A 144,179-nucleotide genomic window follows, 5' to 3' on the forward strand; every position below is an offset into this window, starting at 1 on the left:
ACCACGAGGTGTTCGCAGTGTCGTCTAAGGCAGTTTGTACCGCCACAAATTCACGAAGAATGTCCAGATAGCGTGATGCAGTAATAGTTTCGGATCTGAAAAATGGGCCAATGATTCCTTTGGAAGAAATGGCGGCCCAGACCAGTACTTTTTGAGGATGCAGGGACGATGGGACTGCAACATGGGGCTTTTCGGTTCCCCATATGCGCCAGTTCTGTTTACTGACGAAGCCGTCCAGGTAAAAATAAGCTTCGTCAGTAAACCAAATGCTGCCCACATGCATATCGCCGTCATCAATCCTGTGCACTATATCGTTAGCGAATGTCTCTCGTGCAGCAATGGTAGCGGCGCTGAGGGGTTGCCGCGTTTGAATTTTGTATGGATAGAGGTGTAAACTCTGGCGCATGAGACGATACGTGGACGTTGGCGTCATTTGGACCGCAGCTGCAACATGGTGAACGGAAACCCGAGGCCGCTGTTGGATCACCTGCTGCACTAGCTAATCGTTGCCCTCTGTGGTTGCCGTATGCGGTCGCCCTACCTTTCCAGCACGTTCATCCGTCACGTTCCCAGTCCGTTGAAATTTTTCAAACAGATCCTTTATTGTATCGCTTTTCGGTCCTTTGGTTACATTAAACCTCCGTTGAAAACTTCGTCTTGTTGCAACAACACTGTGTTGTAGGCGGTGGAATTCCAACACCAGAAAAATCCTCTGTTCTAAGGAATAAACCATGTTGTCCACAGCACACTTGCATGTTGTGAACAGCACACGCTTACAGCAGAAAGACGACGTACAGAATGGCGCACCCACAGACTGCGTTGCCTTCTATATCTTTCACATCACTTGCAGCGCCATCTGTTGTTGAAAATTGTAACTACTGTAATTTCGAAAGTTTGTCCGCCTGAAAATGTACTGTTGTCCCAAGCATATCGCAACAAACGGTGTATTTCTATCGCTGCTCGTTTAGTTTTTATTGCCGTTTCAAATATACCGGTCATTTTTGAAACACCCTGTATATGTAGTTCAGATGGCTTCTAATCAATGCATGAACGTTCCGTTTCCTGTCATATCCCAGCTTCAAATGGTCAACTTCGTCGAATTACAGTCAAAAGCTACCTCTAAGAAATCAAAGTCCTCATGACCTCGAATGATGGCCCTACGAACGTTGAAAATGTTTCAAAATCCACCACCAAGTGGTATGTTACTAAATCTCACAACCTAGTAAACCAGAAGAATTTTTCCAATAACGTGGCAGTTTCACCGCTGATCTATCAACACTTCATTCTAACAAAATCGTACCACGAGAATCGCTAATATGGACTGTCCACGACCCACCAACGTGGTGACTATTTTTCGATGCCATCGAAATCACATTTTACTTGTCCATTAAAAATTTTCTTCAGCTTACCTAAGTATTGCCGGCCGGTGTGGCCGAGCGGTTATAGGCGCTTCAGTCTAGAACCGCGCGACCGCTACGGTCACAGGTTCAAATCCTGCCTCGGGCGTGGATGTGTGTGATGTCCTTAGGTTAGTTAGGTTTAAGTAGTTATAAGTTCTAGGGGACTGATGATCTCAGGTGTTAAGTCCCATAGTTCTCAGAGCCATTTGAACCATTTGAACGTAAGTGTTACGTATATCAGATAATATATCTTTCCAGTGTAAATGTCGCTATGTGATTATAAATTTTCTGCAAGTATTATTTTTCGCACAGTCTTTAAAACATTGAAATCATTCTTTGCAGTACAAATATTTACTCAAAGACAGAATGCTTAAGATAGTATAATGTTATTATATTATCAAGTGCTGAGGAGAGGTAAATCACCAGCTTGTATGTGGTCAGTGGTACTGGCAATGGTTGCTATATTTAGGTGCTGGTTTCGGTTGATTGCAACTGCAGTCGCCATTCTCGATGCCACTCACTGCCAATTTGCTCTAGTCAGATTGACGTGCACCGTAAGTTGTTGCGCTTTCATCGACTCTGCTTGGATCTACTATCTGCATCATGTTTCTCATTTTTAATTAGCACAACGAAAGCTTTCGATTAAGTTATTTCCAAAATGTGAAAAGGTCTAATATAGTCCATACATACAAAAATGAAAATGTTCGTTTGTTTAGAATCGTATATCTCCGAAAGTTCTTCACCGATTGCTTTGGAATTTTGACTCAATGTATCATCTGAATAGGTGCGTGTTTTTATATAGCTACTGGAGCGCCAAGATACTTCATTAGAAAATCCTCAAGTTCCTTTGGTCAAAGTCTTAGATCTCCGAAAGTTCTTCACCAATTTCTTTGAAATTTTAACGCAATGCTTCAATCGAATACGCGCATGTTTTTACATACCTACCAGAGCGTTATATATATATATATATATATATATATATATATATCGTCAATTAGCCAACACAATGCTGCGATCGAATACGCAAGTGTTTTTACATATCTGCCAGAGCGCCATATGGTGTATTTGTAAACATGTATAAATTGACCTCACAAGGGCTGAGTGCACCCTGCTCGCCAACAGCACTCGGCAGATCCGGAAGTTGACCTATCAAAGTGCTCGCCAAGCTCGACAGCGCTTAACCTCGGCGATGACGGGAACTGATATTACCACTGCGGCAAAACCGTCGAAATTTCTTCACCGATTGCTTTCAAATTTTGACACAACGGTAAATTCGAATATGCGCGTGTTTTTATGCACCTACTGGAGGGCTACATATAATATATAAATATATGTGTAATAATTAAAGGGGAAATATGCATTAAAATATAAACGTTTGGTCAGTATCTTTTACCTCTGGAAGTTCTTCATCGATTGCTTCGAAATTTTGACACAGCATTGATTTCGATTATTGCATTTTTTTTAATTTAACTTCCTTTAAATATATGTAATACATAAAGGGGAAAAAGTTGTTATCAAACATCGTGAAAAGTTCTTGACCGATTAATTTCAAATTTTTACACAATTATCTGATGAACGTTCAGACGAACATAGGTTATATATATATATATATATATATATATATATATATATATATATATATATATATATATATATATAATAGTGAGACATGACGTTGTTAACATACAGGGAAGCGGTATTTATGGACTATCGCCTTATGATTAGAATACTACCTGAGAATCTGAAACTGCAGCAATAATAAACAAGGTTCAAGGTCAGAGAAAGGGAGGAATATAGGAGATAGACTGAATAGTGTGGGAAAATGGACATAGAAAGCAAGGAAATGTACAGAGACAGGGGAGAGAAGGAGATAAGGATGTTTATCTGGTTTCCATACGTATTAGGAATTTCTTTCTTTTCAGTTTAACCATACTGAGCTACAGCAACACGTGGCCAAAACAGCTAGTACCAAAATAAGTATTAATCCACAACTCTTGACACTAGATCACGTTCTACATTGAATAGTGCTTCTATTGAACCATCGCTCAACTCTGTGCAGTTAATCAGTAAAAGTTTTTAACAACTTCTACAAGTTTATCAATGTAGTTGGTAAACAATTTATGCTATGGGGTACAGCTTGCGCTCATCCCTTTTCACTTTGGGAGAACTTTAATTTGGTGTGCTTAACTCTTGTATAGCTATCGTGCGTCGTGCACTTTCTGTTATGACTGTGGGTTTAAAGAGAGTGTTAGGTGGCCGCATGCCGTCGCCGCACTCATACAATAAACGACACGCTGAGCTTCTGGTGCAACTCTGCTACCCACTGTCAGGATACTTTCACAGGCAAGTCTGTCAGCAAATCACTTTGGGCAGACATGCGACGATTACTGCCTGTCGTCTGCAGGTCCCGCTCCCCGTTTCTGTCGCCTAGGCACGGCCCACAGCTCTCAGAGCCACTACGCCACGCCCCCTTTCTGTCAGACTGGTGAATGCACCCGCGTATATGATTTCCCTCGGGGCACACAGGGTCCTACAGACACAGCGTAAACTCTGCAGTTCGTCAGTGTACAAAAATGTATCAACTGCCGCACATAATCTGAATTTCATTTTGGCAGTAAATTGTGCTTTTCTGTATTCAATAGCTTGTACATAGAGACATTCAGGAGGCGGCATTTAGATGGCAATCGAATTTCAGAGTATGCGCAGTGTGGTGTGCGTACTGTAAGACCTTCGGTACACACACCATCAGATTATTTGACTTGTCGCTCTAACGAAGTAGGCGAGTGTCAGCAATATGTCTCATGGTCTTATCGTGGCGTGTTTATCTTCTGCCGTTAGGTCAGACGATAGAAATGCCACTTGCACACTTAGAGTAGCAGATTGACGTGGACCAACTCTAAACAGAACTGGATTAATTTTCACACACATTTATTAAAATAATAACAAGCATAAACATTACGTAACTTGATTCTGGATGCTATTTACAATTGACAATCTGAAGTTCCTTTGGTCTTGGTACGTTACTCTTACTCTCACATATCTCTGATGCTTGACAAAGTGTCTATACATTTATCTTCATGACTATGTACAGGAATATGGTAATCTTATTAGGCGCAGACTGAAACTTGGCTATAGACTAGTACAGACAAATGCAGACTGGTGTAGACAATTGCAGACTGACTAATCGGAGGTCTGTACACTCATTATAATACCTCGCGCATTCAGGCGAGAGCGGATCGGCGGAAGCAGAATTTGGTCCATCTCTAAGGCAGCGCCATCTCATAGTGCGGAGACAGACGAGCGCTGCGCCTGCGTTGTTGTGCTTAGTGGGGTGTGTTCTAGTGGGAAAGTTGTGTACGCGCTGACTATGCGGAACTCTGTACACAACATGCAGGTAGCTGATTAATTTCTATTCAGTTGTAACGAAGCAATACAGCTGCAATCAGATACTAAACTTTTATTGCAATTTTCTCAAGTATATGTGCTTGTTTGATACTGACCTTCATCTTAAATTTGGAAAGTGATCAGAGCCATTAAAATTTCTCGACTTATTAATTTGCTGGGAGTTATTCTGGCATGGTTCATTTTTATTTCCTGATATGTATATCGAATTCGTTATTTTATTGAACTGACCTTCTAATGGCTTGGCGCACAGTATTTTTGTGTTAAATTACCATTCTGTGTGCAATATTATTTCATACATTACCCAGAAAGTTATTTTAGTACTTCAGATCAGATGAGACAGAGCGTACCTATATCGACAAAAATTACTGTGTCACAACGCGCTTGCGTTGTCGTGTACCTGTTGTCACTAGGGTTTCATCAGATCACCGAAGTTATGTGCTGTCGGGCTTGCTTGGCCAGGTAGCTGACCAGGCCGGCCGAGTGCTGTCGGTAAGTGGGGTGCACTCAGCCCTAGTGAGGCCAATTCAGGAGCTGCTTGACTGAGAAGTAGCGACACCGGTCTCGAAAACTGACAACGGCCAGGAGGGCGGTGTGCTGACCACGTGCCGCCCCGTATCTGCATCCGGTGATGGCTAAGGGCTGAGGATGACACGGCAGCCCCCAAGGCCCGTTCGGACTGTTTTATTTTTGTTTTATAACCTGGTGAAAGGATTTGCTGAGCTGAGTGCTGAGGGTGAACACAATAAAGCGTTTCGTAAATATTACAAATCATATTTACTATCGCTAGATGCAGCAATCAACAAATGTCAATTATCTTTAATCTATTGGCTAAAGTCGTTGCATGTTGAAAATTTCAAATTACAACAAATGCATAAATCTAATTTTATCATATCGACACTAAATTATTGATGTGATTTTGCAAATCAATAAATAAATTAGTCATACGTATGGAATTCTCAAAATATCGAATCACTGGTACTTTGCTAACAAACACAGAACAAAGGGCTGAAATACCGGTTCGGTAAAAAAACCAAGCACCTTGCTACCCAGGTTCTCGCAGCAATCGCAGTAAAAATTTTAGTATTAACCTTTCTTCTGAATTTGTTTGGAAATGTGTTTCTTTATCTCAACGTAAACTTAAAGTTCTGATACCTAATTGCAGGTCGCTGTGGTCGAGCGGTTCTAGGCGCTTCAGTCTGGAACCGCGCGACCGCTACGGTCGCAGGTTCGAATCCTGCCTCGGGCATGGATGTGTGTGATGTCCTTAGCTCAGTTAGGTTTAAGTAGTTCTAAGTTCTAGGGGACTGATAACCTCAGATGTCCCATAGTGCTCAGAGACATTTGAACCATTTTTTTGAATCCTAATTAATGTTGTCAGCCAACTTTTGAACTGACTGCACTGTCCATGATAGTTAAGCAATAGCGAACTCCGACATGAATGCAAAACTAAATTGGACGTTAAAGAAGAAACACTGGTTCTAAGAATTGGTAAGTGATCATTATTTCTGCAGCAATGAAAACGAGTTAATATCATGACCTGTTATTTAAAACTGAGACTTTCAGTTGTACTAATTAAATGAAATATTTAAAAAATCAGGAGCTGCAGATTCGTAGGGTAAATCTACCTAACCCTGTGACAAACTTTATTTCGTGATAGAAGACACATCCTTTATCCGTAAGTAAGAAAGGCCTTCTACGCGCATTTCCAATCATCTTCAATAGATGGCAGGTGTGTATTCATACGGAAAAGATATTCTGGGCGGCAATGGCCACTCGGTGCGGAACAGGCAGTTCAGTGTTGTGTGCAGGGAAATGTTCAGTTTGCTGCCCTGATTCCGCAATACGAGTTTATTAAGGTAAGTTGCTTAAATAATTATTCAGACTTAGATATGCAGTTATACTGCCTATGTAACATATAATCTTAGTCATCATAGTTGGATTTAGATACCTTATAACTGGATTATTTGCTTATGAAACAATGGCGCCGCTTCTAAGTAAAAATGGGAAGGAGGAAAAGTCAAAAATGGGTATGTGAGCAAGAGAAGGCAAGCCTATTCAACTGATTATCTTCGAGGAGCGCTTCAGAAGGTGTGAAAGGAAAAGAGGTAGATGTACAGAACTTCTAAATATTTCTCCATTACACGGAGTACTGTAAAAGAATACGTAGACCGCTGTAATGGTGACAAAAACAATGTGACCATTGGCAAGACTGGTGGACCGTTTACCTTGACGAGTGAACTTGAAGTTAATTATATTCGGGATAATAATGCAGAAAATAGGGTTCTGTCTGTGGCGCAGGCTGTGGCCAAAACACAGCGTGGAAATAATGAAAAATTCTTATGCAGTAATGTGAAAAACGTACAAACTGGAAATGTTGGCGTGGCTTTCAATCGTGCTCTTCTGGAGAAGTTTTCGAGTGGGAGCATCCTTTCTGTATTCAACAAAATTAACACTTTTCCTTTGAGTTCCGAATCTCTTCCAAATCAAGCTCTCACAACAGCCCCAAAAAGTCAAACTTCTCAGCGGAAGAAATACGTAGGACTGTCGGTGATGGGAATAATCCATCCACATCCACATTCTTGTGCGGGTCTCAGACTTTATGATACCTGAGAAGATGAGACTGCCATTTAGCTGTAAAAAGAAACCAGAAAATAAATAAAAAATTCCATGTTCCTCGACAGGTCAGAGCACACATCAAACCACTCTTGTTGCTGATCAAGCCAGGAAGTCCACATATCAAAGACGAACAGTTTAATCAGTGACTAAGGGAAAACAAGAAGTCAAAGAACAAAAGAAATGATGACATCTCAGCCACTTGTAAGGAGAGCTACAGCTGTGGAAAGAATAAAAGTGTTTGGTTCGGTGTTGTTTTTGTGTGCCAACTGTTCCATGAAAGTTGTCAGTCCGTCGATTCACCTGATGATGTGGAACTTATGCCTAATATTTGTGCAAATTTAGTGACAGTGACACCGATTTTGAAGATGACTGAAAAGTGCGTAACGTGAATGCAAAAGAAATAGATTTGAAATGGAATTAACACGAAAGATTGGTAGCCGGGAAGGCGAATGCTTCAGTTCGCCTCCAAAGTTTAATGACCGCTTCAAAGTTCTCCCGAATGCTTCACTTGGGAAAGTGTAGCTCGTCTATAAAGGTGACGGCGTATAGAACGCTGGTGTGACCCATCCTTGGATATTGTTCGAGTGTTTGCGATCCACACCACGTCGTATTAAAAGAAGACATCGAAGCAATTCAGAGGCGTGCTGTTATATTATTTTGCTATCGACATAGGTTCAATCAGCACGCAAGTGTTGCGGAAAAGCTTCGTGAAATCAACTGGAAATCCCTGGAGGGAAGAAGACGCTCTTTTCACGAGGCGCTATTACGGAAATTTAGAGAACCGGTAATTGAGGCCGACTGCAGATCAATGCTGTTGCCGCCGTTCCGCGTAAGGACCACGGACATACGATGAGAGAAATTGGGGCTCTTGCGGGTGCATTTAGATAGTCATTTGTCCGTCGCCCTATTTGCGAGCGGAGCTGGAAAGGAAATGACTAATGGTGGTACACAGTACCATCCACCATGCTGTGTACGGTGGCTTGCGGAGCATGTACCTAGATGTATTGTAGATGTATCACGCAATTATGCATATTATCACGCAGTATATAGTGCCACAGAAGTAGGCATGCTTTAACAGAATTGGATAGCTTGCTCACATTGTTTGCTACATTTGGCCACTTCAATAGTTTTCCATTTCCTGATTGTTCTTTATCAGGGACTAGTAGAGAAATGTGTTGGTCTCTTACATCTATAATAAACCATTTCTAGATTGAATATTTGTTCTACTTTCTCATTCACAATTCTTAATGTTACGAAGTTCGGTTATATGTTATATGTTGCGGAACCAGAAATCTTACGATGTGTGTTCCCTCTATCAGTCTATGCCAGATAACCATTAAAGCTTTTTTGTAGCCAAAATAGGTAGGCAAATGTTACTCGGTTGTTCTGAAGTTCAATGATCTCGACATCGTATAACACATTATATGCCAGATTTTCTTTTATTTCTGTATCAATTCATGTGTGCGCATTTTTGGTGTGTTTGCTAGTACAAGAGTTGAGGGAGCGTATATTGTCTATAAAATACAGTTTTGCGTGTCTGCAAGATACTTAAGCAGCATACTCCATTACCCTGGTAACCTACTGACACTTTTACGCAAACGTGCAAAATCGTCGCGCTAATGTTTGCACCACATCTGGACGGTTATCTTATCATCTGTGAGAAACCAGACGTGTCTGGGTCTACGTCAGCGTGAAGTGCTTCTTTTTTATCAGCAAACTTAGAAGCAATCAGCGACGATAAAACCGATGTCTTCTCATATAACGTAAAAGCATTTCTTATTTTTATCAGTACACTCTACCATATTCTTTCTGAATAATACGAACAACCTCCTCTTCATCTTGAGTAGGAAATGGATAAAAAGGCACAATACAATCATGATCTACAGGATGTAACCATGTGGAGGTCAATATACACTGATTGCCATTAAAACTGCAACAACAGGAGTGATAGTAAAGAAAGAACTTTTGCTTAATGTGCTATGTAGTATATTACGAATCAGACATGATTAATTTTTACAAAATAAAGTCAATCCTTCGCTGGGCTAAGGACTGACTAATCTGTCATCTTCGGATGTCTGCGAAATATATGTGGTGTCACCGCAAGGCACCACACTGGCTAGGTTGTAGGCGTCAAATCGGCCGCTGTCCGTCAGTACACATCGGACCCGCGAGTCGCCACTGTCGACACCTAGCAGACCGAGCGCCGCCACTCGGCTGGTCTTACGAGACAAGCTAACTCACTGGCCAGTTCTACAGCCGACTTGAATAATTCAATGGTTCACTTGTTATAGCTTCAGAGATCTCATTTGCAGAGACGCTGGTTAGCATAGCCTTCAGCTAAGTCAGTAGCTACGACCTAGCCAGCCGCCACATAGAGTTTATGCGTTGACAATTGATCTATATGTGTGAAGCAATCAGAATTGTAAAGAAGTGTTCGCAGTTCAGTCTATAACTATATTATTGTACAAAGTCAAGATCGACGTTCACCGCTGATGCTGGATTAAAGCTAAGTATTTGTATTCCAGTCTACTAACTTTCTAATTACCTAAGATGTTCCAGATACATCCCGTCAAGTACAGTTCGTTTATCCTCACGTCAGCCTACGTGATCAACGCGTGCAATGGCCACATCTCGTAATCAGTCAAATTGCGTGACTCAGCCGGGTCACCCCTTTTCCATGAGGCCCATAGTTCCGCCTCATACACAACAATATACTAAAATGCAAATCATTAGAATATGGCAATTAATGTATGTAAAGTATAAGAAGCGTGTTTCAGAAACCTTACACAACAGTGGATTATAGCATGGAGAAGCTGACGTCAATTTAGCTTCGGACAATTAAGAAGGCCTAAAACGACTAAGTAAAAAAATATTAAAGTGTTTGTCGAACATACCACGGGTGTACTGCTAGTCCTCAGTGTCCAACGGGCTAATAATGCGTCAGATTCCGTGCCATTGTGGCACAACCTACATCAGACAGACGGTGAGCACCACAGAAGATCGATACCGAGGACACAAGCTGCTCACTCGGCTAAGGTACCCCAACAAGTCGGCAGTCGCAGACCACTGTCTGTCAGAAAATCGTGCGATGCTATACGACCACACCAGGATTTTAGCGCAGACTTACAAGTACTGGGGCAATGTCGCTAGAGAAGCCATCGAAATTCGCATCAGGTATAATCTTACCAGTTGGCACTGCGGCTATAATCTCAGCAAGGTTTCGGAACAACCATTACGTCTAATTAAGAAGACGCTCTGCAGACATAACGACCTGGCGACCAGGACGTACAAGCAACTACACAGATGCTGCTACAGACGCGTACGCAAGCGTCTCCACAACTGCCGACGCGCGTCCTCGGCTGCAAATCGGTGAGGGAACGGTCTGCGGTGGGAGGGGATAAAAGTCGGCCTCGCGCCATCTGGAAAATAGTACGCTGTCACATCTGATAATGGCGACGTGTCTGTTCGTCGAAATATTGTGCCTGTTGGACACTATAGACTAGAAGTATACCCGTGGGTCGAACGACAAATACGCCGGAAGAAACTGAAGAATCACATTAAAAGGTTTGTTTAAAATTGTGTGCTGCGCAGTAGCTAAGTTTCGGAAAGGTTACATACTTTCGTTAATGAACCATAATAACATGACGTATTGCAAAATGTACATGGTGCATGATATACACTCTTAACTTGGAGTGAACAGCACTCACACTGCGGCGCCAGAGAAACTAGTATAGGCGTGCTTATTAAATACAACAAGTGACTGGCGCTGTTGTTAGATCGGTTACTGCTACAACAATGGCAGGTTATCAAGATTTAAGTGAGTTTGAACGCTGTTTTATAGCGGTGCACGTGCGATGGGACACAGCATCTCCGAGGTAGCGATGAAGTGGAGATTTTCTCGCACAACCATTTCACGAGTGTACCGTGAATATCAGGAGTCCGGTAAAACATCAAATCTCCTACATTGCTGCAGCCGGAAAAAGATCCTGCAAGAACGGGACCAACGCAAATTGCTGCAGATTTCAACGCTGAGCCTTCAACAAGTTTCAGCGTGCGACCCATACATGAAACGTCTTCGACATGCCTAAAGCCCACTCCTGTACCCTTGATGACTGCACGACACAAAGCTTTACGCCTCACCGGAGCCTGTCAACACCGTCCTGGTTGGACGAGTCTCGCTTCAAATCGTATCGACAGGATGGACCCTGCATGTCAGCAAGGGACTGTTCAAGCTGGTCGAGGCTCTGCAGTGGTGTTGGCCGTGTGCAGCTGGTGTGGGACCCCTGACGCGTCTAGATACGACTCTGAAAGGTCACAGGTACGTACGCATCCTGTCTGATCGCCTGCATCCATTCACGTCCCTTGTGCATTTCGACGGACTTGGGCAATTACAGCAGGACAATGCGACGCCCCACGCGTCCAGAATTGCTACAGAGTGTCTCCAGAAACACTCTTCTGAATCTAAACACTTTCGCTGACCACAAAAATCCCAAGACATGAACATTATTGAGGATATCTGGAATTCCTTGCAACTTGTTGTTCAGAAGAGCTCTCCACCCCGTCATACTCTTACGAATTTATGAACAGCCCTGCAGGATTCATGGTGTCAGTCCCCTCCAGCACTACCTTAGACATTAGTCGATTCCATGCCACGTCGTGCTGCGGCACTTCTGCGTGCTCGCACCAGTTTCTTTGGCTCCTCAGTGTACGTAAATACAGAGCCTAGTAAGTCCGCTGGGAGCAAGCAATATTATAAACGCATATAAAATGTATGACTCAGGCATGTAAAAAGAAATTTATACATTAGGTAAATGGATCAACCGCCAGTCATCTGACAAAAAATGTTTTAGTTGAAAGGGGCCAACAAAAGGCTAGTATAAAATTTTATTTAGTGGCAGTGAATAGTGGCGCTATGGGTGAATAGGGTATCGGAATTTAATTGCACCTTAGAGTGTACTGAAGACAAGGCTGGCAGCTGGAAGCGAGCTTGCAGGAATAGGAGTAAAGTAGGCTGCACGCAGGCTTCATTGCCGGCTAGTGGAGAGCTCCGGTGCGGAAGTGTGTGTGGGCCAAAGCGCGTATCTGCGAGTCGTCTTCAACCCGGAAAGAGTGTCTGTGGCTCATGTAAGTGTTCATTAAAACCAAATTTACAAATAGATCGTCCGATGAAAACTATCCGGACACCTATTAATGGACATTAATGTGGGGTGTATCCATCTTCGCCTTCATGGAGGTCTGAGCTCTGCTGGGGACACTTTCATTCAGATGAGGTATCTGAATGTCTGTGGAAGAATGGCACTTCATCTTTTCATCATTCCTCCTCTCACTGATGTAGAGCGCTGAGCGACAAAAGTCGACGTTCTAAGTCATACCAAACGCGTTCCATTGAACTGAGGTTGGAACTATGTGCACGCCAGTCTATTTCAGGAATGTTACTTTCCACAAATCACTGCCTCGCGGATGCTTCTTTATGACAAGATACATTGCCACGCTAATACAAGCAATCATCGTGTCAGAAATGTTCCTTTGCAGTTTACAGTACACAATGCTATAAAACTTGTTCATAAACTTCCGCATTTTGCGTTTTCTTAAGCGCAGTAAGGTGTCTACATTCTAACCAAGAAAAACACCCTTATTCCGTAACATCACCTCCTCCGTACTTAAGTATTGACACTACGCATGATGGCAAGTAACACTGTCGAGGCAGTCGCCAAACTCAAACATTACCATCGGATTGCCACAGGGAATAGCGTGATTCAACACTCCTATTCCACACGTTGACTGTCCAGCGACTACCTCGAGCGTCGCTTAACAGCGACTGCAGAAACGTGTGGTTTATGAGGCGCTGCTCGAACGCTGCACCTCACTATTATTAACTCTCTACTTATAATTATTGTGCTAGCTGGATGGCTCGTAGCTCTTGAGAACTCACGAGTCATTCCTTATGTTGATTTCATGTGATTTCTTACAGATTTTTTCGCAAATTCTCGACCGTCCCTATCCATCAACACATGGGGTCTGCATGGTCTTGGTTGAACTGTCGTTCTTCCTTTGCGTTTCCACTTTACAACCACATCAGCAACAGTCACCTTAGGCAGCATTAGAAAGGGTGAAATGTCACTGTTTGGTTTGTCACTCAGATGATTTCCAATGACTAGTCGACGTTCGAAGTCACTGAGCTCTTCTAACTGTCCTATTCTGCCGTTACTGCTTCTCTGACAACACGATACTCTCTGTCTCCTTTTATATTGGCTGTTACGCCTCCCGTCACACCTAGTGGTCGATTCTGCTTATATAGCTGTGTCTGCATACTTCTGATCAGAGAATACACCTGTAAGCTGGTAAGACGTCATAACATTTCTTTATTATTAACTTCTTATCAAGCCAACATGTGAAAGTTAAACAGTTGATAGATTGTGAAAGTGGCTAGTTAGTTTTTGTTGTATGGTAATGTAGAGTTACATTTAGTGGTATTTATAAGCCAAATACAGCATTTCTTTGCTATTAACTTCTTAAAAAGCCAGGGTGTGAAATTTAAACAAGTGATAGATTGTGAAAGTGGCTAATTAGTTTTTGTTGTATGGTATTTGTGCGGCAGGAACAATATTTCTTTACCATTAACTTCTTAACAAGCCAGCGTGTGAAATTTAAACAATTGACAGATTGTGGAAATGGTTAATTACGTTTTGCTTTATGGCAATGTAGAGCTATGTTTACTGGTATTTTGTGTGTGTGGCAATGTGAAATTGAATCCGTGATTAGAGAAACAATTAAGCTGCAACATCGTCGCGAAATTAAAACGAAACTTATTACACATACGGGCCACTGCGTTTTTTCGCGACGATATCGCAGCTTGTGAAACTAGTGCCATGTCTGGCTTACGACAGAGTCAAAAGGCTCTGTAAACTGAAGCAGCAAATCAGTACTGAGATCTGATGATGGTCATTAAAGACCGAAAGCGGTAATCTATTAAACAAAAAAGATTGTGACCATAGACGTAAATTAAAGGAAACTTATTACGCATACGGGTCACTGTGTTTTTTCGCGACGATGTCGCAGCTTGTGAAACTAGTGCCATGTCTGGCTTACGACAGAGTCGAAAGGTTCTGTAAACTGAAGCAGCAAATCAGTACCGAGATCTCATGATGGTCCTTAAAGACCGAAACTTGTAATCTGTTAGACAAAAAAGATTGTGACCATAGACGTAAATTAAAGAAACTTTATTTGAAGACTTTGACCACGTCATGTATAGTTTCATTTAAAATATGAAACTTAACTAATTCCATGTGTTGTACGCTGGTGCAGTGACAAAACTCACGTAAGGGGCGCATTTTGTTCTCTTTTTGCACACGGAATTCACGACTGGAACAGTTGTGGACGTAAGTACCATGATCGTAAGAAACCTTTATTACGGACGCCATCATATGTTGCTTCCCCCACACAGATGTGTCGAATATAAGGTACTATTGAAATTTTTCACCGTGATGCCAGTAGCAGAGGTAGTCGGAAAATGCCCAAGGAAGCGAAATAAAGTGATAATTTTAAAAATCAGAACAGCCAACTCAAGAAAATACTTCCTTCATGAGCTTGAGAGCTTGAGAACAGAGTTGGAGCTCCGAAATGCGCTGTACTAAAACAGGAACATAGAATGTAGCGGTTGTAAACGGTGGGTTAATGACAAAGATATTCCTAATCCTTAAGTTACAGTCGCGAGAAGTCAAGGGCGAAGTGTCTGTTAATAATGTTAAATGTGGTTTAATAAAATAAGACTGCTTACAATGTATTTTTCAATGGCTCGAAAATAAATAAAATTTTCTGTCAGTGAGCTATTATTCCAAGTGCTTTAAAAATACTGCAAAATTACGCTCCAAGAGTGGCACTAATTTTAAATTGTGTAACATAGTTGGCATCCCTGTTGTAGAAGTCTCTGGGCAGAAGCGGTGTTTGCTACCTGTCGCGGAACTCTGATGTCTGATGGTATCGGTCCATACAATTACTAAGAATAACTACATCGTTCAATGTCGCTAGTTTATCGTTCCTCATCGTATATTGAAACCGCCATTTGCGGGGCAACGCTGTGTTTGCATTTCCTAAATGTTTTCAAATACCTGATAAAATGCCACATACATAATGACTTAAAAGTTCAGATAACATTCAGTAGAACTCTGTACCCATGTTAAAAACAAGTGCCGGCCGATGTGGCCGAGCGGTTCTAGGCGCTTCAGTCTGGAACCGCGCGACTGCTACGGTCGCAGGTTCGAATCCTGCCTCGGGCATGGATGTGTGTGATGTCCTTAGGTTAGTTAGGTTTAAGTAGTTCTAAGTTCTAGGGGACTGATGACCTCAGATGTTAAGTCCCATAGAGCTCAGAGCCAATTTTTTGAGGAAAGAATGCTAGATAAAATTGCGCCATACAAAAATAAAGTAAAAGCTGAGCAATGAGTGCAAAAGACAGACGTAGGAAATTTGCCGGGAAATGTTAAACAAGAAGCGAAAGTGAAAATCTTAGTGAATGATAAAATCATCTCACTATCTGCCTCTCGGCAAGTTTCATGCAATTATCTTGTATCGATAATTTGCCGCATTTTTGCTCTTACGTGTAAGAAATAAACCCTACATTCTTGAGCAGATATCCCTTATTTTGATGTAGACCTAAAGCAGAAAACTAGGAAACTGGATCCATGTGAGATACATTTGATTACTCAGTAGGAGTGGGGAAGTAAGAATACCTTTGTCTTCGGTTTCCTTTCGCTGTCTCTCATACCCTTCTGATCAGTAGACCAATATTGACCTGGATCCCTGCAAATAGCAGCTGCACTTCGGCAGTAGTTGCTTCACTTCTCCGCTACGGCATGGTAAGGACTCGATTCGGGCCTAGTAGTCGTTCGCCGTGATCCAAGTTTGAGTGTTGTTGATCGCGGAGTGCGTGATGCGACGCTCGTCAACAGCTGAGGCAGCCACGTGTCCTATCGGGCACGCGCGTTGTAATTTTCGATTCTAAGTTACTGACAGTTTACTATCTCTGAAAAACAGGCATTGCGGTGCGGGCTTCCTTAAACCACGAGCGTCTACCACGCGTTACATGAGTACACCGTCCCTGCTTTCCCGCTTTAGTAAGCCCTGCAGGTTGTTGCACTGGGTGTAGCATCTCTGTGTCTTCGATCAACGATGATCTTTCCTCTGGCTCTGGAAGACGTGGCCGTGAGAAGAGAGCGGCAATCTGTCGACCACTCCAAACGAGGTTATCTCTGTGCGAGCCGGAGCACAGATATGGCAGCCGCGTAAGATAAAACTTTCCACCTCTTGACATTCTCTTTCCTTTCTCTCTGAGGTGAATGACCTGATAAGTATTTGCAATAATTCAAGGTTCACAGCCAGTCATCGTCTGTGTGAGAGGTTTATCGCTACATCTGAGAAATCTTATGCGTTCTTCCTCCACCCAGTCTGTCAAAACAAGTTACAACCTCCAGTAAAGAAAGATAGAGAAATTATAGCCTATTAACAACCACAAGTCCTTGTACGTACCGTCTAAAGTTCTGAAGTCGTTTCCAATTTGTTTACCGTTACAACAAGATGTGCACCAGCCTTCTCTTGCGCTCTGGCGCTCTTCTCGGACGTAAGCCCGTCCGAATCATGGTAGTGGAAAATTTTCACTGCCACTTTTGACTGGCAAGGGGAGGAAAGGTAGCTGTGTAAAGTTCCTGATCACCAACGTCCTTGATTACATTCCAGACCTCTCTGCAGTGTCCCATGAAGTGAGGGCATGTGACACTGTTGATGGTCACAACGTGTAGGTTTTCACAGACACTGTTGGTGATCATAACGTGTAGGCTTTCACGGCCGGTGTCTTCATTGATTAAAACTGCCTCTTAGCTCGGAAGTGGTGATCCCTCTGTCGGATGGACGTTAAGCTCGGCGGTTCCCTTTTTGTGTTATTCGAGATGAGTAGGCTATGTGCCGACAATTGGTTTCACCATCCTCCTTCCTTCATCCGCAACAACACAAACACAACGCTACACTGTTCAAGCACCCATCATAGTCGTCCACACGACACGTGCACACCCTTCACACTTTAACAGGTCGGAGGAAAACCATGCAAACCAAATCCAGTAGGACCTTTTGCTGAACGGCGATGCAGGATTTCTGAATCTACAACCCTACGTTCACTCCCTCAGCGTGGGAATACTAGCGTGAGAATACTATTATGTTATAAGAGGATTTACATTTGAATGTTACGTACAGTACTGTGTTTAGGTCTTGTAACGCCGATTTAAAAACATCTGTTTGCCATTCGAAACATAGTATTATGTTCTAATGACGATACTGAAAACTAAAATGAAACAATATTGTATCGTTCATTGAAGTATTTCCACCACCGAAGTAAATTTCGAGACTTACATCGCCATTTTAAGATACCATAGGTAATACGATGCAGCGCGATTCTAATAAAACGATTCTCCGTTAACGCTGTCAGATTATTTACGGACGATGCTGTAGTGAAGAACAAAGTATCATTAAAGCGGAACAAGAACGACATATATAAAATTTGTACATGAGGTATGTAATCGGTGTGCCTGCAACAAACAGAATTTGTTATAGGGTGGCTATGTGAACAATTACACAGTAATGGGAGAATACTGTGATTATATCGTATATTTCCGAGTGATATCTCATACAACTCTGCAGCAGACCCCGCTTAAATCTACACCTACAACTAAGCAAGCTAGTTCGCGATGTGTGCGAAGCGTAATGCTCTGCTCGTCTTTCGATTTTTTGTTTTCTTTTTGTCTGCGCCATTAATCCTTCCTACAACCGGTCGCATATTGTTCTCAAGCTCAAATATTAGAGATGCTCATCAGGACCCAGTGTAGGATCTCAGAGATATGACAGTAGAATTGTGGTGATTAAGAGACTGTTTTGTAGTGTTCATGGAAATTATATGGAGGTCGTCGTTGAAAGTGGATACCTTTTATAGGACACGCTTTTGACAGAATTACTACTTGAGGCTGGGAAACTAAGGACATGTTACGAGAGGTTGTTTACAATAAAACGAATCTTTTTTTTCTATTGTTAAATTTGCAAAGCGGAGAGGAAATGGAGTAAATCGTATCACAGCGACGTGCACTGTGCAGAGACTTGCTGAGAATACGTTCTTATGAAAACAGAAAACTGTACGGCCCAATGCCCTGGGTGTATCAGTGGATGACAGTAATTTTTTTATTGGAATTGACCTTTGGATCTTACCTATATGTTGTTCTGGTCTTCAGTCCGATAATTGGTTTAACGCAGATCTCCACGCTACTCTATCCTGTGTCAGTCTTCATTTCAGAATAACTACTACAGCTTGCCTCCATTTGAATTTGCTTATCGTATTCAATCATCAAGTGCATCCCTCCATGACCAAATGGACAATTCCTTTGTGCCTCAGGTTATCTTTTATCAAATGTTGCCTTCTTCTAGTCGAGTTGTGTCATAAATTTCTTTTCTCCACAGTTCGATTCGGCACCTCCTTATTACTTATCATGTCTACCTAATGTTCGCCATTCTTCTGTGCCACCACGTCTGAATACCTTCTACACTCTTCTTCCCTATACTGTTTATCATACACGTTTCACTTCCATACAGACTACACTTCGGACGAACACCTTCAGGAAAGACTTCCTGCCACTCACATACATATTCGATGCAAAAATATTTCTTTGCGTGAGAAAAGCTTTTCTTAGTACTGAAAGTACATTTTTTATAATTTCTGGTTCTGCTGTTGTCAGTTATTTTTGTTCAAGAATACCAAAACCTATCTACCACTTTTAGTTTCTCGCTACCTCACAAAACTTCATCAGTGCCGTTCGATCTAATTCGATTTCTCTTCATTCTTGGCGTCTCTGGCAACATTACAATGTCATCGAGAAAGCTCTAAATTTTTTGTTCTTCGACCTGAATTTCAACCCCCTTTCCAAATTTTTCCTTGGCTTCATTCATAGCTGGTTCAATGTTTAGACTGGATAATGTCGGGTATAGATTACAACCCAGAAATGCCGTAGTTAGGGAGAAGCTGGGTGCGATCAGGCGCCAGGTTCCAAAAAATAGCATGTGAACCAGAAAAGACAGTTTATTGATAAGGTACTGCAAATATTTATCTTGTTCTTAGCAAATGTACAGTACAATTTTAGAATTAGAAGTTAATTTAAGACACCAAACTATTAAACTCACCTCACTCCGGTAGTTCTATTTCAACAATGATTAACAAGCATACTATTAATTAAAACAGAGGGAAAAATATTTCCATCAGCAGATGTTATACACCAATAAACTAACACGAACTGACATTCCAGACATTTAGTAATCAGCTTGGAGCAGGCAATGAGAAAACTATTAAAGAACGCTATTAAACAAAGGGGCAACGACAAAGGATGTATGTATAGAAATAAATTTAAGAAACAGCGCACAGCTGGCTCCAACTAAGAGTAATGTATTTAATCCTGCCTATCGAGGCCAGCCCAAATAATACAAATCCAATAAACAGGAATATTTGTAACATAAATAGACAGAAACCGTCAGCAAAATACATAGACTGTCTTTTTAAAATTCATATATAACTGCATAAATGTAATTTGAGCCAGAACTGCCACATTGTTTCAATGGAGATAGGACAACTGAAATTGCCTTTTAGTTCGCATTACAGGCACAGTTCATAATATTCATGAATTATCCACAAGGCATAAAGGAAAGAGACAGCCATAAGCGTGAAGCAAAGCAAATTTACGAACGTAACTACCGCTAAACGCCTCCTGAAAACACTGCAGTTAACTGAAGCATAAAACATACAGTATCAGAACACCATTGCACAGCAAATAACTCCATCTAGCTCCGTGTGCATTCCACACTTTAAAATGCCCACAAAGGAAGTCAGGATTACTGAAGAACGGGATACAGCCCGTCGGCTTTGACCAATGACGTCAGAATTTGCCAGAGATGATTTATTACACAGATTTAACAGCAAAGACGAGTGTGTATAAGCAAAGAAATGCAGGAGAGAAAACAGATGGTAGACATATATAACGTATAATAGTATTTCGAACGTAATGTTAAGAATATCGCTTGTTTGAGTCCTATTACTTCTGTAAAAAATAAAGAAAGAAAAAGGAAGTAATGTAAAGAAAGGAAAGGAATAGAAGTAATGTTACCATGGAACACCTCAGTTGACTACATATGTGCTGTACCTCGAACTTCAGTCGATCTATATAGGTTAACTGCAGTGGGACATACAAATTTAACGCGCGTGAATTTCTTGGATTTCGTTAGCATTACTATTCTATTATTCAGATTATCTATATGGGTCAACAATATTTTACAAGTGTTGCTTCTTTCGCCTCCGCTACTACTAACATTATGTTCTTACGTAGATAGTATTACGAGCGAAGGCTTTCAAGACCTACATACATAATATTTGTATCCCATACATCAGTTGAGCTATATAGGTAAAGTGAAGTATGGGACATAATTTTTTTGCCTTCGATACTAATAGTATCGACTGAAAATTGTCATAGCCTTGCTAGCAACGACAAAAAAACCGACAACAGTAAAATTTTTATCCCATTCTTCAGTTGAGATATAAAGGTAAATGATACCAATGTTATATATGTCGCTTTTTCCGTCTAGCTAGCACCAGTATCCCGTAGTCCAGTTGACCGGTATACGTCAACTGAAGTACGGGATACAAATTTTACGGTCTTTTCTGCTTCAGTAGTGCTAGTATAGACTAGAACAAATCGTAGTGATTCTAGTAAATGAAAGAGAAAAAGAGGAACAACTGCAAAATTTGTATTCCGTACTGCAGCTGACGAACCCATACTTAACGCAGAATGACATAATACGACAAAAAATACATCAAAACAGACAAATTCAGTACAACATAAAAAGTAAAAAACTAAACTTGCTCTACGCAAACTCCTCCGCAAAGAACAAAATCTAGCCTTGAAAGACAAGAAAAATCACATGCCCACATACACAAGAAACTCAACATCACAAAAATGCACACATACACACAAATATATAAACCCAGAAGTTCACATCAACGAAATGAAGTAAAATAAAAAAAAAAATCCACAGAGAAAATTAACTAAAATAAGGACATGAAGAATGATGGATTACCCGCAAGAAATCCAACTCAATATTTTAACCATCCCGACCAAACCCACCCTGTACGTTAATAATAAGTTAACCCCCATCCCGCATCCCAATCTTAAATTAACTAACAAATTTTGGAACATACATTTGCCCAACACATTTAAACGGGCAGTATGTATTGGGTACAATACACCTTCATGAATATTCATTTAAATGGTTCTGTAGTGTCGAAATGCGTCGTTTCTCCTTCCCTAGAACAGATTTTATGGCTGACCAATAACCTTCTATACTACTGGTACAAGCCCCAGTTGATGAACAACTGAATTCAATCTTATGATTGACGACAAGAAGCTTAAAACCCCTATTCCCCAAATCCCTATAAGAACAAAAACCATCGGAAATAACTACAGAGACCTCGGCAACATGAACTTCAATTAATTTCACCAATAGTTTCTCCGTTCGATTAGGAACTACTTTAAAAACTACATCATCACATTCTGGACCTGAAATTACAGCCCCCCAAACCCATAATCCCACCGCAGGTTCCCCCCTGTTGTACTTGTGTTTGCCAAAATGAGACTCATCTATTTCGACTATAACACCCCCCCCCCCCCCCCCACCCCTCAAAGGCCTTAACTTCATATGTTCCCCACAAACTTCCCTACAAAGCGAATACCAGTCTAATACGGTACGCTCACTCACACAACATCCATGCACACACAAGCACACATGATACCTCGAACATCAACAGCATGAAATTTTATTGTATCCCTCAAGGCCAGCTTCGGTTTCTCAAACCATGTTCCTCTTCTAATTGCTGCACTTCCATATGAACAAATCGTGAGTACGACGAGCAGACACATTTATCATATGTTCGCCGCACTCACTACATCGAACGTAATCAGCAAGAAGACCAGACATTTGCAAAAAATCAAATAGTTACCATCATGTCTATGCCCAAAGCCTGCTTTAAGTTCTCCATATCCATGGGAATAGATAAATCCCTACCTACAAACGAAAATCAAAAACTAAACATTCTTCTAAATAAAAAACTATTCTTCCAAGTTTTCTCAAACTCACTAAGAATGAAATTAACTACCGAATGAATAGGAAAAAAGCAATTATTTATATCAGTGCAAGAGATAAAAATCTTACGCAATATTTAGTGCTGTCCTTTAAAAACACATTCATTTATTTCAGTTTACAATGATAGCGCTTATCCATAGCAAACAACCGATTTATTATCTATGGCTCGAAAGTAAAGAAATTAATATCTATTACACTACTGGCCATTAAAATTGCTACACCAAGAAGAAATACAGATGATAAACGGGTATTCGTTGGACAAATATATTATACTAGAACTGACATGTCATTACATTTTCACGCAATTTGGGAGAAATCAGCACCCAGAACAACCACCGCAGGCCGTAATAACGGCCTACATACGCCTAGGCATTGAGTCACAGCTTGGATGGCGTGTACAGGTACAGCAGCCCAAGCAGCTTCAAAACGATACCACAGTTCATCAAGAGTAGTGACTGGCGTATTGTGACGAGCCAGTTGCTCGGTCACCATTGACCAGACGTTTTCAGTTGGTGAGAGATCTGGAGAATGTGATGGCCAGGACAGCAGTCGAACAGTTTCTGTATCCAGAAAGGCCCGTGCAGGACCTGCAACATGCGGTCGTGCATTATCCTGCTGAAATGTAGGATATCGCAGGGATTGAATGAAGGGTAGAGCCACGGGTCGTAACACATCTGAAATGTAAGGTTCACTGTTCAAAGTGCCGTCAATGCGAACAAGAGGTAACCGATACGTGTAACCAATGGCACCCCATCAAGCCGGGTGATACGCCAGTATGGCGATGACGAATACACGGTTCCAATGTGCGTTCACCGCGATGTCGCCAAACACGGATGCGACCATCATGATGCTGTAAACAGAACCTGGATTCATACGAAAAAATGACGTTTTGCCCTATGTGCACCCAGGTTCGTCGTTGAGTATACCATCGCAGGCGCTCCTGTCTGTGATCCAGCGTCAAGGGTAACCGCAGCCATGGTCTCCGAGCTGATAGTCCATGCTGATGCAAACTTCGTCGAACTGTTCGTGCGGGTGGTTATTGTCTTGCAAACTCCCCATTTGTTGACTCAGGGATCGAGACGCAGCAGCACGATCTGTTACAGCCATGCGGACAAGATGCCTGTCATCTCGACTGCTTAGTGATACGAGGCCGTTGGGATCTAGCACGGCGGCTCGTATTACCCTCCTGAACCCACCGATTCCATATTCTATTAACAGGCATTGGATCTCGACCAACGCGAGAAGCAATGTCGCGATACGATAAACTGCAGTTGCGATAGGCTACAATCAGACCTTTATTAAAATCGGAAACACGATGGTACGCATTTCTCCTCCTTACACGAGGCATCACAACAACGTTACACGAGGCAACGCCAGTCAACTGCTGTTTGTGTACGAGAAATCGGTTGGAAACTTTCCTCATGTCGGAACGTTGTAGGTGTCGCCACCGGCGCCAACCTTTTGTGAATGCTCTGAAAAGCTAATCATTTGCATATCACCGCATCTTCTTCCTGTCGGTCAAATTTCGCGTCTGTAGCACATTTTCGTGGTGTAGCAATTTTAATGGTCAGTAGTGTAGTAACCTATGACGTCATTGGTCAAAGCTGACGGGTTGTATCCCGTTCTTCAGTTGACCCAGGAAGTCCATATGGCTCTGCCATTCCATTTTACCTGCAATTTTTGCATATATAAAACAGCAGACGGATACAGACGCCGTCTTCCACCAGACTCGAATGACGTGTGTCTCAGGCATGTAAGCTGACAGTCGGCAATGCAGACTTTCGCCAGTCATTTCCAGCATTTGCTTGCATAGTCCACGTTCTACGTAACTGGCAACTGCTGCCGTTGGATGGCCATCCTCCTGTTGTCGGTGAGTAACAACTGAGGTCAAAGCTGATCAGGGGCGGCGTTAAGCAGACGTGGAAGACGGCGCGTGTGCCTCCTGGCGGGACGCTAACCAGGCCGTTGCACAGCTACAGGCAAAGGGGCTGAACCGCGCATTCGATTACATACTGAAAGCCTACACGGCTCAAATCGTGTCTCACTCCTTCGTCAGCCATCGTTTCAATTTCTTGTTCTTCGACTCTGATAACTGCAATTTGGATTCTGCACAATTTGTTAATAACCTTTCATTCTCTGTATTTTATTCCTAGTACCTTCAGATTTTCATATAGTGTATTCTAGTGAACGTTGTCAAAAGCTTTCTTTAATATGTAAATGCTATAAACGTAGATTTACCTTTCTTCAGACAATTTTCTAAGGGTCGTAGGCCAGTATTTTCTCATGTTGTCTCACAGCTCTTCGGAAACCAAACTGATTCTCAGCAAGTTCACCTTGTACCAGTCTTCTCGTTCCTCTGTAAATAATTTGTGTTATTGTTTTGCAGTCATGACTTATTAAACAAATGGCCCCGTAATGTTCTCATTTGTCAGCGCTTATCTTCTTTGTAACTGGATTTATTACCTTCTGCTTCAAGTCTGAGGGTATTTCGTCTGTCTCATATATGTTGCATACCAGCTGGAATAGTTTCGTCATGACTGATTCTCGGAAGGACCGCCGTAATGCTAAGGGAATGTCTATATCGGCTTCCTTGAAGCGACTTACGTCTTTCAGTGCTTTATCAAATTCTTCGAGCAATATCACATCTCCCATCTCTTCATCTGCTTCCTCTCTCTTGTCCGTAACATTATCAAGTTCGTTTCCTTTACGTTGATTCCGTATAAATCTCTTCCACTTTTCACCTTTCCCATTTTTGCTTAGAATTGGTATGCTATCTGACCTCTTGACATTCATACGGCTACTTCTTTTCTGCATAACGTCCAATTTTCCTATAATTTCCGTCTATCTCTCTCGCAGTCATTTCTGCCTATACAGCTTTACATTTGTCTTCCAGCTAACCTCTTCCGTCAGTTTGTCCTTGTTCGTATTTGGCAGACGCTGATTCCCTTCTGCCTTCGTCATTTCACTTAGATCTTCAATCAAATATATTCAATATTTTGAGGGTTATCCACGGATTTCTATTGAATAATTTTGATTAAATAATCTGCCCGCTACGGTCGCAGGTTCGAATCCTGCCTCTGGCATGGATGTGTGTGGTGTTACTTTAAGTAGTTCTAAGTTCTAGGGGACTGATGACCTCAGGTGTTAATTCCCATAGTGGTCCGGCCCATTTTTTTTATCCTCTGCTACTTTCACTATTGCTTGCGTCAGTAGCACCCATTCGTCTTTTGTTGATTTATTTCTCCTGTTCCAATCAATCGTTGCCTATGCTTTCTTTGAAGCTCTCAGTAGAATCTGGTTCTTTCAATTTATGCAGGTCCCATCAATGTAATTTCTTACCATCCTACAAATTCTTCACTTAACCAATAATTTGTAATCAGAGTCCATTTCTGCTCCTGGAATCGTTCTACAGTTTGCAATCTAGTTTCCAAACCTGTGTCTTATCACTATGTAGTTTTTATCATATCTTCTATTCTCTCCACATTTTATCACGTATATAACCTTCTTTCATCATTATAAGCCAAGTTTAGCGACATGTATGTATTGAACTGAGGACATAGAAACGACGGAGAGGCTTCGTCCCCGCCATAGCCCTCAATGGTACACAACCCCACAACAGGCTACAGCAGTCCTCTCACCCCACCGCCGCCCCACACCGAACCCAGGGCTATTGTGCGGTTCGGCCCCCAGTGGCGGGCTTAGCGACGATTAAATTGTGCTCTGTGCAGAATTCTACGCAGCGGTTTCTTCCTTCATTCCTTTACCACGTTCCATATTCTCCTACTATTTTTTTCCTTTTCTTGCTTTTAAACTCTCGATTTCCAGTCTGTCATCACAACTACCTTTTCGCCTCCATTAACGATATGAATAGTTTCTTTTAGCTAACCATACATTCTTTCAATTTGTTCATCATATTCGGAGTTAGTAGCCGTACACACTTTTACTGCTATGATCTGTGTTGAATTTATATGTCTCTTACTTCTGATAACGTGTTCATGTACTGAAAATAGTAGCTCACCATAATTCCTACTTTCTTATTCATTATTACACCTACTTCACCACTACTTCTATTTGAAGTTTTATCGATAGTCTTGTACTCACCTGACCAGAAGCATTCTTCTTCCTGCCACCGCTTTTGAGTAGTTTCTTCTGTATTTAACTTCAACCTGTTCATTTTACTCTTCCAGCCTACCTACCCGATTAAGAGGTCTAACATGGGAGCGTCAGATCCATAAACGCCAGATGAGTTTCTCCTGACGCCAGTACCTTCCTGACTAGTCCACGTCCGGAGAGAGGATTCAGGAATATTTTACCCAAGTGGAATGCATCATATGGCAGACACCCTTCCGACGTGGTTGCACCTATGGTGCAGCTATCTATATTCTTGAGGCAGAAAAGCCGTTACACCATGGCAAAGTTCATGGCTCGTGGCACGGAATTGTCTGTACAGTCACCTATATTTTGAACATAGTCGGTAACTAATAGAAAAACAATGTGATGAGTAACATTTAACGAATATACAAATGATTATTAGTACTTAGAAGGGTGACATATAGTACAATATAAGACAAATGGTTTCTGGTGTCAAGCTGATGAATGAGAGTACTGGCCTTCACTGTATCTAAATACAGGCACCACTGCACTATATCTAAATACTAATAAGAACCACAGCAACGGTTATCGCAAGAGCTTTCAGCCCGTAATCTATGTACTGCCCATCGCTCCACGACATTTAAAACACATCAGTTGTTTATCGCTGCGTTAATTTTTTTCTATCTGAAATAAATACCCTCTGAACCCGGCAAACAGCAGCAAAGACACTCATCTCTCATTACTCTTTTCTCTGTGCTTTTTCCTTATTTCCTCTCTTCATTTCCTTCTGGTAATGCTGAGTCTTAACTGAAATTCTCTTTACATCCTTTATGTACAGGACATTAGAAGCAACGAAGAAGGTATAAGAAGCAGACTGCTCAAGCGAAGGAAGCCTTCTTCAACAACGGTGAAATGGGTCTGTTGGCTTAACATATTGGCATAATATCGTGGAAAATTTTCTGAAATTCGACTCAAGAAGCACAGAATTGTATGGACGTTTGTCGTGGACTGCGAGGAAGCCAGCGAACATGAAACTGGAATTCCATCTCCCTCCCAGGAGATGGAATATATTAGCAGGGCATATAGTGACACATCCAAGAGCAGTTACTTTGTTCCTAGAAGGAGCAGTAAATGGGTAAAGCTGAGCACTTGTTTACTTCTGGTTTTTGAAGGACATCATATTCACGAACATAAGCTGCATTTGGTCAGAAATTTTGTTTACTGCCAGATCATCAGGTACAACGTTTCCAGAATACTTGGGGAAGATCATATTACATCGCCAGTAATAAAATGCAACTTTTGGTTATAATCACTGCTGAAAAAAAACACAGACTACTAACATGTAATACACATTGGTATATTGTCATTTATAATTGCCTCATTGAAATGTGCTTTATGGTAATACATGAAATAAAAATAGTCCTAACTCACAAATCCGTTACACTACTGTACGCGACTTTGAGATGTAAGAATTACGACAAATTGTATTTACGACCAATAAAATGCACGTAAGTGGACATAAAAGTTTTTTAGTATCTTATTGAGTCATAATGTTGAAATAAGTATACTGGAGAAACCAATGTTTCGGCCCCGACTACATCGGCCTTCTTCTGGGGCTACTGATGTGCTTTACCTATGTGAAATCGCTTATAGCATGTCATTGCTGTTCGCTACCATTATGTCAGGTAACAATTTTTGAAAGGTCACTGTTAATATTGGTCACTTGAGGGGGAAGGAGAAGGAACAGTTTGCCACCGTGGAAGGAGTGCGGATCTGCTGTTGTCTATTGCTTCTTGCATTGTTTGCTATGATTGGAGGTCATCGACGAATGGGTTGTGGGCCACTGTTTTCCTCTTGCTGGAGGCAGGCCGCGCGGCGGCAGTTACTTGCCCGTGTAAGGAGTGTGTCAGAACTCTCCATTACATTGAAAACATATAGCCAGCTCAACGCTATTCTTTGCATTGTGTACGCACAGAGATATCGTTAGTAACAATCCGAGGGCGAAACATGGGAGCGCGATCCTAAGCTTTGTTGGGAGACGAGGTCTGTCTGCGAGAGTGGAAGTAGTAGTGACGGCCGAGAGCTCGGCGACAAAGAGGAGTCACGCTGCCCTCACGTCGGTGTTAGCAGATCTTACCACACTCAGGGCCTCATTTCATTAATATATCCAGAGGAGATTTAGCTGGCTTAACTACGCTTGAAAATGGAGTTCAAGGTAAAATTACCAAGCAAAGCGTAAAGCGCAATTGCAGGGCTAGGCTCGTGGTTGTTAGTCCGAGTTTGCAATATTCCAATGTTCTGGTTGATTAAAGCTGTGTGCCGGACCCAGACTCGAATTCGGGACCTTTTCCTTTTGCGGGCAAGTGCTCTACCATCTGATCTGCCCAAACACGACTCAGGCCCGTCCTCACAGCTTTACTTCTGCCAGTACCTCGTCTCCTACCTTCCAAACTTGGTAGAGCACTTACCCGCGAAAGGCAAAGGTCCCGAGTTCGAGTCTCTGTCTGGCACACAGTTTTAATCTGCCAGGAAGTTTCATATCAGCGCACGCTCCGCTGCAGATTGAAAATCTCATTCTGGAAACTCCTTTTTATTTAATTCATTCTTAGTAACAATAAGCTTTAGCCGCTGCTGCTGCATGCTGCTGCGCATTGCTGTAAACCACGTGGGAAAAGGCAGTCATCTAAGGTGGTGAGTGCAGAACTTAGGTCCAAAACAGAGACACTGACACACGACAACATGTAATTTACTCTAATCCAGTACATTCCGTTGCACAAGCCAGACTCTGTATAGCTTGTAATTTCTTGTTCAAAAACGCGGTCAGATAGCTTAGGTATTCACTGTTACAGGTTCATTTCTTCCTGCAGTTTTTCATATTCAAATACGTAGTAAGCTTACCCAAATGTTAGTTTTAGGTTTTTCATGTAACGATGTGTTGAGGGCTTAAATGACAGTGGAACTGACACTCATACAACACGCACACGGTGTTATGCAGGTTAGATTCCTTTTACTGATAGTTCAGGTTGCTTATAGAGTCCATTTTCACAGACAAACATAGGCATATTTTTTGTAGCTACATACATATTAGTTGCATATCGTTACACCGGTAGCTATCGCGTTTCGAGTTGTTGGTGCGGCCTGTTGGACTCTGAGCGCTGGGAGTCAGGGTGGAGCAAGTCTCTACCCATCCCCTCCGCTCATGTTGTTAGGGTGTTTTATTATTTCTATGGTTTCTCTGATCCTGCGTTTCGTCAAACCCTGCTGCTTGGCCAGTACGCGTGTTTCGTTCAATTTTAAGTAGTCCGTTTGTATGTTGGCAGCGCTATAGACTGTTACTAAAATGTAGACTTTCACGGCCGGAAATATCATGTCCATTATAATTATCCGGGCTGTTATGCCGTGGTCGGTTGATGAATTCTGCGTCGATTCCCAACGTTTCGTCTCCGACTGCGGGAGACATCTTCAAGGCGGTCCGTAGGTCGATGGAAGGTCCAACACACCCACTGGGTCGTTACTGACTGCCGCTAAACTCCGTGTCCGCGCGCTCCCGCGCCCCGGTGTGAGGCCACGTGTTTTGAAAACGTCAGTGCAAAGAATTCGACACATTTCATCAGCAGATTTAATGGCATACTGGTCCAGCCGGAGGACATATTGGTCAGCTTCGATGTGGTATCGCTGTTTACCATGGTTCCACTTAATGATGTATTGGAACAGCTGGATCGAATTTTTCCTGCCGACATTTCAGAACTGTTTAAGTGTTGAAACTTCCTGGCAGATTAAAACTGTGTGCCCGACCGAGACTCGAACTCGGGACCTTTGCCTTTCGCGGGCAAAGGTCCCGAGTTCGAGTCTCGGTCGGGCACACAGTTTTAATCTGCCAGGAAGTTTCATATCAGCGCACACTCCGCTGCAGAGTGAAAATCTCATTCTGTTTAAGTGTTGTTTGACGACCACATATTTCAAGTGGAATGAACAGTTTTATGAGCAAACAGATGGCGTGGCTGTGGGAAGCCCCCTAAGTTCCGTAATTGCAAACTTCTTTATGGAGAAATTCGAAGAACAGGCCGTAGGTACTGTCAGCAAAAAACCAAATGTGTGGTTCCGATACGTGGATGACACGTGTGTGCTGTGGAGACATGGTAGGGAGGAACTAAGCCGGTTCCACGAACATCTGAACAGCATAAACACGAGAATTCAGTTTACAATGGAGGAGGAGGTAGACGGCAAATTACATTTCCTCGATGTGCTTGTTTTTAGAAACGAAAATGGTAGTTTGGGCCACTCAGTATACCGCAAACCCACGCACACGGACCGTTATTTGCACCGGGATTCGAACCACCACCCACAACAGAAGCGGGGTGTTATCAAGACGTTAGCGGACAGAGCTAGAAATATTTGTGAACCTGAGTTGCTCGACGCTGAGATGGAACATCTCCACAATGCACTAACGAAGAACGGATATTCGTCCGCCGAAATAAAACGTGCGTTGAGGCAGCCACGCAGAAATCATACTGACGTACAGGCTACTGCAAAATCTAAGGTTTTCCTGCCGTTTGTTAAAAATGTAACTGAAAGAATAGCGAGGATCTTGACGAAGCGGAATATTACCGTAATTTACAAGCCCACCCGGATGATACAGGAATACCTTAAGCCTGCCAAGGACGCTCGCAAACCATTGGAAAAAGCTGGAGTATATAGGAACCCACGCAGCTGTGGTGATGTTTATGTGGGTACCACTAAAAGAACTGTTTCTAAATGTTTGGAAGAGCACAAGGGAAATTGTAGAAGAGGAGAAACGGAACGATCAGCTGTTGCGGAGCATGCTTTCCAGCCAGGGTACCACAATATTCGTTTCGAGGAGACGCAAGTACTAGCGGCCACAAGCGGATATTACGAAGGCTCTACAGGGAGGCAATCGAAATCGCTAAACACCTAAATAATTTCAACCGAAAGGAGGAGGGCGTGAAATTAAACGGTATATGGATGCCGGTGCTAAAGAAGATGTGTACCACCCGCCCACTACTGGGTGATGGCAACGGCGATCGACGGCGACGGACAGCGGCCAATTACACTGACGTTTTCAAAACACGTGACGTCACGCCGCGGCGTGGGAGCGCGCGGACACGGAATTTAGCGGCCGTCAGTAGCGAGCCAGTGGGTGTGTTGGACCTTCCATCGAGCTACGGACCCCCTTGAAGATGTCTCCCGCAGTCGGAGACGAAACGTTGGGAATCGACACAGAATTCATCAACCGACCACGGCATAACAGCCCGGATAATTATAATGGACATGATATTTCTGGCCGTGAAAGGCTACATTTTAGTATATAACGGCAACTGGGTGACATGAAGGGTTTTTAAATTCTGTCAAGCTGCGAATATTGGCCAAACTGGCAGGACATTTAAGGTGAGATTTCAACCGTTGGATAGAAATGGTCAAGTCAAACACAATTCGACTATTGCAGAACACCTAAAAGTCGGTGGCTGTCCGTACACTACTTTTCAGAATTTCAAAATCATCGCTACGCTCAAAAAGTGGAAAAGCTAAACATGCTGGAAAGAATTAAAATAGTGAAACATCCAAAAAATAGCTTGATCTATGAGATCAGTGTTTTAGTAAGTTGTTGAACCTGGGTGATATCAGTCATTTAGTGCCGCCACTCATTTTTAGAATTTTTTGCAGCTAAAAGATTTATAGTATTTTTTTAAATTTTCAATTTTTAACATCGTTCGTTTTTTATTTGTAGTCCTTGCACTTCATGTGTGAGCTACTGTTTTATACAATATGGTAGACGCTACATTCGATCCTTTACACTGATGCAGTTTTGTATTTTTCTACTTAAGTTCTTTATGAGTCATTGTCCCAATGGAATACATTATGACTCAGTTGTTAGCATCCAGATAGTGTATTATTGATTCTGTCTTACGTTCTGAGGTCACTGCCTGTAATATAACGCTGTTTATCGCTTTGTTGCCTAATTTTGACTGAAGGGGACGAAAGTGTGCAAAATGATTTTTAGCTATAATACGACCTGGCTCTCCGAGAAATTAGTTGTCTTGGTTCGCTTGTGCAGGTTTCATTTATTTCCGGCACAGCAGTTTATGCTTTTATCCTTTTTGATTTTGTAAAATCATCTACCTTTCATAATTATTGCGTTCTGCCCACAATATAGGGTGCCTAGGAAATTGGTTTTTCGTATCGCTATATAACAATTCACTCGAATCGTATTAATGGAGTTTATTACAATGAATTAAATTGACAGTTCTTAACTTTGAGTATTCACAAAGGTGTGTCGCAAGGTGCCGCAAGGAAAAGGCGACACGCAAATAATCAGTGTCCTTCGGTATATACAATTTCATTGCAAGCAAAACAATACGGTTAATAAGTCACCGCTATAGAGCTTGTATGACGGCTCGCTTCTCTACTGCGACCGCGACTAGACGGCGCGGCGTTTTTTTTTCCCCCTTTATTTTAATTTCATGCCTCAGCTGAGGCCGGCCGGCAGCGGCCTACATACGCCGCTCTTCGTCCAAAAGACACAATATAAACACACGGTAGGCATAGAAGACAAAAACATGGTAAACACAAGATGAATACTGCACAAGAGATCAAAAGTCGTTCGACGGAAGACACTGTAATGAATGGTGGCACCAGTTGAAAATAGATGAAGACGTCCAGATGGAGACACGAACGTAGGAGTAAACATTAATGAAGACACGGTACACAAACAGAGAGACACTGACGCACGGAAAATACTGGCGACGATCATCAGTGAAGCACTCGCACTGACAAAGGGGAGAGGGGGGGGGGCTGCCTCCAGGTCAAAGGGAGAGGTAGGAGGGCGGGAATGGGGGGGTGGAGCCAGTGGGAGAAAGAAGGGTGAGCAGGGGGCGGGAGGAGAGAGGGGCAGGGGTTGGAAGCCTGGGGAGAGGGGTGGAAGCAGGAGACGTGGGAGAGGAAGGGGGGGAAGGAAGGTGAGGAGGGAGAGAGGGAGCCCTGGGGGAAAAAAGAGGGGGACCAGGAGGGAAGAGTCAGAGCTGGTAGGAGGGTAGATGGACGGGACAAGGACATCATCAGGGTGGGGGAGTTGGTGGAAGCCACTTTGGGAAAGGGCATGGAGGGTGTGAAGATGGAGAGCAGGTGGGATAGAAGAGTATAGGCACGGCAGCAGGCGGAGATTAGCGAGGATGGGAGAGACAAGCAGGTGTGGGGGATCGAGCTTGCAGGAGGTGTAAAGGATCCATATCCATTTGAGGAAAAGGAGAAGGTGCGGGAAAGGACTCAAGTCATATAGGACCCACATGGTCGATGGGAGACGGATGTGATAGGCGAGGTGGAGCATGTGGTGTTCAAGGATTTGGAGGAGCGTATAGTAGGTGGGAGGGGTGGAGATCCAGGCAGGATGGGCATAGCAGAGGATGGGACAGATCAGGGATTTATAAGGGTGGAGGGGTCCAGACCCCATGTGCAGCCAGAAAGGAGTTTAAGGAGTCGAGAACGTGCCTTGGCTTGCATTGTCCAAAGATGGGGGTTCCAGGAAAGGCAACGGTCAAGGGTGACACCAAGGTACTTGCGAGTTGGGGTGAGGTGAATGGGACGGCAATAGATGGTGACATAAAAATGAAGGAGGCGGAAGGAAGGGGTGGTTTTGCCTATAACGATTGCATGGGTTTTGGAAGGATTGACCTTGAGCATTCACTGGATACACCAAGTGGTGAACTGGTCAACATGGGATTGGAGAAGGTGCTGGGAGCGTTGCAGGGTGGGGGCTATAGCAAGGAAGGCAGTGTCATCAGCATACTGGAGAAGGTGAAGGCGGCAGCATGTCCGCCGTATACAGAAGTTAGAGACGGAACCTTGGGGCATACCAGCAGAAGGGTAGAAGGTGTAGGAATCCGTGTTATGGATGGTGACATAGGAAGGACGGTGGGAAAGAAAGGAGGCGATCAGACAGACGTAGTTAATAGGAAGGGCGAAGGTTTGGAGCTAGAAGGGGAGACAGGAATGCCATACATGGTCGTAGGCAAGTTCAAGGTCGAGGGAGAGGAAGATGGCGGATCTAGGTGAGTTGTTCAGAGAGGAGGCGAGTGAGGTGGAGGAGAAGGTCATCGGCAGAGAAGGATGGCCGAAAACTGGTGGATGCGTAGGGTGAGGATGGATTCCACAACCTTGCTGAAGACCGAGGTAGGGCTGATGGGACTGTAGGAGAAGACAGCGGATGGTGGTTTGTCGGGTTTGAGAAACATCAGGATCCAAGAGGTTTTCCACAGGTCAGGGTCGAAGCTGGTGGACAGGACCACATTATAAAGTCGGGTCAGGGTGGAGAGGAAGGAGGCGGGAGCTTCAAGGAGATGTTGATGGGTAACACTGTCATGTCCAGGAGTGGTGCTGTGTTTCGTGCAGCAGAGTGTAGAGATGAGATCTTGAGTAGTGATTGGGGCATTGAGTTCGATGTGTGTAATGTTGTCCAAGTACTGGAAGCCAGGAGCGATTGGAGGGGCAGATATGTCAGTTCGATTGCGGACATCAGGGAAGAGGGAGTAATCGAACTTGGCATTGTCAGGGACAGTAAAGATATCGGAGAGGTAAGAAGCAAAGTGGTCGGCCTTAATCAGGTTATCAGGAAAGGGGTGGTCATCACGAAGGAGAGGATAGGGGGGGGGGGGTAGATCCGGTAAGGCGGCGGAAGGCTGACCAGTACTTAGACGAGTTGACAGGGACGGTAGCATTAAGGCGGGTGCATGTCTGTCGCCAGTCCCGGCGTTTCATGGCCGTAAGCAGTTTCGGACGTGGCGGCGCGGCGCTTATATTCTCTTCGTGTCGAGGCCTCTCGTGTCTCGGTGTCGTCCTAGAGAGGGGTTCGTCAGCGTGCTATTGGCTGACGTCGTCTCTCAGCCCTCTCTGCTTTTCCGTTCTTGATCGTCGTGGCGGCGCTTCTCGTTACACCGGAACATCAATTATGACCCACTTTTATAGACATTTACCTGAAATTTTAGATAATATCTTTTATATGGCTTTGCTGTTTGTCATGTGTCTGTTTGTGATTATATCCGTAAACCTAATAGCTATGGCAACACATTGCCTACATGCACCATCTGCTGTGGGCTGCGTATACTAGCGATACACTCCTTGTACGTTTCCCTGCCCTGTACAGTGTGAACAGGCGGTAGCATGAGTAACTGTGCCTCCTACAGATTTACTGTGACGCGCATATATGTAGGCTTCATCCCGTTTCAGTGGATATGGACGGCGCCACATATCCGATAGTGTATGCTGCCTGTTTATACGCAAATATACGTGCTTCCTATGAGACTAAGAGGATTATTTGCTTTTGAATGCTTCTTGGCTATTCTCGACGTGATGTGTTTTACAGGACACCGCTCGAGAGTCTCTTAAAAAATTTAACAAGGCCAACTACGTACTGTAACTTTCATGTGTTTTAGGCGCGGTTTTCCATGTGCGTAGCAACTTCTACACTCCTGGAAATGGAAAAAAGAACACATTGACACCGGTGTGTCAGACCCACCATACTTGCTCCGGACACTGCGAGAGGGCTGTACAAGCAATGATCACACGCACGGCACAGCGGACACACCAGGAACCGCGGTGTTGGCCGTCGAATGGCGCTAGCTGCGCAGCATTTGTGCACCGCCGCCGTCAGTGTCAGCCAGTTTGCCGTGGCATACGGAGCTCCATCGCAGTCTTTAACACTGGTAGCATGCCGCGACAGCGTGGACGTGAACCGTATGTGCAGTTGACGGACTTTGAGCGAGGGCGTATAGTGGGCATGCGGGAGGCCGGGTGGACGTACCGCTGAATTGCTCAACACGTGGGGCGTGAGGTCTCGACAGTACATCGATGTTGTCGCCAGTGGTCGGCGGAAGGTGCACGTGCCCGTCGACCTGGGACCGGACCGCAGCGACGCACGGATGCACGCCAAGACCGTAGGATCCTACGCAGTGCCGTAGGGGACCGCACCGCCACTTCCCAGCAAATTAGGGACACTGTTGCTCCTGGGGTATCGGCGAGGACCATTCGCAACCGTCTCCATGAAGCTGGGCTACGGTCCCGCACACCGTTAGGCTGTCTTCCGCTCACGCCCCAACATCGTGCAGCCCGCCTCCAGTGGTGTCGCGACAGGCGTGAATGGAGGGACGAATGGAGACGTGTCGTCTTCAGCGATGAGAGTCGCTTCTGCCTTGGTGCCAATGATGGTCGTATGCGTGTTTGGCGCCGTGCAGGTGAGCGCCACACTCAGGACTGCATACGACCGAGGCACACAGGGCCAACACCCGGCATCATGGTGTGGGGAGCGATCTCCTACACTGGCCGTACACCACTGGTGATCGTCGAGGGGACACTGAATAGTGCACGGTACATCCAAACCGTCATCGAACCCATCGTTCTACCATTCCTAGACCGGCAAGGGAACTTGCTGTTCCAACAGGACAATGCACGTCCGCATGTATCCCGTGCCACCCAACGTGCTCTAGAAGGTGTAAGTCAACTACCCTGGCCAGCAAGATCTCCGGATCTGTCCCCCATTGAGCATGTTTGGGACTGGATGAAGCGTCGTCTCACGCGGTCTGCACGTCCAGCACGAACGCTGGTCCAACTGAGGCGCCAGGTGGAAATGGCATGGCAAGCCGTTCCACAGGACTACATCCAGCATCTCTACGATCGTCTCCATGGGAGAATAGCAGCCTGCATTGCTGCGAAAGGTGGATATACACTGTACTAGTGCCGACATTGTGCATGCTCTGTTGCCTGTGTCTATGTGCCTGTGGTTCTGTCAGTGTGATCATGTACTGTATCTGACCCCAGCAATGTGTCAATAAAGTTTCCCCTTCCTGGGACAATGAATTCACGGTGTTCTTATTTCAATTTCCAGGAGTGTATATCGTTAAATTTTTTACAGTTTTTTTTTAATTTTGTTTGAGTGTGTTTTGGGCTTTTAGTGCATTATGCTGCTCACTAGCTTCTGAACATTTTGTCGGTCATATACCGTTAAATGTTACTCTTACCTTATTGGATACCACGCAATGTTTTCTCATATTCTGACCACGGTGGTTTCCTGTTGGGGCATTTGTATGCACGTCATCTTATGCGCTTAACACCATATTTTGCCAGTAAGTTCTTTTATTTTTTGATGTGTCGACAGAAGTGCCGACACAGTGTGGTTTGAGGAGACCGAAATACACGCTATAAGCTCACGCAGGATGGCGTGAGGTCTGAAACAGGATACGTAATGAATGCTATAAAGAAAAGTACGTAGCTCCTGGAATACTTAACTTAAATCCATCCTTGGTACATCGCTATTGACGATACAAGTGAGACTCTATAGTTTCAAACAATATACTGCTAATGGCGCCTTGCTAGGTCGTAGCCATTGACTTAGCTGAAGGCTATTCTAACTATCTGCTCTGCAAATGAGCGAGGTTTCGTCAGTGTGCATCGCTAGCTACGTCGTCCGTACAACTGGGGCGAGTGCTCGTACGTCTCTCTAGACCTGCCGTGTGGTGGCGCTCGGTCTGCTATCACTGACAGTGGCGACACGCGGGTCCGACATGTACTAATGGACCGCGGCCGATTTAAAGCTACCACCTAGCAAGTGTGGTGTCTGGCGGTGACACCACATTTTTTTCTTCAGAGTCCAGATGTTTAAGGCGCAAATCGTCATTGGAGCATAAATAAAATAAAAAAGCCAGTTTTGCAGCCAAAACTGTCTGTTCTTTCATATTATTACCAGTAGTTGCTGTATCACACCGCCATTGATTGAAAAAATTTCTGTCATAATAAAGTTCCCGCTCCTTTCGCCTGAAATGACCAATATTAACAGGGATCTTAATAAAACTGTGACATAACGTTACGCTTAGTGAACACCAGTTACAAATATAAGCGACTCCACATAGCGAAACGACATCAGTAGACCCAGAAGAAGGCCACTGTAACCGTGGCGGGAGCGTTGGTTTCACCAGTATAGTTTTTTCTCTCATTTTTATTTTTTTGCACTACACAGTGTGATACTCACAAAACACTTTACGTCAGGTTACTGTCCTCTCGGAAGCCTACGTAATTATATGTAAGTATGTGGTCATACGTCATCAGAGCAATGACAGTCATGTAGTTAATTGAATTTGACGGGCCGGCTGGAGTGGCCGAGCGGTTCTAGGCGCTACAGTCTGGAACCGCGCGACCGCTACGGTCGCAGGTTCGAATCCTGCCTCGGGCATGGATGTGTGTGATGTCCTTAGGTTAGTTAGGTTTAAGTAGTTCTAAGTTCTAGGGGACTGATGACCACAGCAGTTAAGTCCCATAGTGCTCAGCGCCATTTGAACCAGCCATTTGAATTTGACAGACTATGGGATGACGTCAACTCATATTGTGCAAGGGTGGCAGTATTCTTGTTTTTTGCACAAAGTAGGCACCACTCTTGTTCTAAGAGTCGCTGGGCTGAGATGGTAAAGCTCCCTCTGGCGGAAATAGTGAGATATATCTCGGCCCCAAGCGAGGTGGACCAGAATCGTGTGGTTCGCTAGTGTTGAATCTGCATTGGTGGCTGTGATTTCCGACATTTTGGAAACGGTACATTGTGTCGTGTCTCACAAGTTAATCCAATTATCAGGTGCCTAGAAAGAGTGTGCTTTGATCGGGTACTGCAACATGAACTTTTGCTGATTCTCCCCTGACAAAGTCACAGTGATTAAACTGATATAATTCGCTAGAAACTGTTGTAACTTGTTGGCTGCTTTAAGTACATGACGCAGTGAATGGTATTATTGAGTGTTTATGTTATTAAGTACTTAGCACATCCAAAACGTTATTGCGAAGTTAAAGTTTTAATGTGAGGAGTTGCAACTTCGGATTGAAAAACTATAGTAACTCTGCAACCTACTGCTAGGCACCTCATCACAACACCCGCAACGTGAGGAGGGTAGGAGGAGATCTAAATGCATAATCGAGAAGTAAACCATTAGTTAGTTAGGAAAACTATTGCAGTTAGTCAGTACCTCGATGCGAAGTGCACAATTTTAACTGTAGCCTATGACAGAACGCCCCCCCCCCCCCCCCATGAACCATGGACCTTGTCGTTGGTGGGGAGGCTTGCGTGCCTCAGCGATACAGATAGCCGTACCGTAGGTGCAACCACAACGGAGGGGTATCTGTTGAGAGGCCAGACAAACGTGTGGTTCCTGAAGAGGGGCAGCAGCCTTTTCAGTAGTTGCAGGGGCAACAGTCTGGATGATTGACTGATCTGGCCTTGTAACAATAACCAAAACGGCCTTGCTGTGCTGGTACTGCGAACGGTTGGAAGCAAGGGGAAACTACAGCCGTAATTTTTCCCGAGGGCATGCAGCTTTACTGTATGATTACATGACGATGGCGTCCTCTTGGGTAAAATATTCCGGAGGTAAAATAGTCCCCCATTCGGATCTCCGGGCGGGGACTACTCAAGAGGATGTCGTTATCAGGAGAAAGAAAACTGGCGTTCTACGGATCGGAGCGTGGAATGTCAGATCCCTTAATCGGGCAGGTAGGTTAGAAAATTTAAAAAGGGAAATGGATAGGTTGAAGTTAGATATAGTGGGAATTAGTGAAGTTCGGTGGCAGGAGGAACAAGACTTCTAGTCAGGTGACTACAGGGTTATAAACACAAAATCAAATAGGGATAATGCAGGAGTAGGTTTAATAATGAATAGGAAAATAGGAATGCGGGTAAGCTACTACAAACAGCATAGTGAACGCATTATTGTGGCCAAGATAGATACGAAGCCCACGCCTACTACAGTAGTACAAGTTTATATGCCAACTAGCTCTGCAGATGACGAAGAAATTGAAGAAATGTATGATGAAATAAAAGAAATTATTCATATTGTGAAGGGAGACGAAAATTTAATAGTCATGGGTGACTGGAATTCGAGTGTAGGAAAAGGGAAAGAAGGAAACATAGTAGGTGAATATGGATTGGGGGACAGAAATGAAAGAGGAAGCCGCCTGGTCGAATTTTGCACAGAGCACAACCTAATCATAACTATCACTTGGTTTAAGAATCATGAAAGAAGGTTGTATACATGGAAGAACCCTGGAGATACTAAAAGGTATCAAATAGATTATATAATGGTAAGACAGAGATTTAGGAACCAGGTTTTAAATTGTAAGACATTTCCAGGGGCAGATGTGGACTCTGACCACAATCTATTGGTTATGACCTGTAGATTAAAACTGAAGAAACTGCAAAAAGGTGGGAATTTAAGGAGATGGGACCTGGATAAACTAAAAGAACCAGAGGTTGTACAGAGATTCAGGGAGAGCATAAGGGAGCAATTGACAGGAATGGGGGAAATAAATACAGTAGAAGAAGAATGGGTAGCTTTGAGGGATGAAGTAGTGAAGGCAGCAGAGGATCAAGTAGGTAAAAAGACGAGGGCTAGTAGAAATCCTTGGGTAACAGAAGAAATATTGAGTTTAATTGATGAAAGGAGAAAATATAAAAATGCAGTAAGTGAAACAGGCAAAAAGGAATACAAACGTCTCAAAAATGAGATCGACAGGAAGTGCAAAATGGCTAAGCAGGGATGGCTAGAGGACAAATGTAAGGGTGTAGAGGCCTATCTCACTAGAGGTAAGATAGATACCGCCTACAGGAAAATTAAAGAGACCTTTGGAGATAAGAGAACGACTTGTATGAATATCAAGAGCTCAGATGGAAACCCAGTTCTAAGCAAAGAAGGGAAAGCAGAAAGGTGGAAGGAGTATATAGAGGGTCTATACAAGGGCGATGTACTTGAGGACAATATTATGGAAATGGAAGAGGATGTAGATGAAGATGAAATGGGAGATATGATACTGCGTGAAGAGTTTGACAGAGCACTGAAAGGCCTGAGTCGAAACAAGGCCCCCGGAGTAGACAATATTCCATTGGAACTACTGACGGCCGTGGGAGAGCCAGTCCTGACAAAACTCTACCATCTGGTGAGCAAGATGTATGAAACAGGCGAAATACCCTCAGACTTCAAGAAGAATATAATAATTCCAATCCCAAAGAAAGCAGGTGTTGACAGATGTGAAAATTACCGAACTATCAGCTTAATAAGTCACAGCTGCAAAATACTAACACGAATTTTTTACAGACGAATGGAAAAACTAGTAGAAGCCAACCTCGGGGAAGATCAGTTTGGATTCCGTAGAAACACTGGAACACGTGAGGCAATCCTGACCTTACGACTTATCTTAGAAGAAAGATTAAGGAAAGGCAAACCTACGTCTCTAGCATTTGTAGACTTAGAGAAAGCTTTTGACAATGTTGACTGGAATACTCTCTTTCAAATTCTAAAGGTGGCAGGGGTAAAATACAGGGAGCGAAAGGCTATTTACAATTTGTACAGAAACCAGATGGCAGTTATAAGAGTCGAGGGACATGAAAGGGAAGCAGTGGTTGGGAAGGGAGTAAGACAGGGTTGTAGCCTCTCCCCGATGTTGTTCAATCTGTATACTGAGCAAGCAGTAAAGGAAACAAAAGAAAAATTCGGAGTAGGTATTAAAATTCATGGAGAAGAAATAAAAACTTTGAGGTTCGCCGATGACATTGTAATTCTGTCAGAGACAGCAAAGGACTTGCAAGAGCAGTTGAATGGAATGGACAGTGTCTTGAAAGGAGGATATAAGATGAACATCAACAAAAGCAAAACAAGGATAATGGAATGTAGTCTAATTAAGTCGGGTGATGCTGAGGGAATTAGATTAGGAAATGAGGCACTTAAAGTAGTAAAGGAGTTTTGCTATTTGGGGAGCAAAATAACTGATGATGGTCGAAGTAGAGAGGATATAAAATGTAGGCTGGCAATGGCAAGGAAAGCGTTTCTGAAGAAGAGAAATTTGTTAACATCCAGTATTGATTTAAGTGTCAGGAAGTCATTTCTGAAAGTATTCGTATGGAGTGTAGCCATGTATGGAAGTGAAACATGGACGATAAATAGTTTGGACAAGAAGAGAATAGAAGCTTTCGAAATGTGGTGCTACAGAAGAATGCTGAAGATTAGGTGGGTAGAACACATAACTAATGAGGAAGTATTGAATAGGATTGGGGAGAAGAGAAGTTTGTGGCACAACTTGACCAGAAGAAGGGATCGGTTGGTAGGACATGTTCTGAGGCATCAAGGGATCACCAATTTAGTATTGGAGGGCAGCGTGGAGGGTAAAAATCGTAGAGGGAGACCAAGAGATGAATACGCTAAGCAGATTCAGAAGGATGTAGGTTGCAGTAGGTACTGGGAGATGAAAAAGCTTGCACAGGATAGAGTAGCATGGAGAGCTGCATCAAACCAGTCTCAGGACTGAAGACCACAACAACAAACAACATGACAGAACGACGTCTGCGGTCTTTTGCACGACGGATCACCATCAAAAAATGGTTCAAATGGCTCTGAGCACTATGGGACTCAACATCTTAGGTCATAAGTCCCCTAGAACTTAGAACTACTTAAACCTAACTAACCTAAGGACATCACACACACCCATGCCCGAGGCAGGATTCGAACCTGCGACCGTAGCAGTCCCGCGGTTCCGGACTGCAGCGCCAGAACCGCACGGCCACCGCGGCCGGCCGGATCACCATCGCATGTCACCAGTAACCAGATAACACAATGCCAAGGAATTCGGAGCACAAGATGCTCACCGTTCTCAAAACTGATGTCCGTAAATAAACTGATGGAAAAAATCACAACACCAAAATATAATTAATGTAGAGTAACGAAATTTCGGGAATCCATTCCTATAGGTAACATTCTTGACTGATTAACATTGCAAGATCACAGGTTAAAGTAACCACGAGATAATCCATTGCAGATGTGAAATGCTGGTACATTAATGTGCTGATGACACTGGAGTTGTCGTCCAATGATGTTCTATATGTACTCGATTGGAGATAAATCTGGTGATTGAGAGGCCAAGGCAACGTGTCGACGCTCTGTAGAGAATATAGGGTTAGAACAGAGGAGTGTGGGCGAGAGTTATCCTGTTGGAAAACACCCACTGGAGTTCCGTTCATAAATGGCAGCTCAACAGGGCTCATCACCAGACTGACGTACAAATTTGCAGTCAGGGTGTTTGGGATAGCCACGAGCGTGCTCCTACTGTCATACGTAATAACACCCTAGACCCTAACTCCAGGTGTAGGTATAGTGTGTCTAGCACGCAGACAGGTTGGTTGTAGGCCCTCTACTGGTCTTCTTCTAACCATCACACGGCCCCTAGCACCGAGGTAGAACCAGCTTCCATGAGAAAACACAACAGAGCTCCGCCCTTCCCTGCAATTAGCTCTCGCTGTCCTCCACTGAAGTTGCAAATGGCGTTGGTATTGGGTTAGGAGAGTCTAAGCAACATTTTCCTGTCCTTGAACAGGAACAGTTCGTTGTGTCGCTGTGGTGCGAACTGCTTCTCAAATTGCTGCTTCAGATGCAATACGATGCACCAGAGACGTACACCGAACACGATGGACCTCCCTCTCGGTGGTGCCACGTGGCCGTCTGGAGCCCCATCACCTGCGACCGTATTAGACTCCAGTGACGACCGCTGCCAGCGATCATGTACTGTGGTTACATTCCGTCTCCGTATACGGAACAGCAAGCTGCACACGGCCATTGTACTGCCCTCTGAGTCCCGTGGCCATTCGTCCACTGGTGTCATCGTCTCTAGCAGCACTGCTTACCGCGCGCATCCACTGGGCCTTTACATTCGTCGCCAGCGTCCGGGACGCCCTACCGTCCTGGACTCAGGAACACAGTGGCGCCGTTGCTGAAATGTTGTTTCCCACCAGTAACGCTTTCGTAGAAAACCGAAGGGTGCCCAGGCTGTTCGAGAGGTATTCAGCTCCCTTTCTCATGGAAAGCTGTTCATTGTTTTTCTCCTTTTTCAGTCATGTGGGAGGAAGTGCGATTAAACATACATAAATTTCTCTCTGTCTCAGGGTGGAGAAACAGTCCATTGGATGACGTAATAAATCCGAGGAGTTTGGAGCTCGGTTTTCTAAGAGCAGGATATATCTGGTGACAAACACACCCGAACTATTTGAAACAGTTAACGCAGAACAGGGAATCAGCGATCACAAAGCGGTTACAGCATCGGTGATTTCAGCCGTAAATAGAAATATTTAAAAAAAATGTAGGAAGATTTTTCTGTTTAGCAAAAGTGACAGAAATTAGATTTAAGAGTACCTGACGGCTCAACACAAAAGTTTTATCTCAAGTACAGATAGTGCTGAGGATCAGTGGACAAAGTTCAAAGCCTTCGTACAATATGCATTAGATGAGTATGTTCCAAGCAAGATCGTAAGAGATGGAAAAGAGCCACCGTAGTACAACAACCGAATTAGAAAACTGCTACGGAAGCAAAGGGAGCTTCACAGCAAACATAAATATAGCCAAAGCCTTGCAGACAAACAAAAATTACACGAAGCGGAATGTAGTGTGAGGAGGGCTATGCGGGATGCGTTCAACGAATTCGAAAGTAAAGTTCTGTGTATTGATTTGGCAGAACATCCTAAGAAATTTTGGTCGTATGTCAAAGCGGTAGGTGGATCAAAACAAAATGTCCAGACACTCTGTTACCAAAATGGTACTGAAACAGAGGATGACATACTAAAGGCCGAAATACTAAATGTCTTTTTCCAAATCTGTTTCACAGAGGTTGACTGAACTGTAGTTCCTTCTCAAGATTGTCTCACAGATGACGAAATGGTAGATATCGAAATAGATGACAGAGGGATGGAAAAACAATTAAAATCGCTCAGAAGAGAAAAGGCCGCTCGAACTGATGGGATACCAGTTTGATTTTACACAGAGTACGTGAAGGAACTTGCCCCCCTTCTTGCAGCGGTGTACCGTAGGTCTCTAAAAGAGCGTAGCGTTCCAAAATATTGCAAAAGAGCACAGGTCATTCCCGTTTTCAGGAAGGGACGTCGAACAAATGTGTTCAAGTATAGTGACTTTTCTGGAGATCAGAAATCTACTCGGTATGAATCAGCATGGGTTTCGAAAAAGACGATCGTGTGAAACCCAGCTCGCGCTATTCGTCCACGAGACTCAGAGGGCCATAGACACGGGTTCCCAGCTAGATGCCGTGTTTCTTGACTTCCGCAAGGCGTTTGATACAGCTCCCCACAATCGTTTAATGAACAAAGTGACAGCATGTGGACTATCAGACGAGTTGTGTGATTGGATTGAAGAGTTCCTAGATAACAGGACGCAGCATGTCATTCTCAATGGATAGAAGTCTTCCGAAGTAAGAGTGATTTCAGGTGTGCCGCAGGGAAGTGGCGTAGGGCCGTTGCTATTCACAATATATATAAATTACCTTGTGGATAACATCAGAAGTTCACTGAGGCTTTTTGCGGATGATGCTGTAGTATATCGAGAGGTTGGAACAATGAAAAATTGTACTTAAATGCAGGAGGATCTGCAACGAATTGACACATGGTGCAGGGAATAGCAATTGAATCTCTATTTAGACAAGTGCAATGTTCTGCGAATACAAAGAAAGAAAGATCCTTTATTATTTAGCTACAATATAGCAGATCAGCAACTGGAAGCAGTTAATTCCATAAATTATCTGGGAGTGCGCAAAAGGAGTGATTTAAAATGGAATTATCATATAAAGTTGATCGTCGGTAAAGCAGATGCCAGACTGAGATTCATTGGAAGAATCCTAATGAAATGCAATTCGAAAACAAAGGAAGTAGGATACAGTACGCTTGTTCGCCCACTGCTTGAATAGTGCTCAGCAGTGTTGGATCCGTACCAGATAGGGTTGATAGAAGAGATAGAGAAGATCCAACGGAGAGTACCACGCTTCGTTACAGGATCGTTTAGTAATCGAGAAAGCGTTACGGAGATGATAGATAAACTCCAGTGGAAGACTCTGCAAGAGAGACGCTCAGTAGCTCGGTACGGGCTTTTGTTGAAGTTTCGAGAACATACCTTCACCGAGGAGTCAAGAAGTAAATTACACCCTCCTACGTATGTCTCGCGAAGAGACCATGAGGATAAAATCAGAGAGATTAGAGCCCACACAGAAGCACACCGACAATCTTTCTTTCCACGAACAGTACGAGACTGGAATAGAAGGGAGAACCGATAGAGGTACTCAAGTTAGCCTCCGCCACACATCGTCAGGTGGCTTATGGAGTATGGATGTAGATGTAGATGTAGATGCCAAAAGCAGCGACTGGGTGTACAGCAGTTCGTAGGTGGGGTCCTGAACCGCCGTTAAAAAAAAAAAAAAAAAAAGAAAACCAGTCTCTTTGGTCACATTTTGGAGGGACTTCTCATTGGCTGAATATTTTTCGTACAGGTGTTGAGCAGGGCAGAGAGAAAAAAAATAGAATTTTTTGTACAGTTAGGATGAAGACACGGAAGTAGACGCTCGGGGCTTGGAGACGTGGTGAGAAAGCAGACAGTCTGACTTCGGAGGTTTTGTGGAGGTTAGACTTGCATTTCTCAGTCAGACGAGCACACGGCGGCTGATGACTAGCAGCTGGCAGGAGAATCCACCGTATGTAGGTCTCGACACGTCGGCTCATCTATGTGAGATTATCTTGCAGTACAGACTAACCGGGGAATAAAGCTCCCAGGCGCTTTTTCGTCCGTTCCCTCTAATCTTGATTGTGTTTCATTATTGAAAACCTGAGCGGAGGTTCGAGGGCTCACCCATGACTAAGCATATTTTGTCATTTGCATGCGGATTTCATACGTCTTTCTGGCACGGTTAGGCCAATCACTGCACACTCACCCAAGGTTACGTATTTTAGAGAATGACCTATTGAGACGGTGATTATTCCCATCCCACTTGTTGCTTGTGGACCAGGGCTCCCCAACGTGTGGTCCGCGGCCCCCTTAGGGGTCCGCCGGCTCCTTCTACGGGGTCCGCGGCCACCTCTCACCGAATCGTGTAAAATAATGAGTAAAATTATGGAATGAAAATGTAAAAATCAAATTCATCACTATTTTTTTTTCGTGTGAATAACATGTGTACTTTTACTTCAGATCGTATTCCCAAGCAGCCTTTGCGGTTCCTAGGTGAGAATGCATACACAGTTTAGTCCCGGAGAATGCGGCTTCTCTGATCGACTATTTCGCAAAAATACAGGGGTCGTTTGTGCGCCGGCTCCTGGTGCTAGATGCGCTGAAACCTTTTACGCATGCGCAGAGCGAGCTTTGTCGCCCAATCACAGAGGTTGCTGGCATGTATGCGGCCCCAGGCATCATTAAATGTTAAACTTGCTTTGTCAGTGCACTACCTTTTTCATAAGTCGATTTTTGACCAGTTTATTACTTCTAACATGGATCGGTGGCTGAAGTCAGGACCATTGAAGAAGGGTGCAGTTTCTCCATCGCCTTCACAACAAAGGAAGTTTCCAGTGGAAATGAATGAGGAGGGAGGACGACCAAAGGAAGAACAATCACAAGAAGTTCCACAGCCAGATTTATTATATGAAAACGCTGCAAGTACTCCATTGGTTGCAATATCCTGTGGAAGTGGAATAACCAAGAAGCGTAAGTACAACGAAAGCTATTTAGAAATGGGCTTTATGGAGACAAAGGAGGGTAAAGCTCAGTGTGTAATTTGTGCGCGCGTCCTTCTGAACAGTTCAATGGTTCCAATTAAATTGCGCCGTCATTTTGAAGGGTGTCACCCGGATTTCCAGGCTAAAGACATCGATTTTTTCAAAAGGAAGAATGCTGAACTAGCTGCTTCTCAGCATTGCATGAACACTCATGCAAAAACAATTAATGAAAATTCATTGAAAGCTTCTTTCTTGGTTAGTTATCGAGTGGCAAAACAGGCAAAGCTCATACCATTGCAGAAAATCTCATAAGGCCATGTGTTAATGACATTGTTTCTTGCATGCTAGACGAAAAGGCAGTAAAGCTTGTTTCTTCGGTGCCATTGTCAAACAATTCTGTCAGGAGACGCTTTGTTGACATGTCAAATGATGTGAAAGACACGCTTGTTTCTCGCATCCAACACAATTCATTTTCTCTGCACATAGATGAATCCACTGATGTTGCAGGATTAGCGATTTTATTGGCTTTTGTCCATTGTGAATATTCTGGATGTTTGGAGGAGGACCTCTTATTGTGAGGACCACTACCTGCCAACACAACAGGTGTTGAAATATTCCGTCTATTGGATGAATTTTCATTGTCTAATTGCATAGATGTGTGCACAGATGGTGCAAAAGCTATGACGGGTCCTACAGTCGGAGCAGTAACGAAAATAAAAGAAAATGCCAAGAATTGCAGCAGTAGTCATTGTGCTCTCCACAGGTACGCTTTAGCTACAAAGCAAATGCCTGTTTCGTTCAGGAAGGTTTTAGACGAATCCATTCAAATCATTAACTACATAAAATCAAGGCCGTTGAAGTCAAGACTTTTCACAATTCTGTGTGAAGGTATGGGAAGCCTTCATCGTTCTCTGCTTCTCCACACAGAAGTGAGGTGGCTCTCACGTGGGAATGCACTCTCTCGGTTGTACGAATTAAGATTGGAAGTCTTAGCTTTCCTTTTGGAGCATAACACCAAATTAGCAGACCTTATTAATGACGAAAATTGGCAGAGTATATTTGCCTATTTGTCAGATATTTTCTCCAAAATGAACGAAATGAATATTTCACTCCAAGGGCAAAGTGAAACAAAGGTCACTGCTATCGACAAAGTTCGAGCATTCAAGAGGAAAATCAATTTTTGGGCAGAGAGTGTCGAGGAGGGGGAGGTCAAGTGTTTTCCTCTTCTCAAGGAGTTTTTGAAAAACAAAACATCGGCGCTTGGGAAGAATTTGTTTCATCAAATCCTGGAACATCTCCGAAGCTTGATGTCATTGTTGGAGCATTGTTTCCCAACAGCTGAAGATGAGAAGCTGCAGAAATATGAACGGTCAACCCATTCACTGTATCCAAAAAGCCGAACATTCTATCATCAAATGAATATGAGTTGTTTATAGAAATTGCCACAGACCCTACTTTGAAATCAAGTTTTGACACTGACGGTTACTCACACTTTTGGATCCTTTTGGATAACAAGAAATACTACCCCCTCAGCGAAAAGGCAAAACATGTACTTCTTCCGTTTGCCACAACATACATGTATGAATCTGGATTCTTGATCTACGCTGCCCACAAAACTAAGTGCCGAAGCTGTCTAGATGCGGAACCAGACATTCGTCACCGGCTGTCAAGAACTGAATCCAACTTTTCAAAATTGTGTCAGCAGAAGCACCCTCAACTATCACATTAGGATTCCATTATTATGCCTACAGACTCATCTATAGTAAAGAAGAAAGCATTTTTCTTCGTAGATGCTCAATGAATGTACCTGAACTGTAACTCTGTAGGAATTTTGTTTCTGTCTTCTATCATTTACAAAATAATTATTAATTGAATTCTGCTGGAATTGATATTTTTGTTATAAAAATTAAAATGATCTCTAAAGCTAATTTCTTTTCTTTATAATATATTCTGTCCACTCAGTTAAAAATATGGCCTGCCTATACTTCAATTACAATTACTTGCTATTACTCTGACACTATATTGTGGCAACTGGCTGCGAGTGTAAACAAATGGGGACTTTTCAAGTGCAACCTTGTAAAAGGTAAACCTCCTTTGCCAGAATTTGTTTCCTTTGAGAAAAAAAGTCTTACGTTCTGTGAAATGCTTTGTCTTCTTATATAGAAATAAGAGAGTCTGTTTGTTTATTTTCCTGATTTGTGTCCAAGTAGTAGATGAAGTTGTCAGCTGTGGCTAAATTGTTGCCACGCCGCCTGCTAGGTGCCAGCTATGGACTGATAGCTGCCATTCAGTAGATACACAAAGACGTAAAAATAACTAGACTTTCCGAGCTGTTTACATGGGCACGAAAATCGATTGTGGAACTGGAAAACGGCTTTATAAAAGGCAAATTTCCAAAATCAATTTTGAAGTGTTTACCTGACCAACCAAAAGTGGAACTGGGATATCAGCTTACGAAATACGGTTTTGGAAACGCATGTAAACTGGGTGAATGTATTCCTACACATTGCACAACAGATGTCACAGTAGTCCTTTAAAGGCAATTCCTTGGCCTCTTTTCTTTCGTGATGTGCATGTATCCCAAATCATGGGTCTGCCTCTTTTCTTCACAGCTGCGTGGAATTGCCGCGCAGTCTCAGACGCCATGTCGTTGTGGATTACCCGGCCGCTCCCGCCAGAGGTTCGAGTCCTCCCTCGGGCATGTGTGTGTGTGTGTGTGTGTGTGTGTGTGTGTGTGTGTGTGTGTGTGTGTGTTGTCCTTAGCGGAAGTTAAACTTAGGTTAATAGTGTGTAAGAATAGGGACTGATGACCTCAGAAGTTAAGTCCCATAGACTTTACATACATTTGAACATTTTTCTTCGGATTTCACAAAAAAACCACACACACGACTGTTACGAAATATGTATGCTCCTTACACAACAGTAGCCAAACAGTGGAAGTGAACAGACCACAAGCGGCAGCTTGTCAACAGCGAACAGTCTGGAAGTGCCGTAGATTGCTCTTGGAGGAAGGTTCAAATGGGTCAAATGACTCTGAGCACTATGGGACAACATCTGAGGTCATCAGTCCCCTAGAACTTAGAACTATTTAAACCTAACTAACCTAAGGACATCACACACTTCCATGCCCGAGGCAGGATTCGAACCTGCGACCGTAGCAGTCGTGCGGTTCCGGACTGAAGCGCCTAAAACCACTCGGCCGCACCGGCCGGCTTGGAGGAAGGCAGCTCCAACGTGTGAAATGTCAATTACCACATAATTTTAATCAGGCTATAGTGTGTTGAACAAAGGGAGTAAATCCACTAGTAAGTGTCTGGATACAGTGAGTATCCAAATTGGATAATTAATTTCAAGTTGTTTTCATTCATCTCTAAACCAAAGACTATTGATACTTTGGAGGGTTGGCGGAGGAGGGGGGGGGGGGGCAGAGGAGGGGGGGACAGAGGAGGGGGGGGGGTCATTGGGAACATGGCACTTGCATTAAGAAGCTTTCAGTTCCCATGGGGTTCGCTCTGAAATTTAAAGTTACTGTGCTCTTGACTGACTAGGGGTCCGCCATGGATTTTCGACTGAAGAAGGGGTCCACCAGCTGAAAAGGTTGGGAAGTCCTGTTGTGGACATTGCCAAACCTATCTACCTCCGGTTTAGGTGCGTCTCAGTGTTCATAATTGGTAGTTTCTTAAAGCTGCAGCTTATTGCCCACTTTAATAATGTGTAATTATTACTTTCCTGGCAATACAGAATGATTCAGCTGCGCTATGAGCCGTGTAGCTCACCGGCGATACACCGATTCGCACGTTCGTGCTATCTTCCGCTGCGCGTTAGGTCTGAGCGGCAGCGCCGCCAACTGGCTGTGTTCGCGCAGCTGGGAGGTGTGGCTCCGAGCCGCGGGCAGTTGCGAATGAATAGCGGCTAACAGCGGACGTCTCCTGCCTGCTACGACGTCTTGGATGGCTTCAGCACAAGCTGCCGGCACGTACAATGAGAGCAAGAGTGCTGTTCTTGCGGCGACGCATAGCCACACCAATGGACATGCAATGAGGCCTGCCTGCGTCCTTCCTTTGGAAGTCGGCAGTGCGTTCCGCCAGACTATTCGTACCTCGACAGTTGGTAATCGCTGTTTATTTTCTTTTTCTTTCTGAAGTGACATTGGTGAGAGCGTAATGTTGCATGTGAAACGTATTTCTGATACACTGTCTCAAATTTAAGCCCTTTGTGTTTGGAATCTCTACTGTGACCACGTGCCGCAGCTGTCTGTCTTGTTTATAATTGAAACTAAACTCAATGTGCTAAACTACGGTGGTGGTCTGCCTGTCGTCATTGTGTTAATTTGTTGAATTAATGGCCGCTCCTGATTGGCCTAGTTGCTGGGTGGCTATCATATGAATGAATTGAAGTTTGTAGCAGCTATAGAAAGGTCAGGGTATGCAACAAGAGCAAGGATATGTTTTCTAATTAAAGATTGTTTGATAAGCTAAAGAGTGGTTACTGTTCATGCAGATTTCAGTCTGTCATGCATGATGAAATCTTACCAGTGATCTGGTTGCTTTACCATATAAGGTTGTTTTCTACATGGCAGGAGTGAATTTGAGTGTATCAATCTAATGTTTACCATAAATATTCCAACTCGGACTTTGGGTTGGATACATGCGTTGGCTTGCATGTAGTCTTGAGTTCGCTCCTGTGATTGCCATACCCGTGTGACCGGCTTATTTATTTGCGCTGCGAAGCCAGTGGGCTGCGTCTGTGTACTCGTGTCATTGCTGCTTGCTAGTAGCTCGCATGACGTTGCCGCTCCAGCCCTGGATTTTATTAGGTACCCACGGAGCCTGATAAATCTATTGTCTCATTATGTATGTCTGTAATTGAAACCGATCCATTCTGTGGCCGCTTGCTTATTGACAATTTTAGTCAGTTATAGATGTGGTTATTTGGCTTTCTGCCACCAGTAGTCTGTTGTGTGGCGCCGTCGCGATATATCGGCTACCTTACTGGTAGGGCCGTGGCCTAAATTTGCGCATCTTGTGAAATTTTGCGGTAAATTTTGTTAAATTGAATAGCAGTAACTGAAGCGCGAAAGGGAGAATTAATGTCTTAATCTCATTTCTTGTGCTAATCCCCCCCTCACACACACTGAATATTTGAATAATTTTGTTATTCATTGCCCTGGCCTGGGCAATCGTAAGAACTGAAATCTTATGTTTCAGGTAAGCTAGTTTTTAGGTTCATTTAGACACGATAGTAGTTTGCTTTTAAGGTTGACTGTTTGTAGTGTTAACGGGTGTTAATCGTTGTATTATTTCTGTTAATTGTTGTATTAATTCTGATTTTCCACTTCATGTAAATTCTGGAGAAGTTGCATTTAATTGCCCTGCAGGTATTACCTGGTCATATGCGTGGGCAAATCACCAACTACTTTGCCCCACATCTTAGGCGTATTTCAATATTTTATTTTTCTGTCAGATATTTGTTTTTAAATTTAAATTTAAATACTGAACTTACCATAAATTAATTATTAATTAATTAATATTTAAATTTAAATATTTTATTGTTCTGTCAGATATTTGTTTTTAAATTTCCAGAAGCTGGCTTACGGGCGAATGTAATTCGCCACCGATTCTTGGGCCTAATCCACTCCAAAATATTTTTTATAGCCTCCTTCTCTGTAACGTCTAAATCGAGTGCTAAAATGGCAATCAGAATCTCCTTGAAATACCCCTGAAGAGTTTCTTTGAGATCCTGGACTGGTAGATAATATTTACTAGCTAAATCAGCTTTAATTTGAGGGGTCATCCTAACCTCAATAATGCTCCTCTATAAGTCTGACAGACTGCCTTTGAGTCCTAACACCTCAGCAATAATAGTGCTCCACAATCCTTTTGTCAACAGGTAAAGTAAGTGGAGAATCGCTAGATTGCAACACCAAGTACATTGACCCAGAACCAAAGCACTTCAACAATGCGTGGCAGCTCATCCAAGGTTGGCACATTCAACCCCTGCACCAAGGCAAATATAGGGGTGGGGAGCTTAGCAAAAGATTCTGAAAGAAGGTGGCTTACGACGGCCCTCCGTTCTGACAGAACTGAGTAGTTTCCCTGCTCTGGTGTTGAGCTGCCTCCACCTACTGTACCACTCTGGCACCCTACAGCGTTAAATTCTATTTGCAACTCGATGACTTGGTGAAGCAAAAGCCCGATGGTCATATTTTGCTCAGCCGTAACTCTTATCTGCTCTAAATCACACGGCTTACAAATGCAATAATTCAAGTCGACTTGCACTCTATTTGTGTACAGGACGGCTGACTGTCTCGCAAATTCGAGGTTATCTCGCACACTAGAGGCAGCACACAAATGCAGTATGCGGAACGTACCTCCCCGATACGTTCTGCTGCGGGGCACACTGGCCAGTCCGAGGCACCCCGCAAGCACGTGCTCAGCTCTGTTATGGTCCAATCAGTTGACGCCCCTCTAACATTCAACTCGTACACAAGTTGCTCCTATTGGAGGTGGTTACAAGCCTAGACATCCCCTATGGTGACTGATTCTCTCCTCTTGCAACAAAATTTCGACACAGAAAATATCTTCACACATATTAACAGATCTTAAAATAGATAAAAAGAACTATGAATGTTGCTGCTACAACTAACAATGGGACCCAGAACACAATCACGCTCTGTCACCAAACTGCTGCGTCTTTCGGAATTACAACAGCGCAAGGTGCAGAGCAAGTGTCTGTGGAGTGGAAGGGGGAACCACAAAATATACAGGGGCAGCAGCAATCATGGTTATACGCTCTTTATTTAGTTCAGAACTTGACCAACAATCACTCAATTTAACTGTTTGTATGATTACAATAAATAACAAATTTCATATACTAGTGAGTGAGAATTTCAACAGCAGTTATCACCCATTACGGGAAGTAAAAAACAGGTGCTCAGTCAGCCCCCTTTATTCCAAAATTACTGTAACATTGTATCTCATAGACAGAATTAAATTCAAATTGTAGAGAAAATTTACAGGCAAACTGTAGTCACGCTGAGACTGTGCTTAGCCACATGGCTCAAATAATGAATGTCCTCCCTGTATAAATAATTAAAGTGCAAAGTCAATTAGTTCTTGCTGACAGTAGACACGAAGAGCTAGGAAGTTTGGCTCCGAAAACTCTTTGTGTGCAGTTCAAAGCTATAGGCTGGCAGAAGGGCAGGGTTGAAGATAAGAGGTGTTTCCGCTGTGGGAGTTTAGAGCATTTTGTTCGTGAGTGTACCCTACAGCTAGAGTCATGGCCTAACAGCTGACGTCTAGGGAGAGGAGGCACCGTAAGGCACACACCGCCAATGAAGCGGTTCTGTCGCATAACACCGGTTATCGGTCGATTTGTGCCATTTGTTCGTGCTTCTTTGAACCATGAACCAGTCTGCGCCTTACTTGACTACGACAGTGGTGTTTCGTTGTTGGAGTACCAGTGGTGTCTTAATAACCGTTTATTTGTAGGCTTTCTTCCTAGAAGTCAAGTTATACTGATGTCATGTAGTTAATGGGCAGGTGTTACCCTTGATGAGTTATTGTAAAGGAAGTCTCTCTATACAAGATTTTTCGTGGCCAGTTCAAGTATTGGTAATTTGAGATCTTACAGTCAGTTTGTTATTAGGTTGTGATTGGATCCAGCAGGTGGGCTTGGTTTTAGATTGCGCTGGTTTCCTTTAGGTTTTGTACTGACAAGATAATCAGATAATGTTGGTGTCAGATTTGTGACTGGGGTTAGTAATGTAGCTGTGGAGAGTTCTGAGTTTGGCGTGAGCCAGTTACGTAGTGGAGAGGCTGAGGGCCTGTTGAAAGTTCTTAATCAGTTTCCCGATGTTTTGACCCGTAGATTGGGTGTCACCAATGGGATCCGTTATGAGATACGGCTGTCCTATGATAGGCAACCTCGATATCAGCTGTCGCCATCCAAGATGGAGGTGTAACGACGGATAGTGGAAATAATGTTGGAAGAGGGAGTCATTAGGACGTCTACATCTCCTTATGCCTCTTCCATATTTCTAGTCCGTAAAGAGGAGTCTGGGTACAGCTCGGTCGTTGATAACAGGTAGTTGAATCGGAAGGTTATTTTGAAATCTGTTCCGTTACCCGACTTACACCATTATTTTACCTGGTTTGCCACGACAAAGGTTTTTACGGTCTTGGATCTTAACCAGACGTATTATCTGATCCCGCTGAGTGAAGAATCCTAGATGGAATGACTGGAATATATTTGGGTTTAATAGGGGTCATCTGGTTTGTCCATGGGTGCAGCCGTCCTTTCCCGGTTATTGGATAGTGTTTTGGGGATCTGAAATTTAAGTCGGTTTACAATTAGCAGGGCGATGTAGTCTACAGTGACACCTTGTAACATCATCTTCGACATCTTGAGCAGGTCTTACTTCGTTTTCGTGCTGCTGGCCTCGTTGTTAAGCCGTGTTAAATAAGTCTGGTGCGTAAGAAAATCTCCTTCCTAGGGCATTTAGTATCAACTGATGGGATGAGAATCGATCATGGAAGAAATAGGTATTTGTATGTTTCTCCCACCTAAGACTTGGCATGACCAATTTTTTTTAGAAGTTAGTGGCCCATTTTGCTCAATTGGCGGCTCCCTTGAATCAACTACGTAAGAAAACGTGGAATTCAAGTGGGGAGAATCCCAGCGGCCAGCCCTTGATGCTATTAAACTCGTTTGGCTAGCCCCCCAAATCTTTCAGTGCCTGATTACCAGTAAATGGTTCAAATGGCTCTGAGCACTATGGGATTTAACATCTGAGGTCATCTGTCCCTTAGAACTATTTAAACCTAACTAACCTAAGGACATCACACACACCCATGCCCAAGGCAGAATTCGAACCTGCCACCATAGCAGCAGCGCGGTTCCGGACTGAAGCGCCTAGAACCGCTCGGCCGCACCGGCCGGCACAGGAAGAAGGAGGCGAAACACACCGGATAGCTTGTGCATCTCGAAAGCTCTCACCAGCTGAGCTAAAATATTCCGTTTCAAGTGGGAGGCCTTGGCAGTGTTGTTTGCCTCATAAATTTCGCTTTTATCTTGAACATCGGCATTTAGACCTCGAGACGAGTAATCGAGCCTTACGTTTGGTTCTGGCCCAGCCCAGGAAGGGCACACGCATTGCCCGCCGCGTGGTCTGAGTGCCGGTCTTTCGTTTCACAGTTAGACACATAACGGAACCGATAGGGACCGATGACCATAGCAGTCTGGTCCCTTTAATCCCCCAAACCAACGAACGGAACCGATAATTCAGTGATTAACACCTCAATTCGCATGCTCGACGATGGTAATGTGAATGATCAGGAAAGTCTGTGTGCTGAGAACTCCGGTTGGGGAATGAGTGTAGTCTCGGAGGTGCCCGACCTATTCACTAATTTGAGGGAAAAGCAGAGGTTGGATCCTTGCGTGAAAGTAATTTAGCAGCAGCTTCTGGAAGGTAAGTAGGTGCCAGATTAGTCTAAGGAAGGGCACTGCGTGCTACCAAACTAGGAGCGATAAACGTTTAAAGATTTGTTTACCTGGTGAACTGATTCGTTATATTTTTTACTATTTCCGTAATTCCGTAGTAGGGGGTCAGTTAGGAGCTGCCAAAACACTTTCGCAGATTAGGGAGCACCTCACCTGGCCCACCTCGTATAAAGGACGTTCGAAGGTTAGTGAGCAAATGTTGCAATGTAGCCAAAACTAATCCCAATTCTCAGAAGGGGATGTTGCATTCCACGTGGGAAAGTAACCCAATGAACAAGCTGTTCATCGACTGCATAGTTCCGTTACCTAGGACGTGGGATGGTAAGTATTATATCCTGGTTGTTGCGGACGCTTTCTCACGTTTGTGTGGCTTGTCCCGAGTAGTGGCGTCACTGCTGGTCTAACAGCTCAGGATATATCTCAAATATTTGAGATGATGACCCAGCACTTGTTACCGACCAATTTAGGAGGTTTTGCTTCGAGACTGCAATTCGTCATTCCACCACAATACCTTAAGATTTACAAGCCTCCCTTGCATAGAGAGTTAATCGGAACCTTAAATCAGCACTTATTTTGTTTCATCAGCATTATCTGCGGAAACAGGACGCTTCACTTTCATGGTTAAACTTAGCTCTCAGCTTCTCACCACGAGGCAATTAAGGCCTCCCTCCAGGTTCCCTGATGTTAAGCTATCCCATGAATTCCCCATTGGTCAATTTGTGGTGAGTTAATGATATTCTGCATGGGAACGTAGCCACAGAGGCCATTAAGGAAAACTGGAAACGGGCACATAGGAATATAGTGTTGTGGATTGGCAAGACAGCCAACCCACTATGAGAGGAAGCCGAAAGGCACGCGTTTTAGCTCACGCAGGCTGGCGTGAGGTCTGGAACAGGTCAAGGAAATGAGACTAACAAAAAACGTACGTAGCTGCTGGAATACTTAACTTTAATCCATAATTGGTGAACATCGCTCTTGACGGTACATGTTTTACAGCATCAGTAGTAACTGGTAATGGCGCCTTGTTAGGTCGTAGCAAATGACGTAGCTGAAGGCTATGCTAACTATCGTCTCGGCAAATGAGAGTGTATTTTGTCAATGAACCATCGCTAGCAAAGTCGGCTGTACAACTGGGGCGAGTGCTAGGAAGTCTCTCTAGACCTGCCGTGTGGCGGCGCTCGGTCTGCAATCACTGATAGCGGCGACACGCGGGTCCGACGTATACTAACGGACCGCGGCCGATTTAAAGGCTACCACCTAGCAAGTGTGGTGTCTGGCGGTGACACCACATATAGAACTCGCACAGCAGAGATATGCGCACCGTTATAACGAAGGTTGTGGCCCGTTTGAGGTTAAGCCAGGGCATAAAATGATCATCCGTAATTTTGGCGTTGGGAGCAGGGTAAAATGATATACAATAAGCAATCATTTCGTTTTGACGGCCTCTGTTAAGTTCTGAAGGTCCCTAATCCAGTCAGTCTCTTGGTCCGGAATATATAGACCGAAAGAAACATTTAGAGTCCTTGTATGTCGGATCAAGTGGGGGAGCAGTTTCCTTCTTGCTGTGAGAGAAAGGGGAGGCGGTCTTTCGCTTTCCTGTGGGGGAGGATACATAGATTCGCACGTTTGTGCTATCTTTCGCCGGCTGGTGTGGCCGAGCACTTCTAGGCGCTTCAGTCTGGAACCGTGTGAACGCTACGGTCGCAGGTTCGAATCCTGCCTCGGGCACGGATGTGTGTGATGTCCTTGGGTTACTTAGGTTTAAGTAGTCCTAAGTTCTAGGAGACTGATGACCTCGGATCTTAAGTCCCATAGTGCTCAGAGCCATTTGAACCACTTGAACCACTTTGCTATCTTTCACTGCGCGTTAGGTCTGAGCGACAGATGCGCTTGCTGGCCGTTTTCGTGCAGCTGGAATGCGTGGCTCCCACCCGCGCCGATTTAGGAACGGACACCGGCTAAAAGCGGAAGTCTCCTGCCTTCTACGATGTCTTGGCTGGCTTCAACACAAGTTGCCAGCGCGTACAATGAAGGCCAGAGTGGTATTCTTGCGGGGACTTACAGCCGTGGCCAAGCTGTGGACCTGCAGTAAGGCCTGCCCGCGTCTTTCCTGGGAAGTCGGTAGTGCGTTCCGTTGGACGATATTTTCGTACCTCGACAGTTGCTAATCATTTTTTTTTCTCTCAGTTGACCATGGTGAGAGCTTAATGTTGCATATTCAACGTGTTTCTAATACAATATCTCACATGTAAGCTCTTTGTGTTTGAAATCTCTAATGTGATAACGTGCCGCAGCTACTTGTTTAATTTTTAGTTTAAACTGAACTCGATGTGCTAAACTAAGGTGATGAGCTACCTGTCATCATTACGTTAATTTGTTGAATTGATGACCGCTCCTGATTGGCGTCGTTCTGGTTGGGTATGCTATAAATGAATTAGTTTCAGGAAATTATAAAAGGGCCAGGGATGCAGGCTGCAGTAGTTATTCGGAGATGAAGCAGCTCGCACAGGGTAGAGCAGCGTGGAGAGATGCATCAGACCTATCTTCGGACCGAAGGCAACAATAGTAACAGTAACGAGATGTAGTCATGAAGTCTACAGTCCTGAAACAGACTGAAACTCTAGCCCAGCAGCCTGCTGGAGAAACCAGAACGGAATAGCGCAGCGCATTCTTAAACTGGAGCACAATTCGCGCCCATTCAGTAAGCTTTCGGAACTGATGCAGCAATGGAAATGTTGCAGCTGACTTTTTAGCCACCATGGATGAGTACTGGGTGTATCACTATGGCTCAGAGACCGAAGTATAAGGTAGTGGAAAAATGTAGATTCACCACTGCCGACAAAGGCGGTGATCCAGCCATGATCGGGAAAGGCGATGCTGAATTTTAGGAATACCATGGTGTGGCATACCATTTAAATCTCCTGTTGAGATTATTGGAAGCTGTCAAGACTAAGGAGAGCGGGAAATTGTCCAAGAGGCATTTTTTACTCTAAAACAGTCTAGCTCATCCTGCGCATGGCACAGTCCCACATGCTGTTTCTGTCAGCTACCAAGTTTCCATCACACTCGTATTCTAGTAACATGACACCCAGATTGCGTCTTCCTTCCACGGGTGGAGAAACTATAGCGTTTCAGGGATTTTCAGAGTGAGAACGAAGAGAGATTCGCGGGAAACGTTTCCTGGACAACGAAAACGCACTCTTCCACCACAAAGGTCTCCGCCATGTCATCCTTCGTCGGCAAAAACGAGTCGCAGTAGTGAAAGACTATCACCCTCTCTAAGCTCCGTAATAGCAGCTCGATCTTTTCGAATTGATAATTACAACTTTACGACTACCCCTACTAACTACTTCTATTTGTACGCTGTAGTTAAACTTCGGTCTCCCTCTAAACACGGAAGGGAACACTGTAGAACATTTATAATCTTTTACTCAGAGAGCGGATAAAATTATGCGTAAGATTGCCCGTGCTAGCATTAATAACTATAAATTACCGTTGCACATGGCGCGGTCATATCACGAAATTACCTTCAGTGCCATTGTGGGCTACGCTGCCAGCGTCTGCACGCAGCGTCTTCGACTACGCGACGCGACGAATTCAGCGGAGTGTAGTTCTGAGGTTAACCGTTGCCTTTCGCACTATACCTATCGAGGGTTACGTCCGATTGATATTGCGGTACGTTTGCGGGCAGCACTGTATTGGCTGGGGCGTGAACGATAAGATCGTGTACCCAATCACAGGAGCTTGTACTACTGATGAGACATTTTCGAGCCCATAAGTTAGATGAATGGTTGTCTGACTGGGACCCTAGAAGCACTTTAAGGCGGGTATACAGCTGCAGAGCATTAGGAACAGGCTCAAACTACGCGACATTGACCCTATTAGAGATATGGTACACCTATTTAAGAGGTCACGGTCCATATCAAAAACATGGAAAGGGATGCAGTAACACAACAGTCTGTGGATGTGGAGGTAGAGAGAGACTGCAACAATACGACTGCGATCTGCAAACAAGACCAAGCGACCAGAACTTGCGGACTGTAGTTAATATCAATCTACATCGAATATTTATAAGGAAACTGCAATCTGTGAGATTAAGTCGATACTCTGTACCTCCAACTACCGTGAAAACATCAGAAGAAGCGGTTTCACCATTAGAGATGACGGGTATAGATGATTATAATTAATTATGATAAACCTTAAAACGCGCGAACGCACACGATATATATATATATATATATATATATATTATATATAAGCAAATATTGAACTTAAAGATGTCAAAGATAGAAAATCTTTTAGAAATAAGGTGGAAAAGTGGATTGTATTGTCGGAGAAGGAAGCACTAAAGAGACCAGGAACAAAATGGACAGAAGAAAGAAAAAGAAAACATGGAGAACGAATGAAAGAAGTATGGAAGAAACGACGTCAGAAAGCTTTGCGTGATCCTTCTGGGTCCATTCGCGATAAGTAAGTAAGTATATATATACACAGGGTGAGTCACCTAACGTTACCGCTGGATATATTTCGTAAACCACATCAAATACTGACGAACCGATTCCACAGACTGAACGTGAGGAGAGGGGCTAGTGTAATTGTTTAATACAAACCATACAAAAATGCACGGAACTATGTTTTTAACACAAACCTACGTTTTTTTAAATGGAACCACGTTAGTTTTGTTATCACATCTGAACATATAAACAAATACGTAATCAGTGCCGTTTGTTTCATTGTAAAATGTTAATTACAGACGTCTGTGATAGTGCAGTGTTGTAGGAACTGTGACCATGATGTATTCGAACTCTGAAAAGGCGGAGATGATACTCATCTATGGCGAGTGTCGACGAAAGGCAGCTGAAGCGTGCAGGGTGTATGCAGAACGGTACCCGGACAGAGAGCGTCCAACGCGCCGCACATTGCAAAACATCTACCGCCAACTGTATGCAACAGGTGTGGTCGTAGCACGCAAACGGGTCCGTAACAGGCCCGTCACAGGAGAAGCGGGTGCAGTTGGTGTATTAACTGCTGTTGCCATGAACCCACACATGAGTACACGGGTCATTGCGAGAGCCGGTGGACTGAGTCAAAGTAGTGTCATGCGCATACTGCATCGTCACCGCTTTCACCCGTTTCATGTGTCGCTACATCAGCAATTACATGGTGATGACTTTAATCATGGAGTGCAATTCTGTCAATGGACATTAACAGAGAATGCGTTGCAGTTCTACCTGTTTACCGATGAAGCGGGTTTCACAAACCACGGGGCAGTGAATCTACGGAACATGCATTTCTGGTCCGTGGACAATACTCGCTGGCTCAGACAGGTAGAGCGACAGCGACTGTGGACTGTAAATGTATGGTGCGGAATCATTGGCGACCACCTCATTGGTCCTCACTTCATTGCAGGGGCCCAAACAGCTGCAACATACATAGCGTTTCTACAGAATTATCTGCCAACGTTGCTCGAAAATGTCCCACTGGAAACGCGTCAACGTATGTGGTATCAGCATGATGGTGCACCTGCACATTCCGTAATTAACACTAGGCTGACCCTTGACAAGATGTTCGACGGGCGTTTCATAGGACGTGGAGGACGCATAAATTGGCCAGCCCGTTCTCCTGATCCTACACCTCTGGACTTCATTCTGTGGGGTACGTTAAAGGAGAATGTGTACCGTGATGTGCCTACAACCCCAGAGGATATGAAACAACGTATTGTGGCAGCCTGCGGCTACATTACACCAGATGTACTGCGGCATGTACGACATTCATTACGCCAGAGATTGCAATTGTGTGCAGCAAATGATGGCCACCACATTGAACATCTATTGGCCTGACATGTCGGGACACACTCTATTCCACTCCGTAATTGAAAACGGAAACCACGTGTGTGCGTGTGCCTCACCCCTCATGGTAATGTACATGTGCGTCAGTGAAAAAGACCAATAAAAAGGTGTTAGCATGTGGACGTAATGTGCTGTTCCAGTCTCTTCTGTACCTAAGGTCCATCACCGTTCCCTTTGGATCCCTACGTAATTCAGTGCTCTCCGATACACACGATCGAAGAGCGGAGGAGTGGTACTCAAGCGTCAACTTTAGGTTACAATATCTCCGGATGTAATAAACATTTTACAATGCAACAAATGGCACTAATTACGTATTTGTTTATATGTTCAGATGTGATAACAAAATTAACGGGGTTCCATTTAAAAAACCTAGGTTTGTGTTAAAAAACATACTTCCGTGCATTTTTTTATGGTTTGTATTAACCAGTTACACTAGCCCCTCTCCTCACGTTCGGTCTGTGGAATCGATTCGTCAGTACTTGATGTGGTTTACGAAATATATCCAGCGGTAATGTTAGGTGACTCACCCTGTATATTGTACTATTACACACACACATAAACACACATACACACACACACACACACACACACACACACACACACACACACACACACACACACATATATATATATATATATATATATATATATGTGTGTGTGTGTGTGTGTGTGTGTGTGTGTGTGTGTGTGTGTGTGTGTGTGTGTGCGCGTGTGTGTACAAGACGGTGGAGATATCTTGCAAGGCGCCGGCCGCGGTGGCCGTGCGGTTCTAGGCGCTCCAGTCCGGAGCTGCGCTGCTGCTGCTGTCGCAGGTTCGAATCCTGCCTCGGGCATGGGTGTGTGTGATGTCCTTAGGTTGGTTAGGTTTAAGTAGTTCTAAGTTCTAGGGGACTGATGACCACAGCAGTTGAGTCCCATAGTGCTCAGAGCCATTTGAACCATATCTTGCAAGGCATCCCAGATGCTCTGCATAATGCTCATGTCTGGGGAGTTTGGTGGCCAACGGAAGTGTACGAACGCAGGGGTGTGTTCGTGGAGCCACTCTGTAGCAATTCTGCACGTGTGGGGTGTCGCATTGTCCTGGTCGAATTACCCAAGTCCGTCGGAATGCACAATGGACATGAATGGATGCAGTTGATCAGACACGATGCTTACGTACGTGTCACCTATCAGTCGTATCTCGACGTATCACGGGTCCCATATCACTCCAACTGCACTCGCCCCAGTCCATTACAGAGCCTCCACCAGCTTCAACAAACCCCTGCTGACATGCAGGGCGCATGGATTTATGAGGTTGTCTCCATACTAGTACACGTATATCCGATCAATACTATTTGAAACGAGACTCGTCCGACCAGGCAACATGTTTCCAGTTATCAACTGTCCAATGTAGGTGTTGACGGGTCCAGGCGAGGCGTGTAAAGCTTTGTGTTGTGCACTCATCAACGGTATACGAGTGGGCATTCGGCTCCGAAAACTTATATCGATGATGTTTCTTTGAATGGTTCGCATGCTGACATTGTTTGATGGCCTTGCATTGAAATCTGCAGCAATTTGCGGAAGGGTTGCACTTCTGCCACGTTGAACGATTCACTTCAGTCGTCGTTGGTCCCGTTCCAGCAGGATATTCTTCCAGCCGCAGCGATGTCGGGATTTGATGTTTTACCGGATTCCTGATATTCATGGTACACTCGTGAAATGGTCGTACGGGAAACTCCCTACTTCATCTCCACCTCGGAGATGCTGTGTCCCCTCGCTCGTGCACCGCCTATAACACCACGTTCAAACTCACTGCCATTGAAGCAGCAGTAGCCGATCTAACAACTGCACCAGACACTTGTTGCCTCATATAGGCGTTACCGACCACAGCGCCGTGTTCTGCCCGTTTACGTATCTCTGTATTTGAATACGCATGCCTATTCGAGTTTCTTTCGCGCTTCAGTGTATGTAGAGGGTGTTTCCGTAAGAGCGCGCAAAAATTTAACAGGACATAGAGGATGCTGCGCTGAACAATTTGAGGTAGGCAACATGGCCTCGGAGAAGTCAGCTTAAGGAGATAACAGGAATTAAATCACATTTCTGTGTACTTCTTTATTTTCATGAGTTTCAGGTAACTGGAAATAACATCAATGACACAACGAACGTATCATTTGTGCTGTAACTTACAAAATGTGCTGAAGCTGACGGCCATCGACCTCAATGCAAGCATGACAGCGGCGAACAAGTGTCTGATGCGTCCCAACAAATGTCCCTGATGTGTTTCGAATCACATCACAGACACTTACAATTCTGCAACTAATTACATCCCGTATCCAGTGGGGTCTGTGTGTAGCACTGAGTAATGAATGGGTCTGTCGTTGATTCAAAGCACGTTCTGCCATGGGAGAATGTAAATACAACAGAGCCACCTCATGGACAAGTAAAGTAAACAAGATCTGCATCAAGAAGTCTTAGCGAGCAGTCTCGTCGTCCTTGTTTGCTTGCAGGAAGTAAGGTACATGTACATAAACAGCAGAAAACGTGTAAACCTGTAAGCATGTTAAATGTAAATAAACAGGAAAACAGTAATGCTAGACAAAGTGGTAGAAAAGATTACTTCCATATCTCCTTAAGCTGGCTTCTACGATTCAAAGTTCCTTACATCAAATTTTTCGGTGAAACACTCTCTATGTCCTGTTACACTTTTCCTCGCTCTTACGGAAAATCCTTCATCCTGCACACACACACACACACACACACACACACACACACATATATATATATATATATATATATATATATATATATATATATATATATATATATATATTTAGAGTAGTGTAACAAGAATATATTTAGAACTAAGTATAGCTGTAGTTAGCTTACCTCGAGTTCTTACGCGGCTGCCAGTAACATATCGAATAGTATAAGCTGGAAGCTATTCACTTGAAACCTGAGTTATTCCTTTTATTTTATGTTGTTTTTCATTGATTCTTATTTTCGATATTCTGCTTTATTTCTACCTTAATGTTACTACTGGTTGCTGTTAACGTAATGTCTTACCATGTGCACAATATAGACCCCGTATGTCACCATGATTATTGAATATGTATGATCTGTTTGGAGATAACAGGTCTACAATTCGTGGCAATAAATTGAATTGAACTTAACTAAACTGAATACCTCCAACAAACTGTCTAAAGTGTGGTCATGAAAATCGGAATGGTAGTCAGGCAAGCTGCTGTTATGACGCTGAAAAACTCCTACGTCACTTTCTGATAATCATACAGAATAAATTATGATGTGGAAAATATAGTGTGCATTGCCAGGAATAACTGTTAAGTATTGGGGTCGGGTCAGGGAGCCACCCGTGGCCTCCGGCAGAGCAGAGGCACGGGGGACAGGTCTCGGAGACAGTGTTTGGAGACGCCTTTGGGGCGACATTGGCGTTATCGGTCAGTGGCACAGCCAGGGCCGCGGCGTGTTTTCGCCACAGCCGCTCAGCTGCTGCTGATAACACCCAGCTGGTACAGGGGGGCCAAGAAAAGGCGAAAGGCGCTGCTGCTGGCGGGACAAGTAACGACCCAGTTAAGCCATCATTTCACCATGTTACGTAGAGATTCCATAGACACACGTCACAGCATGTTAGTTACGTTCTTGGCACATTGGTCGCTTTTGAGCGCTGTAGATGGTGCAGAAGTGGTACCAAGATCATCGTGTGACCATCATCCGCTGACGTAATTCATTGCAGTAAAGACATGTGCGTGTGTCAGTTGTATAGAACCAGGGCAGTAAGGTGGGTCAAACACGGAGACGTGACACACCGCAGAAACAAGCTATCGTGTCTGGACTTGTCCATGCCCACACAGCGAATGAACTTAGTCAGTTTGTTGGTGTATTAACGCGGACTGTCAAGCGTGTCTGCGAGGAAACCATCCATGTGGTACGGTGTAACACCAGTGTCGATAAAAAGATCCGGAGACGAATTTCACTAATTTTCAATGACATTGGACTTCAAACGGGATAGAAATTCCTTCTATAAGCGAATAAAGGCTCATCTAAATCAAATGATAATTAAATGGACACCCTCGCTGCAAACAGGCGTTGATGTACTTCATTGGGGATATGTTGAAAATGTGTGCCCCGACCGGGACTCGAACCCGGGATCTCCTGCTTACATGGCAGACGCTCTATCCATCTGAGCCACCGCGGGCACAGAGGATAGTGCGTCTGCAGGGACTTATACCTTGCACACTCCCCGTGAGATCCACATTCCCAACATGTCCACACCACTACATTCGTAGTGCGCCTAATAGATGTTTGCCCATCATACTCATTACTGTTCTTTCGGGAACAGATACTACCGTCATATATCATCTAAATCAGTTTGCCGTAGTACACTGTGAAGACAATTGCAGGCGTTGTACATTTCGTCCTCGGTACCTCCTAAAGGCTCACTGCTAACACTAGCACATAATGCTGCAAGTCCTCTTTGGACTTGACAGTAGCTGGCTGGAGACATTTACTGCGGTTCGACGAACTGCGGTTTTGCCTCTTTTCAAAGGACGCAAGGCGTCGACTGCATCGACAGCCCAATGACAAGATAAACAGGCAGTGTAGTGCAGGCCAGAGGTAGTTGTGTGAGGTTTTGGGGGTGTTTTTCCTACCGTGTCTTGGACCCATTCATTGAAGTTACCGTGAACTTGAAACGGAACGTTTATTTCAACGTTCTCGGAGACCATGCGTCACCGTTTCTGTTAAATCTCCATGACTGATTTGCCGTTGACACTCCCGTTTTCTGCCGGCCGGAGTGGCCGAGCGGTTCTAGGCGCTTGAGTCTGGCATCGCTCGACCGCTAAGGTCGCAGGTTCGAATCCTGCCTCGGGCATAGATGTGTGTGATGTTCTTAGGTTAGGTAGGTTTAAGTAGCTTTAAGTTCTAGGGGACTGATGACCTCACACGTTAAGTCCCATAGTGCTCAGAGCCATTTGAACCATTTTTTTGAACTCCCGTTTTCTAAGCTGACAACACCAGTGTTTGCACGGAGTTTTGTCACAGTTACAATGACACGATTGCGGAGATGGAATGTTCTGACATATCTGCGGAGCCTGAAACACTTCAGGAAGTTTTTATTTTCAGGTTCTTTGGTTTCGCCAACTCACAACCAAACTCACATTCCAGCCGAACCTAGAAATCGTCTGAGGATGGGCAAACCAACCTGAATCTAGTAAAGGCAAAATAGATTGCAATTACTCTGTCTTCCAATATATATTAAAACTAATTGGCAGTAAGATGTTTCATTTTTAAAAGACATCTGCTTCGCCATTCACTGCAGAAACGGTTTATTTCGCAACTGCAGTTGCGAGCACTGGGTTTTTCAGGTGATATAGCAAAAGATTTTGCTCTAGCGCCTGTGAGACTTTAAAGTCCCCCGATATTTCGTCAAAAACAATTATTTTCACTGTAGAAATACAGTAATACTAAACGACTGCGAAGCTGTGTACATCTTGAAATTATGTTAGTTACGTGCGCAGTTATCCATGTTAACACCCTTCCTCTAAATCCCTACAAATCGTTGTTCTAACTCACTGTTTACATGTGAACTAAGGCTGCTCCAGTTGACATGTAAACAGTGTGTTGGAACATTGATTTGTAACGATTTATAGGAAGGATGTTATCATTGGTAGCTGTGTAAGTAATATACATCATTTCAAGATGTACAGAGTGTCGCATTCGTCTGATGTTACTGTTTTTCATAGAGGAAATGCTTGTTTTTGACGATGACATGTTTAACATGTCGGAAGATTTTAAAGCTGTCATGTGCTACAGCAAAATCTTTCGCACTGCCACTTGAAAATGGCCCAAAGGCCGAAATTGCAATTGTGACATAAAAAATTTCTAGTCAACGGTGGATATGATGTCCTTTAAAACTCTACATGACTGTGAACCCCGACGATGAGAAGTCAATCAGGTGATAAATCGTTAGCGTGCCTGTATGCTACCTGCAAGAAGCCGCCTTCCCAGCAAGAGCCCCACGCCCGACAGAAACGCCTCTCCGCAGAAGTGTCACTCCGTTAAAGTTTACAACCGAGTTCACAATTTCTGGTTGTACGAACGCTCAAGCATCCTATGGTACCTCGACTGCCGTGCTAGATCACCCGATTGAAGTGCCATAAAAAATGTCTGTAATTACTGGCAACAAAAATTATAACGTAGTTATCAACATCCCTGCACTCCGGTAAATCTACGAGATATAATCACAGTAGTTTCAGCATGATGCGGCATTCCTGAATAATGATTTGAGCTCTTCGTTGACGAAATGATGTCTTTATCAAGGCAAAAGCCTGTGTTATTCGAGATTGTCGTAATATCTCCAGGGGCGATTTTTTTTTTTTTTTTTTTTTTTGCCCAATGTGCTCAACGTGTTCTCGATTCTGTGAAAGAATAGCTGCGAGGCCAGCGCTGAGAAATGTTGTAGGACATCCAAAAAACGTACGTCATTGTCTTCATAAAGACGGAACGGACTTCTACCGCAAAGTCATATTCAGACGGCCACATGCAAAGCTGTTTATGAAATGTACAAACTATCGCACATCAGAGGCACCGAATGTAAGTGGATGTTTGTCCATCAGACATCAAATAATGTGAAAAAGGGGATACTCGTGATAAGCCACGAATCAAATTATCCCGGTCTTCTAGCAGAGTCGAATTTCAAGAGTCGAAGATTTTCGCCAGAAGCACCTAACTATAGAGGCTGCTGGTATGGTGTCTTATACTCAGCCGGCCGAAGTGGCCGCGCGGTTCTGGCGCTGCAGTCTGGAACCGCGAGACCGCTACGGTCGCAGGTTCGAATCCTGCCTCGGGCATGGATGTGTGTGATGTCCTTAGGTTAGTTAGGTTTAACTAGTTCTAAGTTCTAGGGGACTAATGACCTCAGCAGTTGAGTCCCATAGTGCTCAGAGCCATTTGAACCATCTTATACTCAATAGTTTGGTTTACCTACCTACATTGTCCTCACCTACAGGCAAGAAGACACAGAATTTTGGATATCATATCAGAGGTTAAGGGATGGAGGACCGCTGGCATCGCTGCTGCTCGAGTTGGACGCAAATTTTTCCCCCAGTTGCCAGGGGGAATCTCGCTCTCGAGCGCCCGTCTCAGTTTACCGTTAAGGTGGCAGTCGATGTTCTGCATAAAGTTTGTTACATATTCTGATCTCAACGGCCTGCTTGATGACATAATCACATTTTATTTTATACCTGTCTGAGAGTCTGTACTTAGCAGCTGATGTTCGTACTTCGTGAGAGCAATTCAGTTACAGTATTATAAATTCATACTTTTACGGAACGCGTTTGCGTCTACATCTACATACATACTCAGCAAACTTTTGTGAAGTACAAGGCAGGTCACGGTTCCCATAGTACCACGCTCTGTAATTGGTCTAGTTTTGCTCTCGCAGCCCCCGTGGGAGCGATACGTAAGGGGTTGTAGTGGATTCAGAGATTACTTACTCGGTACTTAGTCTTGAAGCTTTGGAATGTATGTGTCTACTAGTTCAGGGTTTCCAGCGGGACAAAAACCATATAACCATCGATGCTGTCCTATCAATATCCCCCCTTAGCCCTATTCAGTATTAGTTGGATACACTTCAGCAGTATTTTAGGGTGCTTCGCATGAGTGTTTACTTAGTAATTTCCTTCGTAGAGGTATTGCATTTACTCAGTGTGGTGCCAATGAGCCGAAACCTAACGCCTTCTTTACGTACGATCCATCCTACGTGATCATCGCAATTCATATCTCCACAAATTGTTACACTCTGCTATTTGTATGGATGGGATTACTCCAGTTGTCACTAATGGATATTACAGTAGCAGAATAATACATTCTTGCGTTTTATGAACATTTAAAGCAACTATTTAACAACTTTCAAATCCAACCAAGATCTGAGTGAACATTTGTACAGCTTCTTTCAAACAATACTTAATCAAAGATAGATGAACCATCAGCAAAATTTCTGACGTTACTATCAATATCGTCTGTCCGGTTATTAATATTCAGTATGAACAAAAGGAGTCCCTTTACACTTTCCTGGGTCACCGCTGAAATTGCTTCTACTACTCCCGTCAGTGACTCTCCTAAAATAACCTGATGAGGCCTGCCTACTACAAAATTGAGTCTAATCACAAATTTCGTTTGATTTCCGTGTCGCCCTATTTTCGTCAATAAGCGTGGCTGTGATACTGACTCAAATGCTTTTCAGAAGTCAAGAAATGCTGCAGCTACCTGACGATTCAGGGTCTCAGGATGTCACATGAGAAAAGTGCGAGATGTGTTTCGCATGGCCGAAGTTTTCGGATTTCTCGCTAATTGGCATGATGCGATACTTCATTATGTATGAGATCAGAATATGATCTAATAAGGAGACCATGTGTTTTGATAAGTTTTAGATATGTGGTAGACGGGCAGTTCCTGATTTCCTGGCTACGGATTTCCATGCAACGGCGCCTAATTTAGGAGAAAATGTATGTTGAAGTTTTACGCGTACCTTCAATACACGTATCTTTAATTTTACTAAGAGCAACCGACAGTAGCGCAGCGTCTAATTTTCACGGCTACCCCGTTGGCAATACGGGATCAAATCCTGCCCGAGTACTTCTTTTATTTTCTTTCTTTTTTTCAACTTCATCATACAGAATACCACTAATAAGAGTAGTAACACCATATATGTCATCATAGATAGACGAAGTATGTCATCTCTAATTTTGATCCCGATAACGTGATCGATGGCGATCAAACTGGATGCCAATACCAATCGACGTATAATAGATCCCTAGCGTAGCAAGGAGTGAAAACGTATTTGAACAACATTAGTCTTTCCTGCAGAGCAGAATATGCTATAACTGCGTCAGCAAAGATGTTTTCTAATGTCTGAAAATATCACCGTGGAAGTTCACGAATGGTTCTTAAAATGTGACATTCGTCCGTAGATGGGGCAAGAAACTTCATTGATTTGTGGACAGGGTAGATTGATGAGATACTTTACTATCAGACCTTTGCAGATGAAAGAAAACCGTGGAGCCGCACCATAATACACTACTGGCCATTAAAATTGCTACACCATGAAGAAATGCAGATGATAAACGGGTATTCATTTGACAAATATATTATACTACAACTGACATGTGATTATTTTCACGCAATTTGGGTGCATAGATCCTGAGAAATCAGTACCCAGAACAACCACCTCTAGCCGTAATAACGGCCTTGATACGCCTGGGTATTGAGTCAGAGCTTGGATGGCGTGTACAGGTACAGCTGCCCATGAAGCTTCAACACGATACCACAGTTCATCATGAGTAGTAACTGACGTATTGTGACGAACCAGTTGCTCGGCCACCATTGATCAGAGGTTTTCAATTGGTGAGAGATCTGGAGAATGTGCTGGTCAGGGCAGCAGTCGAACATTTTCTGTATCCAGAAAGGCCCGTATAGGACCTGCAACATGCGGTCATGCATTATCCTGCTGAAATGTGGGGTTTCGCGGGGATAGAATGAAGGGCAGAGCCATGGGTCGTAACACATTTGAAATGAACGTCCACTGTTCAAAGTGCCGCCAATGCGAACAAGAGGTGATCGAGACGTGTAATCAATGGCACCCCACACTATCACGCCGGGTGATACGCCAGTATGGCAATGACGAATAAACGCTTCCAATGTGCGTTCACCGCGATGTCGCCAAACACGGATGCGACCATCATGATGCTGTGAACAGAACATGGATTCACCCGAAAAAATGACGTTTTGCCATTCGTGCACCCAGGTTCGCCGTTGAGTACACCATCGCAGGCTCTCCTGTCTGTGATGCAGCGTCAAGGGTAACCGCAGCCATGGTCTCCGAGCTGATAGTCCATGCTGCTGCAAACGTCGTCTTGCAATCGTCCCCATCTGTTGACTCATGGATCGAGACGTGGCTGCACGATCCGTTACAGCCATGCGGATAAGATGCATGTCATATCGACTGCTAGTGATAAGAGGCCGTTGGGATCCAGCACGGCGTTCCGTATTACTCTCCTGAACCCACCGATTCCATATTCTGCTAACAGGCATTGTATTTCGACCAACGCGAGCAGCAATGTCGCGATACAGTAAACCGCAATCGCGATAGGCTACAATCCGACCTTTATCAAAGTCGGAATCGTGATGGTAAGCATTTCTCCTCCTTACACGAGGCATCACAACAACGTTTCATCAGACAATGCTGGTCAACTGCTGTTTGTGTATGAGAAATCGGTTGGAAACTTTCCTCATGTCAGCACGTTGTAGGTGTCGCCACCGGCGCCAACCTTGTGTGAATGCTCTGAAAAGCTAATCATTTGCATATCACAGCATCTTCTTCCTGTCGGTTAAATTTCGCGTCTGTACCACTTTATCTTCGTGGTGTAGCAATTTTAATGGCCAGTAGTGTAATTATGTTGCAGGAATTCACTCCACTTTACCATCCCGAAAAAGACTCAAAATACTCCTGACTTGCTGTACACAAATAGAGAAATCGATTCGAGGGAATTTTCCATAAAAAATTCTTTGATTCTGCATCAGTTTAGTGCTTTCGCAGGAATGATGGAACGCTCATTGTTCGGATCGAATTTCATTGAATAGAGATTCTTTTAAATTCAAACGAACCGTGTTTTCCGGTATCGCTTTTGAAAATTCCGTGGCCCGGCAAGACACTACTTTTCATTAAATGTGCATGGTGCTTATAAGAGAAGTACCGTCCGAAATTCTATTCTAAGAGAGCAGTCGCAGTAGGAGATAGTGAGTAGGATGATTCCGTAATCTGTAAGAAACGGGATATACATTTGAAGGTAATTTGCTGCAATAACTGATTTGTTAATGAACTAGCTGTACCCGGTCACGCTTTGCTGCAGCTCGGTCTGCTTAAATGGAAAAGAAGAAATGAGAAAACACACGGTTCTAATACATATGGGAATTGGATATACATCCTAATGTCCCCCTCTCCCCTATCTCTCCATCACCTTTTACTCCCTTTCTTCGTTCATCTCCTCCTCCTCCTCCTCCTCCCCCCCCCTCTCTCTCTCTCTCTCTCTCTCTCTCTCTCTCTCCCATCACCTCCTCCCCCCCTCCCCCTCCCAAGGGGCTCCCACTCATTGACGGGTTCGTGCTTTTCTACCACGGGGCCCGAGCCTTTGCAGCATCTTTTCCCTTCCGTGCTGCATGTATATCCTCTTGCTGTTCTTTTTCCACTCCCTTAGGGTACATGTCTGGGGTGTCATTTTGAATGTTCCGCATTGTCTGTGGCTGACAACAACAATATCACCACTGTTTTCCGTTACCTTTTCCCTTCTTTGTTTCCCTTTTTCTCTCGTTTCTCCACTTCGGCGTTTGAGGTTCCTCTTTTCCTTCCTTCTTCCTTCCTGAAGGCCAGCCCATGAATAACAGGTGGCTTAATGCGTAATTCCCAGCGCCACGTCGACAGGGTTTGCACATACCCCCCTGGTATACGCCAGGCCCAGGGAGGGGTGATTGCCTGAGCTTCACAAATTGCCAGTTGGTCCCTATGTCATATGTTCGGCAGGTGTGACATGAGGTGTGAACAATCACCTAAGGTGGGTGCGCCCCCTTGTGAAGTTCTTTTAACAGTTTCAACACTTCCTTTGTCATGTGGGTGAACTTCTGACGGCTCTACGGGACAAAGATCCATTCCCCAATTTCCGGCCTGCAAGTAGCAGACTGTTATCTTAGACCCTATTGCTATCTCCTACACCTTTGACCGCCATTTTACGAACATTTCGAGTTCTTCCCACTATCACAGTGCCTTCCTCCATCGGAAAGGAGCGGAGGAGGCTCGGGCGATAACCTTATCGTCTCAGAATCGTGACTGCTACAATTCCGCCTTTACTATGAGGGAGCTAGATCATGCTCTCAGTTCATCCCGATACTCCACCCCAGGGCCAGACGCTGTCCACAGTCAGATGCAGCACCTCCCTCTTGCGGGCAAGCACTTTCTGTTTAACACGTACTGCCTCGTCTGGGCAGAGGTCACATTTTCCAGACGTTGGCGCGAAGCCACAGTCATACCCATACCTAAGCCTGTAAGGACAAAACCCTTCTAGCTACCGCCCCATCTCCCTCCCCAGCTGCGTTTGCAAGGTGATGGAATGCATGATTCATGCCTGGCTGGTACGGTGGCTCGAGTCTCGTAATTTACTGACGAATGCACAGTGTGGATTTCGAGCGCGTCATTCTGCAGTTGACCATCTCGTTAGTTTGTGCACCCATGTCATGAATTGTTTTCTGCGGAAATCTCAGACTGTGGACGTGTTTTTCGATTTGGAAAAGCCTAGTACACCTGCTGGAGAACTGGTATCCTCCATACTCTTTACACTTGGGGCTTCCGTGGCCGCCTGCCCCGTTTCCTTCGGCAATTTTTAAAAGACAGAGTTTCCAAAGTGCGTGTGGGATCTGCCGTGTCGTACACCTTTATCCAGGGAAGCGGTGTGGCTCACGGTTCCGTCCTAAGTGTCATCCTCTTTGCTATCGCCATTAACCCTATAATTACCTGTCTCCCGCCGGGCATCTCCCTTTTTGTTGACGATTTTCCATCTATTGCAGTTCTCCACGGACCTGTCTCAGTGAGCGGAGTCTTCAGCGATCTCTTGATCGTCTTTACTGGCACAGATATGAGGATGACATTATTTGTCGGGTAGATGAGACAAGTGAAAAAATAGATAAGTCACTCGGGAATCAACAAAGCTCATCAGAACACAAAATTCAGACTTGAAAAAGAGAAACAAATAAATTTTCTTAGCATTACAATAAAGAAAGCAAATGGCAAACACACATTCAACATCTTTAGAAAACCAACAGCCACAGACACAATGTTACATTCCACGTCTAACCATCCCCACAACCAGAAACTTACAGCACGAAGACGTATGTTACATAGATCAAACAGAATCCCATTCAACAAGAGAAACTATGAAAAAGAAATGAATACAACGCTACAAATAGCTAGAAACAATGGGTATGACACACATGTAGTACACTGGCTCAATCAAAAAATAAAAACACGAATACAAAACAAACACAACATTTCCAGAATACAAGAGAACTCATAAACTTACACACTCAACGAATACAGACAATGACAACACCACACAGAAAAGAACCGGATGATATACCACGACTTACACACATAAACAAACACATCGAGTTGCAAACATCCTAAAGAGACAGCGCTGCCAAATAGCATATAAGACTGGGGAAACCCCCCAGTCACACCTAAGCCAACCAGCTACCTAGAGGGACAAATTCCAGCCATCAGGAATATATAAACTTCAATGTCAAAGCTCTGATGCAGCACACATAGGTATGACATGCAGGAATTTTAAAACACGATAAAAAGAACATACCAAGTGTTGGAAGTACGAAACAGACCATTTCACATTTGCAGAACACTTAACATACCATAACCACCATCCAACAAACATGGAACAAGAAATTAAAATAATGAGAATAAGCTACCATGACAAACATCTTATAAATGCAAGAAAATTTCCACATTCAGAAAGCCATCGCTGAAAACAAATATGTGATAAATGAACAAACACACGCCAGCACAGGCTCCCTGCTACACTTAATAAAAGAAATAACATACAAAATCGTCCCTCTCACACAACGAGGAAAAAAATACCCCCCTCCCTCCCCTTCGCCTTCTGGACACACACACACACACACACACACACACACACACACACACACACATAAAACGCATACTCACAGATCACAGGTACTTCAAAAATTACAATTAAAAGCTAGCAATAACATCTGACAGTTGGCAAGACAAACTAAAACAGTGCATCAAAACAAGTGTTCAGTTCCTAGTGCTATAAAATGTGGGTAAAAAAACCACAAGTGGTATTTGTAAGAAAAGGAACGACACCAAAAACGGAACAGGAGAGTTACATGTAGAAAATCGTCCCCGCAACTTGTAACTACAGTTCAAAATATTACTACATAATAGCAAAAACCAACTACCAGAACTGTTTATAACTTATAGGTATATTGAGCAAAACGTAAACTAAATAGTAAAAATATGTACATATTCCAGGCCACTGAAGATACCTTGCAAAAAACTGAGGCGAAACGCGTATGACACGAAAATTGTGTTTTATTCAGTTGTAGTCAGACGTTCCATAAGGCAGAACTTATCACTATACCGTAATCTATGTGCGCTGTACACCACCCATCCCTTATTACAACGGGTGCAGGAAAACTGTCACTTGTTCTTTCTTGGTGGAGCCACTGTGAAGTTTGTGTGGGTTCCTGGTCGTGTCGGTCTGCCAAGAAACGAGGTTGCTGATGTTGCTGCCAAGGCTGCAATCCCCGTACCTCAGCCCACTAGTTCCCATGTTCCCTCCAACGACCTCTGTGTTGCTGTCTGTCAGGAGGCGGTATCCCATTGGCATCGCCATTCGTCTTCCCTTCAAGAAATAAGCTCAGGATTATTAAGCCTCTCCCAGCGTCTTGGACGACCTCCTCTCGGCCCTCCTGCCGGGATGAGGTCATTTTAACTCGGCTGTGTATTGGGCACTGCCTTTTTCAGCCACCGTCGTTTGATAAGTGGCGCTCCCTCACCACTTTGTGCACATTGCGCCCAAGTTTTAAGTGTCCGCCACTTCCTGATGGAATGTCCATTTTTTAACCGTTTACGTTCCCTCATGGGTTTGCCGTCTGAGTTAGCGACCGCTTTAGCAAATAACTCGCGGGCTGACGACTGCGTTTTACTCTTTATCCGTCAAAGCACTATGGCGAAGGCCATTTAAATTTGAGTTTTGGACCTGCATTTATGTACGGTGTCTTTAGTAGCCCTTTCTTCTCGTCCCTGTTCTTAACTGTCTACTCTCATGTTATTTGGGACAGCGATTTAGTCATTTTTAACTCCTGTTTTCTTCTATAGTTTTGACGTGGGTGCGTGTGACCCCAGTTGTTTTTGCGCCCTAAAACAAAACCTCCTCCCCCCTGTCCATCTTCTCCTCCCCCTCTCTCCATATCTTCTCCTGTCCCCTCTCTCTTCCTCTTTTTTCATCAGCCCCGCCCTCTCTCCTCCCCCCTTTCCCTCTCTCCCGCTCCCTCTCTCCCTCCCTCTCCTCATGCCTGTACTTCTCTCGCTGACCACCTCCTCCTTCCTGTTTCCTACGTCCATTTCCTGCCACCTCACTGTTCATCTGCTCTTCGCCCATCTCTCTGACCTTCAGCCTTGTTTGTTATTTTTCAAGTTCAGATGTTGTAATAATTTTCTGATCACAAACCAGTAGGCCATAACACAAAAGTCTTGTTTGCTAATAACGTTTTGCTATTATATTAAAGGATTAGGTACCTAAATAGACGCCTATATTAGAATTAACGTTATGTCAAAATTTCAAAGCAATCCGTGAAGAACTTCCTGAGATTTGAGATTTTGAAGAAACGAACGTTTAAAATTTGATTTACATAGATTTACTATGACGCAAATGACTAATTTTGAATAATTTTGCTTGACATATATTATTTAATGATATATCTGTTGAAAGTGATAATCAAAAGCATGATCAGTATTTGAACCCGTTCCGCCAGCACGGTAGCCGTCAACCTTACCTGTTGCACTGCACTCGCTGGCCACATTGTAAGTAACCTTTCGTGAATAGGAGGTGGGCGTAAAACTTCAACATCCATTTCTTCGAAAATTGGGGGCTCTAGCCCGAAAAGCCGCTAGGCAGGTAATCTGTTCAGGTGCCTCTATAACTTACCCAAGACTCATCAAAATCGGTGATTAACAGATCTGATGATCGCCTTGTAAGATTCTACGGTAAAGGAATATCAAGAATGTTGCACGGTAGTTTTGTGGATCACTCTGCTATACTTCTCGTAATCAGCTGTGACCTTTGCTTTCTTCCTGTTCTTGGGCAAAGGTTTTGGCCCAGACATTACAACATGTCGTGGTTAGTAGAGCGCTAACACTGACGCGTCTCGTGGTAAGCGCCAATTATTGTTAGTACCGCACAGCTTTTCCGGATGATAGGTTACCAGCAGTGTCTGTCTGTATCCACTTTGGAATGCAACATCACGCCACTCGCTTGTCCTGGTAAGTGGAGGGGAGGGTCATCGATCCCCGGAGGGTGCCTTTCACTGGCCATTCCTCCCCTCTTACCGTCTAGTCTCCCACAATGGCCCTTGCTCCGCACGTCCTGACCGCAGACAATTTGCGGCCACTGTACACGCAATAGTCGCGTGTCCGCCCACGCGTCCCGGCGCTATTTCCGTCTGTGATGGAAGAGCTGGCCTCGCAGACCGCAGTCCGCGGTTCGATACACCCTGCGAGGTGAAGGACACGCTCCGCTTCATACACGCTGTGCCACAGGACGCATTTGTCCCAATCTAGGTATTTCTCTGCAACGTGTGGCTATATTAAGACAAATATATTATGTTTACACTTTGCTGAAAACGCACATTTTTTCAATGTTTTAACCAAACACTGTTATATACAGAATGTAGCCTAATTAATAGCGAAACCTGACACTGGCGGAAGTACACCATAACTGAACCTGAGTCCGAGCCGTTTGCGAGCTATTAGCGGCCACTGACTTCAGTATGAAATTTTGTCCTAGTTAATAGAAACGTACTTGATACATTTTCCATTAGGCCCTCAGCTAATTGGGCTCAAATCTGACGGAAAGTCACTTACTGTTGATTTACCACATCAACAATGTTTCTAACTGAATGTGCAGTTGAGAATGACTCACATTCTCAGTGTCAAGGCAGACAAATAAGATCGTACAGTCACTGTAGGCACCAACAAAAATATTTCTACACATGTAAATACCAACATCGACCAATAAGATAATGAAACCGACAAGGACACAAGCATTACAAAGCTAGATGGCAATTTTTTCACTTAAACATCAATAATCCTCCATCTTGAGAATTCGTTTAAATATTTTCCATTCCGTTGTAGCAGGTTGGTACAGCAACCGGTTTTTAAAATACACCAAGGAAAAAAATCCCAACACCAAGAAGGAGTTGGGCGATATAAACGACAGTTGGTAGGCGTGTTTCTACTTCTGAAAAATGATAGCTATTCAAATTTCGCCGCAGTCGCCTAAGTGTCGCTAGTGGCACCACTATGAGGATGCAGATCAGATTTGCTTTAAATACACGCTGTAACGACTGTAAGACTTAGTCACACTACGTGATCAAAAGTATACGGACAAGTGGCTGAAAATGACATACAAGTTAGTGGCGCCCTCCATAGGTAATGTTGGAATTCAATATAGTGTTGGCCCACTCTTAGCCTTCATGACAGCTTCTTCTCTCGCAGGTATACGGGAAGGGATCTTGGGGAATGGCAGCCCGTTCTTCACGGAGTGCAGCACTGAGGAGAGAGATCGATGTCGGTCGGTGAGGCCTGGCACGAAGTCGGAGTTCCAAAACATCCCAAAGGTGTTTTGTAGGATTCAGCTCAGGACTATGTGCAGGCCAGTCCATTACAGGGATGTTATTGTCGTGTAACCACTCCGCCGCAGGCTGTGCATTACGAACAGGTGCTCGATATGTTGAAAAATGCAATCGCCATCCCCGAATCGCTCTTCAACAGTGGGAAGCAAGAAGGTGTTTAAAAATGTAGGCCTGTGCTGTGATAGTGCCACGCATAACAATTGCATTCCATAAATTTCATTACGCTACATTATTTTGGTATAGTGTGTGTGTGTGTGTGTGTGTGTGTGTGTGTGTGTGTGTGTGTGTGTTTTTCGCCAGAATATATAGTAATACTTGTGTGCGCGCCAAACGGACTTTGTGCTGTGTGGGGCTCCCACCGCTTTCATTTCGTAAGCGTGGTCCAATTCTGCGCTGCTGTGAGAGAGCGTACTGCCGTGGTTAAGGTTCACTTTCCATTTTGCGAAGCTTTATGCCGGACCTGTTAAACATCGTTACTTTTGCGCCCATTTTCCATTGTACATGGCTTTATGACTAGGGGGTTACACAACCGTTACTCTTGCCCCCATTTACCGTTTTATGTGGCTTTATGATGGGTGGATTGTGTGTCCAACTAATGCTACACAATATGATGATGACCCAAAAGGGCATATTAAATAACTTAGCAAACCAAGACTGTTTTTATTCTGAAATATCGGAATTTGTTATTGATGATGTGTTCCTTGTCTTAAATTGCTGAGGTTTGAGTACCCTCTTGAGTGACTTATTTTGACCAAAGAGAATACTCTGAAAACTGAATCTCTCGCAGTAGCGGCGTCTGGGACGGTGAGGTTCTTAAGCCTCGTGCACACCTAGCGACAAAGTCGCGCGACATTTTATACAGGAAAATACTCATACGTTATATGGGGAGAGTCCCTAGACAATGTCGCGAATCCACACCTTTCGAGTCAGTTGCACTACAGAAATCGTCATAGATTAAAAGAAACGGGTTATAACTGGAATCAAGTGGCAAATACCAAATAACAACAACAATGACGGTACAAAATTATTTATTATAACATGTGGTATTAATGTATGGATGAGGTAATATTAATTTACTGAATATACGTACAATGCTTATTTAGACTTAGGAATAGTACTTACATATGCATAGAGATCTAATAATTTTCATTATAGCACAGTTATCTTACAATATAAACAGCGAAATAAAATAAATCTTACTTCATTGGCATTTCTTCATCGCAGTTTGTATAGCGATTTCCCACAGATTCCACATCTTGTAGTAAAAATTGTAGTGGGTGGTAAACAAACCGGTTTGACTTTTTCGAAGAAGAACCACTTTACTTTATGGTAGCAGCTTCTTGTGCTGTCTTGGCTTGTAATCTCAAATTGCGTAGTTTTTCCCAAGTTGCGTTGTCACTTCGTGTTTCTTGGCCAAATGCTCTGGAGTTTGCCTCCTTTTGCTACTGTTTTGTAATCTTGGGGTTTCACATCCCAAAGACATGAAAAGACCTGAAATTCTGTTATTCCAATGGACTGGAAATAACACCTAACCAGCTGTAAAATACGAATATATTAAAGGTGCCAATGGTTTCGACAGTTTTAAAACTTTCTGAGGAGGTAATGTGCGTAGAATCACATTATCCACATCCTATGTGGGAGTCGTTGACTCTGTGTGTCGTCCACTTAATCACGATTTAAAATACAAGATTTAAAAGTGATTAAGTGCATGACACGCACATGCACTATACAGGGTCAACGACTCCCACCGTCGATATAGTTACTGTGATACTATGTACACTACCTTCTTAAGAGGACAGCTTTAAAACTGTTGAAACTATCATCAAGGTTTAATAAACTTGTATTTTGCAACTGGTTGGCTGTTACTTCCAACGCATTGAAGCTCTTGCATACATGGCCGCTGAAGCGTAGCCATTTTCAAAATCTTAGTCTATTATTTTCAGTGTTGTTTCCATGGCAGGCAAGTGGAGACTAACTCGGGAAACGTATAGAGTACTTATGCCGCGCAACACTGTCGTACGTACTCTGTTCCGATAAGGAAGCCGAGGCTTTTGATTTTTGTATCACGGCGATCGCGGAACGTAAGTTGTGGATGGCCTGTAACTGACAACTACAAAACTAGCAATAAAAATAATTTCCATTTATGTTTCAGAATGGGGTTTTATGTTCGTCCATAACAAGTTGCTGGTAGACCTCAGGCGGGAAAATGAAAATATCAAAATACCGGAAAACAAAGTAAAAGCGTACCTCATTAGCCACATCTATAATTTCTCAGAATAACTGGACTAAGGGATGCAAATTCCGCTTCGTTCAGTGTTATACAGATTCTGACTTAGCCTGTATACTGACAGCTGTTGGTGTTATGTATAAAGTTATATAAATGCTTTGTTTGAAATATTGTACGAAAACTGGGCCAAGTAGATTAGGACGAGATGCAGTGACTATTTTCAAAGTAACTTACTTCTTTTCGTTTGTATATAACATAGAAAAAAACAAAGCCATGTCGAAGTAAATATCATAATTATCACGAAGAGTAGATTAGCACTAGTGATAAATTGTTGTGAATATAATTTATAAGGCTCGCCTACAAAACTAAATTTATGGAACGGTATGTGTGAAAGTATGAATGCATGATACAACGTTTGCCCTTACACCAAAAATACTTGCTCCCATATACCGGGTGATCAAAAAGTCCGTATAAATTTGAAAACTGAATAAATCACGGAATAATGTAGATAGAGGTACAAATTGACACACATGCTTGGAATGACATGGGATTTTATTAGAACCAAAAAATACAAAAGTTCAAAAACTGTCCGACAGATTGCGCTTCATCTGATCACAATAGTAATACTTAGCATAACAAAGTAAGACAAAGCAAAGACGATGTTCTTTACAGGAAATGCTCAAAATGTCCACCATCATTCCTCAACAAAGCTGTATCGAGGAATAATGTTGTGAACAGCACTGTAAAGCATGTCCGGAGTTGTGGTGAGGCATTGGCGTCGGATGTTCTCTTTCAGTATCCCTAGAGATGTCGGTCGATCACGATACACTTGCGACTTCAGGTAACCCCAAAGCCAATAATCGCACGGACTGAGGTCTGGGGACCTGGGAAGCCAAGCACGACGAAAGTGGCGGCTGAGCACACGATCATCACCAAACGACGCGCGCAAGAGATCGTTCAAGCGTCTAGCAATATGGCGCCATCCTGCATAAACATCGTACGTTCCAGCAGGTGTTTATCAGCCAGGCTGGGGATGATGCGATTCTGTAACATATCGGCGTACCTCTCACCCGTCACTGTAGCAGTTACAAAACCAGAATCACGCATTTTCTCGAAGAAAAAAGGCCTGATAACGGTAGATGTGGTAAATTCAACCCATACCATGACTTTCTCGTCGTGCAATGGAGTTTCCACGAGAGTTCTAGGATTTTCGGTAGCCCAAATTCTGCATTTGTGGGCGTTGACAGACACTCGGAGCGTGAAATGAGCTCCGTCGGTCCACAACAAGTTACTGAACCAATCGTCATCTTCCGCCATCTTTTGAAACGCCCACACCGCAAATGCTCTCCGGTTCATTAAATCGCCAGGTAACAGTTCATGATGCCGATGGATTTTGTACGGATAGCATCGGAGGGTACGCTTAATTGCCAACCAAACAGTAGTGTATGGAATGCCTGTGCGACGTGCGACTGCACGAGCGCTGACTTCCCCGTGCATAGACGAACCCGCTACAGTCCCCATTTCTTCGTGAACTGTCTCGGCAGCATAACGCCTTGTGCTCGGTCGGCCACTACGGGGTCTATCGTCTAAACATCCCCTGGCTTCGAACTTCGAAATCATTCTCGCCCCAGCTGCATTTGTCAACGGACCATTACCCGTTCGAATCCCCTTCCTATGGCGATAGGATCGTAACGCTGAACTAGCACATTCCCCATTCTGATAATAGAGCTTCACTAAAAGCGCCTTTTCAGGTGTCAACATCTGGCGCATCTGATTCTCTCTTTCATTACAGCTCCTTTTATACACGATTGTCATGCGCAGTCTCTGACGTTTTGCTGTCCAGCGTCATCTGTCGGACATTTTGCGAACGGTTTTTTTGTTCTAGTAAAACCCCATGTCATTCCAAGCATGTGCGTCAATTTTCACCTCTCTATTTACGTTATTCCGTGGTTTATTAAGTTTTCAAATTTATACTGACTTTTTGATCACCTGGTACAACGCCTGCACGATAATACAAACAGCTCCAGTGAGCTCCCAGAGCAAATTGGCCTTCCTGGCGTTGCCCCGCAGTGGCGACAAACCATACCAGCCGCCAGGTAGCGACCTACTGACCTACTTGGAATAGCACAGTGTGGAGCGTCACGTCTCCTCATTCAACGTCACAGGACAATTCCCGCCCGTGGGTCCCGCGCACCAGGTATAAAGGATGGGAAGCTGCGAAGGAGGAAGCCATTCACAACAAGTATTGTGCTGGAATGCAAGTAAATTATATTGTTAGTGCTGCTCCGTTTGGTCTGTTGCGGTCCTCTCTCTCCTTCCAACCCGTACCAGCCTTTCTGTGTGACCCTACCTGCAGTCCACTCACTTTTCTTTTCCTCGTTTGGTCGGCGGTAGGGGAGACAAGAGCGGAAGCTGGAAATTGCTATGCCGGAGACAGGGTGCACCGGTCGCCGCGGTGAATGAAATACACTCCTGGAAATGGAAAAAAGAACACATTGACACCGGTGTGTCAGACCCACCATACTTGCTCCGGACACTGCGAGAGGGCTGTACAAGCAATGATCACACGCACGGCACAGCGGACACACCAGGAACCGCGGTGTTGGCCGTCGAATGGCGCTAGCTGCGCAGCATTTGTGCACCGCCGCCGTCAGTGTCAGCCAGTTTGCCGTGGCATACGGAGCTCCATCGCAGTCTTTAACACTGGTAGCATGCCGCGACAGCGTGGACGTGAACCGTATGTGCAGTTGACGGACTTTGAACGAGGGCGTATAGTGGGCATGCGGGAGGCCGGGTGGACGTACCGTCGAATTGCTCAACACGTGGGGCGTGAGGTCTCCACAGTACATCGATGTTGTCGCCAGTGGTCGGCGGAAGGTGCACGTGCCCGTCGACCTGGGACCGGACCGCAGCGACGCACGGATGCACGCCAAGACCGTAGGATCCTACGCAGTGCCGTAGGGGACCGCACCGCCACTTCCCAGCAAATTAGGGACACTGTTGCTCCTGGGGTATCGGCGAGGACCATTCGCAACCGTCTCCATGGAGCTGGGCTACGGTCCCGCACACCGTTAGGCCGTCTTCCGCTCACGCCCCAACATCGTGCAGCCCGCCTCCAGTGGTGTCGCGACAGGCGTGAATGGAGGGACGAATGGAGACGTGTCGTCTTCAGCGATGAGAGTCGCTTCTGCCTTGGTGCCAATGATGGTCGTATGCGTGTTTGGCGCCGTGCAGGTGAGCGCCACAATCAGGACTGCATACGACCGAGGTACACAGGGCCAACACCCGGCATCATGGTGTGGGGAGCGATCTCCTACACTGGCCGTACACCACTGGTGATCGTCGAGGGGACACTGAATAGTGCACGGTACATCCAAACCGTCATCGAACCCATCGTTCTACCATTCCTAGACCGGCAAGGGAACTTGCTGTTCCAACAGGACAATGCACGTTCGCATGTATCCCGTGCCACCCAACGTGCTCTAGAAGGTGTAAGTCAACTACGCTGGCCAGCAAGATCTCCGGATCTGTCCCCCATTGAGCATGTTTGGGACTGGATGAAGCGTCGTCTCACGCGGTCTGCACGTCCAGCACGAACACTGGTCCAACTGAGGCGCCAGGTGGAAATGGCATGGCAAGCCGTTCCACAGGACTACATCCAGCATCTCTACGATCGTCTCCATGGGAGAATAGCAGCCTGCATTGCTGCGAAAGGTGGATATACACTGTACTAGTGCCGACATTGTGCATGCTCTGTTGCCTGTGTCTATGTGCCTGTGGTTCTGTCAGTGTGATCATGTGATGTATCTGACCCCAGGAATGTGTCAATAAAGTTTTCCCTTCCTGGGACAATGAATTCACGGTGTTCTTATTTCAATTTCCAGGAGTGTAGTTCGGCTTGCGTCGTGGTCGCGATTTCCTCAGGTCTAGAACGGCCCATAGGCGTGCAGTAAATCCATTACCACAGTCATCTCTGGCTTTTGTAGTCAAACAGTGTTACAGACTTCATTAAAATTCAATAAGTTTTCTTTTAACGTTTATTCCCTACTCCTCCACGTCGAGGAGCGTTATGAATGTTTTTTGTTTTTGGTCTTTTTGGTAATATCCAACGGATTTTCTCAATCATTTTGACGTTTTTATATTTCATATTTTTAATTTTGTGCCGACCTAACATTATTTGAGTACGTAATTGTATTCGGGGCATGATATCTACATCTACATTGATACTCCGCAAGCCACCCAACGGTGTGTGGCAGAGGGCACTTTAGGTGCCACTGTCATTACCTCCCTTTCCTGTTCCAGTCGCGTATGGTTCGCGGGAAGAACGACTGCCGCAAAGCCTCCGTGCTTGCTTGAATCTCTCTAATTTTACATTCGTGATCTCCTCGGGAGGTGTAAGTAGGGGGAAGCAATAAATTCGATACCTCATCCAGAAACGCACCCTCTCGAAGCCAGGACAGCAAGCTACACCGCGATGCAGAGCGCCTCTCTTGCAGAGTCTGCCACTTGAGTTTGCTAAACATCTCCGTAACGCTGTCACGCTTACCAAATAACCCTGTGACGAAGCGCGCTGCTCTTCTTTGGATCTTCTCTATCTCCTCTGTCAACCCGACCTGGTACGGATCCCACACTGATGAGCAATACTCAAGTATAGGTCGAACGAGTGTTTTGTAAGCCACCTCCATTGTTGATGGACTACATTTTCTAAGGACTCTCCCAATTGATCTCAACATGGCACCCGCCTTACCAACAATTAATTTTATATGATCATTCCACTTCAAATCGTTCCGCACGCATACTCCCAGATATTTTACAGAAGTAACTGCTGCCAGTGTTTTTTCCGCTATCATATAATCATACAATAAAGGAGCCTTCTTCCTATGTATTTGCAATTCATTACATTTGTCTATGTTAAGGGTCAGTTGCCACTCCCTGCACCAAGTGCCTATCCGCTGCAGATCTTCCTGACACGTTTTCAAACTCAATTAAATAAAAAATGGCAACTTTTGAATCTTGCCATTCTTCCGGATAAATTTCTGTGGACGCCGCCTATCGCAGGTTGTAACAGGGAATGAGTGCGCAAAGGTCCTGCTAATATACTCAGTGCTGGCCACCCCTTTACTATGAGCTTTTTTCTTGCCATCAGTCTTCTGGCTGGTTTGATGTGGCCCGCCACGAATTCCTCTCCTGTGCCATCCTCTTCATCTCAGAGTATCACTTGCAACCTGCATCCTCAGTTATTTGCTGGATATATTCCAGTCTCTGTCTTCCTCTACAGTTTTTGCCCTCTAGAGTTCCCTCTAATACCATAGAAGTCATTCCCTCATATCTTAATAGATGTCTTACCATCCTGTCCCTTCTCCTTGTCATTGTTTTCCACATATTTCTTTATTCTCCGATTCTGCGAAGAACCTCCTCATTCCTTACCTTTTCGCACCAACTAGTTATCAACATTCGTCTATAGCACCACATCTCAAATGCTTCGATTCTCTTCTGTCCCGGTTTTCCCACAGCTCATGTTTCACTAACATACAATGCTGTACTCCAGACGTACGTTTTCAGTATTTTCTTCCTCATATTAAGGGCTACGTTTGATAATAGAAAGACTTCTCTTGGCCAGGAATGCCCTTTTTGCCGTTGCTAGTCTGCTTTTGCTGTCCTCATTGCTCCGTCCATTATTAGTTATTTTACTGCCTAGGTAGCAGAATTCCTTAACTTCATCTACTTAGTGACCATTAATTCTGATATTTTCTCTCTGTTCTCATTTCTGCTACTTCTCATTACTTTCGTATTTCTTCGATTTACTCTCAATCCATACTCTGTACTCATTAGATTGTTCATTCCGTTCAGCAGATCATGTAATTCTTCTTCACTTAAATGCAGGATAGCAATGTCATCAGCGAATGGTATCATTGATATCCTTTCCCCTTGAATTTTAATTCCGCTCCTGAACATTACTTTTATTTCCATCATTGCTTCTTCGATGTACAGATTGAACAATAGGGGGAAAGATTACATCCCTGTCTTACACCCTTTTTAATGCGAGCACTTCGTTCTTGGTCGTCCACTTTTATTATTCCCTCTTGGCTCTTGTACATATTGTATATTACCCGTCTCTCTATATAGCTTACCCCGATTTTTCTCAGAGTTTCGAACATCTTGCACCATTTTAGATTGTCGAACGCTTTTTTTTCAGGTCGGCAAATCCTATGAACATGTCTTGATTTTTCTTTAGTCTTTCTTCCATTAGCAACCGCAACGTCAGAATTGCCTCTCTGGTGCCTTTACCTTTTCTAAAGCCAAACTAATCGTCATATAGCTCATCTTCAATTTTCTTTGCCATTCTTCTGTGTATTATTCTTGTCAGCAACTTGGATGTATGAGCTGTTAAGCTGATTGTACGATAATTCTCGCACTTGGCAGCTCTTGCAGTCTTCGGAATTGTGTGGATGATATTTTTCCGAAAGTCGGATGTCATGTCGCCAGACTCATACATTCTACACACCAACGTGGATTGTTTTGTTGCCACTTCCCCCAATGAGTTTAGAAATTCTGAGAGAATGTTATCCATCTCTTCTGCCTTATTTGATCGTAAGTCCCCCAAAGGTCTTTTAAGTTCTGATTATTATACCGAATCCGCAATCTCTTCCAAATCGGCTTCTGTTCCATCATATCATACAAATCTTCCCCCTCACAGAGGTTTTCAATGTATTCTTTCTACTCATCCGCTCTCTTCTGCTTTTAGCTTTGGAATTCCCGTTGGACTCTACTATGAGCTACGTAAGTCCAAAACGTGTACCTCAGCTGACATGACGGTTGGCATGGGCGTAAGTAGCACTACCATTGTGTGTGTGTGTGTGTGTGTGTGTGTGTGTGTGTGTGTGTGTGTGTGTGTGTGCGCGTGGAGGGGGGGGGGGGTGTTTTTTTCCCTAAGGGAACAACTGCTGGGGTCATCGGTCCCTACATTTATACACTACTTAAACTAACTTACTCTAAAAACAACACACACCCATGCCAGAGGGAGGACTCTAACCTTAGACGGGAGGGGCTGCGCAAACCGTGACATGGCGCCTCAAACGGCGCAGCCAATCCGCGCCGCTGGCACCGCCATTATAAAACAGAGAGACAGACTGGTCCTTTAGACCGATGGGTCGCGGTACAAAGTAGATTAAACTTGATGGGTACGATTGCATTGAAAACCTGTTTCTCAACGAGGCGCCATCAGAAAAGACTGACGTTTTCTTTAAGTTTATCAATAATGATGTAGGATTATGCAATGGGCCGTTGTAAGTGACGAAGGTATGACAACTACTGTGATGAGAATTTATGAGGAGCTGTCTAAACATGTAACTGTAGCCCTATAATAACGTTTGATCTCTATTAAAGGTGACAATTTAGTGGTATGTATGAATGTAGACTTTCCTGAGGTTTACTGGTGATGAATGTTTGTTGGTTCTCTTGCCGGGTAGCAGCATTGAGGTACGAGAATTATGAAGAGGACGCTCGTCGAACATCGCGTTATCTCAATACTTCCATCCAGTTGCAAACCAGAGTGCTTTTTAAAAACGTAATGACTTGCTTTCACCGCAGGCACACCGTACGTAGACGGCAATTGGTTATATGGAGAGACTGTTAAAAAAATAGTGGCTTCTAGAAAATTTTATCTAATTGCAAGACGACCTACAGAGAATCAAACACTTGGTGCAGGCATTTGCAGATGACCCTCAATGTTAAAAAATATAACGTATACCGGAAAAAAGCGTAAAAAACCTCTAATGATTACACGATTGCCGAACAGACACTGCAAGTAGTAAGAGCCATTAAATATTGGGGGGGGGGGGGGGGAGTATGGTTCAAATGGCTCTGAGCACTATGGGACTCAACATCTGAGGTCATCAGTCACCTAGAACTTAGAACTACTTAAACCTAACCAACCTAAGGACACCACATACATCCATGCCTGAGGCAGGATTCGAACCTGCGACCGTAGCGTCGGGGGGTATGTGTACGAAACAATTTAAATTGGAGCCACCATATGAAACTAGTCCTTGGAAAGGTTGATGCTAGAATAAGATTCATTGGAAGAAATCTCAGGAAGTGTAGCCCACACGAGATAGCTGTAGCTTACTAAACCTAATACTTGAGTCTTTAAAGACAGTACCGCCATTAGACTGTTGTTTATCTACGGTGTTACATTTACACTTACACAATAATGATTTCGCCTTCAAAGTGCCATTATCAATTGTTTTAAGTGTTATAAATTGCCTAAGATGGTAATTTTTAACACTTAAAACACTTGATAATGGCACTTTGAAGCCGAAATCAATATTGTGTAAGTGTAAATGTAACACTGTAAATAAACAAGTCTAATGGCGGTACTGACTTTAAAGAAATATATTGTAACTGTGGTCCCGCATTATGAAAAAATTATTAAATGATAGTTGAGTATTGTGCGTCAGTCTAGGACACGTACCGTATAGGATAGACAGAGAAAATAGAAAAAATCCAAAGGAGAGTAGCGCGTTTTGTCACAGATTTGTTTAGTAAGTGCGAAAGTGTTATGGTGATGCTCGTCCAACTCCGCTGACTGACACTAAAACATGCGCTATGCATCATGGCGTGGTTTAGTGTTACGATACTGAGGGCACACGTTCTTAGCAGACTGAAAGAATATTTTGCTTCCTCCTACGTCTAACGAAAAGACAAAGTAAAATCAGATTTGAGCTCATGTAGAGACTTACCAAAAACCGTTCTTACTGCACACCATTCATTAGTGGAGCATAAAGCAGAGTAAATGACAATGGCATAAAAAGTGCCCTCCAGTGGTGAGTGTACACCCTCATGACAAAAGTCATGGGATAGCGGTATTTACATATACAGATGGCGGTATTAAAAAAAGAAAAGGAGTGGGTTGGCGGAGCTGTCATTTGCGCTATGGCGATTCATGTGGAACTATTTCCGGCGCGATTATTGCGGCACGATGGGAAGTAACAGACAATGAACGTAGAATGGTAGTTGAAGTTGAAACATCCCCTTCGAAAAATTAGTGAATTACTGTGCTGGTAAACCTCTTACGTTATTTGATTTTCAAACAGCTGAGCTGAACTGAATGTACTCAGACATTTCTCTCTTTACTTATTCTGATCAACACTAAAGTGACACACAATATTTTTAGCGCAACGCAATCTGACTTTCAATAATCCCTACAAAAGAATGGCCCTGACTAACAATAACGTATACCTTTCATGAATCACTTACCTCACAACAATCTTCGTTACTCGAACCACTGCAATACAGCGAGCGCCAATACTGCCAGCTAAATAAAAGATTCTAACTACTGAAGGCACTAAATACTGATAGGCATAATTAGCAAATGAAAGATTTTGATATAGAACAAACAGCCCAACACTACAATAGCGAATATTCCAACAATACGTCCAACCAGCCACAGACTGCACACAGCACAGTCAGTGATTTTCATACAGAGCGCTACCTGGCGTTACCAACATAAAAACCTAAACAGCCTACTTACACCTAAGCAACCTACTAACAAAGTTAGACCCATGAGACAGTCCATTTCGGAAATCGTTAGGGAATTAAATATACCGAGATTCACAGTGTCAAGAGTGTGCCGAGAATACCAAATTTTAGGCATTACCTCTCACCACGCACAATACGTGGCCGATGGACTCCATTTAAGGACTGAGAGTAGCAGCCTTTACGTAGAGTTGCCAGTGATAACAAACAAGCAACACTGCGTCAACTGCAGAAATCAATGTAGGACGAACGACAAAGGTATCCATTAGGAGAGTGTGGCGAAATTTGGAATTAATACTACGGCAACAAACGTCTCACGTGAGTGCCTTTGCCAACAGCACAACATGGCCTGCAGCCCCTCTCTCGCCCACGTGACCATACCGTTTGGACCTTAGGCGACTGGAAAACCGTGGCCTGTCAGATGAATCCCGATTTAAGTCAGTAAGGGCTGACGGTAGGGTTCGAATTTGGCGCAGACCTGTCTAAGCCATGGTCCCAATTTGTCAACAAGCTGTGGAAGCTGATGGTCGCTCCATGATGGAGTTGACTGTGTTTACATGGAATGGAAAAAAATGGCTCTAAGCACTATGGGACTTAACATTTCAGGTCATCAGTCCCCTAGAACTTAGAACTACTTAAATCTAACTAACCTAAGGACATCACACACATCCATGACCGAGGCAGGATTCGAACCCGCGAAGGTAGCAGCAGCGCGGTTCCGGACTGAAGCGCCCTGAACCGTTCGGCCATAATGGCCGGTACATGGAATGGACTGGGTACTCTGGCCAATTGAACCTATCATTGACTGGAAATATTTATACTCCGCTACTTGGAGACCATTTGCACCCATTCATGGATTTCGTTCCCAATTCGACATATCACTAGGCCACAGTTGTTCGTCATTAGTTTGAAGAATATTCTCGACAGTTATAGAGAATTATTTTGCCATCCAGATCGCCCGACATGAATGCCCACGAACATTTACGGGAAACAATCGAGAGGTCAGTTGGTGCACAACATCCTGCACCGGCAACACTTTTGCAATTACGGGCGGCTACAGAGGCAGCTTGGCTCAATATTTCTGCAGGAACTACTTGAGTCCATACCACGTACAGTTGCTGCACTACACTGGGCAAAAGGAGGGCGGATACGATATTAGGAGGGATCCCATGACTTTCTTCTCGTCAGTGTTTATAGACACCTTTCTCTCACTCTACGCAGTGCACAAACATCACCAATTTTGGTGGTAAGCACCCTCGGCGACGCACCGCACAGTGGCTTGCAGAACCTATATGTAGACGGAATTAGTAAGCTGGAACGCCGGCAACAGGTTGGAAGCAGGCCACGGCATCAACAGGCTACCCACGCGCCACCTGCCACTGTTCGTGAGCTCTCCTCGCCACAACAGGTCGGTGGGCGTCGCTGCCAGCAACTCGTTCCCAACCTCACCAGTGGACGATGAACGTTGGAGAAGGGATTCGCGCTGACCGCTACATCTACCCGCATCACATTGCGTTATTCCGCGTGTTACACACTTCATTCTCGAAAGGCTTGTGGAAGAGGAACGACTGTCTCGGGGCTTGCCTTCGCACCAGAGTCGATTGTTACGTGGGTTGGACAAAATACGAAAACTCATATAACAAACTGCAGGGCCATCAATAAATTATCAGTCCGAAGACTGGTATGAGGCAGTTCTTTATGGTTGTGTATCCCTTGCAAGCTGCTTTATCTCTCCATAACATCTGTATGTAGGCTGTTTAGGTTTTTATGTTGGCAACTCCACGTTGCGCTCTGTATGAAAATCACTGACGGGCTGTGTGCAGTCTGTGGCTGGTTGAACGCATTGTTGGAATATTCGCTAATGTAGTGTTGGGTAGTTGGATGTGAACAGCCAGTAGTGTTGGGCTGTTGGAGGTGAGCCGTCAGCAGTAGTGGATGTGGAGAGAGAGATGCCAGAGTTTTGAGAGGTTACTATAAGCGGACGATCTTCACGTGTGTCCGCCAGAAAAAGGAAATTTGTAAAGATGGATGTCATGAATTTTTATATATATATATATATATATATATATATATATATATATATATATATATATATATATATATATATGATGACTTTGGAACGTTATTAAGGTAAATACATTGTTTGTTCTCTATCAAAATCTTTCATTTGTTAATTATGCCTATCAGTAGTTAGTGCCTTCAGTAGTTAGAATCTTTTATTTAGCTGGCAGTATTGGCGCCCGCTGTATTGCCGTAGTTCGAGTAACGAAGATTGTTCTGAGGTAAGTGATTCATGAAAGGTATACGTTATTGTTAGTCAGTTTCATACTACTTGCCTACTGCAACCTGCATTCATTTGAAACTGCATTCCGTAGTCAACGCTTGCTGACCTCGTACAATTTTTACACTCCACACTTCCTTCTATTACCCTAAGTAACGGTTCTTTGACGTTTTAGAATGTGTCCTATAAACTGATCCCTTGTTTTAATCAGTTCGCATGATCAAACTTTTTGCTACGGCTCCTCATTTCGAAATTTGTCACGTTTCTTTCCTTGCGAGTAATAAATTGTAATTAATAAAGAGGCAAAGTGCTCAAGATATTAAAGTACCGTAGCAAAGAACTGTAAGGTAACCAGAGATATGACGCAGTGTACGTCATAACGTACTTAACTAGTTTCTTTTGTAAAAATATGAATGCAATGAAACAATGTAAAATCATTTACTACTTCTCCTCTAGCGATTCCTGCTGAGACTGCTCATTGTTGATTCATGTAAGTATGTTCAAGTTGAAAATATGATTACAAAGAAAAGTATTACTTAGTCCTCTGCATTATTTAAAGATCATGAGTCATATTCTATTTTTAAATTTTTACTAAAAGCGGCCTTTACCATTGCAATAACTCTAGCTATCGTGGGACCAAGTTTTGGTCGGCTTCACCAACAATTAGTGAGTTACATTTACCTGCGAAACCGAATCTGCATCTCTTTCAGATTACATTAAAGAAGTCCGATAGTTTTTCTACAGGCGACACTTGAACTTCGGCTAAGAATGGACCCGTTTGGCACAAAAGACGATAACTTTCATACTGCAATGTAAGAAAAGTAGTGTGAAAGGGTTTAATAATATCCGGATTTGAGAAATATTTTTACTCCATCGAGTCATGAAATATCCTCATATCGCAGTTATATTCACACAGGAAACCGATGTAACTAAATAAAATACCTAAAGTCTTCCCCCACTTAATGTAATAAAGAAATAATAAAATCATTACTTTTATTTTTATTTTATTTACCCATACTCACCAATTCGATTCAGTACGTCTACACTAATTATTCAGTCTATCTACGCAATCTTCAGCATTCTTTTGTAGCACCACATTTCCGACTTTGTTTTCGTCTTGTTTTAAATTTTAGAGCGCAAATTTCACCTTCGCAGCAGACTACCCTCCAGATAAATGGCTTCAAAAAACACTCCCTACCGCTTAAATTTATATGTGATGTTCATAATTTCATCTTCTGAGAGGGATTTTTCTTATTACTACCAGTTTGCATTTGACAGTTTCCATTCATCGGCCATTATCAGTTATTTTGCTGTCCAAATAACAAAACGTATTGACTACTTTTAGTGTCAAATATCCAATCTAACTCTCTCAGTAATGGCTGATTTCATTCTAACACATTCCATTACTCCCTCTTATGTTGATATTCATCTTATACCCTCTTTCCAAGACACTATTCATTCCTTTCAATTACTAAGGTCCTTTGACGACTGAGAATCACAGTGTTACTGGCAGCTTTAATTCTGTTTTCTCCTCGGTTTCCTTTACTGCTTGCCCGAGGAATAGCTAGTGTAATATCGGGAACAGGTTATTACTCTATCTCATTCTCTTCCCAACTTTTGCGTCTCTTTCGTACGCTTTCATTCATTCATTCACCCCAGTGAAACCACTTGTTTCCACAATTCACACTGTACCCCACAACTCACTAACCTACGACAATTCCTGCACTTCTACCCACGGTCATATTTTACGTCTTTAAACAAATATAATAAAATTTCAGGATATTACACACGAGAAAGACCACACTACAAACTTCCAGTAAATTAACTCCTTCATTTTGCGAATAAAACATCCATAAAATTAGCTTCTCAGACGGCATAAATTATACCATATGGAGTTCACTTAAATTTGACAAGCATTCATTGAATCTGTTTTACAATATTATTCAGACAACAGCTCCATAAACTTTGATATTAAATACATTCCGCCTTAACATGATGGAGATGCCTTCCAAAGTATTGTAATTTAATGATCAGGTCATTTTATCCTCGGTTATCTGTTCTACAAAACGAAGTACCTTAGTGTATAATTTGGTTCATAGGGCACAGTTTTTATCTATCGGACAAAAGCAGTTATAAGAACAAGAACAACTTTTATAATCACAACATGTGTTAAGGTAAAGTAATTTCATACTAAAATTTATGCAGCTGTTATATGGAAAAGACTGTAAATCAGATTCATTGTCAGATGTAAGTGAACTCCACATTGACTAATTACCGCTACCCGAAAAGTTACTTTTATGAATGTGCAACTGTACTCATTTAAGTCGTGTTCTCATGACTTTAATTTAAATGTTTGTAAGACTGTCAGTTTATATGTATGACCGGAAGAAAATTTAAGGCAACGTCCCCTGCCCTAGAGCTATTTCTTGGCTGGCTAGCACTTACATATTCGAAACTTTTTGAGCCCAGTTCTCACTTGATGCTCCGATTAGGTATAGGTTTTATTGATACCGTGAAAGTTGTTTTACACGTTCTAATTTTTGATGAGTGACATCTTGCAGTTTTTGTATTTTTTCAATGTTCCAAGTTTTGTAGTCTGATAATGTATGAAAATCTCCTCTAGATCCTATGTTTCCTTAATCTTAATTGCCAATCTTATAATGGCGGTAGCCCAAACGACACTATAAACAAATACTTATATTAAGCGCTCTATATTGCTTTATTCGCAAAATATTCACAATGGTCGCACTCATTTAGGAAATTTATTTCCTTCATTACTATCTACATCATTATCTTACTAAGAACATGAAAGCTTTATGACAGGATACAGCTTAGCCTCCCTTAGTTAGAGAACAACAAATGTCAAAAACATGGACACTATCTGTCTCATGTACCTACCAATAAAACACTTATAAAATATACATATACACAGTAAAGAAAGATTTTTTGTTAAATTGCTCTACCAAGCATAAAACTTCAAATGAAAGGGCTTCTGAATTAGAAGTGTACTGAAAGAAACTACAAAACATTTAAAAAGTACCTATCAGTTAACTGCACTCGCGGTAACGGTTTGCGCGAGCCGCTGTGGCCGCGCGGTTCTAGGCGCTTCGGTCCGGAAGCGCGCTGCTGCTACGTTCGCAGGTTCGAATCCTTCCTCGGGCATGGATGTGTGTGATGTCCTTAGATTAGTTAGGCTTAAGTAGTTCTAAGTCTAGGGGACTGATGACCTCAGATGATAAGTCCCATAGTGCTTAGAGCCATTTTAATTTTGGTTTGCACTTGTCTACATGCGAGAGTAAGCGCACAAACACCCCCACCCACATACAAACAGATATGCACTTCACAGAACGCCATGTCTCCGCAATATCCTTTCTTTCAGGAGTGCTAGTTCTGCAATGTTTGCAGGAGAGCTTCTGTGAAGTCTGGAAGGTAGGAGACGAAGGTACCGGCAGATGTAAGGCTGTGAGGAGGGGGCGTGAGTCATACTTGGGTAGCTCAGGTGGTAGAGTACTTCCCCGCGAAAGGCAAAGGTCCCGAGTTCGAGTCTCGGTCCGGCACACAGTTTTAATCTGCCAGGAAGTTACATATCACCGCACACCTCCGCTACAGAGTGAAAATCTCATTCTATGCACTTCATAGTTTGTACCTCTCACAAGACAGAAACTGTGTCTAAACAGATCACCAGAGTACTTTTAGTAACAATATCACACAGAAATTTTTCAGGGAAAGCGCACCAAAATCATTGTTAATCAAAATAACCGGAGCCTTCTGAGCAGAAGGCAACAGATGATAACGTTACATTAGAATTGCACTTCTTCAGTGGAACAACAAAAGAATTTAGAACCTTTTTTTCTGACTGGGGAGGTGGTTTTGAGAATGATCAAGGGAGAAGGGAGGGGTGCGTAGAGCTCCATCGCGGTCCAGTAGGAGTGAAGAGTTAGCCTCCGATGACTTTGACGACGACAGAGCGTTGAATGCGATCCCTTCTTATTTTTTAAATCGATGAATTACGTGTCAGGAAAGAAGTTGCTCGTGAATTTTCGCCAATTCGGGCATTCTTCCGTGACTTACCAAGAGGACCCCTACTAATTAGCAAAAAGAATGCAGTGCATCTTCTTTATCTTTAGACTCATCAACGGGAAACGATCTACTGATAAGCCAGAATGGCTTATGTTGAGACTAATGTTGTCACACAGCCGTGTGTGACGTCATGAGCAGAACGAAGAATTTGGTCCGTTTGTGCGCATGCGTGTCGGGCCCCTCGGAAGCCGTGCGGTCAAGGTTGGGTGTGACGTCACTAGGAGGGTAACTCCAGGCAGCCGAGTCAGAGGCCGCAGCATCGGCGGAGTCCACACGCGAGGTCTATATGGAGGTGTGCTGCGTACTAATTGTAACACCCGGATTACTCATTGAGATACGGTGGCAAATTATTCTGTTGTTACTTTTTTAATTCTGCTTCAAATATTCTATGATTTGTATCTTTCTTCATAACATTCGCTCTCCCTATGACCTGGTAGCCCCATATGATCGCAATAGAAAAATACACTCACAGATAGAAGTATAATAATTAAGTACCGACTGAATTGAATACACTAACGGAAGAAAATCGCAACACCAAAAAAGTAATTTATGTAGAGTAACGAAATTTCAGGAATACATTTGTCTTGAAACTTCCTGGCAGATTAAAACTGTTTGCCGGACCGAGACTCGAAGTCGGGACCTGCCTTTCGCGGGCGAGTGCTCTACCATCTGAGCTACCCAATCACGACTCACGCCCCGTCCTCACATCTTTACTTCTGCCAGTACCTCGTCTCCTACCTTCCAAACTTTACAGAAGCTCTCCTGCGTACACCCCCTAGGCTGTCGCTAAACGATGTCTCCGCACTATCCTTTCTTTCAGGAGTGCTAGTTCTGCAAGGTACGCAGGAGAGCATCTGTAAAGTTTGGAAGGTAGGAGACGAGGTACTGGCAGAAGGAAAGCTGTGAGGACGGGGCGTGAGTCGTGCTTGGGTAGCTCAGATGATAGAGCACTTGCCCGCGAAAGGCAAAGGTCCCGAGTTCGAGTCTCGCTCCGGCACTCAGTTTTAATCTGCTAGGATGTTTCATATCAGCGCACACTCCGCTGCAGAGTGAAAAACTCATTCTGGATACATTTGTCTTGGTTACATTTTTAAGTGATTAACACTGCAAGATCACAGATTAAAATAAGAGCAATACAAACCATAGCAAATGTGAAATGCTGATACAGTAATAACCGGTGTAACCGCCAGACGGTTGACTGAAAGCATGCGGAAGTGCATGCATTGTACTGTACTGGTATAGAGCAGTTGGGTTACAACAGCGGTATTTGGGAGAGCGTTATCCTATTGGAAGATACCTCCTGGCATGTTATTCATGTGGGGCAGCACGACAGATCGAATCGCCATCCTGATGTACAAATTTGCAGTCACGATGAGTGGGGTAACCACGAGAGTGTTCCTGCTGTCATACGAGATCCCATCCTGGACCATGACTTCATCTACATCTACATACATACTCCGCAATCCACCATACGGTACGTGGCGGAGGGTACCTCGTACCACAACTAGCATCTTCTCTTCCTGTTCCACTCCCAAACAGAACGAGGGAAAAATGACTGCCTATATGCCTCTGTATGAGCCATAGTCTCTCTTATCTTTGTGGTCTTTCCGAGAAATGTAAGTTGGCGGCAGTAAAATTGTACTGCAGTCAGCCTCAAATGCTGGTTCTCTAAATTTTCTCAGTAGCGATTCACGAAAAGAACGCCTCCTTACCTCCAGAGACTCCCATCCGAGTTGCCGGCCGGTGTGGCCGTGCGGTTAAAGGCGCTTCAGTCTGGAACCGCGTGACCGCTACGGTTGCAGGTTCGAATCCTGCCTCGGGGATTGATGTGTGTGATGTCCTTAGGTTAGTTAGGTTTAATTAGTTCTAAGTTCTAGGCGACTGATGACCTCAGAAGCTAAGTCGCATAGTGCTCAGAGCCATTTGAACCAGTTTTGAGCCATCCGAGTTCCTGAAGCATTTCCGTAACACTCGCGTGATGATCAAACCTACCAATAACAAATCTAGCAGCCCGCCTCTGAATTGCTTCTATGTCCTCCCTCAATCTGACCTGATAGGGATCCCAAACGCTCGAGCAGTACTCAAGAGTAGGTGGAATTAGTGTTTTCTAAGCGGTCTCCTTTACAGATGAACCACCTCTTCCCAAAATTCTACCAATGAACCGAAGACGACTATCCGCCTTCCCAACAACTGCCATTACATGTTTGTCCCACTTCATATCGCTCTGCAATGCTACTCTCAAATATTTAATTGGCGTGACTGTGTCAAGCGCTACACTACTAATGGAGTATTCAAACATTACGGGATTCTTTTTCCTATTCATCTGCATTAATTTACATTTATCTATATTTAGAGTTAGCTGCCACTCTTTACACCAATGACAAATCCTGTCGAAGTCATCTTGTATCCTCCTACAGTCACTCAACGACGACACCTTCCCGTACACCACAGCATCATCAGCAAACAGCCGCACATTGCTATCCACCCTATCCAAAACATCATTTATGTAGATAGAAAACAACAGCAGACCTACCACACTTCCCTGGGGCACTACAGATGATAGCCTCAACTTCAGGTGTAGGTCCAGTGTGTCGAGCACACAGATGGGTTAGTTGCAGGTCCTCGACTGGCCTCCTTTTAACCAACACACGACTATCACTGGCACCCAGGCAGAATCAGCTTCCGTCAGAAAACACAAGACTTCCACCCAATTAGCTCTCGCTTGACACCACTGAAGTAGCAAATGGCGGTGGTTTGGGGTCAGTGGAAAGCTTGCTGCTAAATGTCTGGCTAGGAGCTGTCGTTGAAGTAACCGATTTGTAACACCTGGTTGTGCCACTGCGGTGCCAACTGCTGCTCAAATTGCTACCGCAGATGCAGTACGATACATCAGAGCCATACGCAGAACGTGACGGTCTTCCCTCTCGCTAGTGCCACGTGGCCGTCCGGAACCCAGTCTTCTTACTACATTTCCGTGACCGCTGCTGCTAGCAATCATGAAAAGTGTGTAAATTCCAAGTCTTTCTGCAATATCGCAGAAGGAACATCCAGCTTTTCGTAGCCCTATTAGGCGACCTCGTTCGTACTCAGTAACATTTTGATAATGTCGCCTTTGTCGCCTTAAAGGCATTCCTGATTAACATCAACTCACTTCATCCAGTCATCTAAGGCGCACAAGCGCCACGCTTATGCGACTGGTAGCACGAAACACGAATATACATCATATTTCACACGTAACAGCACACCTACCAACTCCTTCTTGGCGTTGCGATGTTTTTTTCCGTCAGTTTAGTTAGTACCAAAGGTTACTGGCTGATATTTTTAACACGCAACGAATAAAACAAAAGGGAGAGGGACGCAATAATGTAATTGAATTAGTACTTGCTGTTTGATCTTGAACAGATAATGCACTTCCTGGTACTTACATAGCCCACTGATCCGATTTTCTTTCGAGAATTTTGAGTTTTGACTGACTACACGAGGAAAAAGTATTTGATCTTAAATGACCACGTTATTTATTTAACTTGGAAAAACATAAATGACGTCATTAGCAAAAGTATCTTACCCCGTTCCAGTTAATAGCACTATGGGACTTAACATCTGAGATCATCAGTCCCCTAGAACTTAGAACTACTTAAACCTAACTAACCTAAGAACATCACACACATCCATACCCGAGGCAGGATAGGAACCTGCGACCGTAGCATTCGCGCGGTTCCAGACTGAAGCGCCCAGAACCGCGGCTGGCTACTCACTCTTTATCGTGGCATAATTCGTTCTGTATTGGATTATGAGTGCTCTTTATGTAGAAATATCTCGACATCATTACTAAGCAAAATCGACATCCTGCAATACCGAACCATACGAATCTGCCATGCGAAAATGAATTTTACACCTGTAAAAGTGTTTTTGGTGGAGGCAAGGGATACGCTCCTTAAATTTCGGAGAACTTTCTTAGCTCAGTAGGTCGTACTTAATGGAGCAGCACAACAAGTACATTCTCTCCTTCATACTCTTAACTACGAGTACTTCATTCAGGAAACGGGTACGTCGGTAGGATTCGAAGCAGTAGGGAACCTTCGTTAGGTCAAAGTTACAGACAACAACGATGTTACCCCTCGACCTAAAAGATGCTTTATTGATAAAGATGTGGAGTCAGACAAAAAAATTAGCTTCGAGTGTAATAATAACGCTGTACTTAGGTCGAATACTTAAGTTGTCGCATTACGTTAGGTCGCTTATGTTACATTAAATCATAACCAGTTGAGTTACATTTCGCCGCCACTGTGACGGGATTAGTGAACGTTATTTTTGATTACTACTACACTATAAAACGTTTCCGTCAGCTGTTAGTGGTACAATGTGTTAACAGTTCGTATTACGTACGACTGCATTCTGAACAATGTAGGAGGCGCTCTCATGGTTATGCCAAAGTTTTTGATCGCTATCAGAAGTTACAGCGTGATTCTTTTCTTCTATGCAAGCTACAAGTTTTGAAACAAATGTGCTATTGTGGAATGGGAGGAGTTATCTCGATGAAACTCTTGCTTTCAAATTTAATTTTGCTATAATCTTTTCATTTTATGTCATTATATAAATTGTAAAAGACAATTTTTATGCACTTCTTAACTAAAATCAAGATTAAATAAATATAATGAAGTTATCTTTCTTATGGTGTAGTAATGACGGTCATTGTCATTATTTATAAAATATAAAGGATAATTTACATCAAATTCCGTAATAGAATATCTGTTTTACACGCTTTAGTAAAATTATCCAAATCTATACAAAATTTGATACAAGATGATTGTGACTGGTCAGCGTCCGTTATTACTGCAATGAATACATTTTAACAAAGGGGAATATTTCAATATCTCAAAAAAAAAAAAGAACACCTCTACGTTCATGATGTATTAGATATTTCACAAAGGAGAATACATATGTGAGGACAAAGCTTTAGTTTATCGTTGGACATCGTCACCTTTGCGTAACCTGTATTTTTTAGAAAATTGAAAATTGTTCTGTACAAGGGATAGTTTCGGCGAACTAAATTTTATGGAGATCTCTTTCGCTGAATGTCTTGATTTTTCTGCTGAAGTTCTTACCTATATCGTATTTATAGCGTTTAAGAGATGATTATTGAAAGTAAATATCAGAGAGTAATATTTCCAGAGGTTTGTAATAATTTAATGTTTTTCTGCAATTTGTTCTCCTTTTTCTTTTGTTGCGTTCCGTAAAAATTTATCTATGTGGTCCAAATTACTGTCGTAAATTTGCTTACTGACGTGTTTTTGACTAATTTTTAAATTATTTGGTTGTACTACGATCATTGCTTGTTTCCCTTTAACGTTAATTGGAACTAAGGCAAAAGGTAATGAAGTGTTTCTGAAAAGAGGATAGAATATGCTTCTAGTATGTTGAAATTATTTTACACAGGTAGAATTTAACGTAAATCTGAGTCTTAATTTTTACTGCTGAGAGGAAAAGAAGTAAGATGATGACGACGAAGGGAAACGGTCTATCAATGACCCATATAAATATACTACAATATTATTGTATTCTGATTTGTTGACTTGTACTATGATTACAAACTCAGTGTAAATTTCACAGCTTTTGTCTACCAGAGCTTAAATTTATTCTTCATATGAGCATCTGCTTCAGAAAGTCGTAGCCGAAAGTGGCAGTTGTAAAATCAGTTTCATATGAAAAATGAACTGTACGAATTCGAATGGGCATTCATTCGTATCTTAGTCACGCTGTTACACGAGGTCTTCAGCATGACAAATCAACTGTACGTGACAACGTTTCCGAGCCACAGCGCCCATTTACAAATTGTTGTGCATGCCGACTCTTGTGCTTCATTCAGGGTTCATTGCTGGTACATCATTTTTAAAACGGAGAACAGTAGTTTCAAACAATATTTCGAGAATTGCGTTTTCCAGGATTATTGCCTGTAGACATGTCGTCTTCTGCAAATTCTCACGTTACGGCTAAGAGAAATTAACCACGCTCTTTACAGCAATACAAAGTGAAATCTAACTCTAGCTTCCCAAAATTTCTGTATACCGGGTGGTTATAATTAAACTTTCCCTATTTAACACATTGTAACACGGAAAATAATTACCGTACGAGTACCAAACTTGGTAGCATTAATGTCCAGAGTATGGAGTGCACGATTTCCATGCGTCACATAGCTACCGTCCAGGTCTATCTGCGAACACCAGGTGCCGTGATCAGTAATCGTGATTCATAGTCTCACACGCCTGACCAGTCGCAGTGCACTTGTTGACGTTTCATCATGAGCTTGGACAAAAGAAGGGCATTTTTGGTGGAGCTCTACTATCAAAACAGTAATGCTGCAGCTGCTCTTCGAGAATATCATAGTCCGAAAGTATTGCGGAAGGGTCCTCTTTCTCCACCTGCTGTGTGGAGCATGATGAAGTAGTTCGAATCAACTGGAGAACTGGGCGTCGCTCCGGGAAGAGGCCGACGACCGGTTGTACCACTGGTGGTTGATGAAATCGCTGTTGCTATGGCAGACAACGCTGCGCGCAATTCCCGAACATCAGGCAGTGCGCGTGCTGTGTCACGACAGTTGAACATCCCTTTATCCACTGCTTCGAACCATACTCAAATGGTATCCGTACAAATTCTATATCAACGACTTGTTGACTTCGGTCTCCACATTCTCGGAAGGATTTAAGTTGACGAGGGCTGACCCTGGACCATCCTACGGACAGACGAAGCTCATTTTTCTCTGACGGGTGGGATGAACACACACAATTGTCGAGCGTGGGAATCTTCACCTCCAGTCACTGTGCGTGAAGTTCCTCTGTGTGGTCAACGTGTCACCGTATGGTGTGACTTCGTGGCTACGTTCATCATTGTCCCATTCTTTTTTGAACAGTTTAGCGATCGAGGACCAAAGACATGCAGTGTCACTGGCCAGCGTTACTGCTATGTGCTTCGCCAGAATGTCCTACCTCTCCTACAGGAAAGAGACGCATTGAACTCAACAGTTTTCATGCAAGGTGGGGCCCCACGCACATCCCTCGTAAAGTTCACCTGCTTCTCCGAAACAAATTTGGAAACGATTGAATTATCAACCGATCACTTCCAACCGCTTGGCCGGCACTATCACCTGATATTGATCTCCCTGGTCTCACTCCCTGCGCCGGCCGCAGTGGCCGTGCGGTTCTAGGCGCTACATTCTGGAACCGAGCGACCGCTACGGTCACAGGTTCGAATCCTGCCTCGGGCATGGATGTGTGTGATGTCCTTAGGTTAGTTAGGTTTAAGTAGTTCTAAGTTCTAGGTGACTGATGACCTCAGAAGTTAAGTCGCATAGTGCTCAGAGCCATTTGAACCATTTTCACTCACTGCGATTTTTGGTTGTGGGGCTGCCTGAAGGACAGGGTTTGCAAGAGGAACATTCACACATGTGCTGATCTGAAGCGCAGCATATCAAGAGAATCCTGTGCTTACAGACTCTTCTTGACATTGATGATCGCCATATTGAGCCCCTTTTGTAGCAGTAATGATTTACCGCAGCAGCATGTTAAAAGTGTTTCAATTTAATTGATTCTGCACTATATCTGTTTCCCCAAGACCTTGACATTAGTGCTACCAAGTTCTGTCCTCGTACGGCAATTAATTTCTGTTTTATAACGTGTTAAAGAGGGAAAGTTTAACTATAGTCCAGTCCACCACCTGACAAAAAAAGTGAACCACCAGGAACTGGAGGAGGAAACGAAATGAATCTTCAGGGGTTGAGAAAATATGTGCCGTTATTTCTGTGCTTACAAATTCGAATCAACTTTACAAAGAAATTGTCAGTATGTGCTCACTTATCAGTATGAAGTAGCACCCCTCTGCCGTGGTTGCATTCACTGATTTTGTCGGGAAGCGTGCCAAAAACCCATCATATCCTCTCCTGAGAGAAGCTGGCCAAGGTTGTTGGACATTGGTTCTGGAACAGAGTTGTCGTCCGAACTGGATCCGCACATGCTATATGGGGGGAGATCTGGGAATCGTGTTGGTCTCGAGAGTGCCTCAACACCAGTCAGTTCATATGGCTCCCATACCTTAACGTTAGGAGCAACAGCGCTGCGCCTCTCCCAAAAATTGGAAGAACGGAAACTCTCCCCAGATCGCTGGCATACTGACCGACGATGGTCATCCGGGTCAGTGCAGAACCGCCATTATTCTCTTAACACAATACAATACGACACCATTCATCAGCAGTCCATGCTTCCCAGTCAAGGCACCACTCCAGATGCAGCGTTTGTGTTGTGCTGTTAACAGCAAGCTACACATGGGGTCGTGTTTCCCTAGTCCGACTACTGCCAGTCTTCGAACAGTGGTGCGAGATAACATGGATTGTCATATGGAGTCCTTTACTTATTCCCAAATGACAGGCATAGATGTGAAGGGATTACGATGTGCTTGGTCCACAACACGACGATCCTCCTGTTGTGATGATCAACGTGGTAGCCTCACTTTCACATGCTTTGCAACATCGGTTTGCTGTCATATGCGAGTGCCACACAAATCGAGTCGACCAGCTGGCCAAGCGGACACCCAAGATGAGGCCCCTTCCAAACTCTGTCAGGTGCTGACAACTGTCTCATACAAGTACGTGACTACTCTGTGTCCTCCACACTAATCATAGAACATCTGTCAGTGTTCACACCCCTTTATATACCCTACCGAGCATGGTAACAACACTTAACACGAACAACAGTTACGCACTCAGCTGGCAACTCTAATCATATACATACCCGGTGATGGTGTGTATGTGTACGAAGTTTCGTTCACGTTTGACCATATCTTCTGGGTGCTTTCTATTTTTTGGTCAGACAATGTTTTATGAGTCGGACATGCTGAAACTGAAATTTTTGCATTAAATGAGAAAAATATAGGCTGTCTCCTACATAATGCTCAACTTTAGTAGAAGCTTCGCTCTTATCTTGAAAGACTAACCTGCAGAAAGAATGTACGATTTAGAAGTCCGTTTCGATGAAAACGCTTCATTTGCCTCAGTAGTACATATCTGGATTAAGTTTTTCCTTTGTTATTGGGTATCTGGAAATAGTAAATTTATCGAAAAATGTTTACTGGAAAATATAGTGATTTTCAAGTTTTTTCAGTTCGTTATGGTGGTCAAAAGTATTACGAAACTTTCCCTTTCTCGCTTTTATTTTTAATGTTTTACTAAGCTGATATAGAAAATATACAGCGGCAGGTGGGTCAGCACAGATGATGTCCACCGGGACGTGTTGTAACACACACTTATGCCAAAATCCCCACTGAAAACGTACAGACATGTCAAGAAGGGGCTTCACCACGTTGGCGTAGACCAGTCTGAGAAGTCAGGTCGACCAAAGATTCATGTCGATTGTCGTGTGGTAATTTGAATATTTTAAATGCAGAAGAAAAAATCCAAATTACAGATCATAAATTTTACAAAGGTAGATAGAAAACACAAATAGAACATATAAAATGACAGAAATATACAATAAAGTAGCTTCTCTTGCAACACTGCTGTTGTATGTGCTCCAGGTTCTGTACTGCTGCCCTGCAGTCACATTCAGGACTAGCGGCAATGCCCCATCGGTGGAGCGCGGAACTACTTCTGCCCTGTCCTGTTCGCATTCTGATCACTGTTGTATGCAAATAGTGAACTTTGTGTAGTCGCTCCGACGAAACTTAAGTCTCTTTTAGTACATCCTCCAGGACTTCACCTGGGAGCATGGAGCTTCGCGCACTACGATGTTAATTGAAAATACTCTTCGAAGTATGGGAGCGTGAAGCTTGATGACTTTTCCAACTGTGGTCTCTTGTCTCAGGTCTGACGGAGCGACGTCTCCAAGGGCGTGGAGCCAAATTGACTGTGTGGTTTTCAGCATTCCTGTTATGATACTCATGAAAGTTAAGCGAGTATTAAAAACAATCTAAGTAAAGCTGACTGAGCAGACTTGAGAAGAATCTTTTAAACAGCTGTCACTAATTATGAGCCAGCAGCCATAAATTATACACAAGAAGTACATGGTCTTAAAAACAATTAACTACAGTTAGCAAAATTCACTGACCAATATTTTTTAACTAAATTACCTATAAACAGCTGACTTTAATTATGAACCTAATGTCACTGAGCAGACAGCAAAGGTATTGAATTTTAGGAACAATCAAGTCACTGAATAGTTAGCTACCGTTAACCAACATCGCATGATCAGATTTTAAGCAAATGATTTTTAAACAGTTATTATTAATTTTGAACCCACTGCCGTTCAGTAGGCAGCAAAATAAAATTTTTTAAAAACAATCAATAGTCGATGAATAAGCAGCTGCAACTACCCAAAATTCCCTGATCACTTCTTAAATAAATGGTTCAAATGGCTCTGAGCACTATGGGACTTAACATCTGAGATCATCAGCCCCCTAGAACTTAGAACTACTTTAACCTAACTAACTTAAGGACGTCGCACACATCCATGCCCGAGGCAGGATTCGAACCTGCGACCGGTAGCGGTCGTGCGGTTCCAGACTGAAGCGCCTAGAACCACTCTGCCACCACGGCCGGCTTAAGTAAATGATTATGCTATTGATTATGAACCCACAGTCATTCAGGGCAGACACAAAGGTACAGAATTTTAAAACAATTAGCCATCCGGTGTGGCCGAGCGGTTCTAGGCGCTACAGTCTGGAACCGCGCGACCGCTACGGTCGCAGTTTCGAATACTGCCTCAGGCATGGATGTGTGTGATGTCCTTAGGTTAGGTTTAAGTAGTTCTAAGTTCTAGGGGACTGATGACCTCAGATGTTAAGTCCCATAGTGCTCAGAGCCAATTGAACCATTTTTTAAAACAATTGTCACTGAGTAGGGAGCTATTGTTAACCAGAATTCACTGATCCGATTTTAAGCAAATGATTACTAAACTACTAACTATGAAGCCACTGTCGTTCATCAGAGAGCAAAATTCGGTATTTAAGAAAGAAATTCTCTGAATAGGCAGCTATAATTAGCCAATATTCACTGATCAGTCTGTAACCAAATGACCTCTAAACAGCGGTTATTAATTACGAGCGGTGCTTGCATAAAGACCACTGAGTGGGGGCAAGAGTGAGACGTAAGGACAGACACGGAAGTTACTTAACTTGGACAGGATGGCTGCCGTCCTTACACTCCTTAAGCCTGCAAGAGACCGGACCGCCGTCACTAGCGTCGAACCGGCAGATTCGTTCTCCTGTGCCATCCAGAACACCAAACATCTCTCGCTCCCCGCCGACGCGTTCAGCACACCACGCACCCAATCCCTAAAGTCTTCCAACTTCGCGGTTTTTGTCCCCACCGATTGCGCCACCGGCGTACCTCCAAAGTTGTCCAGACAAAGATCGTTAACGAGGGCCGGAGTCGATAGAAAGGCCGAGCTCGCACGGCTCAGAGCTTAAGACTTTGGGGTAACCTTTACTACTATCTCTAGCGGACACAGGACGCTTTGTGTCGTCTTTAAATCACAGACATCAAATACTTCGATGTTGATAATGTACCTGATGCGAACACGACAGAAAAAAGAGCCCTTGATCTCTGGGGACAATGGTACAGGTTACCCCAAAGCTGTAAACGCAACGTATACATGTATTGTTAATTCACCTGGCGCTGAAACTCTTAACGAAGCAGGAAACATGTATCATCTCTGAGTTAGTAAAACCACAGCCGGAAATGACAGTCAAAAGTTACGAAGCTTTCGTGTAGTGTGACATCTCTGCCGTTAGAATATTGCAAAATCCACAGTATGTTTCGTTTTAAAACAGTAGACTTATTGTATCGATTGATATCAATAACTGTGAACAAAAAGCCTAAGCAAAAATGTTTGTATTCAAACTTAACTCATGTACATCTCGTTTATTGGTGTGTGCCCTTGCACCAACCTGGTGACAATACTCTGCAGTTTGGTGCAGCTGGTACTGTGTGGCAGTGTGTAGGCTATTTGCTTCCACTCCCTACGCTGTTATTGCCTCTCCCCTGAGCGATATTTATGATCATAATTTTTTGCATCGTTAGCTGAAAGTGCTTATTGTATCTCAGGGAATGGTCGAGAGCGATGCATTTTTCATAATTCTTGTAGTTTACTTTTTCCATACAAAATAAAACATTCAGATGCTAGATATTTACTGATGTGAAATGTACAACATTTTGTTTTGTTTGGATTTGGACACAGTCCCCATTTCTTATAACGTACATTAAACTGTTAAGAATCTACTGTCCGAATGCTGCCTCCTTCATGATTCGAGCAGCCGTTCACCTTGTTTACTGCGTATTCAGTAACGAGCATCGACGTGGTGTAACAAGAAACGTGATTCATCCAATCAGCCGTCGCTCTTGGAACGTTGGAGCACTTGTATTTTCCGCAACAGCTTCGTGGAGGCAGCGGTCTGGGAAATTTCCTGGAACATGCTGGATATGCTGGAGGAAAGTTATGGACCTGTTGAACTTGACTGTGGTTCCCCATACGGAGGAAGACGTTCTAAAGACCAGTAGTTCATCATCTTCAGAGAACGTCAATCTTTCAATAACCAACGAGTAGCGCTCAAGCTTTAACCCAATATATCTCTCAGGCGGAGTCCATGGTAGTGGCTCGTTGAATAAATTGTCACCCACTGCTCTGGCCATCGTTTTGTAAGGATACTCTCCGCAGCTTTAAACTTAGAGCGCCAGTCTGTTGCCCACGTTTGGATGTCTCTGCAGAAATCTTTGAGTTTTCCTGTTATCACTTCTGGTCGTCTCTGCCCGCAGATGAGTGTGATCAGCAGATGAGTGTGATCGGCAGTGTATATGTACCTGGTGACGCGAGTTGTTGTCAGAAGAACAAGACTGGGCCCAGCAGTGTCCCCTGAGGCAATCCCACAAGCACGTCTATGCTTCTCAACGAATGGGCGGTTTTCTACACTATGTGATCAAAAGTATCCGCACAGCTGGCTGAAAATGACTTAAAAGTTCGTGGCGCCCTCCATCGGTAATGCTGGAATTCAATAATGTGTTGGCCCACCCATAGCCCTGATGATAGCTTCCACTCTCGCAGGCATACGTTCAATCAGGTGCTGGAAGGTGTTTTGGGAATGGCAGCCCATTCTTCACGGAGTGCTGCACTGAGAACAGGTATCGATGTCGGTGAGGCCTGGCATGAAGTCAGCGTTCCAAAACATCCCAAAGGTGTTCTATGGGACTCAGGTCAGGACTCTGTGCAGGCCAGTCCATTACAAGGATGTTATTGTCGTGTAACCACTCCGCCACAGGTCGTGCATGATGAACAGGTGCTCGATCGTGTTTAAGTATGCAATCGCCATCCCCGAATTGCTCTTGAACAGTGGGAAGCAAGAAGGTGATTAAACCACCAATGTAGGCGTGTGCTGTGATAGTTCCACGCAAAACAACAGCGGACGCATGCCCCCTCCATGAAAACCACGACCACACCTTAGCACCACTGCCTCCGAATTTTACTGTTGGCACTACACACGCTGGCAGATGATGTTCACCCGGCATTTGCCATACTCACACCCTGCCATCGGATGGCCACAATGTGCACCGTGACTCGTCACCGCACACAACCTTTTTTTCCACTGTTCAGTCGTCCAATGTTCACGCTCCTTCCACAAAGCGAAGCGTCGTTTGACATTTACCGGCGTCATGTGTGGCTTATGAGGAGCAGCTCGACCATGAAATCCACGTTTTCTCACCTCCTGAATAACTGTCATTGTGAATTCTGATGCAGTTTGGAATTCCTGTGTGATGGTCTGGATAGATGTCTGCCTATTACACATTACGAACCTCCTCAACTGTCGGCTGTCTGTCAGTCAACAGGCGACGCTTTTGTGCTGCACGTGTCCCTTCACGTTCCCACTTCATTATCACATCGGAAATAGTGGACCTAGGGATGTTCAGGAGTGTGGTAATCTCGCCTACTGACGTATGACACAAGTGATACCCAATCATCTGATCACATTCAAAGTCCGTGAGCTCCGCGGAGCGCCCCATTCTGCTCTCTCACGATGTCTAATGACTACTGAGGTCGCTGATATGGAGTACCTGGCAGTAGGTGGTAGTACAAGGCACCTAATATGAAAAAGTGTGTTTTTGCGGTGTCCAGATACCCTTGATCACTTAGTGTCGGTAGCTGGCGAGTAGTTGCCTAGGGAGCTTGTTATTCCCTGTGTGAGAACTTTATAAGTCAGTCTCTGGTGCCAAAACATTGTCAAATGTACGCGGACACGTAGTAAAACCGTTCCGCACTGCTCTCTGTAGTTTAATGCTAGAATGACGTCTACCATTCGGAGGAGACGGAGGGGCGTGGAATTTCCCTTGCGGGATGAATCACCCTTCGTCTCTGCTTCGCTTACACAAGGTGATTCAGCTTGCGAGGTGACGGGGCTAGCAGTGTATTTAACACTAAATTCTTCTAGAATCTTCATATGGAAATGATGCTCTAAGCCCCCCTTTTTCTAACTCCGACTTTTGCTGTTGCACATGGATTAAGAAGAAACGCGAACTGACTCTAATCGACTCTGCAAGTGGAGTAGAAAATTTGATAAATAAGTTTCATTAACGTGGTGAGAAATGAAAGGGTTGCTCTACCGACCTACAGAATGAAAGTTCTGTCCAAAATAACAATTTGATTCATTATGACTAAACTCAAAATAATCAGCACAATACATGAGACATTTGCAATACGTCAAATTGAATACTCAAATAAATGCTGTGAAGGTGAAGTGGTCTGTGGAGCCAATTCCTTGCAACTCAAATCTTAAGAGAAACACCCAGACAACCCAACATTAATTGCTGTTACAGTAGTGAGAACTCAGACAATGAACACCCAAGACAGAACTACGTAAGAAAAGGCGGGAACAGGCGTGTCTGCTGAGCTCTGATTGTCACAGAGCAAAATTCCCTAACCTGCTGGTGCTGCAGACATACATTACTAAGCTGTCCTCTTAACTGCAAGAACACGATCTGGCGTACCTGAAGCGATGGCTGGTTGCTTCGACGTCCAGTCGTGGTGATGATAATGTCGCGAGTATAGCCCGAAACAAATTATCCTGGTCTGGTTGTTCCAAACTAAAGACTTCCTATAATACAAATGCGCCTCTGAGCGAGACAAAGAAGACTCTCCACACAAACACTGATGGTACAGTGATTGATTTTTAACAAGCGAAGTCACACGGTAACTCCGATACAGTCGACTTTAGCCAAAACTGCTCAAGACGGAAAACATAGGCCGCTTATACGCAGAACGCTCAATTGTCGTTGAAGCCTAAACTACAGAAACTCCGTCAAACAGTTACAAGTAAATGAAAGTATACTAGACAGCCAACGGAAGGCAGGCTGTCCAGAGCAGCGAGAGCTCAGTCTTGTATCCTACTCCGACCGAAAAGCGAGAGCCGACTCTCTCAAGAGCACCCATACAACCCGAACACAGAACATTCCCACCCCCACGACAGTGGCCGTGGTTAAACGTTCCAATCAGAAACTCGAAAACCGGCGGAAAATTCCACTCTGTTGCTGACGCACTACTGTTCCACCAATGGAGATAATTGCCGCCAATTTCTGCGCCGATTTTTCTACGTCACGGAGCTATCCCCTGAGCAAGCCAATCACAGTTATCATTTTGCAGAAAACTCGGGCATTTGCCCGCCAAGACTGTCTGGGAACACAAGTCATCCCCACGCTTCGCTGGTAGCCCGCCAGAAAGTGTTTTCACTTAGTTTCTGCGAAGTAACGGAATCTCTAGCCCAGCCGCCCCTGTGTCGCCCCAGCTCTTATGACAAGGTCGGTGTCTAGAAAGCATCCACTCGACTCCCTCACACCCGTCGGCTTAACCCTTTCAAGATCAGTGGAACCCACCTGTCACCGGACCACCCAGGTGACCAGAGACACTGTGTGGGAAGTCCGCGTGTGAAGAAATAGCAACTTTTCACCGCATGCAATTAGAGAGAAAAATCGAATTACTCAGAGTAAGATAGAAAAATGAGAGGGGGCTCATGCCACCTCTCAAGCTGTCCCTAACGATGTCATTTTGTGCAGCTTGCTGTGTTATAAGTGGCTTTCAAAATCCAAGCACAAGGTTTTCATATCCTCTCAGTCGCTATGCATAAACTGTTAGTCCTTCAGAAAAAAGTTGTACCTTTTCGTTGGAAACTTAATGTAGTTAAATTCTGTGCTCTGTGATGTGTTTTCGCCAGAGGTCGCAGTTTTGAGCTATTCAAGAAAAGTGACCTTCAATTGCATCCTCACTCCCATACCCAACCCCCCTCCCCCCCCCCCCCCCCCCCAGTGAGAACGTTGGTCATGGAACTCCTTACCACTGTACAAAAATTTGCGAATGCACGAATTGTTTCCCACGTATGATCTTTTTTTGGTCTTCATTGACTGGCCTTATTACACCACCGGATTAGTTGGGTACTTAAAAATTGTAAAACTGGCCTTTTGTATAAATTTTACCTAATAGTTTTTTTGTATTTTAACAGCGTAAAATAAACAATTATGTCGTTATATTCGTCAGGTCTTCTGACTACGAAACTGCTGTTTTTGTAGGGGTTAAGTTTGGACCGAATTGTCAACGTAATTAGTTCTAGCGTAATTGTTAAAGTCTTTTTTCTTCCGTTGGCCTCAAGGCACGTTTAAGTTAATAATGTTAACAAATAGCCAGCTATGCTGGTGGTACAATAACCCAGTCAATAGAGATAAAAAAAAGGACGAATATTGGGAACAGTCTGTCTAGCCGGAAATTTTCCTACAGTGGTTGGAGGGACTGCCACGAACATCATGTAGAAATCCTGAAACCGTGGCCTCCATCGAAAACGTATCCCAGTAGGAAATTTAGTTACATTAATTTTTTTGCAAAAAGGTCCTGACATTTGTTTTTCTATGGGAGTAATGGTTTGCGCGTAGCGAGAGAGGGAATATAAAAATCTCTCGCGTGGTTTTTGAGGGCTAGGTACGGCATTACATGTTGCATGAAACGATATTGGTAGGGGCAGCTCACTCACCCTGAATATTTTCCTTAACGCCTCACGTGCCCTGAAAGCTACAATAGGCATTCCAGTCTCGCGAAGGTCAGAAGTCATGATGTTTCGGGTCATCAGCGTAGGCTGACGAGAAACAACTGGCTTCAATGAAGATGGAACAGGCTATAACCCTACCCCATGAAGCGAAGAAGAATGGCGACCATAGCATGCACCGGCTTTTGGGTTTATCCACGGGCACACACACTTCTATGTCTGCATCACGCGAGTGTTCGGCGGGCACCCCTCCACCGCAAACCTGTTTATTCCAGCCAGCATCGATCCGAGCAGATGCGCGAGGATACTTGTAACTCCACTCTGATTGGTTTACGAAACTCATTTAAACAGTTAATTGTCCTCTAACACCACGGCAGAACCGCAACCACCATTTCACCAGAATTACTGGGTGTAGACGAAAACGGTAACTTTGTAAGAAAACTACTGAAGGACTTCAATTGAGATTTTCAGACATTTCGCTCGTCGCACAAACATCTTGTAATCTTATGCTGATAGCATCGCTGCGTCAACACATTTACTACTGTCACTACTATTAATACCAGTATTTAATTAGCTCTATATTCATTTCCAATAATTTTGATACTGATTTCAACGTCAACATATTCAAAATGAGATAAACAGAAATAAATGATCTACAATTAGAGGAGCAAAAAGAGGACAATGTTTCTGAAAAAGTCGTTTTTATCTTCTGGGAGACCATTTTGGCACAGTTTCCTTACCGAGCGAGGTGGCGCAGTGATCAGCAGACTGGATTCGCATTCGAGAGGGCGACGGTTCAAACCCGCATCCAGCAGTCCTGATCCAGGTTTTCCATGATGTCCCTAAATCACTTCAGACAAATGCCGGGATGGTTCCTTTGAAACAGCGCTGCCGACTTCCTTCCCCCATTCTTCCCTAATCCGATGACCGATGACCTCGCTGTTTGGTCCCCTCTCCCGTATCAACCAGCCAACGAACCACCATCCACTTTGTCCGCATGTTGCGACATAAAGTCGTGTTGGAGATCTGCGACCCATTATGTAAAGACATACTCAGAATACACATAAGGAAGTTAAGGTACCAAAAAACGTATTAGTATCACATGAAAACGAATAAAACATGGCCCAATATTGTTCAAATTAAGAAAGATGTCATTGCAATATTATTCAATTTTTGTGAATGAACGTCTTGGGAGTTGGCTTCGTTTTGTGTCTGACAGTACGACAAATAGTTTTCTGTCATGAATTAGCTAACTATCTAAAGCTATGTCCTCGAATTTGTGACCATGAAGAGTTTCCGGGTGGATAAACTGCGGTGCCTGTCCAAGGGGGAACCATAAGAAATAATTCATCCACTTTGTCAGCATGTTCTCAATATATTGAGGCCCCAGTATCCTACGATTGGTTGTATCTTGGCTTTATGGCTTCGACTGCATTAGTTCTGCACTGGTTTTTTGTAGATGCAAAGTCAATGAGGAGGAGCTTTTGCATTTTGGCATTATTCCAACCTACACATTATTAATGTTTCGTCCCAGTGATATCATTTAAAGTTGGTACTCGTATACCTGCTCCACAATTCCAATCTGCATTATGAAGAAATATTGCACTACACTCAGGAGGTCATGTATCCTTTGTATTCTACGCCAACTCTAATATTACCCAAAAGTCAGTGCTGTTAACGTTAGTTTCTCGACCACCATTAACCCGAAGATTCCTTCGTAAAGAAGGGAACGTATCCATATATGCAGGACCCTACTATTGGAGGTCTGATACATTCCTCATTTCCCTGTATTGTTATCATATTATCCCTTATATCGAATGCTGTGCACTTTGCTTTCAAATTGGATCAGTCAATGCGGTACTTGGTTGTCAGCACTGTAACAGAAGTCCGTAGTGAATTGATTCTGATGGATCACTGGCTGATTTCGCGCATATGGAATAATAGCAATGTCTCAGCTTCAGGACCCAGTTGTGGACCACTCTCTTGTAGCACTCGTGCCTTACCTGCAATGTTCTGCATCTTGACTGCCAGATTTATTGATCCCAGCAAACTTCACATAGACTGGCATGTAGAGTAGAAGCTTACATGATGAGGTCAGCACAAATGTTTCTCACAGATGGATTTTTGCAAACTTCATTTATGCTGAACTAAATATTTTACTGCAAAAAATGACACTTAAGCACTTTATACTATGAAGGAAGCAGTTACATATCATGAAAAGTATGTAACCCTCGATTAATATTTATTTACGATTTATAACTGTTACGAACTCTGCATATGATCTGTGAATATTGTATTTCTTTCCATGTGAAAGTGATATACTGATTCCTGTTAGCTCACAGCTCATCGAAAAGCTCGTAATATACACACTCTTGCCCTTAAGTGTGAGAAACAGAATACGCACCCTAGCTTCTTTCTTTAGCAGTAGGCATTTGTTATGCTATTTAACCTTCCATTCCCCGATTACCACATTTTAAAAGTGTCGTCAAATAAACGAGAATGGTTTCCTAATTTATATGTTGAAATCTAAGGTCCTTAGTTAATGAAAAAGGTTAACGTCGTTGTCTTCGGTGCTGCATGACCCGGATTCAATTCCCAGTAAGTAAGTTTGGAAATGGGGGTACCCTCAGCCTCGTGAGGCCGAATGAGGAGATGCTTTAATAAAGAAGCAGTGGCAAAATCATAATTTTTCTACTGGCAATGAAGTCTGGAGAGATGGGCAGTACCTCCCACCCATGGTTCCTCGTTCTGCCTTGTATTTAATGAACTTTTGTGAGTAAAAACTGTGGTAACTGATCGAGCGACTCCATAGAGTAGAGTGAACACGTTGAAATCTTTTGTAGATTGTTTCTTTACCTTGCGTTGGGGTGGAAGACCTCTGACCGCTTTCAGTATTCAACATTGAGCAATATGAGACTGAAGAATTCTTACGTGATATTAAATTAAGTAAATATGAAAAGATGCCACTGCCTTGAGAAAACTCAAATGCTTCTTGATGAACACCGTAACATGTATTGATGATCCACCATGGTCAGTGGGTTTGGATGTTAATATACAATGCGATTCTTATAAACGTCTAAAATCCCCTGAAGTGACGTAGATGACGCTAACTAATTTAAAACAAGATACATGGGGCCGCAAATGTAGGGAAACACCCCAAAAGTGGATGACAACTGTTGAACACATGACATCACCAGATGCCGAACCTTGCCGCACGTGCAACGGTGGAACCATGGGTCTATCGCACCTGGTGATCCAAACGCAAGTCAAGAATTCAAGTCGGCGTGGCTCTGGGCCTACGTGCGTGACTTCAGAACATGAGGCTCAGGGTTAGAGTCTTGTGTCTGGCAGGAAGTCTTTTTGCGTTAGGAACTTGTGTGTTTATGTCGAGACAAAATTTATTACCTTATTTTACGGTCTCGTGGTCTCCGCTGGTCAACTGCAAAGCACAGTACCACGAAAATCTATCGATACGCGCAACAATTAAATGCGTATAACTCCAGAGTTGCACCGCTACCAGTAAATGATCTAAGAGTTCTTTGCTAAACAAAAGAAGGGACAAAAGGAAACAAGAAAAAGCAGCTTTTGCTTGGCTACAGTGAGGACAATAATTTCGTAACTTCTACGTTTACACCAGATCTCATTTAGAAAAAAACGCCGTTCGGAAACAGAACAGGGTAGTGGAGCGATGTGTATCGGTGCCTCCTTTCTGCGAGGGTAAGATCGACTAGCCCAATCGCTGCACGAGTGGAGAGACACGTCATCTGGTGACGTCACATGTTCAACACTTGCATACACTTTTAGGGTATTTCCCTACATTTGCGGACCTTTGTGTCTTGTATTAAACTACTAGTCTCAGAGTCATCTTCATCTACGTCGCTTCGGGTTTTGTTAAAAATTTATAAGAATCACACTATCTAATCGTTTCGAGCTTATGGTGATGATGATGATGATGATGATGATGATGGGATTGTGGGGCGCTCAACTGCGCGGTTATCAACGCCCGTACAAATTCCCAACCTTTTCTCAGTCCAATCTTGCCACGTGCATGAATGATGATGAAATGTGGAGGACAACACAAACAGCCAGTCATCTCGAGGCGGGTGAAAATCCCTTACCCCGGCGGGAATCGAACCCGCGACCCCGTGTTCGGGAAGCGACAACGCGACCGCGAGACCACGAGCTGCGGAGTTCGAGCTTATGGTATTTAATTTACATTTATATAATAATAAAAAGGAAAATATTAACTGAAAAAAATCTTAGTATTACATGCTGTTGGTTTTGTGGCTCTGTGATACTTTCAGTACAGATGATAGTTTGCTCCAGTTTTTCATCTGCAATTAATCAAGAGTTTTCAGTTTCCATTTATTGGACCTAAAATAAAATATTTTTTCCACATAGCTAATGTTAGAATACAATACTACCGTTATCATATTATGTTCTGCTGTCAATAAATGCTATTGTTATTACGTTCCGCTGTCAATAAAGATTCATTACTTTATTCTTTAACTGTCATTCTTTATGTTAAAGTACTAGTATTCGAAAATGTTTTGGGTATGTGGCGACTAGAAATGATATCAATTGGTGGGGGGTAGGGGAGAGGAGGGGAAGGAGGGGTGTGTGTGTGTGTGTTTGTGGGTGTGTGGGTGTGTGGGGGTGGGTGTGTGGGGGGTGGGTGTGGGTGTGTGGGGATGGGTGTGGATGTGGGTGTTGGTGTGTGTCGGTGTGGGTGTTGGTGTGTGTGGGTGTGGGTGTTGGTGTGTGTGGGTGTGTGTGGGGTGTGTGTGTGGTGGGGGTGTGAGGGGGGGTGGGGGGGGTGGGGGGAGGGGTGTGGGGCGGCGTGTGTGTGGAGGGTGGGGTGGGCATGTATGTGGGGGGTGGGGGTTGTGTGTGGGTGTGTGTGTGTGGGGGGGGGGTGTTGGGTGGGGGGGGTGGGGGTGGGGGGTGGGTGGGTGTGTGTGTGGGGGGGGGGAGGTGGAGCTGTGTGTGTGTGGTGTGTGTGTGTGTGTGTGTGTGTGTGTGTGTGTAGAGTTAACTTTATATTGATTCCGCGTTCTCATGCCTCTAGAATGGGTGTAAACTATGCTGCTTAACACGCACTCTTTCGCTGTTTGTTGGATATTCATTTGTTGCAGCATACTGTTTTGTCTATTCTGGGCGCGAAGTTCGTATTTTATAATAACATTGGGTTTTTGTATGTGCGTGTGTGTTTTTTATTTTCAGTTCTACAGCTTTTGCTATGAGTTATGTATTTATTGATTTTATCGTCAATACGTGGACAAATCCTCTTACTGTAACATCTCAACAATGTGTGGAGCTGCCAGAAACGATATGTGTTTTTCTCTATTTCTTTATTTTTAATTGGTTTTCGAGACGTATCATTCAGCCATCTTCATAGTGAAATATCATTTACGACGATACGAACGTAATGATAGCACAATACTCGGTCCCCAAGCGCAGAAAATCTCCAACCCGGCCAGGAATTCAACCCGGGCCCCTTCGATTACAAATCCACCGCGCTGACCGCGCAGCTTCCGATGTGAACGACATTTGGTTCGGATTCCACGCTAAATTGTAGACACCCTATCGGGATGCATAACTAGGGTAGGCTAGGAACACGCAAGCCTGATTGAAAGACCAGTTTGTGAAAGAGTTGCCCCAGGCCACTGAGCCGAAAAATTTTTTTATTATTTATATACAGTGTTAAGTTTGTACGGAATCTTCAGAGCGCAAATCCTTCTCGCACTTGTCCGGTTTTTTGAACGTACCTCTCGAACGTTGAGAAGGTGAAGGGTCAACTACATCGGACACAAATAACTAAAAATTATTTTTGAACGTGAATAGGATCTCGGGAGCCGCATTCAGCACCCTTCTAACACGTGACTCGTACAAATGTCTGTTGGTTTTGTGACTCCCTGTAGGGATGTGGTGCTCGCGCAGCGGTTCCGGGCGCGGCCGCTAGAGGGTGGCCAGGGAGTAGGGGTGGGGGGAGCGCGGGCCCTGACCCCGCTACAGCCTTGACCCAGTAGCCCGGGACGCCCCTCCGCCTCTGCCTCCCACGCCCACACCCCCTTGGCACAACTCGGCTGCCACTCCGACAGGAGGCGCAGAGCGCGTTCGCCCGCCTGAGGTCGGCCGCGAATTACATCCGCCTCGCGCGCCGCGCCGCTCCCATCCTTTCTGCTGGAGTGGGTCACGCGCCGCGTTTCGCTATAAGGCGCAGAGGGCGGGCCACAGAATAACGCCACAATGGAGGCTGTGTGGAAGCTCCGTCCCCGAGCCCGAATTTACGAGCGCGAATGTGCCTCGCCGAATCCTTCAGGGAATTCAAACGTGAGATGAAAGCGAAGTTCATTTCTCTGTTTCTTTTTAACCGAGCACTACTCGTTCAGGCTCTGATACGCAATGTGGCTCATTTTCAGTACTGTTGTTTCCAATTTTAATGCCTCACAAAAATCTAAACAATAAGTCTACAGTGAAGGAAATAAGGATTCTTGATTCATTTTGCCATCTACATCAAGCTCAATTCTCCCTCTCCCTCTCCCTCCCTTCCTCCCTCCCTCTCTCTCTCTCTCTCTCTCCTCTCTCTCTCTCTCTCTCTCCCTCTCACCCCCCCCCCCCCCCCCGCCCGCGTCTCTCTCTCTTTCTCTCTTTTCTCCGTGACCCTTAGACTGTCTCTTGCCTCTCAATAGTTGCTCACCGTGCTACAAATTACAGGAGACGAAACTCAAATTACGGAAAATGATTTTCGTTGTCGTGTTAACATGCCAGAGCGAATCGATTTTGCTAGCCTGACCACACACTGACGTGAGTAACGTCATAGGATAGCGATTAGCAATATGCACATATCTAGATTGCGGTGGCATCGCTTACACAAGGTATAAAAGGGCAGTGCATTGGCGAAGCTGTCATTTCAAAAAAAAAAAAAAAAAAAAAAAAATTGCCGGTTGGGAGTCTTTCAGTTGGCTGCCAAATCGACGACTTGTGTGTCCTGATCTACCCATGTTATGCAGACGGAGAAAGGAAAGCTACAGTTTCAATATGTTCAAATGTGTGTGAAATCTTATGGGACTTAACTGCTAAGGTCATCAGTCCTTAAGCTTACACACTACTTAACCTAAATTATCCTAAAGACGAACACACACACCCACGCCCGAGGGAGGACTCGAACCTCCGCCGGGACCAGCCGCACAGTCCATGACTGCAGCGCCATTACACCGCTCGGCTAATACCGCGCGGCTGTCACTTCCCCTCAGGCGATTCATATGAAAAAGTTTTCAACGTAACTACCGCCACACGACAGGAATTAACAGACTTTGAACGCGGGATCGTAGATGTAGTTAGACGCATGGGATATTCCATTTTGGAAACCATTAGGGAATTCAATATTCCGAAATCAATATTGTACGAAGATTACCAAATTTCAGGCGTTATTGTCCTCAGTATAGCCTCTCACCACCGACAACACGGTGATCGGTGGCCTTCACTTAACAACAGCAGCGTTTGCGGAGAGTTGTTAGTGCTAAGAGACAAGCAACTCTGAGTGAAATTACCGCAGAAATAAATTTGGGATGTACGACAAACGTATCCGTTACGACAGTGCGACGAAACTTGGCGTTAATGGGCTACGCAGAAAATGACCGACGCGAGTGCCTTTGGTAACACATCGCCTGCAGCGTCTCTCTTGGGTTCGTGACCATACCGTTTGGTACACCTGGAAAACCGTTGCCTAATCAGATGAGTCCCGATTTTACTTGGTAAGAGCTGATAGTAGGGTAAGCACGGCGCACACCCCACGAAGCCATGGGCCCAAGTTGTCAACAAGGTACTCTTTAAGCTTGTGGTGGTTCCGTAATGGTATGATCTGTGTTTACATGGAACGGACTGGGTCCTCTGGTCCTACTGAACCGTTAATCAATTTTAAATGGTTATGTTCGGGTACCTGGTTCATAGACTTCATGTTTCCAAACAATGATCGAATTTTTATGGATGACATGCGCGATGTCACCAGACCGCAATTGTTTGCGGCTGACTTGACGAACACGAGAATTCGAGCGAATGATTTGTTCTCCAAGATTGCCCGAAATGGGGCATAATCGAAAGGTAAGTTCATGCACAAAATGCTGCACCTGCAATACGTCCGCAGTACAAATGTTCAAATGTGTGTGAAATCTTATGGGACTTAACTTCTAAGGTCATCAGTCCCGAAGATTACACACTACTTAACCTAAATTATCCTAAGGACAAACACACACACACACACACACACACACATACCCGAGGAAAGACTCGAACCTCCGCCGGGACCTTCCACAGTTATGTGTGGTTATAGAGGCAGCAATGCTCACAATTTCTGCTGGGGACTTACAACGGCTTCTTGAGTCCATGCCACTTCGAGCTGCTGTACTACACAGGACAAGTTCCACACGATGTTATGAAGAACCTCTTGACTTTTGCCGGCCGTGGTGGCCGAGCGATTCTAGGCGCTACAGTCTGGAACCACGCGACCGCTACGGTCGCAGGTTTGAATCCTGCCTGGGGCATGGATGTGTGTGATGTCCTTAGGTTAGTTAGGTTTAAGCAGTTTTAAGTTCTAGGGGACTGATGACCGAAGAACTTAAGTCCCATAGTGCTCAGAGCCATTTGAAACCCTTGACTTTTGTCCCTCAGTTACTTTACGCGTGAGATGCCTGTAAATTAGCTTTTCCGATTTCTTTATCAAGTTGAAGTTAACGGTAGCCTCGTAATATTTTCAGTAAATGGGACTTCGATTTCCTTACGAACATCAGTATACTTTTGCGTAGAAATGTATGAAAGTCTTGCATACATCTGTTAATGCGTGCTAAACTGGTTCGTTACATCCATCTAGATAAGCCATGTTGTCTAAAGAAAGAGTTAAGTGATGTGTGGTGAGATATTATTGCGCTCCAACATTCTGTAGAACTCAAATATCTATAAAACGTCCAAATGAATAGTTACATACCTGTCCTTGTACACAGAATTAGCGATTGTTTTTCCTCACCAGCCATTAATTTTGTGAGACAGCCTTTACCAATAAGAGAGAGTAGGTATAGTAGTTTACAAATAAGGCCCTTAGGAAGGTTTAGTGTCGTTGTCAAGTAATTTGATTTTCCCAATTCAGTAAGTCTACTCGCATTTGTGTATCTCTTCCCATCTAACGAAGAGTGAATGTGATTACCTTTATTTCAGTATAGAAAATGTTTAACATCCTTGTAAAATAAAAATTTCTTTCTCTCTTTCACTCCACTAACTTCGTCTATATTAACCAATATTTTAGAAACTAAATAGCGACACAGCAACCCAGTCATGACTGCAATGCGACAGAACGTTTACGTGGAGCCGAAAACCGGTTGTGAACGCTGAAATCCAGCGGCCAAACTCGCTATTCCGGAATCGATACTGAGGTGTTAATTAAATACCCACAAGCAATACTGGGAGATTACTTTACGAAAACCAGACTTCAGATTACCTGTAATGTTAGTGACTCCTGACACGCCCGCCACCAGCTCCTCATGCTGCCTCGATAACTAGCCCGGGGAAGTCACCCCAATGCAGAGTAGTTTAGCCACCAGGCAGAAATGAGAACCGTCGACCAGTGACCGCAGGACTTCATACTGATGCGTCGCCATCGAAATGAGTATCGTCCCACAGTCGGAGTTGGTCAGACCTGCCCGTTGTCAAAATCGGACATGGTGGCCTCGCGATAAAGAAATCGCGATGTCGCCGGACAGAATTCCAGTCAGAGGGTGGAAATTTTCAGTCTCTTTTAATTCTGCTTCACGGCAAGAGGAGATGCTGAGAGCGGCAAGTGCTTCGGATACCACATTAAACTGTAGGTTCCCTTTCTCTGTTTCATAACATGGGTAGATCAGCGACACACAAGTCGCCGAATTGGCATCCAATTGAGACTCCCACCCGGCAATTCAGCTACAGAAAATCATTATCATACCCATTATCCAGGACAAATTACCCTATTTTCTAAGCCAGTACCTATCGACATGTGGCAGTCTTGTAGAGGAGAGCTCTCACCGTTTTTGACGATTTCCCGCTATAATCACTTTCATTTTACCTCATCTGCACATATTCCTGCTGCCAACGTACGCCCAATACCTATTTGCGTGATACTGGGTCGTCCATAGATAGCTTCATCAGTTAAGGCGGTAGGGCTATCGGATACTATCAAATACCCATCAAGCCACTGTGCCTGCCTTCAGAGCCTACACTGAAAATATTCGCTAAATTATGTAGCAAATGTAATTTTTCGGAATGATATTTCGTCACAATTGAGGAACTGTTTGTAGAGTTTAGACACGAATACAATTTCCTGCATATAGGTTTATTTTAGAAATAAAATCCATTGACTGAATAGTCCTTCATGTGCCATATCCTTTTTAGCACTAACACTTTACTATACACTAGGGCATAAGAAAATTTTTTTAAGATGCATGCTTATTTTTTTCATACCGATATATTCTGTTAACTAATTGCATTGTTTTGTATTTTCTTGAATTTATGTATAGATATTAAGTAGTTTTATATTGGGGTCTTGACAATCGATGTATAGGAATTTAAAAAAAAGAAAATGGTTCAAATGGCTCTTAGTACTATGGGACTTAATGGGACTTAACTTCTGAGGTCATCAGTCCCCTAGAACTTAGAACTACTTAAACCTAACTAGCAGTCGCGCGGTTCCGGACTGTAGCGCCTAGAACCGCTTTTTCCCCCCCTCATTTTGTTCGATATTGGTCGGTGCATTTGTTCGGTGCAGATGTCCCATGACACCTGTTCAAGTTCAGTGTTGAGCCGTTTTTTTTTTTTTTTTTTTTTTTTTTTTTTTTTTTTTTTTTTTTTTTTTTACAGAGGGCAGCTAACTCTCTGACCGAACACGCTGAGCAACCGTGCCGGCGAAACGTTCGGCCACCGCGGCCAACTGTATAGGAATTGAAAAGCAGTAATGTTACTCATAGAAACGATGTAGATAAGACGGATGGAAGACCCACTGTGAGTGATTCCATGTCTTGGAAAATGAATAGGCAACACAAGCTCTACAGCGTATTGCAAATATTGAGGGGAGTCATGTGTGCGCTGTATAAGTATTCTGTGTGCATGATACGGTCGACGAAAACGACTAAACGTCACTTCATTGCCTCCAGTTAAAATATTGATTTAGTATTGTAGGGCATGAGTCACTCTTTAAATAGGCCTACGACTTTTATTTTCAATGTATTGTGTGAAATGTTTGGTAGACACTGAACTGCCCAGTGCGTGCGACAAGGGATGTGTTCTTTTCTCAATCTTTCATTGAACTTTAGAATCATATTGCTGAGTGATAGCTAAAAGATCTGTCCATTTCAATTATTTGACAATTACTCTGGAATAATTGGAGTTATTCCATCATTAATTACTACGAGGCGATGATTCATTAATTTTACATAGCTAAACTAAAGACAAATACTTAATCAGTGTCTAAAGGCATATTATCAACTGAAATTTTGTGTTTATCTGAAAGTTAAAAACAAGTCATTTATTCAAAGTTTGCTTTTCCACAGTAATCATATAGTCCAAAATAGTTTTCGACTGGTAACCGTAATTTCACATCCCGCAAATTGTTGCACTCCTCCACTTAAACATTACAAACTCGTACTCTTCCGCAATTTTGTGTTTCGGACTCCATTTCAGAACTGTATGTATGAAGTATGACTGCTTTCGAAAAATCTAATGTTACACGATGATAGTGAAAAGCCGTGTTTCCTGTGACAAATTTTTAAGAATAGTTATCTGTGGCGTTAGAAAGCAACTGATGGAGTTTGAAATCGGCATGTTGCAGAATTCTTGAGCATATTATAATTAAAAATACCATTCCGTTGTAATTCAGAATAACACAGGCATGTTGTTGTTGTTGTTGTTGTCTTCAGTCCTGAGACTGGTTTGATGCAGCTCTCCATGTCACTCTATCATGTGCAAGCTTCTTCATCTCCCAGTACCTACTGCAATCTACATCCTTCTGAATCTGCTTGTGTATTCATCTCTTGGTCTCCCTCTACAATTTTTACCCTCCACGCTGCCCTCCAATGCTAAATTTTTGATCCCTTGATGCCTCAGAACATGTCCTACCAACCGATCCCTTTTTCTAGTAAAGTTGTGCCACAAACTTCTCAACACAGGCCTTGCAGTATCATATTTATCTGCCAATACCGGCCAAGCGGCTTTAAAGTAAAATGTTTTACCAGTACGGGAATATACTTAACGGATGTAAGAGTACAGGTTGTAGATATGTGGTTGCCAACATATAGAAGTTTGGGCCTGGGCGTGGGTCGTCTACGGCTCGCCAAATACACTACTGGTCATTAAAATTGCTACACCAAGAAGAAATGCAAATCATAAACGGGTATTCATTGGACAAATATATTATACTAGAACTGACATGTGATTACATTTTCACGCAATTTGGGTGCATGGATCCTGAGAAATCAGTACCCAGAACAACCACCTCTGGCCGTAATAACGGCCTTGATACGCCTGGGCATTGAGTCAAACAGAGCTTGGATGGCGTGTACAGTTACAGGTGCCCATGCAGGTGTAACACGATACCACAGTTCATCAAGAGTAGTGACTGGCGTATTGTGACGAGCCAGTTGCTCGGCCACCATTGACCAGACGTTTTCAGTTGGTGAGAGGTCTGGATAATGAGCTGGCCAGGGCAGCAGTGGAACATTTTCTGTATCCAGAAAGGCCTGTACAGGACCTGCAACATGCGGTCGTGCATTATCCTGCTGAAGTGTAGGGTTTCACAGGGATAGAATGAAGGGTAGAGCCACGGGTCGTTACACATCTGAAATGTAACGTCCACTGTTCAAAGTGCCGTCAATGCGAAGAAGAGGTGACCGAGACGTGTAACCAATGGCACCCCATACCATCACGCCGGGTGATACGCCAGTATGGCGATGACGAATACACGCTTCCAATGTGCTTTCACCGCGATGTCGCCAAACACGGATGCGAACATCATGATGCTGTAAACAGAACCTGGATTTTCCATTCGTGCACCCAGGTTCGTCGTTGAGTACACCATCGCAGGCGCTCCTGTCTGCGATGCAGCGTCAAGGGTAACTGCAGCCATGGTCTCCGAACTGATAGTCCATGCTGCTGCAAACGTCGTCGAACTGTTCGTGCAGATGGTTGTGTTCTTGCAAACGTCCCCATCTGTTGACTCAGGCATCGAGACGTGGCTGCACGATCCGTTACAGCCATGGGGATAGATGCCTGTCATCTCGGCTGCTAGTGATACGAGGCCGTTGAAATCCAGTACGGCGTTCCGTATTACCCTCCTGAATCCACCGATTTCATATTCTGCTAACAGTCATTGGATCTCGACCAACGCGAGCAGCAATGTAGCGATACGATAAACCGCAATCGCGACAGTCTACAATCCGACCTTTATCAAAGTCGGAAACGTGATGGTACGCATTTCTCCTCCCGACACGAGGCATCACAACAACGTTTCACCAGGCAACGCCGGTCAACTGCTGTTTGTGTATGAGAAATCGATTGGAAACTTTCCTCATGTCAGCACGTTGTAGGTGTCGCCACCGGCGCCAATCTTGTGTGAATGCTCTGAAAAGCTAATCATTTGCATATCACAGCATCTTCTCCCTGTCGGTTAAATTTTGCGTCTGTAGCACGTCGTCTTCGTGGTGTAGCAATTTTAATGGCCAATAGTGCAGTAAAGCGACAGCTCGCGATGTTGTCACTACATTCTACAGCTGCCGGCCGGATTGGCTGTGCGGTTCTAGGCGCTACAGTCTGGAGCCGAGCGACCGCTACGGTCGCAGGTTCGAATCCTGGCTCGGTTATGGATGTGTGTGATGTCCTTAGGTTAGTTAGGTTTAATTAGTTCTAAGTTCTAGGCGACTGATGACCTCAGAAGTTAAGTCGCATAGTGCTCAGAGCCATTTGAACCATTCTACAGCTGCTTTAATTTTTTAAAAAACTCTGTCAACGGATTTAGAAAGAATCGCTCGAACGAAACGCAGTTCCCGCATTTTTCATTTTTTGCACGATATCCTGTGAACTATGTATGTAGGGCAACAGGCAGATTCCAGTTCTCCGAGAGCGTTTGACAGGGTGTGCTACTGAAAACTATTAACGAAAGGTTCCCCGATATGTGAGCGTACAAATCGCAGAACGTTGCTCTCGACAGCAGTTGTTCAGTAGAGACAAGGTACCGTCAGGAGTGCCCCGGGGAAACGTGTGCGAACCGCACTTGATCTCTATACGATCTGACGGACAGTTGAACAGAGGTCTGTGACTGTTTCCTGACTTTTGTTTCTTTCAAAGGGATTACAGCGCGCTGTTTAGCAGGCCAGCGCTGGATCTAAGATATTTCCGAACCGGGGCAAAAACTTGATAGTGGCGACCCCCGCCTCTCGAGTGTTTGATATAGGACGTCAAAAATGTAATACCATTATTTTTTTTTCAAATATGTTATCTTGTACCGCACATCTTTATGAAGACTTTGACATATAAAACTGACATATAAAACATATGTTCGTAGGAATGTAACACATTTATGTGGTCTTAAGTGTGCCAAAGTGCGGCGCCGTGCCTTTTCACACAGCATTCTTCTATCGCACGTCACTGTATTTCACTCCTACTGGAGGCCATCAAAGCTCTATTCAGGACAGTGGAAATTAAAATGTGCCCTGGTGCCTCTCCTGCTCGCTTTCGGCCGGTTTGACATCCTACACACCTTAAAAAAAAAACCTCGCAGTTAATACTGGTTGGAATTATTTGTAACCAGGAGAATAAGACCTCTTAAGAAAATTTTCACTCTTTATTGTCTGTTAGCTAACAGCTTTCTCTTTTGTGTGACATAAAATTAAATGTAGGGAACATGAAACAAGTAAGGCAAAAAACAAGCGCGGCGTGCTTTTCTTTCCGCGAAAGAATCTATGACCTCATTAAATTCGTCAAACATTTTGCTACATGAAAAATCAAAATATCGTTGTCTAATACTGAAAATGCTGTTAATACGAACAGTACCAAAGACTGGTGTGGTTTCTCGATTTGATTACATCTGTTTTGTCACTGTCTTCAAGATATTGCAGCAGTTGTAACACGCCAAATAAGCGAGGCTGTTTTGGCACAAATGGTCTTTAGTATCTACCTCATTTACGTAGCTAATACGTCAGAATATAATTCACAAAGTACCAATATCACATGCCAGTTGGAATTTACTGCAAGTAAAAAGTCTTACGCTACGGAACAATTTCATATTTCACTCATTAGCTCCAGTTCCTGAAGCATGAGATCCATAAGCAGTATTACGAAGTTTTTATATAAAACTGGAATTGTCATATTCTTCCATATAATTTGTGTAATGTCACTGTTTCTTCTCCTTCCTTGTTTTAACAAACAATCTTGTCAACACTAATTCTATAACTATTCCTGCCATTGTCAAAACTTATTCTCCGGTTAACTTCACTAATCCTGCCAGAATCGCCAGTTTAGTCTCCGGTTAGGCATTATTACGTGTTCGTACAAGGAGTCCTCCGCATTATTCCGAGAATAGAACTTGCGCGGCTGCTAACCGGGGAACTGTGCAACTGGCTCTTGATGGTGTAGCAGTCTGGCAAAAATTTGGATACACCGTGAACTTTAGTACGTAACTTTGCTCACCCGTTATTCCTGTTAGTCCTTTATTTCCACTCTGGTAGTAGTGTGAATCTATGGATTTTGCTAGTAATTATAACTACGCTGACCACTCGCACATCCAATCAACCAAACAAACAGCGATTGGCGTTCACCCGTTCGGGTTTATTCGGCTCAGCTCGTATAGCTCCGTCCTCCTTCATCTGCGGGAAAGTTTTTTATTTCTAGATGCGACGGGATGCCTCTGTCAGACACATCACGTAAGCCTATACTATGCACACATTCAAAAATCAATTGACGCGTGGTGCGGGGAATGGCAGTTGAGTCTCAATGTGGACAAGTGTAACGTGCTGCGAATACACAGAAAGAAAGATCCCTTATCATTTTGCTACAATATAGCAGGTCAGCAACTAGAAGCAGTTAATTTCATAAATTATCTGGGAGTAGGCATTAGGAGTGATTTAAAATGGAATGATCATATAAAGTTGATCGTCGGTAAAGCAGACGCCAGACTGAGATTCATTGGAAGAATCCTAAGGAAATGCAATCCGAAAACAAAGGAAGTAGGTTACAGTACACTTGTTCGCCCACTGCTTGAATATTGCTCACCAGTGTGGAATCCGTACCAGATAGGATTGATAGAAGAGATAAAGATGCAACGGAGAGCAGTGCGCTTCGTTACAGGATCATATAGTAATCGCGAAAGCGTTACAGAGATGATAGATAAACTACAGTGGAAGACTCTGCAGGAGAGACGCTCAGTAGCTGGTTACGAGCTTTTGTTGAAATTTCGAGAACATACGTTCACCGAGGAGTCAAGCAGTATATTGCTCCCTCCTACATATATCTCGCGAAGAGGCCATGGGGATAAAATCAAAGAGATTAGAGCCCACACAGAGGCATACCGACAATCTTTCTTTCCACGAACAATACGAGACTGGAATAGAAGGGAGAACCGATAGAGGTACTCAAGGTACCCTACACCACACACCGTCAGGTGGCTTGCGGAGTGTGGATGTAGATGTCGATTATTCTTTCAGAAACCAACTTAGTAGTTCAAAAATGTTCGAAAACCAACAGGGATGCGTTTCAAACTCATATGATTAATCGATAGACCATAGTCCGCTGGTTGCTAGGTACTTTGTGAAACAAGGTTTTCTCTTCAAGAACATGAATTTGGGGCCCCCCTGAAATTGCCGCCCGGGGCAGATACCCCGGTCCCTCCTCCCTCTCCCTCCCCTCCCCCTACCCCTCCCCCTCCCCCTCACCTAGATCCCCGTCTGTGTCAGGCACTGACAGAGTTAAGTTAGATACCGCCATGTCACACGCTACAATTCGGAGCCCCCCTGGCGGCAGAGGATTGAAACGTATGTCAGAGAAGCGGCACACTCGACCAACCGACCTCAACAGAGTTCGATGGCATTACTTTTCAGCACGCCCTCGTAGCAAGTATTTCAACCCCTCGTGAGCGTTTTAAGTAGAAGAATCACGACTTTGTTGGATGTGCTGACTTTTTAATCTTTCAACGCACCTTCTTTTCTAGGTGTGGAAATTCATATCTTCTCTTCAAATTTTAAGATTGTTTCTTCGTTTTACAGCCTACGAGTAAATGAAAAACCCTCCGTAATGTGTTCGTTTCTTTCTCATCTGCAGACGTAAACAAATGAAAAATGAAATGAAATGTTGTGTGGCTAAGGCCCCCCGTCGGGTAGACCGTTCGCCTGGTGCAGGTGGTGGAACTGATCACTTATAACAAATGAAAGATGGCTGACGTCAGTGTCGCCAACATAAAAATCTACATGTAATGTATACTCCGCTATCCTCCATATGGTTTATGGCGAGGGGTACTTCATGTATCCCTGTAACTGTCCCTCTTTCCTGTTAGTCACGAATGGTCGGAAAGAAGAACGATTATGGTAACCCTTCATGTGAACTCGAATCTCTCTAATTTTAGCTTAATGTTGTTTCCGCCAGATATGCATAGGTGGAGGCAATACATCGGTTGACTCTTCTAGTGTCCGGTCTCGGCATTTAAACATCATGTAGCAATGCACAACTTCTCTCTTGCAGTGCCCACCACTGGAGTTCGCGCATACGAAACGAATCTGTGAGGAAACGCACTGCCCTTCCTGGGATATTACCTGTTTCTTCCATCAGTCCTACCCTTGTGGTATCCACACTGCTTAGCACGGTTGAATTATAGGTCTAACGAGAGATTTTGTAAGCTACACCCTCCATGAATGTACTACATTCCATGAGGATTCTCTCATCGATCTGTCTGACATCTGCTTTGCCTGTAATAAACGAAAACACAACTCTTTGCAGCAACACACTTTTTACCCCTCTGAGAGAACTGACGAAGGACACAGAACAGTAAACACACACACGCAAAAGAACTACTCCCCCGTCACACAGAGAGACATAAATAAGGAACAGAAGTCGTCGTAATTCCCGCTACAGTTTTCATAGCCTTCTCGCAACATGCGATACACCTCTCGCGACACCCGCGAATAGCAAGATGGTGTAATGTTCTTGATCGTAAACAAAGTGCGAAAGTTTTGGTTTACTGTGTAAAGAATCAGCTAGATGCCGTCCAACGAACGTGAGTACACGAATAACTAACAGCCCAATACACTCCAAAACTGGGTTCTACAGCCCCAAGTGTATATAGTAGACATACTGAGTTCACCTTTTAGTATTTGTTTACTAACAGCCGCTCACATAGTTGCAGATGACATGATGATGTACGCTGAGAAGAAAACGGTAAACAGAAAAAAGCACAGAAAATACGGCGCAAACAGCGAGAATAAATGGTTCAAATGGCTCTGAGCACTATGCGACTTAAATTCAGATGTCATCAGTCGCTTACAACTTAGAACTAATTAAACGTAACGAACCTAAGGACATCACACACATCCATGCCCGAGGCAGGATTCGAACCTGCGACCGTAGCGGCCGCCCGGTTCCAGCCTGTAGCGCCTAGAACCGCAAGGCCACAGCGAGAATAATTCTTAAAAACATTGCTCATCGCAGCATGCCATAACATACAATAAATAAGGTAGTAGGCAAGTACTGATAGAAAACTATTTCAAAAAACTAACAGTAAAAATGTAATAATGTGTTAATGTGTTTAACTACGGTATTTTCTGCGTGTTTTAGATTAAAAAAACGCACTCATAATGGTGATACTTGTTGCCGAAACTAGTTTTGGAAATAAGTAAACAAGTAACAAAGTGTTTTGCTTCAAGGCAGACTCAATTTCTGTAACCTCCCCACCGTAATTTAAAGAAAAAATAACAATATTATTTAATACAAATGGGAGCCGAGTGTAACCTCCCCACAAAAATTTGAAAGAAAGAAATACGACAATATTTAATTATGAATGCTAATGGACAATGCGCTAATTGTAACCTCGCCCACAATGAGAGGTATTGAAAATGGCAACAAAAATGTGAAATACGCAATCTGACTCGAATGTAAATCCTTCAAAAAAAATTAAAGTCCATTCAGTGATAAGGAAATTCAATTAAACCGAAACATCGGTCTTTGGCCCTGTGTAAAACAATCGGAGTTAAAGTCTTACCTCAGAATAAATGGATGTCACATTTCTGCTCTTGTTGTTGCGCACCGCTTGGAGGAACTGCATTGCAAATAATAATATTCTCTTTTTTTTGTGATTTTACTGAAAATTTTCTTTTAAAGAAGTGGAGTGAAATGGGAAGTGCAACGAAATCTTTAGTTCAATAAAAATTAAATTTTTGAAAAAAAATGCTTTTGAAATAAAAATTATTATTGGGGCACTTGTTAGAGAATAATTACAACAAATAAATTTTTACATTATCTAATGATTATATTAATTAACAGTATACCTTATTCAGCATCTTGACCAGTATTGCCGACCGCCTACATCACCCGCACTGGACTGGTATCACTGACCGATCGCTCTGCATGACGACTATTAGCGTACTGCACGCGACGACTACTACTAGAGTACTGCTCTCAACTAGATAGAGCTACAGACTCGCAACGACTACTGACAGACTGAGAACCGCTCGCAACACTCGCGCGGTCAAGCGCATACTCTCTGGTCACAGATGCTACAATGCCTCGCCATCGCTGCTATGTTACATACGTGTTTCATTTCTGATATTTTTGTTTTTACCTGCCATTAGTCTTATACGGTCGCTGCGCTTCAGATCACTCCGTACACATAGTTCCAGATATTTAACACTGACAGCTAAGCAAAGCAAATCACACATATCACACCAGTAGCCCCCCCGCCCCGGCCACAAATTGCCGCTTTTCAGCAGAAGCGCTTAAGTTTCGACAAATAGCTCGCGCCATCGTTGTTAGAGCCTCAAAAGAAGTGTACGTCATAATGTCGACGTGACCTTCAATTCAATTGATGTTTTTCGTGTCGTCAATGCTGACTGAACGCCTATTTGTTATACTGTTCATTACAATTCTTCATGTTTACTCAGGCGTTTATCCAATCTAGCACGGGGTCCGCTTGTTTAGGATTTGGTAAATTATATTCATAATTTAGCTTTGGTGCCGGATGTCCGTCCGGAGCCAAAGTAGTCCATAAAACCTAAGGAGGGAAGTTGTGTGCTCCACCTGTATGCGAATCGTGTGAACTTCGGGTTGTATGTTACCATATTTTAACTGTTTGTTTATCGTATTGAGGGATACGCGGCGCGTTACGCTGTTCGAGCTGGTCGTATTGTTCACTGTAGCATCGTGATGAAAATGAGATTATCTGGTACAGTGTTGTTTCTGCACGAATGCAATCACATTTTTAACATTTTAGCTGCACCGGGTTGACATGAGTATGGAAATGTTATATACTTAAAAAACAAAATATGTCATTACATATTGAATGAAATGTTGGGGTTATTCATATCAAACGATATCATTTGATCTGGAGAGAATTAATCTGGAATTTAATTTTGCCTGGGCAATCCACGTTTTCATACCAATGTTGTAACTGAGTAATTTGATAAATCTTTTGTGGGAAACTACCTACCTGGATAGTGGTTTTTGACCTCACACTTAGACTGAGTTGGTTAAATTACTTCAATTGACTGTTCCTTAAATGCATCTCTAATCAAATAGTATATTACTCTCTCAGAGAAACTACCTAACGTAAGGCATCAGACATAAAACTTGTTGTCTCACAGAGAGTAGAGGGTTTTTCTGACCGCCAGTTAACATTACGCAGAATTTCTGAGAAGGGTACTAGAAGCGAAAGCTAATTCCATGATAAGTGTAACTGTTTTATCATCATTATTATTATTGTTTGTTGTTTTGTATGTAAACTGGTTTCCTATTCTTTAAATTTCATGTTTATCTTTGTTATGTGAATCTGAATAATACAAGTGTTGTCCTTACGTAAATGCTATTCGGTGAATTAAGTTGCCAAATTTATGTGATGCTGTGTAACTGTATTGCAATTAACTTCTTCCAAAAATAATTAGGAAACATACAACTGAGTGCTAAATAAGCTATCCTCTGAAATTCTATATTGTGCAATGCAACGAACAGTGCTAAAATACATGACGTCACTATACGTGTCTTGCGGTTGCAACATACACATCTAACAGAGTAAAAATTCTACATAAAATTGCAAATAGAGTTTTGAAGGCACAACGGTTTTATGAAAATGCCCTGCAATTTTACATACGAGGATTACGTAAAATCCCGAGCACTAAATTACATATACACGCGTATGTAACACAGCACTGTAAGAATAACTTAGTCTGAGACACTAAATGAGACCTGAACTGAACGTTACTGAAACTGAAGCTGATGATAATTTTGTATAGCTTGACAGTGAACTTTTTTTTACTGTGTGCTGACTGATGTTAGACTGGCTTCTTTTTGCGACTTACCTAGCGGCAACGGAAACTCTGAACTGTTCGAAAGTGATGAACATTAAAATACATCGCCGCAGCAAGCCAGCTAAATAACGAAACCTTGCCAAGTGAAATGGAAGGAAAAAGGAAGTATGATACGCACATCGTGCTTTGTTTTGAGCGACTGTGTCCCACTAAGTGGAGTACGGCGACACACAATTACAAAATTGAACTTTCGTTAGGAGAGGGACAAAAAAAAATAACTGAAAGAGACAAGCATTCAAAACTGTATTATGGGCCTCATTTCTTGAGAATTGCAACCATCTTCGCAAGAATCACTTATTATAAAAATTGTGACTCTCTCATGAAGTTTGTTAATGAAATGTTAAAGGAGTGAGGAATCTGTAACTCGGAGTCCAAGCAATGTGAGTAGATTACTTTGTTTAATCGTGTCTGAACAATCCAACTAAATTATCCATATTAATAAGGAAAAGTCATGCTAAAAATTGTCTTTCTCGAACTCATAATACATTATGCACAAGCAAACAATACAGCGACAAAATTACCTAAATATCTCCTCACTTTTCAGGTCAGTCTTTACAATGTCATAGGCCGGCTGCGGTGGTCTAGCGGTTCTAGGCGCTTCAGTCTGGAACCGCGCGACCGCTACGGTCGCAGGTTCGAATCCTGCCTCGGGCATGGATGTGTGTGATGTTCTTAGGTTAGTTAGATTAAAGTAGTTCTAAGTTCTAGGGGACTGATGACCACAGATGTTAAGTCCCATAGTGCTCAGAGCCATTTGAAACATTTTGAACAATGTCATATCTAGTAAAAGCAACATCCTCTGCGTTTGCCCTTTGCGTCCTCTTGGTTGTTTCCAGACCGGTCAGCAGTGTGACCAACACCTGACTCTCCCACTTGCTTCTCACTGAATACCACACTGGCGACGACAATGCTATTGACAACCAAAGATGACACAGCTTGTACTAAGAACCTCTGTGGTGCAACATATCGACTATTAAGGACTTCAGTTTCAGAAATATCCAGTATACAAATATGAAGTATGAGACATCGAATAAAAAAAGATCTGATATCATTTTCATCGGATACCAAAAATAATCTAGAAACCTTACGTATCTGAGAGATAAAAGATGTGTAAATTATTTGTATGAAAACGAACAGTGCATTTGAAGCATTCTGAAGTGATCAGAACCATCACTTTCATAAAATAAAATTCATGTTAATGGAACAAATAACTCCTAGGCTGAAACAACCAATCAAATGTCGGTCGTTTTGTAAATTATCGTAGATCCAGTTTGACAAATACTGAAAGATATCTGCAGCGAGAGATATGAGAGATTGATTACACTGATCAGCCAGAACGTACGACCACCGACGTGCTGCTATATAAACCCGTACAGGCGAAGGCAGCGTCACCAGGCGAGGAATGACAGCTGGTCAGACGCACGCACTGTGCGTGTAGTATCAGCGAGCCTGCTGTCCGCCTGTAGAATGAGGGAGGCGCGCGATCGAAGGCAGATTGTGATAACCCGGACGCTCGGCACGAGCATTTCAGAAACTGGACGACGTCGGGTGCTCGAGGAGTGTTGCGGTGAATGTCTTCAAAACGTGGCAAAACCAAGGAGAAACAACGTCCAGACGTCGTGGGATTGGGCGGCCATCCCTCATGACAGATGTCGGACGTCGTAGGTTCAAATGGTTCAAATGGCTCTGAGCACTTTGGGACTTAACATCTGAGGTCATCACACCCCTAGAACTTAGAACTACGTCTAGGCCAACACCTGTACTGCGCCAAGGAGACAAGTTGGCGGCGGCCCCATTATGCTCTGGGGAACATTCATTTGGGCATCAGTGGGTCAAATGGAGTTCGTGAAAGGCACCATGGTGGCTCAGGAGTATCGTACATCGTACACTGGTTGCAGACCACGTACACACCCTTCATGACGATCATGTTTCCCTAAGGAAGATATCTATCAATCTTTGTCAAACAGGATCTACGATTATACTCGTGTCTACTTGCACAACATGTCGCATGTCTATGTCGTTAGTGCGAGCAGAGAGAGAGAGAGAGAGAGACAGAGAGAGAGAGAGAACTCTCCATTTCTCGTAAAATATTTTTCAATTCTCGTGCGTGTTCTCGTTATCGTATTGGTCAAAAGTGTGACGTTCACTGTGGGTCGTTAAGACACGTGAAGGTCGAACAGAGCAGCAAATCTGACTAGTTATTAGTATTGTATCTGAGCAAAATAACTGATGACGGTAGAAGTAGAGAGGATATAAAATGTAGACTGGCAATGGCAAGGAAAGAGTTTCTGAAGAAGAGAAATTTGTTAACATCGAGTATAGATTTCAGTGTCAGGAAGACATTTCTGAAAGTATTTATATGGAGTGTAGCCATGTATGGAAGTGAAACATGGACGACAAATAGTGTAGACAAGAAGAGAATAGAAGCTTTCGAAATGTGGTGCTACAGAAGAATGCTGAAGATTAGATGGGTAGATCACATAACTAATGAGGAGGCACTGAATAGAATTGGAAAGAAGAGAAATTTGTGGCACTAGTAGAAGAAGGGATCGGTTGGTAGGACATATTCTGAGGCATCAAGGGATCACCAATTTAGTATTGGAGGGCATCGAGGAGGGTAAAAATCGTAGAGAGAGACCAAGAGATGTATACATTAAACGGATTCAGAAGGATGTAGGTTGCAGCAGGTACTGGGAGATGAAGAAGCTTGCACAGGATAGAGTAGAATGGAGAGCTGCATCAAACCAGTCTCTGGACTGAAAACCACAACAACAACAATCTGACCAAAATTGAATGTTCAAACGCAACGGGAAAAAATTTTATCCACCAAAAGATTTATTAGTAAGGTCCACTAAACATGCACAAAAGATAAAATTGACTCTCAGCCAAATTAATTTACTATTCTTCAACCAAACGCGCACAAAGGATGGCAATTCTGACTGCAACGAAGCCAACCGATACCCTCTGTTGTACTGTTCCATATATAAGTACATCTGAAACAACGTAGAAGTCCTGTGGCCTCAGAGGACAAGTTGCCACGCTATCCTGTTAGCAGCATGGTTCACACAGCAGTAGAATTCTGAAAGAGAAGTAAAACAGTATACCTATTATGACGACTGATCATGCAATGAACTAGCTTGGTTCTGACCACGTGGTTTCTAAGATTTTGCCTATCTTAGTCTGAATATTGTCTTTCTGAATCTCTTGCCAAAGTAGCATCTTAATTTTGAGACGAAATGTTCATTTAAAAAATCGAAGCTACGGACGTAGACAACAAGAAAAATTGATTTCAGTGGAGATTAACATGATCTAAAAATAGCAAGCATGAGTGTATTATTCTCAGTCTCCTTATTTAGAATCCGATTATATTTAGCTAAATTTACAAATCTTCATCGCATCTCTTATATAGTGCACATCAGGAAAAAAACTTTCGGGATCAACGAAAATGTCAGGCGTGAAACAGAACCCTCGAAGTCTATTTTCGTTTAAAGAATATATCGAAAAATGGAATGATTAACATAAGAAATTTATGACGTGTGATACACAGGTAATTCTAAAAAACAAGCCTCCAAACACTCCATCCTATTCCACACACGTGCCACATAAAGGTTACACTTTCCCACAATTAATCAAATAAACACGTATTGAGATTGACACAAACAGCTAGAAATTGTTACATAGTATGAGAGATCATCGCACTTTCGCAAAAACCGCACTGACTCGGTTCTCATTAACCATAGCGCACTAAAAGAAGGATTTAATGATAGCTAAACACCATTTGATAATAGAAATCCCAAATTTATAAAGACAAATTACTTTCCAAAATTTTATGGGCCTGTCGCATACTTCAAAGCAGCAGATTCCTAATGATTTAGGAAATACGAGGGTTGTTCCGAAAGTAATGCCTCCTATTTTTATTCCTCGAAACTAAAGGAGATACACAAATCACGGCAGCACGACTAAATACAACGTTTCAGCTACAGACTGTCATTTATCCACATAGTCACTACGATTCGTTATGCACTTTTGCCAACGATAAACTAGAGCCTGCATGTCGCGCTTGTAAAAATTAAAACCAGCTGAATCTAATCACTTCCTTGCAGCTTTGACATCAGCATCCGAGTATTGAAAACTGTTCGCCACATAGTCTACCTTTCAGTGGCCCTAAGAGATGCAAGTCTGAGGGCGTTAAATCGAGATTGTACATCGGATGTGGTAAGACAGTCCAGCCGAATTTTGCAATGAGTCGCGTGGTCGCAAATGTGGTGTGGGGCCTGGCATTATCATGTTGCAGGTGGAAGTTGGATCTTCTTTTCTGCCCTTACTCTGGAAATTCGAACTTCCAGCTTAGTCAATGTCGTCTTATAGGGTGCTGAATTGACAGTTTCTCCAGGTTCCAGGACATCCAAAATAACCACACCCTGGCCATTTTAGAAGACTGTCCACATCATTTTGCCTGCAAACGGCTGTGCCTCGAATTTCTTCTTTGATGGAGAATTAGCATGTCACTATTCGATGGACTTTCTTTTGGGTTCAGGCTCGTAGTAGTGACACAACGAGTCGTCTCCAGCGCCGATGCTATTCAGAAAATTGTCACCTACAGCATCATATTGGTCCAGCAGGTCCCAAAAAATTTCCATTCGACGAGTTTTTTGTTTTTCTGTAAGCATTTGCGGGACCCATCTCGCTCAGACTTCGCAATAACAAAGATGTTCCAACAGAGTTTCCAAGGCGTTACAGCCGTCATTCAGCTTTGCACACAATCCTCTGCTCATTAACCGGCAATCGGGACGGATGAATTGATAAAGACACTCTTCATTGCGAGGGATGACAGCTGTGCAGGGTCGATCGGGCAGTGACTGTTCATCCACACCCTTTTCGCTACTTTGAGAATGCCGAACACATCGCCTCACGTTCCTCCCGCCTATTGTATCGTCTCCATACACCTTTAGCAAGCGTCGATGGATTTCAATCGGCGCAATTTCTTCAGCAATGAGGAATTCATTTACACATCGCTGTTTTATACCCGCGTTCATATCAAACTCCATTTCGGAACATTCTTCTGCTGGCGCCAGCTACCGCAGATAAACTGAACGACCTGCAAATGAAAGAGGAAGGTTAAAGCATTGGCAATACACAAAAAACATCTGGCGTGGACATCCAAAGTGTGCCGCTCGGGATTAGCCGAGCGGTATGAGACGCTGCTGTCATGGGCTGTATGGCTGGTCCCGGCGGAGTTTCGAGTCCTCCCTCGGGCATGGGTGTGTGTGTTTGTCCTTAGGATAATTTAGGTTAAGTAGTGTGTAAGCTTAGGGACTGATGACCTTCGCAGTTAAGTCCCATAAGACTTCACACACATTTGAACATTTTGAACATCCAAAGTGTCCACAAGAAAACAGGAGACATTACTTTCGGAACGACCCTTGTATATGGCCCTAATGTGTAGTGAGTAGGAGCGTGTGGTACAAGTCAAGAATCTGGGTCTGACAGGAGGCGTGCTAGTGTAGTACGTGAGGTCTGTGTCCAGATGGTGTAGTTGTCAGCTTATCTGTCTAGTAAGCAGGAGAGCGGGGTTCGAATCCTGGTCCAGTACATATTTTCAGTTTGCCCCATTGATACGTAGCAGCGCTCACTGGCAGCTAATGCCTTTGATTTCTTTGTTTCTTAATGAAAAGGTAACTCTCTCTCGCGTGTACACATGTTTAACATGGTACAGCGGATATTGCCAAGTTACTGCAGAGCAGTGAGATGTGAATCCGTAGGTGACGTATTCCACACCTCTCATGTCGTCACGGATTCTGCACAGTTCGACCTTAACTTGTCTGTCTTACTGACCACACTAAATGTGACATCCTTGGTTTTTACAGAATACGAGCGAGAAATGAAAAATTCTTCGCGAGACATGCAAAGCTGTATCTGCTCGTGCAAGCCAGATATACTTGTACATGCAACATAGAATACCAGTACACTGTCTCAATAAAAAAAGTGAAGTAACCAGGAGGAGACGAGTAAATAAAATAAAAGACGGGTTCCGAGAGTATATGGTGTTATTTCAGCGATTACTGCAAATTAACAGAGAACTTGGCCATATGAGGCCACTATCAGTCTGACGTCGCACCACTTCTGTCATGGATATATGCATTGGATGTATTCGGCTGGAAAGATTTTTATAAAGCCATTGAATCCCGTCCTGAGAGTTACTGGCACACGAATGTTGAAACTTGTCCTTGGTATCTTGAATACTGCCGTTGGGATGCAGTTGGCATCCGGTCTGCTTCCTCAGACAGTCTGTGGGGGCATAT

General features: G+C 43.6%; 1 non-coding gene and 1 pseudogene across 1 annotated transcript; one reads left to right on the forward strand and one right to left on the reverse strand.

Moving 5' to 3' along the window:
• Positions 1 to 52,235: 52,235 nt before the first annotated feature.
• LOC124788584 lies at positions 52,236 to 118,382 on the forward strand (annotated as a pseudogene).
• On the reverse strand, positions 67,754 to 67,828 carry Trnat-ugu. Its single transcript has one exon. It is a non-coding gene; the product is annotated as a tRNA-Thr (tRNA).
• Positions 118,383 to 144,179: the final 25,797 nt, after the last annotated feature.

This window comes from Schistocerca piceifrons, chromosome 3, assembly GCF_021461385.2.
Source record: "Schistocerca piceifrons isolate TAMUIC-IGC-003096 chromosome 3, iqSchPice1.1, whole genome shotgun sequence".
Taxonomy (NCBI): domain Eukaryota; kingdom Metazoa; phylum Arthropoda; class Insecta; order Orthoptera; family Acrididae; genus Schistocerca; species Schistocerca piceifrons.